Here is a 144179-nt window from a genome sequence, read left to right as displayed (position 1 = left end):
GGTGAACGCCTTTATCTCTATGCTCAGGAAGCAGAAGCAGGCAGATCTTTGAGTTCAAGGCCAGCCTGATCCACATAGTGAAACCCTGGGATGGGAGGCTCTATATGAGGCTGCCTTTGTTGGCGTCTAGATTCCTTCTCTATAAAAAAGCTGTTTATGTCTCTGAGCCCCTCACCCAAGAGAGGATTTCCGACGGGTCTGCCTTTCTTCTCACTCAACTAGCATTTTCCTAAGTTACTTTTGTTTGCCTTAACACCTTGTATCTTGACTCAACTGGCCTGCTGCAGGGTAGCATCCATACGGCCAGTGTAACATTCATTTGATTTTCCTATAGTCTCCTTTTGCAGAATCAAAAGACACGTTTCTGCACAATGGCTAGCAAATAGTAATCAGAAAACCAAGCACGGTGCCTCAGGCCGGCAACCCCAGACCTGGGGAACTGAGTCAAAAAGAATGCCATGAGTTTGAGGCCAGCCTGGTCTACACAGTGAGTTCCAGGCCAGCCTGGACTACAGGGTAAGGCATCATCTCAAAAACACAAGTATTGTGTTGATACTATATGAACCAGTATGGCATGGTGAAGTTTGCTAATGCAAAATGAGGCCTTTGGTAGACAGCTTTTTCTGCTTGAGTCTCCATTTCTTCAGCAACCAAATGGGTGGGATTGATTCAAGCAACAAATATTTAATAAGTGCTGAGAATGTGACAATTTTACCACCCCGGTAACCTTCAAAATTTCATGGAACAATTATATGAAAAGACACATAGAAATCCTTTACAAACTGTAAATCATAAACGTGTACCATAAATTATTAAAACAAATTTCTAATTAACTGGGATTAAAGCTGAGGCCAAAATAAGGAATTTTTGCCAGATTCCAGAACAATGGGGGGGGGGTCATTATCACAATTCAAAAAGTACCCAAAGCTGGCACTTAGGAACCACACCCAGTAACACAAATTGCTGACCATCAGAGAAAACAATACTGCAGGAAGCCGAGGAAGAACATTCCTGACCCCTCAAGGCCTTTGAGGAAGTGGGACTATAGAAATCTAGAAATGAGGGGGACAAAGGATGCATCCATCACCAGAAGACCCAATGGCTCTTCACCCCATCATCCCCTGCCTGGGTCTTCTAGCATCTCAAAGGACAAGCAACTAATCTCCCACAGGTCAACAAGGCAAGCAAATCTAGCATGAGCAGATGAAGTCAGACAGTCAGCCTCCCTTGCTCCTTCTGAGTTCTCCCAACAAGATTCTTGGTGCTTATCCTACCCAAGCAATGAATAAAAAGACAGCAGTGAGAACAATAATGATGATGATGATGATGATGATGATGATGATGATGATGATGATGATGATGATGATAATGAGATGGTGATTCTGCACAAAAGCCCAATCCCAAAAGTTTAGGAACAAAATATCAGAAGGGACTGAGACAAAAACCAAAGCTGAACAGACAAAACAACAGACATTGACAGGGAAGATCTCAAATGCCAAGAAAACTGTAATAAATAATCCTGAAGCCCATGGGGCTTTAAGAAAGAAAAGTTACATTATTGCCAATTAAAACAGAAGTCTAGTTTTACAGGGGGGGGAAAAAACAAAAATTAAAAAAATTCTTTCTACAGACAAGACTGATGGAGATTGAGAATAGACATATGATAAAATAAAAAATAAGTTGCCATAACCCCCATGCTAGGTATTTACAATGTAATCTTTTTTACTACTGTCACTGTAATAAAATTGATGTCTTGCCAAATAGAAGCCACAACACCAATATTTAGAGTATATTACTGTATCACCCATATTGCCATCCTACCCGAAAGTAACAAAAGGTTAAAAATATTTTCCTTTTAGAACCCATGTCTTAAGTATTATCCCTGGAAATATTTCTAAAGCACTGACATTTTTATATTTACAGCCCATGACAAAAGTCTCACCTACTTAACTCTAGTGTCACTCACTACACTTTAAACATCTTGATTATATCTTTACTGTGCCATTTGCTCTGCAATAATCCACTGTAGAAAAGCCGGCTTCCTCGCAGACAGAAGATAAGTACATAGTAAATCAGCTTGCAATGATTATTTTCCTATTCCTAATTCCAGCACACTGTGAGCTCAGACTCCAGTTTACCTTATCTTCCAATTCGGCCTCTCCACCCACTCCCACCCTCACCCCCACCCCCGCCCCATTTTGCTGCTTCCTCCTATTCATCCTTGCCTACCCCCTTGCCATGGCTGCCTGGCCAGATTTTACCATGCCAATGGACCCCCGCTGCCACCATCCTTGGAGGGAAGAGAAATGCCAAGGGCCTTGCAGAAGAGCATCTTTGCTTGGCTCACTGGAGCAGAGGAAGGAACTCACAGGCCAATTTGCATATGCTTTTATTCCATTCCACACCCTGCGAGCTAACACCCTCTGGAAAGTCCCTTCTCAATTCCCTCCTCGTGGCAGCTAGGGAGGAAGCGGCTGGGCCGGAATAGAAGGTTCCAGCCCAACCAGGCTGTGTCAGCATCTTAGAGCTGAAGCCAGCGGCTCCCACCTGAAACCAGCAGGGTCTAGACCCATACAGATGCCCACAAGTACCCTCGCCCAGCCAGGTTGGGGGTAGGGGGTGCTACTGACTACAGCTATGATAGCATGCAAGTTCTGGAGAGTTCTTTGCAGGGCCAAGTATGCTCCAGCCTCCCCTGAGGAAGTGCTGGTCAGGAGCTGGGTCCCTGGCTTCCTGTCTGTACTCTCCCCTGCATGTGGGGAAATCCCCGAGAGCTTTATCGGCTGCCCAACGAGCCTGTTGGCTTTTCAAGTAGGCGTAGACCGAGTTTCGACCAAAATCCTCAATTTAACATTAGCCAAAATAAGTAAATAAATAAGTAAATAAATACCATGTGTGCATGAGGTGTTTCAAAAGAGAAAGAATTGGCCTCTGGGTTGGGGGTCAGGAGAAAAGATCTCTGCCTAGCTTCTAGCACACGGGCCTGGAACGGCTCAACGGGGGAACAAAAACAAGCTTTCAGCTATGAACCAGCAGTTTAGAGTGAGCAAGGACCTGGCAGGCAAGGACACTCAGAAATCCATTCGAAAGCATCCTCCTGCAGCAATGCCGGAACTTGAGACAGTCTGTATCTCTGCTAATGGCCAGTCTGTATCTCTGCTAATGGCATCAGCAACCTCTAAATTTTAATGAGGTCCCATCAGACAGCAGGCACATTGACAAGTGTTTCACAAACACCATTTTTCCTGATCTCACAATTGTAATCTTTCATGAGGCTAGGGGACTTACCTAAGGTCACATAGTCCCTCCAAGGGTGCCCTTCACTGTTCAGATCCCCAAGATTAGAAAACCCTTACAAGGTCTTTGGAAGGTGCAATATAAATAAATAAATAAATAAATGAATAAGTAAATAAAATAAAAAGTTCAAATTCCCAGTCAAGATGAATAAATAGAGCCAGCATGGGAAATTACTCACGGACAGAAAAGAGACAGTTCAATGACTCTACTCCTGGCACAGGTGGTCACTTCCCTGAACTCTCCAGATGATGTCCATCGCTCATCCTGCTGGGATCACAAAGGTTTGTTTAAACTTCCCTTGCAGTGAGCTTTTTGGAAAGCAAACATTTACTGAGCATCATTGTAGGTCAGACACTGAACATATATAACACCCTACTTAATCCTCCTAATAACACACACATTTAAAAAAATAGTTACTATTCTTAATTCTTGGATTATAAATAATAAATTGGGTCTCTCACAGATTTTTAACACTTGCTCAATGTCACATAGCTAGAAATGAGCAGAGCTGGGGTTTGAAATGATGTTTATTGTCTCCAAATCTCTCATGCCACACATGTTAACCTCATACTGCCTCTCCGCCATCCACCCTGAGAAGGGGCCTCCCTGGGGTAGAGGAATGGCTCCAGGTGTCTAAGAAGGTTCTCAGAAGTCCTACAGGTGCTGACTTCAGCGTTTCACTGAAATCTGGGGTGTGTGAGAAGTGTATCAGTAACCAGAACGTCAAAAGCCATATCTTAAGGTACACACGGCCTACTTGTGAAGCTTTAATAAAAGGTCAACCACTGTATCATGTCAGCAAGTGACAAGCCTGTTTAAAGACATCCAAACCATTGGATCCATTGACCGGGGTGAGACATGAATGGAATTAGCAGGGGGAGCTAGGGCCTTTCTCTGCTGACAGTTTCACTCCCCATTTCCAGACTGTTAACTCCCAAATTCCCAGGGCCTCCTTCTCAACACCTGGAGCTCATTCAGCTTGGTTTTCTAGAAGCAGTCAGGTGTACGCTCAGAGCCAGATGTGTAACTCTTTGCTGCCAGCTGTATGTACTTCCCATTGTCTGCCTTTTGCCTTGGGAAGCAGAGACTAAAACCAAGAGGCACATTTTTGCAGATGAAATATGAATTGAACCTCTTCCCTTCATAATTATTTTTTTAGGGTTTTGGGGGGGCAGGAAGGGGAAGAAGTGCAAGGTAGAGAAAGACAAGCCTAAATATCATATGTGGAACTTATGATACCTGCCAGGCAGAGCCCACTGTGTCATTTAGTGCTTACCATGTGGTGATATATTGTTTATGATCTAATAAAGCTACTGGGGATCAAAATACAAAGAGAGCCACAGCCATAGAGCCAGGTAGTGATGATACACACCTTTAATCCCAGGACTCAGGAGACAGGCAGGTGAAGCTCTGTGAGTTCAAGGCCACTCAGGGCTACATAAGAGTGAATCAGTCTAAAAGAATAACAGAGCTCTCTCACCTTTAATTCCAGCATTAAAAAGGTATACAAGGAAGAAGCAAAGGGTCTCATGGGGCAATTAGTCTCCATCCACTTTGTGAAGAGCATAGCAGTCTAGGTTTCCAAGGCTTGGTAGAGAGCAGTGCAGTCTGGAGATTCGATCTGAGGCTTGGTGAATCACCCCTTAGGTCTGAGCATTGTTAGAGGTGAGAACTCTCTAGTAGCTTGCTGCTTTGCTTTTCTGATCTTCAACTTGAACCTTACTATCTGTCTCTGGATTTTTGTTATTCGTGTTACATTACCAGATAGCTATTTCTAACTCCTAGAAATATACAGAAGACAGATGCTCAGACAAGTTAACTTAGAGGGTGAGTCGGGAACTGCTGAATGAGTAGAAAGTGATCCATGCAAGAACACTCACTATCTTCTCTGGTTCAGAGCCCCAGTCTAACTAAATGGCACGCTGGGAGCTACAGAGATAGCTTGGTGTTAAGAAAGAGTTCAGTAAGCACACACCTGAAATCCCAGTACTCAAAAGGCAGAGGCACGTGATCTCTGAGTTTGAGGCCAGCCTGGTCTACAGAGAGTTTGGAACAGCCAGAGCTACACTAAGAAACCTTGTCTCAAAAAATAAAACAAAAAAAGAATTCATACTTCTGAACTAAAGTCCAGCCATCTTCAACATCAGTCTGTTGAACATAGCCAGGCCTGAGTGCATCCCATTAATTCCACTCAACATCTTTTGAGCCCTGCGTGTCTTTTTGTTTCGATTCCAAGTAGCACACTTCCTTCTGGCTATCTCATCCCCTGCTCTACCCCCAGTTCTCTCTTGTATTAAACATCTGGAAACACACATATCCCACCGTCCATACTGTACTGGCCATCCTTGTTTCACACAGCACTGTATTAGCTGATACTTGCAAATATCAGGACCAGGAATAAAGCTGATACACAGTTTTCAGAGTTCTGATGCTACAGTGAAAAAGCATTTGATTACACATCTGTCAGTTTTCATCTTGTAGCTTTCCTTTTGAATCTCAGAAGCAACTTTTTTCTCCTCTGTGATCCCAGAAAAACACATACACACAGTACCCAGAGTCCCTGACTCTGAGTACTGGATCCATGTTTAAGTCTGGATTTTATTCTGTGTTCTGAGGAAGGGGGATTAAGGGCACATGAAGTGTCACCATTTAGGTTCAAAGGTATGCAAATTTAAAACAGAAAAGACAGTCCTCAGGCATGCCCCAGCCACCATGGGGATGTCTCCACCATTCTGGAGTCCTCAGACTGATCTGGTACATGGAAACTGTGACATAGACAGCTAGGAAAAACATCTAGCTTGATGTTCATGATGAAGCTTGTGTCTCCAGCCCACTCAGTAGCTGATACACTTCAGCTCTTGAGCCCAGGAAATACAAAGTTAAATATATAGCAGCTGTTGGGGTTAGAGCTGGTAAGTGATCAACTGGGGGCTCCCTACAACCTACTTAACTTTTTCTCTGTGCCCAGTTGCTCACACTAAGATGCAACATCAAGAGGTCTAAACAGCCAGGCCTTATACTCCAGCTGAGACCCCTAACTGACTCTTCCCATAACATCAAGAACATCAACCTGGCAGATTGCACTGAAGATGACATTTATCTTAAAAGTCAGCAAAGTGCCCAATGGAATGAATGAGCACAGCACACTCTGAAAGGGACAAAGCCAAAAGGCCACCTACTATGTATCTTGTTTTATTTTGTTCTATTTGATATTTTTTTGCTTTGTGTTTGATTTTGTTTTTGTTTTTGTTTGTTTGTTTTGTTTTGTTTTTTTTGAGATAAGCTCTCATGTAGCCCAGGCTGTCCTTGTATTCAAGACTACCACACTGGACTGGAAAAGAAATTGTTCCCCACAACACATAATACTCAAAACATTATATGTACAAAACAAAGAAAGACTATTAAAAGCTGCAAGGGAAAAAGACCAAATAATATATAAAGACAGACTCAATAGAGACTTGAAAAGCCACAAAAGCCAGGACAGATGTTCTACTAACTGTAAAATACCATAGATGCTAGACCAGACTGCCAAGTCCAGCAAAACTTTCACAGAATCATAATGACATACTTTAAAAACCTGTACTCCACCAACTTGGAAAATCTAAAAGTAATGGATAATTTTCTCAATACCAAAGTTAAGATCAGATAAGCAATATAAATAGACATAGTGAAATAGAAGCAGTAATTAAATTCTACCAACCCATAAAAAGAAAAAAGAAAGAAAGAAAGAAAGAAAGAAAAGAAAGACAAAAAGCCCAGGGTCAGATGGTCTTAAATAAGAATTCTACCAAACTTTCAAAGATTTACCCTGATACTTGTCATATTATTCCACAAAACAGAAACAGAAGGAACATTTTCCATTTCTTTTTATGAGGTCACAGTTACTTTGATACCTAAACTGCACAAAGAGCTAACAAAGAAAGAAAATTACAGATCAATTTCCCCTATGAACACAGAAACAAATTTTTTCAATAAAATACTTGCAAACACAATCCAAGAACACATCAAAAAATCATGCACCATGGTTAAATAGGCTTCATCCCAGAGATTAGGGATACAAGAGACATAACAATGTGATAAGGCAATTTCCAGCAAGCACATAGCCAGCATTAACTTAAGTGGAGAGAAACTCAAAGCATTTCCAGTAAATTCAGGAACAAGACAAGAATGTTCACTCTTTCCATACCAATTTAATATGTTCTTAAAGTATTGGCTAGAACTAAGACAACCGAAAGAGAAAAAAGAAATACAAAAGGGAAGTCAAAGTGTCATTATTTGCAGGTGATAAGATAGTATACATAAGTGACCCTAAAAACTCCACCCAGAAACTCCTGCAGCTAAACACTTTCAGCAAAGCAGCAGCATATAAAATCAACACATAAAAAACAATAGCCTTCCTATAAATAAATGACAAACTGAGAAAGAAATCAGGGAAACAACACCTTTCACAATAGCCTAAAATAATATAAAAATATTTTGGGGTAACTCTAATCAAGCAAATGAAAGATTTGCATAAAAAATAAAACGTTAAGACATTGCAGAAAGAAATTGAAGACGATATCTGAAGATAGAGAGATTTCCCGAAATAATGGATAGGTGGTGGAGGACCTAGGCAGAAAAACAAATATTATTGTTCTGCTAAAGAATGTAGCAATAAAATGACTAAGGACATCCTGCTACAGTCACACATCTATGTTCATTCATCAACAGAGAAGCCTTCTCCCTATAGCAGATGAGAAAAAATAAGGAGATCCACAGATAGACAATATGTATAATGAGAAAGCCTGGAACACTTGGCCTAAGAAGGAGGTCTCCTCAAATCCCTGTCCTTGGGACCCAGGGAACCATATGGAAGGGGAGGCTGAAAGAATGTAAGAGCCAGAGGGGATGGAGGATCAGGGCTGTCTTACATACAAACTCACAGAGGGTATAGCAGCATGCACAAGACCTGCACAGGTCTACATCAGATGGGATCCTAGAGCTAAAAAGAGAAGTGGACACTGCCCCCAACCCTAACCCAGACGCTATCTTTTTGTGGGAAATGTTTTTTTATTCTTTTGGCATTTTGAGAGGCTCACCACCCAGCTCCCAAATAAGTCACACACAGAGTCTTATTACTTATGAATGTCCTTCGTTAGCTCGGCTTGTTGCTAGCCAGCTTTCCTTAAATTAACCAGTCTATCTTTTGCCTCTGGGTTGTCCTGTTCTTACTTCTGTACATCTTTCTCTTACTCTGTGGATTGTTGTGTAGCTGGATGACTGGGTGGCTGGCCCCTGACATCCTCCTCACCTTGCTCCTCTTTGTTTCTCTTTCTAGTTATTCTCTCTGCCTGCCAGCCCCACCTATCCTCGCTCCTGCCTCCACATTGGCCATTCAGCTCTTTATTAGACCATCAGGTGTTTTAGACAGGCACAGAATCACAGCTTCACAGAGTTCAACAAATGCAGCATAAACAAAAGTCACACAACTTAAAATAATCTTCCCCAACACTATCTCTAAATGATAGCCACTCCCAAATGAAAAATTACTTTTCTCCTAGGGACTCTCACGAGGTAAACAAACCACTCTTAAGGATAGACCCCATGTCAAGGTGGCCAAAAGGAACTCAGTAGAATCTTAAGTCAAGGCGTCTTCTCCTCCTCTTCCTCCTCCTCCTTTCTTCTTCTTGTCTTTTTTGTTTTTCACCTTACAGTTCCTTTGTGTGTGTGTGTGTGTGTGTGTGTGTGTGTGTGTGTGTGTGTGTGTGTGTGTGTGTGTATGGCTTCTGGTTATATGTTTTTCTGAGATTCCTGTGTGTGCAAATGTATATGTTTATATTTATATGAGTTCTTGTGCGAAAGCACAAGAGAAATCAGAAATCTTTGGCTCTTTTTCTAGTTTGATTGTTTTGTCCTATTCCTATTCATTTGTTTTTGTTTTACCTTATTGTGTTTATTTGATTATTATTTCTTAGATGCCTGTTTGCTTTCTGAGGACAGTCAAGGTTGGAGTTGGATGGAAGGAGAAGTAGGAACTGGTAAGAGTAGGGGGAGGGAAAGCCATAATCAGATTATATTGCACTTAAAAAAACTATTTTCAGTAAGAGAAAAAGAATGATTTTTTATCAGACATATAAAGTATGTGATGATTTACAGAAAGAGTAAACCTTTTTACTTTAAGCGATAAAGGAAGAAAGAAGGCAGAGGAGAAAGAAAAAGGGAAAGAAAGTCAGAAGGCAGAGGTCACAGCCCCCTCCCACCAGCCTGTTTTCTTTGCACCACTCTGTTCTGCCTTTTCAAAGCTCCAGGGCAAAGCTGTTGGTGAAAGATTGCAGATGACAGACTCAAAACTCACTAGCAGCAAAAATCTATAGATAAAAGGTAAGTGCAATTTAAGGGTAATTTTAAACACAAATTGCTTTGTCTTTTCCACAGACTTCTGAAAACATGAGAACATTCTGAAACTACTCAAAGGCTTTCAGCTAAATGGAATGATACATGGTGACATCATCTTGCTCCAAAACCATCTGTGGGGAGTTATCACTTCTAGCTCAGAATATTAGGGAAATGCTTCTATGAACCAAACCTCTTACAGGTGCCGCCTGTGTGGGATAAACACCATGACTTGGTGTTGTCATGGGGAATTGCCCTGTCTAGGGCCAAGGGAGCCAAACTGGACACCTGCTTGATCCGACAATGCCTCTGCTGCTTCATGCTAAGGATTTTTAAAATAGTGATGACTCTGCCAGGCAGTGGTGGTGCACACATTTAGTCCTAGCACTTGGGAGGCAGAGGTAGTTGGATCTACTTTGAGGCCAGCCTAGTCTACAGAGTGAGTTCTAGGACAACCAGGGTTACACAGAGAAACCATGTCAAAAAAACCTACCAACAACAAAGTTGTGTCTTATGAAAGGCTCCTCAGGTTTAAATAGATACAGTACAATGTGCTGTCTGACTCCTAGTCCCTATTCTCCTTCCCAGCACTATCCCAGATTGCCTTAATGGAATGGCAACCTTGTTATTTTGGGTGGAAATGATTTTATTCTTACCTCCAAATCTCAGCATCAATTGGCTCAAATCAAACTTCTAAAAAATGAGGATCATTTCAAGAAAGGGCCCACAATCCTGACAAGCCGAGAAGAAATGAACAATCAATCCAGAGGGCTAAAGAAACATCTTCAGAAGAGACACTGCTGTCACTAGACATGGGGCCATTTGGCTGCCATGAGGGGAGGGGATCGCTTGAGGGACTCCGGTTAGAGTTGAAATAATGACATCAGTGCTGAAAGGAAGCACTTGGTGATTGCTGAACTCTCTAGATTCAGCTTCACACAGCTCAGATCTCCTGCAGAACATCTCATTTAATATGAAACGTAAATTGGCTGTTACTTAAGCAGCTTGACCTAGTCTTCCATCACCTGTGTCTAAGAAGCTTTACTTGATTTGTTTTTCTGGGGTGAGTAATTCTTTGCATTTCCTTCTCTGCACAATGACCACATTCAAGGCATTCTCCACATTAACAGGATTAGCTATGAAGAATTGAAAGAAAATGAAAGCAAACCAGCCTTCTGCTGCTTCCTGTCCTTAACTGTTTCAACCCCCCCAGTTTCCAAGGTGCCTTCCAAAACTAACAATAAGATATGTGGATGGTTGAGGCCTTTGGGATAAGAGAACCATGGGGACTAAGTTAAATGTATGAAACTCGGAGTTCAAAACATGTATTTTGTGTGTGTGTGTGTGTGTGTGCATGTGTGTTTGTGTGTATACAATACATGTGTGGGACTACGGGTGTCTGTGTATGTGTAAAATGTGTGTGTGTCTGTGTGTGTGTGTGTGTGTATGCATGTATAACGTGTGTGTGTATGTATATAGTGCATGTGTCCAGTAACTAGTCGGGAAAAGCCAAGAAATACATCTTACAACAATAAAGTTACTCATTTTGAGAAGGTCCCACTATGGATGTCTCTGGGAGTCACAATGAGCTACTAAAAGACCAGGCACGTTGATTACACAGCAACTTGACTCACCCCTACATGCAGACTGGAGTCACATGGAGCAGATGCCACCACACTTGCAGACCTGAAATGACCACCTGCTACACCTACTCAAACCACAACCACAACCATCTATGAAGCACCCACTATCCACCAAGCACTGGGCAGTTACTCAGAGCACTCATGCATGCTAAGTACTGACCCTTCAGTCCTATTTATATAGGAGGAAACAGGGTCTGGAAACTTGCCCGAGGCTGGGCAGGTAACAAACAGCAGAACTAAGATTAGAGCCCTCACCTAATATATAAAAGATCCATTGGCAGTGAGACTCACATCACATGAGTATCAGTGGATGTGTTAAAGGTCATGTGATTACAAGACTCAAAGGGCAAGGGCAATGATATTTCCAGAGTGGGAGGTGGTGTGATATAGAAGAGGGAGGAAGCAGAAGTTTGTACAGCTCTGCCATGATCAAGCCAAATGACCTTACGGAAGCGTCCATTCATGCTTGTATTCAGTGAGTGCTTGTTTAACGTCTTGTCTGTGCTGTGCGTAGCACTCAGTCAGCACAGTGAGTGAACAGGCATGGGTCTCCTTATGGCACTTCCAAACCCTTGAGGGTCTTAGAAACCAGAGACCATCTCATCTAATTCTCCCTTTGACACAGGAAGGACCAAGGCCCTTTCCTTGCAGGGAGGGACTTGCCCAAAGTTACACAATGAGTAGCTCAGAGGCAGAAGACTGAAAGTCATTTCTCGCCTGTATTTCTCCATTTAGTTTTTGTCTGGATGACCTGTCTAATGGTGAGAGCAGGGTGGTGATGGAAACAGGAGGGATCAGGGTGTGGGGGGGGGGGGGTGGAAGGAGAGTGTATTGGGAAAGATGACTGGAACTGGAGGGCACTTAAGGGACAATGTGGAGACCAAATGTACTGGAGACTTCCTGGAATCTATGATGACAACCTCATGAAGACTGCTAGCAATGGGGATACAGAGCCTGAACGGGCCATCTTCTGCAACCAGGCAAGGCTTTCAGTGGTGAGACATGAGCCCAGCCACAAAAACTTTGATCTACAATTTGTCCTGCCTACAAAATGTGCTGGAGTCAAGGTGACACAGAACTTGTGGGAGTGGCCAACCAATGACTGATCCAATTTGAGGGCCACAACTAGAGAGGGAGCCTATGCCTGACACTGCCTGGATGGCCAGAAGCCAGAGGCTAGATAGCCCAGAGACCTAGAATAAAACCTAACATGACTGGACAAAACAAGTCAATGGAATGATACCTAATGAGCAAGCTGCAGTCTAGTGAATTAATCCCAGCTCATGCTTCTTGCTTCTAGAAGAAAATTTTCATGTGCTTAGCTGTTTTGGACACCCATGTTTGACTGCAGAGAGAGCTGTTAAAGAAGCATACTTTTCTTTTTTTAGACAGTGAGTGCAGAAGGTAGAAACAAGGAGTAATTAACTTCTTTTAAAAAACAGGGTGTATCACACTGCAACCCTGCCTTGTGTGGCAACTCAGAGATCTGCCTGCCTCTGATTCCTTTGTGCTGGGATTAAAAGTGTGGATCACCATGCCTAGTGTTAAAATTGTTTATTAGACCAGGCTGGCCTTGAACTCCCAGAGATCTGCCTGCCTCTGCCTCCTGAGTGCTGGGATTAAAGGCATGCACCAGCACTCCCTGGTTAACTTTTTCTTAATATACAGCTTGCATCTGACTAGAGACAAGTACATATTTTTGTTCTTTCTTTGGAGGTTTTGTTTTATAGTGCTGAAGATTAAACACAGAACTTCTCACACACTAAAAAGCATTGTACTACTGAGCCCTAGGTTTTTGTTGTTTTGCTTTGTTGTTTTTTAAGCTATGCAAGAATTCTACAATGGAGCCACATCCCTCATTTTTGTTTGGTTTCGTTCTGTTTTCAAGACTGAGACAAAGTCTTGGTAAATCAGGCTAGCCTCAAACTTTTAACCCTCCAGTTTCAACCTCCCAAGTAGCTGGAATTACAGGCATGCATCACCACACCTGACTTACTATTTTTGAGTAGGGAATATATTCACATGTTTCAGAGTTCAGGACAAATGTACCAGGGTTTAGGGTAAAGTTCAGTGGTAGAGTATGTACCTAGAATGTGTAAAACCCTGAGCTCAGTCTCTAGCACCATGACAATATTAAAACTAAATAATTTTTAAATGGAAACAAGTTTCTAAAATAAATGACGGTGTCCTACTCTCTCTATACTGCAGGCTAAACACCAAGTCTCCAAGCAGCCATAAGTTTCCTATGTACTTTGACAACTTGAAGTCTTGGATGTCATGTTAGCAGCTCAGGCTACTATAACAAAATACTGCAGGGTGGTGTTCTGCATGGTATAAACACAATTAACCATTTATTTCTTGTGTTCTGAGGATAAAGTCCGAGGTCATAGTGAAGGTCAGGATTAGTATGGATGCTTTCTTGCTGAATAGGGGTAGTGGGGAGGGAGTGAGATTGGGGGGGCAGGTGTCTCATGACTTAATTACCACCCACATTCTAATACCATCATACTGTGAATTAGGATGTAAACTATGAATGTGGGGGGAAAGCAAACTGTCAGTCCTTAGCTCCCAGCACATCACACAGGCCATGCTTTCTCTCTTAAGCTGTCTTTGTTCAGCCAATTGCTTACTGGTGATAATCTAAGAGGCTTCAGGCCTTTGATCAAGTAAACAATGCTAAAATTACTTTTTTTTTTTTTTTTTGAGACAGGGTACCATGTAGCCCAGGCTGGCCTGGAACTCACTGCATAGCCAAGGTTGACCTTGACTTTGATCCTCTTGCCTCAGGCTCCCAAGTGCAGGGTTTATACACATATACCACCACATCCCAATTCTGCAATGCTGGGCGTTAAACCCAGGCTTTATGAATGCTAGATAGCTGCTGTGCTAACTCAGCTATGTCTCTAGCTCCAAATAACATTTGGGCTTGTTCCTTCAAAGGTATTCTTCTACTTAAGAACCTCGAGTGGGATCAGGTTTTATTCAAACCAAGGCTAAAACTCCTTCCTCTACCCATTCCAGTGAACTCTGCCCCCTCACTTTACCCTTCATCTCTGGGGCCCCATCTTTATTCCCAGCCCCTGCTATCTCCACTGGGTAACAAGATTCCCATGCTGGTCCCCAGAGCCCAGCTCCCAGCTGTGTCTGCAGTTTACTACCTCATCACTCCAGCTCTTCTACCCAGTGGCTAACCCACACTTTAAACAGCACACACTCCAGGGCCGCTATCCCACTCCACACCATGTCTTTACAGTGTTGATCACCTTCTAGCAGACTATCTGAACTTCATACTCCTTATATTTGTTTTTATCCTCTTGCCTCCACTAAAATGGAACCTCCATGCAGGTCAGGATTTGTATTTGATTTGTGCTGGAGATGGGTCTCCAGCTCCTAGAATATAGTAATTAGCACATAGTAGACACTATTTAAGTACTTATTTAAGTACTGGCTGAGCATGATTGACTCTCATGTGTATGTAAGTGGATTGTATAATGTACATTGTTTTGACAAAGTAAAGAAGGGAAGACCCCTTGCATCTGGAGAGGGAGCAGCAGCAGCACAGTTTCAGCTATAGCCAATGCCTTTCAAAGCAAGATCTTTGCAGGTAACCACCGTGCAGACTTGTAACACACATACATACAAGGCTCTTTTGATAGCAAGTGGCACCACCTCAGATAGCTCCTTGCTCAGTCAGTGGCTAGGATCTCTTTCAGACATGTCAATGCCATTACAGAGAACAGGCGTGACCAGCATCTAAGCAGTCCTTACTGGCCATCCTCAACTCTACTAGTATGGTCATTGAGCTGCCTGGATAATTGTCAATGTCAGCACACATCAGGCCCCAAAGGCCCATTTACTGAGTTCCTCTGCAACTCCTGTCAGAAGCTCATAAATCAGAGTTCCCTCTTAAATGATGTATCCTCCCTGGACAGCTGGGGGCTAACCTGCCACTGATCTGGAGCAGGCCATTTATGTCTCCCCCGTGAGTTTGGACTTGGGAAATAAAAATAAAGAGTTGGTCTGTGTTCCTCTGCAGGTAGTTGAGTAGATTTTTACCAACTTTTAAAAGATAGCAGTCTGAGGAATGTTGCCACCTCTGGGTCTAATCACTCTAGCATCCAGCTGCAACAAGGGCTGTAAATTGAGGCTTAGTCTCTCTCTGAGCATGGGCCCTGGCCACTACTCCATAAGTTCACCATTTCCTCATGGTTCAAGGAGCAGATACTTGTGCCAGGTTCTCCCAAAAGCAGGGGGGCACCAAAAAAAAACATGTATGTTTATCGTGGTTTAATATCAGGATAAACAATTAGGCCGAACAGATATATATTTAGGGAGAAATAACTCAACATAGACAGGTGAACACCAACAGGTTCCTGCTTCCAAGGATTCCTCTGGATGTCCTCCTGTTCCTGTGCAGCTGGCAAGAGAGCACTCTCCCTGGCAAGAGAGCACTCTCCCACGCCTCCTCAGACCTAGTTCCCCAGGTCACTTCCGCCCCTGGCTCCACCCCCCAATGGGTGTGGTCAGTGCCACAGAAGGAGACAAAGTGAATATCCCACTACATATGTTTGAAAAGAAATAGCTGTCTCAACAAATATACTGAATTGGTCTAAATGAGGAGACAACTGAGCTTTTGGGTTTCCCTCCAATTAAATATATGGTTTTTTATTTCTAAGTGGAGCATCACAATCCTTCCATATTTAAACATTCTAATCTAATCCCACAAATATGGAGGCTTCTGACCTCCTCCCTCCAATTATTTGCTCAAAAAATTTCCTAAAAACCTTGGCTTCCTTATTTAAAAGGGAATAATTGCTCAGATCTGCCCTCCAGAGCTCATATTTACACATAAGGGAACAAGGGAACACAGAATTAAAGTAAGTGTGTACATGATGAGCTTTACAAACTGTTTTTAATACTATCCATCAACACTTCACACACTTAGTCACAAGCCTAGAAACTTTAAGGTTGCCCTTAAAGTAATTGTAGTAGGTTGACTATGTGTTAAATGAAGCCATCTCCAGCATCCATTACTATGAGAAAAAAAAGCAACAGGAAAAGTCATGTGCACAAGGCTCCCATGCAAGTTTATTCAAAGAAATCTGTATTCACATATACTGATTTATACATGGAATTTTTCCAGAAGGATAAACTAGAAACCATTCCTAGTGGTTGTCTCCAGGGATTAGAGTGGGCAACCTGAGCACAAGGAAACTTAATTTCTCTCTATGCGCACTGTGCTGTATCTTATCATCCATGAACAGAACTTGTATTTGACCACATTTACTTACCATGATGTTATCAAAATATTAGTGACAGAAGATAATGGAAGACCAATTAGAATCCATTAACTCCCTGAAGGATGATGAGCATCTGCTAGATATGTATCCTGGCCATGCAGAGATGCCTGAGACTGGCTCCTTTAACCAGGGTTAGGGTACCACAGTTAGCCATCTCACAACCCAGAAGGAAGAAAAAATAGATTCAAAGTGTTCCAAGGACCCACCACTTCCTTGATGGTGATTAAAGGAAAATTGGATCACAAAAATATTTTAAGAATCTCAGCCCCAATTGAGATACCATAAAACATAGCTGTGAACTAAAAGAAGTTATCAAGGATACAGACATAAAATATGTATATAAGCATATATGTAAATATTTAAGAATAAACTAGTTCCATATATGCAAAGCAATCTCAAATTGTTCATAAAAAGTGTGTGTGTGTGTGAGTGTGAGTGTGAGTGTGTATGAAGAAAGGATGAGGAGGAGTAGGAAAGGGGAGGGGGGGAGGTGGAGAGGTAGGGAAGGGGAAGAGAAAGAACACAAATGTTGAAAAACTTCCAGTTGGTGAATCTGGCTAAAAGGTATAAAGAAGCAGTCATTCCTGGTGACTCAGTGGTAAAGTGTAGTGAGTGCAAGGTGCTGCATCTGAACCTTTGTAAAAGAATAAACAGAAGAGGACAAGGAAGAAAGGGAGTGAGGAGGAAGAAGAAACAAAATTACAGAAAGCAACATGGTTTGGAAGAGGTCACAAATGTGGTCCCAAGGTTGAGTAGAACACTTAGAACACCCTCTCTATGCTCATCCAATGTTACATGAGAAGGGAAAGAAACAATGTAACAGCCATAAGATAAGGAAAAGGGCAGCAAAATGCTACATACTCTGGAGTGATATATGGTCATAGCAATCTTGATCTCCCAGCAGCCATGGTTGCCTGCACTGGACCTGCGTAAGACTGGAGACCTGTCACCAGCTAGTGGCAGTGAGAGGAGTTCATCACCCACACCCTTCCTTGATGAACATCTAATGGATTCTAGGAGGGGGGGTGTCATTCTTTTCAGATGTGTACCCCTGGTGTGCCCAAAAGGCTCTACTGAATAGCTCCATTCCCATGGTCATTAAAATGGCTTTGGTTAGACTCAGCATGTCACAAAACAGAACTAAGCTGAGTAGTGGCGGTGGCACATACCTTTCATCCCAGCACTCAGGAGGCAGAGAAAGGTAAATCTCTGTGAGTTCGAGGCCAGCTTGGTCTACAAAGTGAGTTCCAGAACAGCCAGGACTGTTACACAAAGAAACCTTGTCTCAAAAAAAAAAAAAAAAAAAAAAAACCAAAAGAAAGGCAAGGGGACATTGATGGGTGAAATGGAGATGGGAGGGTGAAGGTGAGGGTGTGAGGGTGAGCTGGATGCATTATGTACATATGTGAAATTGTCAAAGAACAAATGTAATTCATTTTTTAAAAGGGGAATCCACATTGGACAAGATTTGTGAGAATCACCTGGGGATTTGGGTACAGTACTGTTCCAGTGCCATTACTCCACCCTAGAGAAATAGGCTCTTCAGGCTGAAGTCTGCATATGAATGAGTGTTAAATTAGCATCTTTAAAGACCCATCAGGGCCCAAAAAAGCCAAATGTCCCTCTCTTGCAACAGGGCCTCACAAGTTCAGTGCCTGTGGTAATTTGAATCTAAATTGGCCTCCATAAACTCAGGGAGTGGCCTGTGTGTCACTGTGAGGCTTTGAGGTCTCCTATGCTCAAGCTACACCCAGTATCACAATTCACGTTCTGTTGCCTGTAGATGGAGATATAGAACTCTCAGCTCCTTCTCTAGCACCATGTCTGCCTGCACGAGGACATAGCTCACCATGATGATAATGGTCTAAATCTCTGAAACTGTAAGTCAGCCTCAGTTAAATGTTTTCTTTTGTAAGAGCTGCTGTGGTCATGGTTTCTCTTCACAGCAATAGAAACCCTAACTAAGACAGTATGCTTGGCACTTCTTAGTTGAACATTCTCTGCAATGAGACCCCCAAACCTGAATGCCAGATACCATCTCTGTTCCTACAAATTCACTGTTTTGTACCCAAGTGCCTAATCACAAGCTTTAACCCCTGATACTCTTAAGGAAGCCACTACATCCAGGAAAGAATTCACCTTTAAAGGGAGGATTAAAAAGGAAGTCTTGTTATTAATTCATCTAATATACATCCTTAATAAAGGTCCCAATAGCAAAGACATTTTAAAAGACATATGCATTTTTTTTTCAAAATAAAAATGAATATTCACCCCTGGAAATGGCAGATAACTAGAAGGTTTTACCTATTCGCATCAGTCCTGGCAAAGCAGAGGCTTTGAAACTCTATGTAAAATAAAGGATGGTGTTTTCTTTCAAGGATGCTAGGAATATAACAGGGTCCTCTGTAGGAGCAGAAGGAACTCTTAACCACTGAGGCATCTATCTTCTTAATATTTACTTTGTATTTGTGTATAGGTCAGAGGTATTGTCAATGAAGGGTTGAAGGTGTAAGATCCCCTGAAGCTGGAGATACAGGCAGTTGTGGACTGTCCCATACACCTAGCTCAAAACTTCTGGTAGAGCCATGGGCACTCTTAACTGCTCTGCCAACTCTCCAGTCCTTTCTTGCTCTTCTATACAGGAAAGTCTCTTTCTCTCCCCCCCCCAACCCCACTTCTCTCTCTGATGCATCTCTCAGATATATCCTAATTGGGACAAATTCGATCTTCATACCTTTACAAAAGAAAAGGCTTCTGGTTGGAGAGATGGCTCAGCAGCTAAGAGCTCTGGCTGCTCTTCCAGAGAACCCAAGTTCTGTTCTCAGTGCCCACATTACAGCTCCCCGTAATTCTAGTTCCAAGGGATTTGTCACCCTCCTCTGGTCACCTCAAGCACTGCACATGTGTGATATACATACACACAAACAGCTATACACATAAAATAACAATAACTTTTGAAATGAAAGAATTAACTTGATCTTGGAAGAGAGAGAGAGATAACTGGGCAAATGGCCTAAAGACCAGGATTATGTAACATAGCAACTTAAGTCAGATGCTAGAGTAAAATAACCAATAATTGCTAAGCCACCTTCCAGCTACATGAATTTTGTTAAGATACAAAAAGAAAAAAGAAAAAGAAAAAAGGTCTGGTATGTCCTATTGCAGGTTTTATGGCTTTAAAAGAAAAACTCAACTTTGTAAAAGAAAGTAAAACAGAAACCAGCAAGTGTGAAAAGGTTACGGGCATAGAAATGTATTTCTGGTAAAATGAAAATGATTTTGAATAAAGGGGATTATATGGTAAAATACAGTTTTTTACTCTACAATTAAGGAAGGGACTGCTTCAAAATGGAAACGGGGGGAAAGTAGGACAGAGCCAGGAGGTTACAACTTAGAGATTGTATGGCCATGACTAAATTGGCTATAATTCAAAATTATTAAAATTTCCTAAGGTCAGAATCCATGCAGCGAGGCAGAACTGGGACCCAATTCCCTGTCTAAAAACACAGTTTCCTTAAAATGTTGACCTATTCTTTGTAAGAGTTAGCAAAAACTGGCTTAGAAAAAGGGAGATATTACAGTTAAACACTGAGCTGAACTCCTGGAATCCAGTTGCAGAGAGGGAAGAGTGATAAGCAAAGGGGTCAAGATCAGGCTGAAGAAAACCACAGAAACTGCTTACCTGAACAAGGGGGAGCTCATGGACTCCAGTCTAATAGCTGGGAAACTAGCACAGGAGCAGTCCAGATTCCCTGAATATGGGTGTTAGTTAGGAGGACTGGGCAGTCTATGGGACCTCTGGTAGTGGATCAGTATTTATCTCTAGTACATGAATGGACTTTGGGAGCCCATTCCACATGGAGGGATACTCCCTCAGCCTAGACACATGGGGGAGGAACCTAGGCCCTGCTCCAAATGATTTGACAGACTTTAAAGATCCCCCATAGAAGTCTGCTCCTTGGGGAGCAGAGGGGGATGGGATGGGGTTTGTGGGGGGAACAGGGGAGGACAGGAGGGTGCAGGAACTGGGATTGACATGTAAAATAAGCTTGTTTCAAATTTTAAATTTAAAAGTTATCAAAAAAAGAAAGAAAAGGGGGTATAATACATTTTATCAAGATAATTGCAAATATTATCTACTGGGTTTGTAGGGCTCTAACTACTTAGGAAACAGTCCTAATGGGCCACCGGTTCTCAACCACCAGAATGCTGCTCCCCTTTAATACAGTTCCTCATGTTGTGGAGACCCCCAACCATAAAATTATTTTGTTGCTATTGCATAACTGTAATTTTGCTATAATATACATGTCATGCAAACATATATATACATAATATCATAAAGTAAATATTTTTGGAGATAGAGGTTTGCCAAGGAGCTCATGACCCACTGGTTGAGAACCACTGTAATAGTCAGGTTTATTTAAAAACCTGTTTGTTTTGTTGAACTTAGTATCTGAGTATTACACAACAATTACTGTTAAGCCACTGTTTGTGCTCCAAAACTAGTTTTTCGCAGCATAGCGGCCCCTGTAACCTTAGTACTTAGAAAGTAAAGACAAGATCAGTAGTTCAAGGCCATCCTCCCCTACATAGCTGAGGCCACCCTGGAGGACATGAGACAATGCCTCAGAAGACAAGATCAAACAAACATAAAAACTAGTCTAATTGACCTAAGTCTTTACCAGCCACACTTGGAGGCCAAAGGGGTTAAAAGAGGACAGCCATTATTTTGTACCCCTACCCCCCTTGTGAGCCATGCCCCTTGGAAGACTGGACCCCATTAAATGGATCTTGAAACTTGGGTAAGTCTCAATTCTTCTCAATCAGAAGATCTATAGACTTCTGATTAGTTTGGGCTCTTAACATATGTATTTTCTTTGAAGAAGAGAGTCAATGCAGAGGCAAGTACCCTCAGTTTACCCAAGCGTACTCAGGGTCAGTGAGACCCTGACCCACCTCAGCAGATAACAACGCTGGAAGAGCAAAACCTAAAATCAATAAAGGACCTTTCCCACATCACTAAAAGTAACCCTTGGGGAGCCTCAATTGACCTTAACCAAAAAAAAAAAAGGGGGGGGGTTACCTTGGTTACCTTGTTAAGCAGCAGAAAAACAAGTTAGTCTGTTTTTAAGAGGAAAAAAATTACTATTCAGTACTCACAATTGTCCTCATAAACCCCAAAGCATTGGTTACTAACATGCCAGGTAGGGCAATCACAACCTCCCCAGCTACAATAAGACTGAAGGATTCTCATGCTTTTCCTCACTGTTAACAATTTGTCTTTCAGCCTTACCACTAATCAGTGATCTCTTTATGATGGGATGTTTAACACCCAATGTTAGCCAAGAAGTTCAGCAGAGACTAGTGAGCAGTGAAACCTGTATAGTTCTGGCTCTACACACATTTTCTTTCCAATGCCCAGCCATCACTGCCCTATATATTAAAGATGCTTTGTTTCTGTTTATCCCCAGGAGCACCTGGGCCTCCATTCATCTTTGTCTTTGGGTGGACCATGTGCAAGGTCAGAATAGGAAATTGAACTAGATTCTCCTTCACTAGATTTGGGAGTCAGTTTCCACAATTTTTGGACAGGCTCTAGGTAGAGACCTAAATGACTTGACTTTAGATAATGGAATGGTCTAATAATATGTGGATGATCTTTATATATCTGGCCTCCTTCCTTAAACAAATCCTCAAACCACCTAATGCTGTCTTTAGATTCCCCAGCTGACAGAGAGTATGGCAAAATCCAAAGGTCCAATTAGTATCCATCCCTAAAGGTATTAGAATTCATCTTAATGCCAGGGCATAAGGCTCTTTAGCTGACTGTATCCAAACCATCCAGGCCCTTGCAAGTCTTAATATTTAGAAAATAACCCAGGGCCTTTGGAGGACTAATGGGTTACTGTCAGCTTCCGAGTTCAGGCTAAACTTCTGTATGGATTCTTAAAGGGGAATAATGACAACAAAAATAAAATCTTGTGATAAAGCAAAAGCTTCTCTTTTCAAAATCTCATTTGCAGTATTATTATAACTTGATAAGCTTTTATATTAAATGTCAGTGAAAAGCCCTGAGGATTCTCACCAACACTTTGAATCATAACCGTCTGCTTGTGGGACATTTATCAAAAGTGTTTGACCAGCAATGACCAGAATACATTAGGCCCTATTGTACCTCACCTCTCACCTCAGGAGCATAAAACTATATGGCTTCAGATATCGTCATGGTCACTCAGGAGTTGTTGCTGTTGTGCTATTGTTATCAAGGCTGTGTATATATAATCCCACTACCAGTGCCTTGTCTGCCTAAGTGATTTTCAAAATCAAAGTTAAAACATGCCAGATGCCAGCCAGCTCTTCTAGATAACAGCTTTTGGATTGGATCTCTGGGCTTTCATAGCAGAAATGGGTTATGGCTGTTATAATCTTGAGAGGTGGTTCTATTAGTCCCTGGCCCTCTGCGCCTAACTCTTTAACTTTATCTCCTTTTATTTACAGTCATTCCACCTTCAAAATGGTGCTACATCAGTCCAATTCCATATATCTAGGTCCCTTGATCATTTGCTTAGGTCTGAAAGTTAGCAAGACCACTCTTATGATTTAAACCCTATTCTGTACCCTATTTCAACCACAAGTGGTGAGATCAACTCAAAGGATTTTAGGGTCTCAACTCTTCAAGAGGATTGTTACATAGCTAGTTGGAAGTAAGCAGACTTGGATTGTCTTTAGGGGTGAATTTATTTCTCATAATAATCAGCAAAGTTTAAAGCAGCGGTTCTCAACTTTCCTAATGCTGCAACCCTTTAATACAGTTCCTCATGTTGTGGTGACCCACCCAACCATAAGACTATTTTCGTTGCTGCTTCATAACTGTAATTTTGCTACTATTATGAATCAGAATGTAAATATCTGTGTTTTCTGTTGGTCTTAGGAGATCTCTGTGAAAAGGTCATTGACCCCTCTCCCCAAGAGATCTGCACCCACAGGTTGAGAAACACTACTTTAAATCCAAGAACTAAAACTATAAGGCTGGTTATTAGTTATTAGAGTGGGGTCTGAGTCATATCTCTGACCCTGGAAATGATATTCCGACTGCCTAGGAGGTCAATAATAAATAATATCTACACCTGTAATACCTCCACTTGTTAAGATCTAACAAAGGCCTTCCTCTAAAGAACAAGGTATATGATATCATCCCCTTCCTGTAAAATCAACCAAATAGGTCTATCAATTACATGAACAGAAAACATATACACCCTGAAAAGTTGTGTGTCCCAGAAATTTTCAAAGGAGTGTAAGCCAGAAATTTTCAAAGGAGTGTAAGGCCTGCATGGAAATGCTTATCAATGTTATAGTCTCTCTGGCCTTGATCCATTCTTACCTCTTGATCTAGCCATATTATCTGTGATAAATCTACCTACCTTCTACACACACACACACAGAGAGAGAGAGAGAGAGAGAGAGAAAGAGACAGAGACAGAGACAGAGAGAGATGGAGAGATCACTGAAAAATTGTTGACAATATAATACAGACCTTTATATAATATTAAAAAGCAAAATAATGGCGAGGCGGTGGTGGTGCACACCTTTAATCCCAGCACTCGGGAGGCAGAGGCAGGTGGATTGCATTGAGTTTGAGGTCAGCCTGTGTACACAGCAAGTACCAGGACAGGTTCCAAAGCTACACAAAGAAACTTTGTCTCAAAAAAAAAGCAAAATGAAGATGATGATAATAATGACCCCAGGATGGAAGAATGAAAGTAGACTGTAAGTTTCTTATGCTACACATAAAATGATATCATTTCATTCAAAAGTACACTTAGTTAAAGAAATATACTATAAATGCAAAATAACCATTAAAATTTACAGCTAAGGAGTCAGCAAATAGCATTTTAATAACACTCAGCTCAGGTAGGTGAGATGGCTCAGCAGGTAAAATACTTGTCTCCAAAGCCTGATGGCCTGAGTTTGATTCCTGACACTGGCATGAAGGTGGAAGGAGAGAACTAACTCTATAAAGGTGTCCCTCTGACCTCCTTACATATGCTGTGGAACATGGATACACACACACATCACACATACACACACCACACACACCACACACCACACACACACACACACCACACACACACAAATAAGTATAAATTACTTGTCTTAGGGTTTCTATTGCTCTGAAGAGACACCATGACCACAGCAACTCTTACAAAAGAAAACATTTAATTGGGGCTGGCTTACAGTTCCGTATGTTTAGTCCATTATCATCATGGTATACAGGGAGATATGTAGCTGGAGGAGCTGAGGTTACTGCATTGGATCTGAAAGCAGCAGAAAGAGACTGCCACACTGGGTGTGGCTTAAGCATCTTAGACTCAAAGCCCGTCCCCCAGTGACACACTTCCTCCAACAAGACCACATCTCCTAATAGTGCCACTTCCTATGGGCCTATGGGTCCATTTTTATTCAAGCCACCACACTACTCAGCTCAAAATAAGACAAAGAAAAGAGTAACCTGAATACATGGAGAAACAGAAGAGCAGCAAGATGGATATACTCTAACCACATCAGTGCTCAAGCTGTGGAAAGGTTACAAGTATGTTTTTCCGAAGACACACTAGCATTTAGTTTATTCTGTCTGTATTGACTTGATCCCTGACAATATATATGCATCTTTTTTCCTGAATTCCTGAGAACACAATACAGGCACTACAGAATTTCACACTTCCTTAAGCAAGAATACCCTCTTATATAACCAGCCACGTTCCCATGTTCAGGGAGTTTTCCAGTGACTCGGACCTCTTTTCCAAAAAGCAGTCTTCTTAAGTTCCACACCTGCCCCAAGAGTATTCTCTAAACCATTCCAGTGGCCATGTCAGAGAAACAGCTGGTGGTAATCAACTTCAGGGGCACTGATGGATGATTCTCAGATAGGAAAGGCCCCAAGGGCTTTGGCTCTAGAATGTCTCTTGCTGCTGCTATGTCTCTACATATTTTCCGCTATCATTTTTCTCTGGTGTCTGGCATGGTGTGAATGGGTATGGGGAGATCCCCATACAACTTGGCTTTTACCTGTAATATGTAAAATGCTTATCCATGTAAGGGATACAGAAAACACGCTGTGTGTTTTTTTTTTTTTTTTTTTTTTAGTTGTATTCATTGTAGTCATTCACTTGAAAAATAAAATGAAACCACATTGTAATTTTTATACTGCTTGAAAGATTTTGCCAAGGTATGTAAGTTGTAAGGGAAAAAAATAAAGTTATTTAGAAGGAAGACATCAAGACAGACAGAAAGAAAACACCAGGGTAGAAAAAAACAGAACAGAAAAGAATACAGTAGAATATTAGTAGCAGAAAGAATAAAAAATGAAGACCTAAGCTTTGGCCCTCAGAAAAGTTCTCGTGTCTGTCTGTCTGTCCAGTAGTTTGCCTGCTCTGCATCTCCTCTTCTCTGACCTGCTGAAGGCTTGCCATTCTTCAGCACTCTAGAGATCCCGATGTGTTAGAGGTATAGGTGTGCCTCCCTTTTTCACCAGCCCCAGAGAGTTAAGTTTTACTCCCTCAGACAGAAAATCAATTAAGTGATTAGTCTGCCAACTCCATTGGGTCCCCCCCAATCCCTGAGCTTCTGGAAGTTAGTCCAAGGAAGCAATAAAAACCACTTCCTTCCCATCCCAGGGACCAGTCTGCAACTGCACCCTGTGTTTAATGTCGTCCCTTTAATGTGAGATTCATTCTCAGCCTGTCTTTTCTCTTTTAGGAGTGTGACACTTTTTTAAAGAGCAAGCAAAAAGAGGAGGAGGAGGAAAGAAGGCAGGGAGAGAGAAGTGATGGGGGCAGGAGAAAGACAGGTATAGTAGTGCACACCTCTTACCTAGCCTGCTCACTGTTTAGAATGCTGTTGGGCACATAGAAGGCCTTTAGTGTACACTGTTTGAAAAAAGAGGAAAGGAACTGTTGTGGTCTGAACATGAAATGTCTCCCTAGGCATGTGTTCCAACACTTGTCCTCTAGCTGGGAAGGATGTGAAACCTTTAGAAGGTGGAGTCTCCCTGGAGAAGTAGGTGAGCCTTGAGGTTGTATAGCCTAGTACCACTTCCTGTTTACTCTCTGCCTCCTGACTGTGTGTGCAATGTTATCAGCTGGCCACCTCTTCTGCTGCCAGAACTTCCCCAAAATGAGGGACTGTTCTCCCTCAAACTGTGAGCAAAAATAGCCCTTCCTCCCTTAAGGTTTCTTGGTGCTGCAATGAGAAAAGCCAACTAATGCAGGAGCCAAGGAAGAGAGAGAAGAAATACACTCTGGATAGAAAAAATTCCTGGTAATTTCACTAATGTCGCTTGAGAACTTTCTAGAAGCTGAGTGCCTTCTAAGTACTATATAGGTACCAAGGCATTTAGGGGACAGACAGACTCTTCAGGAAGTCATTCTCACTGGCTTTCTCCAACCCCAGACTCTCCATCCATGAAATGAGGAAGGTCTAACATTGTATGAATATAGCAACAGCATCCCAGTCCCAGGAACCTGGGAGGAAGAGAAGGAGGGAAGGAGGGAGGGAGGGAGGGGGCAGGAAGGAGGGAGGACAGGAAGAGAGAAAGGTATACTAGTGCACACCTCTAATCCAAGCCCTTGGGAAGCAGAGGCAGGTGGATCACCAGTTCCAGGCCAGCCTAGGCTTTATAGAGACATAGGAGAAACCTTGGTTTTTCCACCTGAGCACACCACCTGGATTGAGAAAACAGCAGACTTAACCCTGGAGAAGAGTTCTACTGACTGCCAAGTACTTGTACAGAGGTCTAGCTCCCCGACTCTTGGTTTCATGAGATACCCCACAGCCTAAAAGAATCTTCTTGGTCTTGGAGAGGTGCCACACTTGTTCAAGGAATCCCCCAATGCAAGACCCTTCCTGAGAAGCAGAAGTTAAAAACATCATTCACCGTCCTACCAAGCTTGCAAATGGAATAGTTCAGCACTTGACTCTGTGAGTGAGTGCCTGCATGCATGCCATGTGTGCATTCATGCAAAGAGGCCCCTAGAGGATTCCTTTTAAGCTGGTAACAACAGCTACAGCCAATACTTCCTGCCTATGTCTCAGGCTGTAGCCGTGGCATCTGTGCCAGACTAGCACTGTGCTAAGCCATCCCCCAACCCTGCCCCAGACTGCTGACCAGTCTAAACCAAACATTCCTGTTCCTGTGCTCTTCTCTCCTCCTTTGGCAATACTCTGCACACCTGCCATGCTCTTGGGAAATTCCTCTCTGCCTTAGCCAGCCAGAGTCACTTTCTGTTGCCTAAAATAAAGAACTTTCTATCCCGGTAGTGATGGTACATAACTTTAATCCCAGCACTCGGGAGGCAGAGGCAGGCGAATCTCTAGTTCAAGGCCATCCTGGTCTACAGAGTGAGTTCCAGGATAGCCAGGACTATTATGTCTTGACCCTGTCTTGAAAAAAAGAAAGAAAGGAAGGAAGGAAAGAAGGAAGGAAGGAAGGAAGGAAGGAAGGAAGGAAGGAAGGAAGGAAAAACTAAAAGAACTGGGGGCTGGGGATGCCAGCCACTCAGTTGATAGAGTGTTTGCCTAGCATGCACAATACTGTAGCTTCTTACCCTAGCACTACATAATCCAGGCATGGTGATATGTCCTGGTAATCCCACCCCTTTGGAGGTAGATGTAGAAAGATCATAAATTCAAGGTCACCCTTGGGCAGATAGCAAATTCAAAGTCAGCCTAGGCTACATGAGAACCTACAGGAAGGAAGGAAGGAAGGGAGGGAGGGAGAGAGGGAGGGAGGGAATTTAATCCCAGTACTAAAGAAATGGAGACAAGAGAATTAGGAGTTCAAAGCCAGCCTCAGCTATATAGCAAGTTCAAGGCCAGCCTTGGCTCCAATAAGACCCTGTCTTTAACCAAAAAAAAAAAAAAAAAAAAAAAAAAAAAACAGACAAAAATAATTTACATCACTTGGGACCTTCACTTTTCTAGAGAAGTGATCTATAGCTCATCACTTGTCAAAAAAATCTGCAACAAACACAGAGATAATTTTTTTTATTTAAAAGCCACCAGAAAGGTTGACTCTTTCACTTACAATGAAGAAAGACTAGAAACATTCACCATCCAGCCCCAGGCCACAGCTCTGACCAGTGGCAGAGATGAGATGTAAGTCCAAAGCCTCAGCCTAAATACTGGAGTCCTCTGTGCTTCAGGGAGCACCTAGATTGTCCACCCAAAGTATATTTTCACTGGGAGACTCCTACCTGGTTGGGAGCATGCCTGCACTGCAGCCCACTCACAAGAAGTTTTGGAGCAGGAGCAGCACCACTGCCTTCCAGGGACCACCTAGCTCAGCCCACCTGGGTTAGGAGAAGCCACACCTGGGTGTGGAGATGGACCCAAGGACCACCAGGGCAAACACACATCATCTTCTGTTTCCCCACTCTTGCCTACCCAGCTGCACCACCCCCAAACACACAGAGACACACACTTGCAGTCACCTGCATTTAGGAAGCAGACACTCGGGACACCTGTGAGCTAGAAAACCACAGCTGCTCAGCCAGCGCTTAAAAACAAGTTTTTCAGTGTTTTTGGGGGGTTGTAGTTCGGTTGGTGGAGTGTGTGGCTAGCACACACAACTGTCAGCTTCAGATAAACCGATCATGGAGGCATGCCTGTAAACCCAGTCCTCTGGATATAAAGACAGGGACACAAGTCCAAGATCACCCTCCAAAATAAATCAAGTTTACAGGCCAGCCTGTGATATACAAGACCCTTCCTAAAATTTAAATAAATATCGGGATTGGTAAGACAGCTCAGCTGGTCAAGACACTAGCTGTCAGGACCAGCAACCTGAGCTTGATTGCTGGGGCCCCCATAGTGGGAGAGAAACAACTCCTTCAAGTTGTCCTTTGGCTTCTACACATAAACACACAAATAAAAATAAGTAGATAAAGGTTTAAAATATATAAATCAACCCATCCTAAAACCCACACACATTTGTCCCTCACACTACCACCAAGACCATAGGAGTATGGTCATCTCTTACATTCTTGCCTTGGTGTCAACCAACTCACACACCTGTCTTGGGCCAGGCCTCCCTTTTGGGGGTGCTTATGAAACTCACTCCATCTAGCCCAATTAAAACCATGAAGAACTAGGCTACCAAATAATTTCCCTGGGAACTGCCAGGATGTTCCAGTTTTGGTCTTCAAAATAAAATCTTGGGAATTACCATAATAGCAGGAATAGTGCTGTCAAACCAGCCACACTATGTCATCAGCTGCCCTGCATACTGATGATTTAGTCTCCACGGTGAGCACAACAGAATCCTGGACCTTTCCACATAGGAAAGTGGAGGCCAGTACACTCAGTCGCTTGCTCAAGCCACAATACTAGTAGCAGGCAGAGCAAGGCTCTACCTTCTTAGCTCCAACCTCCAGCTCTCTTAAACATTAAATTTCCCCAGGAGATGGGGAACCAGCTAGAGTGTTCGAGGTGCTACACCTTTTGCCAGACCATCAAAGCTCCTAAGTCACTAAGAGGATGTCATCTCTTTCCATGAGACCCAGGGCCTCAAAGCATCCTAAACTATTAGATCCAAGAGTTCAGAGAATGATCTCCAAACTCTTCATTTTAGGGGTGAGGTAATCCAGAGAGAGCAGGTGCACAGAAAAGACCTAAAACTCCAAGTCTGGGGAGCCCATTATCTCCATGATTGATGGATTTTATGCACAGCATATGGAAAACTGAGGTCGTACAAGCTTTAAATAGTGTCAGTTGACACAGTGGGAAAAACTATCCCTGTTCATCCTGCTGGCTACTTTAAGAACAACCAGGGCTCCGTGCAGACATGTGGCTAATGCAGATGAATCTTTCCTCAGACAGAGCTTTACCGAGAAAGAAACCAGGGTCAGCCCTGAACAAGGGGGAGCTAATGGACCCCCAGACTGATAGCTGGGAAACCAGCATTGGACCAACTCAGACACCCTGAACATGGGTCTCAGTTAGAAGGCCTGGGCAATCTAAAGGACCTCTGACAGTGGAACCAGGATATATTCCTGGTGCATGAAAGAACTTGGGGAGCACATTCCCCATGGAGGGATACTCCCTTAACCTAGAGGCAGGAAGGAGGGCCTAGTGCCTACTCCAAATGACTTGACAGATTTTGTTGATCCCTCCTGGAAGGCATCACCCTCCCTGTGGAGTGGGAGGGGGGGTGGGATGGTGGGGGGGAGGTATGAGAGGGAGGGAGGGAAGGAGAGTGAACTGGAATAGATATGTAAAATAAGAAAAAAAATTAAAAATTTAAAAAAGAAAACATCTGTACACACAAAAAAAAGAAAAGAAAAAAACAAGGATCAGCAGAGTCCAATGAGTTCCATTTTCTCCTCTCCTCCCTCCCTTTCTTCATCCCACCCTCCCTCCCTCCATGAGTGTGTGTGTGTGTGTGTTACCCTCTAATTATGTCAAGTGTTTCAAATCTTATGTCTATGCATCATTTAGACATTAAAAGTTTCCATTCAAACATGCTGTCTTAGGTTAAATGAAAGATGAGTCTATTTAATGAAAATTATTAAGTGAACACTGATCACTGCCTATCACGCCCTTTAAAATAAAGCTATATCAGTGAGAGTGAAATGCATTAGTTCATAATCACCTTGCAAACAAATGACTTAGAAACAAAGTTAAAACTGTCAAGCACATGACTGAACTCATGGTGGGTACCATGTGACTAGAAATCTATCACACTAACTTGGGGGTCATCCCTTTGCTCTGTGACTTCCTCTCATCACTCCCCTCCTCACCCCTTTACCACTCAGGGGACCTCAAAGTCCTCTAACAGAGGCCCCTTGTCACTTACAGGAAAAGAATCAGGAATGGAGCACTTTGCAGAGGTGGAAGGGAGGTATACTGCCCCCTTGTGGAATATTTGGGAGCTGTCACCCTACTGTACCTTTGGTAGTTTTTAGGAGTTCCTCCTTCCACTGACCACATCCCCAGCAGTGGGTTTACAAGAATGTGCCAACCACACCCAGCAAGGGTGGGAGGGGGACTCAAAGTCACATCCTCACATTCTACTGGCTAAGCTATCTCCCCATCCCAGGATTCTCACATTGAGAAGCTCCCAACACAGAGTGGATTCTGAAAACCCCCAACCAACAACATGAAACTCAACATTTATAAGAGAAAGGAAGTGAGATGTAAGAAAGAATTGCCTACACCTTAGTCATCTGCCCGGAGCACAGTTGCAACTTAGTTAATTGGCTGCAGGGCCTCAGTGATTGAATTCCAAAATTGGTTTGGTCTGGTCTGGCCTGTTTGACTCAGAGCAAATGACCAGCCTAAATTTTATGTAGCACAAAATATTTGTTACAGAAAGCAATGGTCTGATGAGCCTGGAAACCACTCTTGTAGAACAAAACACAAGACCTATCTTGGGCTTCTTTTACAGCCATGGGCCCTGGGGAGACCCGCTCAGAATATCAAATATCCTCCCAAGATGGCTATTACAGGGTATAATCTAAGATTCTAGCTGACAAGAGTATGTACAGCATACCTACACAGTGTGTCCCCATGATTCCATGAGAGGTCCGTGCAATGCCCTTGGCATGGATCTGATGACAAACAAAAGTTCTGGTAAAGGCTGGACAGTGGCAGCTATGACCATCCCCCCATGCCAGTTTTACTTAAAGACATTTCAGTAACTATGGCTGATTTTAAAAATAAGAGCTACGCTGGGTGTGGAGATACTTGCCTCTCATTACAGTGCTTGGCAGCAGAAAGCAAGAAAATCAGAGTTTAAGGCCAGTCTAAGTTTAAGGCCAGCAAGTTTAAGGTCAGCCTGGGCGATATGAGCCCGGGTCAAAAAAGAGGATTTTTCAAGCAAAATTGGCGGCAGCCATCAAACTAAGAGTGTCCTCACAGACATAAGATCTCCATTCACCAGCTCAGACTATTTGCAGAAAGGAAAGCAAGTGAGCAACAAAGAGAGGGCGCCCTCTGGTGGCATGATTACAGAATCCCCAGAAGAAAGATGCACAGAATCCCCAGAAGATTCCAGAGGAAGACTTGCAGTTGTTCTCAAATAAACAGGCAAAAGTCAACTGATTTAATTGACAGTATGCCTGAAATGGACAAGCAGAAATTTGTTGTCTCTTCAGAGAACCATAGGTGTCTTTATTATGTAACTTTTCCCAAAGGAAGTAACTATTTCAAAGTCGGATCAAAAATCCCAGGCAGGTTTGGAACCCAACCCCAAAGTACAGACTGCAGATCAGGACATCTCTGCTCTGCAGTGTGACAGGACCCTTCAGAGCAGGAGCTGTGACTTATGCCACTGTACAACCTTCACAGCTCTTAGCACAGGGTCACCCACAGAGCAGAACCTCATCTTACTTTTTACTTGATATATTAATTCGCATTTTTAAAATGACCAGTATCCAGTACTATCACTTGTTGCTCTGGGTAACTGAATAAGTAGCAGTCTACAGATGAAGAAATTAAGTCTCAGAGAAGGCAAGCAACTCACCTAAGATGACAATGTTGGGGGTTGAACCCAAGCACATTAACCACAAAGTCTAATAACTCATATCCCCTGCACTAGCAATTATCAAATGAGTTGGTCTCAACTCTGTTACACTCCTTAAAATCATTAAACATCAGGGCTGTGTGATGGCTCAGTCACTAAAGTACATGCCCTGCAAGCACAATTTAAATAGGAGGGTGACAAGGGCTAGCAAGGGCTTAGGAGGTAAAAGTATTCACCACCACACCTGGTGATCTGAGTGTGATCCTTGGTATCTAAGAGGTGGAAGGTACTGTACAATTTTTATTCTTTTGGCTTTTTGAGGGGCCCACCTCCCAGCTCCCAAATAAATCACACACGGAGTCTCATTACTACTTACGAATGCCCGGCCTTAGCTTGGCTTATTGCTAGCCAGCATCCCTTATCCTAAATTAATCCATCTACCTTTTTCCTCTGGGCTTTTATCTTTCTTGCTTCTGTGTATCCTACGTTCCTTCTTACTCCGTGGCTGGGTGGCTGCATGGCTGGGTGGCTGGGTGGCTGGGTGGCTGGGTGGCTGGGTGGCTGGGTAGCTGACCCCTAACATCCTCCTCTCCTTGCTCTCTTGCTGTTCCTCTGTCCTCGTTTCCCCTTTTGTTTTTTGTTGTTCTTTTCTTTTTCGAGGCAGGGTCTCTCTGTATTGTTTTGAAGCCCATCCTGGAACTCACTCTGTAGACCAGACTGGCCTCAAACTCAAAGAGATCTGCCTGCTCCTGTCTCCAGGATTCCGGCATTAAAGACATGTGCCACCAACGCTAAGTGCTTTCTCCTTTTATTTATACTCTCTGCCTACCAGCCCCGCCTATCCTTGCTCCTGTCTTGCTATTGGCCATTCAGCTCTTTATTAGACCAACGGGTGTTTTAGACAGGCAAAGATTCACAGCTTAACGGAGTTAAACAAATGCAACACAAACAAAAGTCACACACCTGATGGGAGATGTCCTTCTGTATATATATTTCTCTTATTGGTTAATAGGAAAAAAAAAAAAAAAAAAAAAAACACTGTTTGGCGAATAGCCAGTAGAGGCAAGGTGTTAGGTGGGGCCAGGAGACAAGGAGAATTCTGGAAAGGTAGTCAGGGAGAGACCTCAAGAAACCTCTTAGAGGGACCAGAAGAAAAGGATGCACCTGGCGTTCTCCGATAAGACCATGTGGAAATACATAGGGTAATAGAAATGGGTTAATAATTGAGACAGAGCTAGCCAATAAGAAGCCCTTGCCATCAGCCAACAGTTTAATAACTAATATAGCATCTCTGTGTGTTCATTTGGGGCTAAAGCAGTAGGACCTGGTGGAACAAGAGAAAACTCTGCAACACACACTTTAAAATAATATTCTACCACAGGAAGGAGACAGCCAACTTCCTGTAGGTTTGTCCTCTGATCTCTCCCATGTGAAATATATACCACACTTCCACCCCCCATTATACGTACATGCGCGCACGCGCGCGTGCGCGCGCGCACACACACACACACACACACACACACACACACACACTAAAGAAATAAATGTAATTCTTTTTAAAGCCAAGCATGATAGCTAGATAGTGTGTGCTTGTCATCCCAGCATTGTAGAAGCAGGCAGCAAGTGCTCAGGACTCAGCCACTCTAATGACTTGATCAGGTCCAGGCTAGAAAAATAGCCTGTTTCTGCCAGACCATGGTGGCACATCTCTGAGGTGGGTGCAACTCTGAGTTTGAGGCCAGCCTGGTCTACAGAGTGAATTCCAGGATGGCCAGGGCCACACAGAGAAAAAAGAAAAAGAAAAAAGTTCATGGCTCCTAATGCCAGAGATTGTCCTCTGCTCCCCCATACATACACACTCGAGCATGCATGTACGCACACACATGCACACACATGTGCACATGCAACTGCACAAAGATGAACATATCTACACAAAAATTATTACATACAAAATGTTACTAAAGATCACAAAAAGATCTGATCTATAAGGATTCTGTCAATATTTATATATTTGAGGAAATTCTCAATATTTACTGTTTTAAACATGATTATAATGAGATGTTAACATCAACACAACATATTCTATTAAAAAAATAAACCTTTTTTTTTTTCAAAACAAGAAGCAAGTGAGCAAGCTGGCATTGCTTCACATTTGCAAATCTCTTCACTATCTGGCTCCTAAATGACCAGCTGGATCCTTGTAGCTGCTTTTGCAGTCAGCCTGCTGTCAACTCACACTTAATGCCCCTTCTGGAAAATACCACTGTGCTCCTGTGGTCATATGAGAGAGAGATGAACATGGTATATAACCTCTTGTGCTGTTATCAGAGTAGACTCGAGAAGTCTTGAGTACCCCTGGGGCTCTCTAGACAACCACTGGGAATGGCTACTCTAAAGGGCATATGGACAGAGGCCTCTGCTCTTCTGGTAGCTGCCTGTCCTGGGGGTTCCTGTGCCCATCGTGTTCTTGTTACTTCATAAACTCTGCTCCATGCTCTCCCCATTCCCATTATTTTGCTTTCCCTGACAATTTTATGTATTCTGAGGCAGGTTTCTTCCCCTATGCTCTACACATAGCCACCAGCAAGATAATAAACCTCAGGAGAGACTCCTTCAAGCAATGAAGATGGCCTCTAGCATAATCCCAGACAACTCTTGCCCCTTATTAACAAACTGTTGGCTCCTATTATTCCATTTCTAGGAAGAGAACTTGTAACAAATCTTCACACGATCCCACGTAGACCAAGAAGTTTGGTATCAAAAGTGACACCCTGTGCATGTTAAATGAGTAGCTGGGTATTGTGATCAATGCCTATTATCCTAGCACCAGGAGACTGGGGCAGGGGGTTCTTGAGTTCAAGACCAGCCCCAGATGCATAGGGAGACTTTGCCTCAAAGAATGAGTGTGTGTGTGTGTGTGTGTGTGTGTGTGTGTGTGTGTGTGTCCTTAACAGCAACGTACTGGTTAGTAGTTTATTAACTTGACACAAAACAAAGTCATTTTGGAAGAGGAAATTTCTGGGAAAATGCCTCCCTCCATCAGATTTGCCCCTATGCAAGCAAGTCTGTGAAACATTTTCTTGATTAATGGTTGATGTGGGAAAGCCCACACTGTGGGGGTGCAACCCCTAGGTGGGTGGTCCTCTGCTGTATAAGATGTCAGGCTGGGGCTAGGGAGATGGCTCAGCTGTTAAAGCTAGGTTAATAGCAAAAATGAGGCTAAGCAAGTCAGTAAGCAGAATTTTACAGCTCCTGCTTCAGTTCCTGCCTCCAGGGTCCAGCCCTGGCTGAGTTCCTGCCCTGGCTTCCCTCAGTGACAGAATATGTAAATAAAACCTTTGCTACCCAAGATGCTTTCAGTCATAGTCTTTGTCACAACATCAGGAAGCAGAGTAAGATAAGTAGTTTCCTACAGGATATGTCTCATGCCCAGAATGCCACGTTATCCTCTGAGTGCCATGTCTTCTTTACTCACCAAACTTCATCTCTCCATGAGCATTGACCTGGAGAATCTCTGCTCCACTGACAACAGAGGCAAATGGTGTCTTCCTGGGCCCTCACTACAGTTTCCAACCATACTACCTGCATGTACCCTAAAATCTCAGATCAGTAGGCAGTACCATTATTCTTCCCCATCCCGGCCCCCAGTGTACATGTTGGTCCATTCTGGTACAGCCCCTTTATCTGCAAGAAGAGAGGCCTCTCCAAAGGAACCAACCCTGTCTACATCTAGATATTGAAGTCCTAACTTCCAGACCTTTAAGAATAAATCACCAAGGTTTGAGCTACTCAGTCTGGTATATTTCATTCCAAGAGCCAGGGTGCACTACACAGCAGCCATCAGGGTCATTATTAAACTTCAGGAATCCATCCCATAATATTCAACAGCCCCAGTTTTCATACCCATGTTAAATGATTTTATATCTGCTTTGTTTTATTTTTATTTTAATTACATGACCTGGGGAGGAGGGTTTGTGCACAAGTTCAGGTCCACAGAGGTCAGAAGAGGATACCAGATCTAGATGCCCTGGCACTGGAGTTATAGGCAGCTGTAAGCTGTACAGTGTTGGTTCTGGGAACCAAACTCTACTTACTCGCCTAGAAAAACAACACATCTTCACCAACCCCACATCTGACAGAGAACTCAAGAAGCTAGACATCAAACTACCAGATAATCCAATTAAAAATGGGGTATAAATCTAAACAGAATTCTCAACAGAACAATCTCAAATGGTGAAAAGACACTTAAGGAAATGCTCAACATCAGGGAAATGCAAATCAAAACCACTCTGAGATTCCATCTTACACCAATCAGAATGACTAAGATCAAAACACCAATGACAGCTTATACTGGAGAGGGTGTGGAGAAAGGGGAAGATTCATCCATTGCTGGTGGGAGTGCAAACTTGAACAGCTGCTGTGGAAATCAGTATGACAATTTCTCAGAAAATTAGGAATCAACTGAAAGACCTGCAGAGCGTGGACCTTCACGCTCCCACTCAGGAAAGGTGACACCCCAAATCACTCACGAGAAGTGGTCTTAATGTAAAAACATGAGGTCTTTTATATTCCAAGTGCACTGGGGTTCACAGTCATGCGCCATGCAGGGGTAGAGGAGTGAGGACCCTGAGTACAGAACTGAGATAGCTTTTATAGGGTTACAACAAAGCCCGCGCATCGTAAACCAATCATCTCGTAGCATCCAGAGCCCGTGCGGTTCGTACCAATCAATTTAAACCATGCAAGCCCGTGCTTTATAGACTAATCAGTTTTCTATATCCCCAGAGGTCTGCATTTGTGCAGGCTCCTAGGTGGGGTGACAAACGGCAGTTAGGTTAGGTCACTGGGGCGGGGGTTTCACAAGCAGTTTACAAAGTCAGGTAAGGGGCAAGAGTGTGACCTTTCGCCTATTTACTGGCTGAGGGCAGGGTCTGGAATTTAAGGTATTTAGTACTTTTAAACTTCTAGCTTCCTGTGGTCATAGACTGTATTTTTCCATCCTTACACAACCTATCTCAAGACCCTGAAATAACACTTTTGGGCATATACTCAAAAGAGGTACATTCACACCACAAGAACATTTGCCCAACTATGTTCATAACAGCATTATTCATAATAACCAAAACTTGGAAACAACCTAGATGCCTCTCAACCAAAGAATGGATAAAGAAAATGTGGTACATTTATACAATAGAGTACTATTCAGTAGTAAGAAACAATGGCATCCTAAAATTTGCAGGCAAATAAACAGAATTGAAGAAAAAACATCCTGAGTGAGGTAACCCAGACCCAGAAAGACAAACATGGGATACCAAATATAAAACAAAAGATATCCAGCCTACAATTCACAACCCCAGAGAAGCTAGGACCCTCTTCCAGAAACAGATGGAAGCAGATGCAGAAATCCACAACAAACCAATGGACCAAGGACCTGGAGTACAATCAAAGTGAGGGAGGAGAGATAATGTGAACAAAGGAGTCAGAACCATGATGGGGAAATCCAGAGTCAGCTGACCCAAGCTAATGAGAAATCACTGACTCTGGTCTGACAAATGGGGGATCTGCATAAGACAGAGCTAGTCTCCCTTAATGTAGGTGACAATGGTGTGACTGGGACAATATATGAGGCCACTAGCAGTGGGTCCAAAACCTAACACTAATGCACAAACTGACTTAGTGGAGCCCATTCTATATGGAGAGATAATTTGCTCAGCCTAGACACAGGGATGTGGGAGTGGAGGGGTGCCTTGGTCCTCCCTCAATGAGATGATGAGACAGACTTAGTAGACTTCCTAGGAGAGGCCTTACCTTCTCTGAGGAGCAGATGGAGGGGAATGGGGGCAGTAGGAGGAGTGGGAGAGGGGGGGGGACTGGGATTAGAATGTAAAAAGTAAATTAATAAGAAATGTAAAAAAAAAAATAGTAAAAAGGAAAAGAACACACTTTCCTAACTAATGAGCCAATCTTTCCTTCTACCTTCTTAGTTTTCAGTTTCTTGGCTCTTTTCAAGGTAAGTTTTCTGCTGTCATTTCTCTTTTTATCCACTCCTGTCAGCATCGGGCACCCCATCCCTCTTTATGTATTTCTCTAGCTACATGCCAAGTTTTCAGCCTAAGAACACAGAACAGTGTTCAATTTAATCTTTCCAGGGAAATGAAGATGCTTCAAGTAGAGTGCCCTTGCCTTCTACCTCTGGTTAGTGTTCTAGCCCCACTATGCTGCCTGTCCCAGGGTCCAGGTGCAAATGTGCAGGAAGCCACGAGCCAGATGCAACCTGATTTCTGAATAGCATGCCAAGGGCAGGCAGCTCCCAGCTCTGCATCAGGAAGCAACCTTGAGGTGAGGGATAGTTCATGCCATCATCATGGAAACCCCCTCCCAGTCTTGCACACTAGAGGGCCTGCAGTCTGTTCCACTGTATTACGAGAAGTGGACTATCCCAAGTTCCTCTTACAAGAAAAAGAGGCCACTTCATAAGGCGTGAGTCTTCCAAGGAGCTGTGAGCACACAGGGCAAAAGACACTGTACTCTTCTTCCTATTGTAACCCAATGCCACAAACTGATGGTTTATCTAGTTCGGGTAAAGACTTGGAGACTAACAAACATAGGACCCTCTGCCACCTGCTGTTCCTATCACTTGAGCACATGTGGCTGAGGTCTCCAAGGCCACTAAGTACAGCCTATTCAAAAGTCAGTGTTAGGGCTGGGGAGATGGCCCAGCAGGCTCTTGCTGCCAAACCTGAGCTTTACCCAAGGGACCTAGAAGATGAAGACAGAGAAGAGACTCCAACTGTCCTCAGACCTACACACACACACCAAAAAAATTAAGTTTTTCTGGGCTCTCTGAGATGCCAGACCTATGAGCAACAGCCATGAGGAAGAACTGAATTAAGTTAGCCAGATGCTGGGGATGTGGGCAGGAAAAAAAAAAAAAAAAAAAAAAAAAAGCTGCATCCATGGTTGGAGGGGAGTTCCTCCTTTCCTGCAGTCATATGAGGCAGTGGACAAAGACTGGACTCTCTTAATAGTCTTTAAGATTTATTTGAATAATGCTCTGTCTGCATGTATGTTTGCATGCCAGAATGGGGCACCAGATCTCATTACAGATGGTTGTGAGCCTTCATGTGGGTGCTGGGAATTGAACTCAGAACCTTTGGAAGAGCAGCCAGTACTTTTAACCTCTAAGCCATTCCTCCAGCCACGGCATACTTCTCAGACTTTTGTTTTCATTTTTTCCACACAGGATTTCTCTGAGTAGCTTTGGAGCCTGTCCTGGAGCTTACTCTGTAGAAAAGGCAGGCCTTGAACTCACTGAGATCCCCCTGCCTCTGTCCTCCCCCCCCCCATATGCTGAGACTAAAGGTGTGTGTCACCACTGCCCAGAAAAAATCTCAACGATAGAGATTTAAAGCTACCTTTATCAACAGCAAGAGCCAGTGCCTGCTGGAAGAGATTCCCACCAGGCTGCTGCCTGAGCAACTGGGGCACTGTCAGAGAAGCAGGAGGGTAACTGTGGAGTCTCAAATGCTGACTCAAATAACACTAGATTAAGACAGCCACCGTGCCAAAGATAAAATAACTCTTTGTTTTTCTAGACAGGGTTTCTCTGTATTGCTTTGGAGACTGTCCTGGTACTAACTCTATAGACCAGGCCTGCCTCTGGCTCCCAAGTGCTGGGATGAAAGGCGTGCACCACCAATGCCCAGCTTAAAAAATTTCTTGAAGTCCGGAGGCGGTGGTAGCTCACACCTTTAATCCCATCACTTGTGAGGCAGAGACCTCTGAGTTCGAGGCCAGCCTGCTCTACAGAATTAGATCCAGGACAGCCAGGGCTACACAGAGAAATCCTATCTAGAAGAACCAAAAAAAAAAAAAAAAAAAAAAAAAAAGGGCATGATGACCCTACTCATCCAGTGTTCCATGGAACGGACAAAAATTCATTGTAAGGGAAAATGCCTGAAAGCCTTCTGGATACCCTGCTGGACAACAGTTGCCTAAGGAATGTCTTCCCAGCTGCAGACACCCCCAAGGACTTCATTTCCCCTGCCCTAAAGCACTTCCTCCAGCCTTGGGATCACTCTTCATTCCCACAGGTATCAAACGGCATTTAGAGATTAGGCTCTTCTGCAAAACTCATCACACTTCATAGACTGACATACTGTGCCAGTGAACAAAACATGGCCCCTTCAAAAACAAAAGTGCTCATGCTGGGTTCAATTCCCAGCACCTACTTGGCAGCTCACAACTCTCTTAATTCTAGTTCCAGAGGACTGGACACCCATGGCAAAACACCAATGCACATAAAATAAAAAATTAGAAGATAAGGAAACAGAAAATCCCAATAAATCAATAAAACTGAGAAATTTTCAATAAAGTTTTAAAAATGAAACTTTTTTCTTAAAGTTACCACTTCCATATTATAGTCTTAGGTGTCAAATGTATTATTAATGCTTATCAAATAGCTATGTCCACAGTTGGATTCCCATAGGAGAGGAGTGCGCCCTACTGTAAGTAAATTATCTGCAATGATCTTCAAAAGTACCCTATGAAGATGCTGAGGAGGCTAGGGAGGCTGAGTTCTCAGAAGTTTAGAGCCTTCCAAACTCTCATTGCTGAATACTAAAGTCACTAGAACTAAGTAGTACTGGTGATAAAGAATGTGTAACGATTAATGAGCTAGAAGCAGCTCCTCTAAGAGATCTAATAGTTGTCACTAGTTAAAGGCCACAAAAAGGCAATAAAGTACATGTTGAGGGGTATGCTCTCAAAGGAAAACAGTGGTATTGCCTAATAACAAGAATTACCAATCACGAGTTATTTAGAATTCATTACCACAGACACATATACACACACACACACAAATGCTTTATTAATTAATACAACATACGTAAGATATAAAGAGTAAGTAGTTTAAATATCGTCATCATAGCAAACAGGTGGCAATTCAACATCCAGGGTTGAGAGAATGCTGGAAGGAGATTGCAAGGGATCTGGAAAAGAGAGGAATTTCTTGTTAGGTTTCTGAAAATCCTCTAGCCATTATCCATAACAAACATTAGCTGCTACTTCCATCCTAAATCCGTTTATCTAATGAATTTCACACAAACATTGGGATTTCTTAAATGTGGCAGGAGTCTCAGAACTTGCCATCATCAGGAAGTAGGTCTTAAAAGTATGCGAACCTACTTGTTCTTTAGAACAAAAGGAATATCCAAATCCTCAAATAGGACAGGTCACCTGCGTTATCAGAACAAGTGGTCTGATGGTGTACTCTGACCACCAGTTCCAACTAAGACCTAAAGCTTCTGGCAGTGAGAAGGTACTGTCCGTCTACACTGTGGCATGGGCATCCTGGTCTTCTGCTAGCCATGCATGGAACCTGAACTACCATCCAGTCCCGGGTTATATAGACTTCACCTCATAGTCTAAGAAACTATGATGTTATATTTCATCTTCTCCTATGACCAAAGGCTTACCAGATTCCAGAATTACTTCATTTGGGATTAAGACAACGACTGAGGAAGCATTCTTACTATTCTGAAATTTGGCCTCAGTAGTCCACAGGACAGAAGCCGGCACCCAGATTCACCTGCACAACTCTGTCCCCACAGCAGTACAAGTGTTATGTAACAGGTTGCTTATAGCTTTTCCACAGGGCACCGGCTCACTTACTGGATTCCCATGGTAGAAAGGGCGTCTTCAGAGGAGAAGGGGGGTCCAGGTGCAGCAGCTTCTCAAGCCCACTCTCCTCATTCAGGATCATAAGAGGCACTCCACTCAAGGGGAGATGTGCAATCTGGTGCTCCTCTGGCAGGTCAAAACTCTCAAAATCTGCCACAAAGGGAAGCGAGCATCAGGAGGATGCTCCATCACACCAGACAAGGCAATGGCAGTGAAGGTCAAAATATTCTTCACTATTCAACAAATAGAGGGCTGGAGAGATGGCTCAGAGGTTAAGAGGATCTAAGTTTAATTCACAGCAACCACATGGTGACTCACAACCCACTGTAGTGAAATCTGATGCCCTCTTCTGGCATAAAGGTACCCATATATATTAAATTATTAAATAACAAAAAACCAAAATAATAATAATAATAACGATAATAAAACAAAAACCAGGCAGTGGGGGTGGGTCCATGCTTTTAATCCCAGCACTCGTAGGTGAGGCAGAGGACAAGGCAGGCAAATCACTGACTTTGAGACCAACCTGGCCTACAAAGTGAGTTCCAGGACTGGCTCCAAAGCTACAGAGAAAGCCTGTCTGGAAAAATCAAAAAAAAAAAAAAAAAAAAAAAGGAAGAAAGCCAATTCAATAGCCAGTTAAATTATTAAGTTACTTTAACAAACTCTGTGATAAGAGTACCAAAAGCATGAGACTATAATCGGAGCACTTGGAAGGCTGATGGAGGAGCATCACAATACATTTGAAACCATCCTGAGCTACAACGCAAGTCCCCACTCCCTGTCAAAGATTCTGTTATAAAATGAGAACTTCTGCATACCAGGAAAAAATGTGACCATACTGAGGTCACAGAAAAGGGATTTGCAATGATCTGAATTGTATGCCAAGCCAAGATTTTTTTCCTGGAAAACAATTTTCAGCTGAAAAGAGTATTTGTGTGTATCATAACCTCTCAAGGAATGAAGAAAGGCTATCACACTGCAAGGAAAATTTTGTCGACAATGACAGAACTCAGAAATATAAAAAAAAAGGTTAGAACTGTAGAACACTCACCTGCAACACTTAGCATGATGTTAATTTGGAATGTCTCTTACATTACTAACTTGGCCTTTTCCTTTTGTTTGAGAAAGGGTCTCTCTACACAGCCCTGATTGGTCTCAGAGATCTGCTTGCCTCTGCTTGGGATTAGAGGCAAGCACTGCCAAGCCCAGCTATACTGGGCCCTTTCTAATGACATCAGAGGTGATATCAAACAATACACCTTTTTGAGACAGGGTCTCTTTATATAGCCCTGGCTGTCCTAGAACTTGCTATGTAGACCAGGCTGGCCTTGAACTCACACAATGATGACCTTGAGTTTCTAAGTTTCTTAGACATTTTTGCTTCCATTCTCCCCCTGACCTTAGGAAGTAATTCCACCTGAACAAGTCTGTTTATTAAAAGTAAACCAGACAGCCCTGGAGTCTGGAGCTACACATTACAATCACTTGATGTTACATCTAAGAGAATCTCTAGCCAAGGGCATTCCTGCCATACCAAAGACCTTACCTAGAGGATTGAAGGGGAAGAACTTTTCTATTTCTGGGTAGGCATCATCAGAAGCAGGAGCAGAGCTTTGTTGTGTCTTAGCAGCCTTCTCAGTGGTCTAGAAAAACCCAAGAGAATAAGCATCTGTGAGAATAGAAGTCTTGCCACCTGCTTGGTAACATGAGGTTGGAGGGGCCTCTTCAAATGAGGTCACACTTTAAAATTTGTCAATTTTGTGTTACAATTCTTGGTTTTCAGGATTCAGTCAAAAGATAAGGAGAACTGACTCCTGGAAGTTGTCCACCAACCTTGACATGCATCCCAGCATGCCATCACATGAGCAGGCCCTGCCAAACACACACACACACACAAGCTACGGGGTTGGGGAGATGACTCAGTGGTTAAGAGCATTTAATCCTACAGAGGACCTGGGTTCAGTTCCCAGCATCCACAGGGTGGCTCACAGCTATCTAACTCCAGTTCAAAGGATGCAGTGTCCCTTTATCTCCTCCTCGGGCACATGATACACTTATGTACCATACAGGCAAACATCCATACACAATAACAAGTATTTTTTTAAGTTAAGCCAGAAATTTTAGCACCTATGTACATATATTTCCAAGAACAGTGAGCAGGGTTAATTCAAGGCTAATCAACTCAACTATTTAAACCTAACAGTAGAGAAGACCGGCTCAAGGCACCCCAGAATAGTAGCCAATCCTGGGAGTCATTTTTACCTTATAAAAGTGTGATTTTTCTGCCACTGTTACTTCAATCATTTGCTTGGCTAATATTAACAAGTTTATATTCCTTAAACATATGGGCTTAAAAAGCAGCAAAACATAAAACACCTGGAGAATATCAGGCAGACAATAGCAGTAAGCCAAGACAAAAACCTGCGTGCTCTGGATCTTACCTCATCTATGTGTGGGCCAGAATTGGAGGTGTGGGCTGTAGCTCAGGCTGACCCCCAATTTCAGCTTCCCAAGTGTTAGGACTGCAGGTGGCTACCCCAGCTGAGAACATCACACACCTGCTAGTGGCTTCTACCCAGCTGCTTCCTGATACTCTGAACGATAGGCTGAGGAGGCATTAGTTACAATCTCAAGGGTGCTAAGCAACTGGGAGCAATACACTACGTGATTCTCCTCTGTTCATTTGTTTGTGGGCCTCTATTTGCCTCCTCCTTGGGAGAAAGCCAGATAGAAGCTCATTTTTAAGCTTCAAAAGTGCTTTGCGATGGCTCGGTGGTTAAGAGCACCCGCTGCTCTTTCATCAAAGGAGCTGGATTCAGTTCCTAGCACCTGTGTAAGGCAGCTCACAACTGCCTGTACCTCCAGCTCCAAAGGACCCAATGCCCTCTTCTGGCCTCCTCGACTGCCCACACATATGCCCACGGATGCACACATGAATTAAAAAAAAAAAAAAAAAAAAAACCAACAAGGTTTATTCTTATTAAGTGCTAAAGCATGAACACATCCATCATCTTCCTAGCCCGCACTCACCTTTTTCACAGTCAAAGTTGGCTGTTTCTGTTTGAGGGGTCTATTGATCTTTGCTGGATTTTCTGTAACCCTGTTGACAGTTCCCAAAGCCTTTCTGCTGGCTTTAGGCAAGGCTGGAGCATTGAACACTTTGCCAACTTGTGGCGCTGAGACCTGCAATTTCCCATCTGAGGCTTTAACTGTTGAAAAAAAAGTATAATCCTAAGAATATTAGGGGCTCAGTGGGTAAAGCTGCCCAACCTGACAGCCTGAGTTCAATCCCCAGACCTCCACACAGTGTAAGAACTGACTCCCCCACACCATGGAACGTGTGTACCCCCACACACACAAAAATAAAGGTAATAAATATGGTGGTCTTAAAGATTAAGCCATATGAACACCTCAAATTGACCCAGTTCTCACCACAAATCCTTGCTTTGTTTTTGGCAGTTATTTAACACACCGTTAAATAACCTCGTTAAAACAATAATCTGAAGCCAGGTGGTGGTGGCGCACACCTTTAATCCCAACACTTGGGAGGCAGGCAGAGATTTCTGTGAGTTCCAGGCCAGCCTGGTCTACAAAGGAGGTCCAGGACAGGCTCCAAAGGTACACAGAGAAACTCTGTCTCAAACCACCCCACCCCCCCAAAATTCAAACTGGCAGCCGGGCATGGTAATGCACATCTTTAATCCCAGCACTCAGGAGACAGGCAAGAGGATCTCTGTGAGTTCAAGGCCAACCTGGTCTACAAATCAAGTTCCAGGACAGTCAGGACTGTCACAGAGAAATCCTGTCTTGATTTAAAAAAAAAAAAAAAAAAAAAAAAAAAAGACAATAAGCATGAAGCCAGGCTCTGTGGCACGTGCCTTTAATCCTAGCACTTGAGAAGGCAGCGGTCAAGTGGATCTCTGAGTTCAAGGCCAACCTCTTGTGTATGTAGCAAGTTCCAGACCTTTAAAGCTACATCTGCCTCAAAAAATAGATTAAGCACAGAGCCTTGGGACTGATTAGTAGTAGGTAGAGTGCTTGCCTACCATTTGAGAAGCCCCGAATTCAATCCACAGCATTGCATAAGTCAGGCACAGTGGCCATGCCTGTAATCACTGCACTGGGCAGGTGGGAGCTGAAGGATTAGAAGTTCAAGATGGCTCTAGATTATATAGGGAACTATAGGCCAGTCTGAACTACATGACACCTTTTCTAAAGTTAAAAAGAAAGAAAATAAGCATGAAAATATATGAAACCTGACTCTAATCAACCACAAAGTACACTAAATGCTAGGGTCTCCAGACCACAACCATCATCCACTCACAACACCTGTATATTTGAAGCCAGCCAATACTTACCACCAGACACCAGCTTCAACCCATCCTTGGATGCCAAGCGACTGCCTGGTTCTTCATTATCCTTATCAACAAAGATCAGAGTAGCCATCCTGGAATACTCTAAGGAAGAGACCTATATAAGATACTGGTATTGGGGAAATCATGAAGAGTTAAAGCAGCAAAAGATACCAAATTTGCCCAGGACACATGTGCACAAAAATTTAGAATTAAACTGAAGAAGCTAACAGGTCTCAGCCAGATCTTAAACCTTTAAGCCTGAGTCAGAAATACTAAACTCCTAAAGGCAAGTGAAGTTGGTACCCATTAAAACTGTCTCCAGGCTGTAATCTCAGCGCTAGAGAGGAGGAGGCAGGAGGTTGGGATGTTCAGGGTTGGTCTCAAGGACATAACAAGTTCGAGACCAGCCTGGGCTGTTTGAGACTTTGAAGAGGGAGGCAGCCAAGGGAAATGAAAACAGCGTCGCCGCGGGTCGAGCACGCCAAGCGGGCCCAGGGACGCGGGGCCGAGTGAGGCTCAGATCCCGACCCTACTTCGGTCTCCAGTCTGCCGCCAGCCACCCGGAGTTCACCCACAAGACACCACAACTAGACTCACCCAAGACTGCTCCACCAACGACACCGCACACCGCGGTTTAAAACACAACTCGCGCCTCGATTGGACCGTGCGAGAGGAGGCGGGGCGTAGAGTCTGAGAACCAATGAGAGCATCTGAAATTTTCAGTTACCGCTCCCCTCCTGCGTCTCTCTCCCTGGAATTAAAAAACTAGGAGCATACATTGTCCAAAACTCCTGATGGGGTCTTTGTTATCCATGTGTGGACCTGCGAGAAGGCAAATACGTCGTTTCGCTACTTTAAACTTGAAAGACTTTTTTTTTTTTTGGATGATTTTGGATGATGGGTTTCTCTGTGTAAAACCCCATGGTTGTCCTGGAACTAGTTTAGCTCTGTAGACCTAGCCAGTGTTGGCACACACCTTTAATCCCAGCACTCGGGAGGCAGAGGTGGGTGGATCTCTGAGTTTGAAGTCAGCCTGGTCTACAAAGCGAGTTCCAAGACAGCCAGGGCTATACAGGGAAACCCTGTCTCGAACAACAAAAAACAAAATTTCAAATCATTAACCAAATCCTGCATCTCACTCTCTGAGATTCTTCCCCTCAGTCCAGACACATTCTTCAGAACAGATTCTCTTTAGCCAGGGCATCTCTGTATAAGTAATTCTGTCTACTGAGACAGCTATCTGTCTGCTAAAGAGGTTTTTCAAAATGAAGGAGCCAGGCATAGAGACACAATACCTTTAACCCCAGCACCTGGAAGACTGAGGAAAGAGGATCTCTGTGAGTTAGAAGTCAGCCTGGTTCACATAGTTCCTGTAGCCTGCCAAGACTACATCGTGAGACCTTGTGAACTGTTTGAGCAAAAATGTTGATGCTGATAAAATTTGAGGAATGCACATTTATTTTGAAAAGTTTCCCCAAAGTTTCAGAGAGAGAGAGAGAGAGAGAGAGAGAGAGAGAGAGAGAGAGAGAGAGAGAGAGAGAGATGCAAAATATGAAATACAGGATTGCCTTTTGTTAGCTAAGGACTTACACCTTTACTGTCCCTTCTCTCCCCTATTCCTTTTACCCCCTCAATCTGTTTTCTCCTTGCATCTCCTTCTAAATTTTGCTTCTTCATATAAAATCACCAGCACACAAAAGTTTTGTTTTCGAAAAGAAATCTGTATAAATTCCCACGGCTTCCACGTGGATATTCACTAATTCCTTGAGAGATGTTCTTCCTTTCTCACCAACAGGAAAAATGGCTGTGCCTAGGTCCCACTGCAAGTGTAAATCATATAACCACTGTGTCTTTCAAAGGCCATTGTTTTCTTAGTAATGTCCCTAGCTGAGCTCTGTGATTTCTACCTGTTACTGGAAAATAATGTACCCTGTTGGTTGGTAAACTACCCTCATGTAGAATACTGAGTCCTTAGCTAATACAAGTTTCTCCTAATCTAGCTTTACAAAAAGGACTCATCCAGAGATGACCTCTGCCCTCTTGGTACCTCTAGAATCTTCTTGAGAACCCAAGCCTGAGGAAAATTTCCACCTTCCTGCCCAGAAAGTTCTGTAATTCCTCTAAGAAATCATTCTGGTTTGGGCCTGGCTAATTAAATCTCCACAATCTATAACTTCAGGCTCTTTGACTGAGGTGGAGATGTTAGCTATATTCATCTATATTTGAAGAGGAATTCATGTGGGGGTTAAATAACCACAAAACAACACAAATAAAATTTTCCAGGGAATAGCTCAGTAGTCAAGAAAGTTTGCTGTTCTTTGCTGAGGACATCTGATACCAATGATATGCAAACTCATACACCTAAAATAAAACAATGATTAAAAAAAAAGAAATTCCACTAAAATCTCCTATTTTCCAGTAGTTTGTTTAATATTTAAGTTTGTTTGAGACAGGATCTTACTATGTCACTGGCCAGGAACTCAAAGATCCGCCTACCTCTGCTGGGATTAAAGGCGTGGGACATTACACTTACCCTTTTGTTTTTTGTTTTGTTTTTTGGGGTTTTTTTCAGTAAACATTTTCTGCTAAAATTCTACTGTTCTAGAAGGAACAAGGGTTCTTCCCTGCGCGGGGCACAAAGTTGCACTGCCACCATTGTACCTGCAGGGTGCACAACGAACTACCTACGTGGATCGCCGTCTTGTTAAAAAAAGAAAAATCTCCAAGTCCTTGAGAGTGCGCATGTGTCGTCCTTCCGGAAGTTATCCCTGGGCTGCCGGAAGAAGACAGGGAACTCGGAAGTAAACACTACAGGATCACTTCGTTCGAGGCGGATGATTTTGTTGTGCTCTGTGGCGGGACTGGGTAAGTTAGGCTTCCGAGACGGAGCGGACGAACCGGGGACCTCGGGGAGCGGGCATTCCCTGTAGTGAGTCCTCGCGGTGACGAGCCGCTGTGAGCCGGCCGAGCCGGGGTGGGGGGTGGGGAGACTACCGCCCGGGGGCGCAGGCGCCATCCTCGTGTCCAGCCGGAGAGAGGCTGAGTCCTGGTCACAGTGAGGCGGACGTCCCGAGCGGTCCTTACCCAAGCCGACGCCTCTGTCCCCAGAAGAATGGGGATGATCTTATTTTAGGGAGGTGATGTGAGAATGTCTATGTTGCATTTAGTGAGTAGGAGTTGTCACTGTTCTAATCTGTAGGCCCCTCCGCAGAACAGTGTAATCTAATGACAACAATACTTCAGTCTGTCGAAACCTTGAATGTGGCAGGCCTACACTCCAGTGTCCTATGGTGTGTAACATGATTTAAAGGACAAACAGTAAAGTCACCCTTGGGTTTGAGATCCGTGGAGCTGGAGTTACAGTTGTGAGCCACCTGATGTGGGTGTTGAGAACTGAACTAAGGTCCTCTACAGGCGCAGTAGAGGTTCTTAGCTCCTAGGCCATCTCCTGCCCCTTAATACAAACTTCTACAGAGGAACCAGGCATGGTGGTGGCACACGCCTACAAATCCGGTACTTGGTAGATAGAGGCAGGAGGATCAGAAGTTTATCCTCTGCTATGTAAGAAGTTCAGAGACAGCCTAAGCTGTCTACAAAAATTTATGTATATTTTCAGTGAGTCAAACCCAGAAGAGGGCACTTTGAGTGGCATCATTGACTTCTAGTCATCAAGCAGCTAGCATTGATAGAGTTGTGTAAATATTTATTGACTGCAGGAGGAAGGCTAAGAAAGCCTGGGGGGGGGGGGGATGAGTCAGTCAGTTAATCGTGAGGCTAGAAACCAAGGTACTATACCTTGGCTGACGATGTTACCAGTGTTGGCCTTCAGAATAGGAGTGGCAGCATCTGTTGGCTCTTCACTGTAACTGTGATGACTGCTAGTTGCTAGTGGCTGTTGAGACTGGAAATGTGACTGGTCCAAGTTTAAAACCCATAACAGCTTTTAAAACTAAGTTGATTTTTATTTATTTATTTATTTTGGTAGTTTATTGGAAGTTGAAATTATACTTCGTTGGGAATATTTAGTTAAAAAATTTGTTAGGTGGTGGTGGCTCACACTTTTAATCCCAGCACTCGGGAGGTAGTAACAGGCAGATCTCTGTGAGTTTGAGACTAACCTGGAGACTATCCTGGTCTACAGAGTGAGTTCCAGGACAGCCAAGGCTACACTGAGACATCCTGTCTCAAAAAACAAAAAAAGGAAAACACAAAGAAATGTCTATGAGTGTTAATTTATTTCCTTTTGCATACGTTTGTGTTAGTCTTACTGTGTAGACCAGGCTGGCCTTGCAGATATGATCCTCCTGGGTTATAGGCATTTACCACCATTGGCCTTTTTTTTTTTTTTTTTTTTTTTTTTTTTTTTTTTCCTTAAATACGATGTTCTGGTGTGTATGTGTACATGCCAGAAGAGGGCACCAGATCTCATTATACATGGTTGTGAGCCACCATTTGGTTGCTGGGAATTGAACTCAGGACCTCTAGCTAGCACCCCATTGGCCCTTTTTTATTTCTTTAATATTGTTACTCAAAAACAAAGAATTACCTGTCTTATTGGCATTACTCTTCTCTGGATCATACTTTGGAAAGATTTTGAGCTTGAGCAATAGGCTTGTATTTTGAAAATTTAAACTTTGCAGTATGATTTGAAAATTAAATTGGGCAGAATTAGAAAAGACCAGTAAGTCTCAAAATCACAACATGTACTAAAGTGGTAGCATACAACATGAAATGAGTAGATATTCAGGAGTGGTATTCAGAAAGTAAAAAGAAAAAAGTAAGCTGAAATACATAATATTTAGTAAGCTGAAATAGAGCTGTCAATGAAAGGAGCCTGGGTTTCTCAGGGAAGGCCAAGGAGCATGAGGCATGTTGTGGGTGGTACCTCTGAGACTTCTAGGCAGAGATGTCATAATACAATTAGATGTGGATTTGAAGAGTGATGAGTGAGGCTCTGGCTGCACCATAAGGAATCAGTTTCTAAATAAAAATAAGATGAGCCTACAGAGAGTCAAGAACAGAAGGGATACAGGAGAAACCGGTGACATGTTATAGAAGCCAAGGAATTAGAAACTGTAACAAAAGGAAGGAACAGAACTGAAAAATGCCCAGTGGGTATTCAGCACATTGATCAGTATTAATTTAGTTAATGTCGTGGTAGGTTTCATTGGCATGACTGGAAACAGAAGCTAACTCAGAACGACTGGAAGTGAGGAGTACAGAAGGTGTAGAAAGAGACCCCATGATTATAGGTGCTTCTGTGGTGTGTGTGTGTGTGTGTGTGTGTGTGTGTGTGTGTGTGTGTGTGTGTGTGTGTTGTTAGGCATCCCTGAATATAGATAGACTAACACATTTATATGTCTTTCTGACAAGGACTTATGTAATATAGGTTGGTCTTGAACTCCTTATAAAGCTAAGGATGACCTTGAACTTCTGATCTTGTATTCGCCTTCAAATTGCTGGATCACAGGTATACACCACTACACCTGGCTTTTGCAGAACTGGGGAGCCAACTTCCCTACATGCTAGGCAAACACTCTATCAACTGAAGCTTCATTCCCCAGCCCCTAAACACTGGTAATTGTTAATGCATTGGGCATTCGTAGGAAACAGTGATGGGCTGTGTATTTATTTGACTGTAGTAGAAATGTGTAAGACATGCAGAAGGACTAATTTAGGAATATTTGTATTAAAGTCTTTTAAATTTTATATGCATGGCTTTCTCCATTTGTAAATTGGTGTTTTGAGAGAATTGGTATTGAGAATATGTTTAAAAAAATAAACAAACAAACTTTGAATGGTACAGGGTCTCACTATATAGCTTTGACTAACCATGGGTTCTGTACATAGAACATGCTGGCTTCCTATTCCCAGAGATGCATATACCTCTGCTCTCCAAGAATTGGAATTAAAGTTATATATTAAAACACCCAGTTTGTAGAGCCTTTTGAGGAAGAAAAAGAAACCCTTAGAACCAGTGAGATGGTTCAGCAGGTAAAGGCATCTGCTGCCAACCCTGATGACCTGAGTTTCATCCCTGGGACTCACATGGTAATTGGAGAGAACCAACTCGTACAAATTGACCCCTTACCTCTCCATATATGCCATGGTGTACTAAATCCCTGCCCCACTCCCACACACATACACAGAAAACAAACAAACAAAAAATGTAGTTTAAGAATGTAAAGAAACCCTCCTTCACAGACATTATGAAAAAATAAGAATATATGAGACTAGACACTGCTGCTTTCTTTGTGCAAGGACCGGGTTCTGATCACAACACCTCAAGAAGTTTGAAAACTAAGAGGGAGGGGAAAAGTGAAGGAGAAAGAAACCCTGCTACACACAGTGTGTATCATTAGGACATGGTTTAGTAGTCAATGTGGATGTTCTCCTGAAGACCTCCTTTACTGTAAGAAATCCCCTCTCTTTTTAGAGGAAACCAGATCATCATGTCGGCGGCAGCTGTAGATACAGTTAATGCCACACCCCTGCCGGGGTCAAAAGAGATGAGTTTGGAGGAGCCAAAGAAGATGACCAGAGAAGACTGGAGGAAAAAGAAGGAGCTAGAAGAACAGAGAAAACTGGGCAATGCTCCTGCAGAAGTTGATGAAGAGGGAAAGTAAGTTGTTTCATGCATGATCTGTTCTCATTCATGCCCGCTTCATCAGGCTCTCATCCTTTGCTTGGGTAGGAAACTATCCTTTACTAGTTACAGAATTTTCACTCTTCTTTCCTGTTTTATCAAACTCATCAAATAATACTTAAGACCTTATACTGAATAGTAATTATCCTTTTCTACCTGTTTCACTCCCCAGACTAGAGTAGCTACTTTTACATCTTTTTATTCTGAGTTTTTCACATCTCTGAGTAATAATACCTATGTGTTTGAGTTTAACTTCTAGCTCTGATGATTGGAGCTCTCTGACCCCATCCTGTCCTCCCTCTGCCTCCTTTCTGATGCAGCATTAGTCTCAGCATCTTTTTTTATTTTAATTAAGTGTTGATTTAGTCATGATTCTGTAACATTTACAATAACTAAGATTGCTTGTATCTTTTCCTTATCCCAGTTGATGAACTGTCAGGCACTCCTTGTAGAAAGCAAAGCCAAGGATTGACCTCACACAGTTCACTTCTTGGTGGACAGCCTAATCATATCTGTAGTCTCAGCATCTTGATTATAGTGTTCCTCACTGTAATGTAAGTTTACATCTTTACTTTTAGTTCTTCTGTTTGTGAGATAGCAACCATCTTCCCTACCCCACCCCACTGCAGGATTTCTGTTCTTGGCTTCTGTGCTCACGACCTTCGAGACTAAAATGTTATTTTCAAACTTGCTGCTTTACAATTTTACTTAAATTTTATTACAGAGATATCAACCCTCATATTCCTCAGTACATTTCTTCGGTTCCATGGTACATTGATCCATCAAAAAGACCCACTTTAAAGCATCAGAGACCACAGCCAGAGAAACAGAAGCAATTCAGTTCCTCTGGGGAATGGTACAAGAGAGGTGTAAAGGAGGTATGTGGCAACCTGTGTGTCCTTTTGTGGGTGGAGATTTTGTGTGAAGAACTTAAGAACCTTTAATATGATGCTGTTTAAAGTGGGGAGGAGTTACATGACTCTGGTGTTAAAATTCACAGTGTATACAATGTTAGTTAGTTACAGTCTTTTCTTACATGAATTTTGTATTATTGAAATCCTTAAATTTGGTCATCCCAGAACATACAGAGTAGCTGGTTTTCTTTTTAACAAATAAAGTCATTCTGTAAACAAGACAGTGAGAGCCAAAGTTATTTCTAAATGACTCTGGTAAATAAGATATCCATTTTGTTTTTTTTCTCTGTCGTTTAATAGAATTCTATAACTACCAAGTACCGCAAAGGGGCATGTGAAAATTGTGGGGCCATGACACACACAAAGAAAGATTGCTTCGAGGTAAGCTCAGCCCTAATCCTGTTGGGAAACTGTCAGCAAGCTTTCTATTTCCCCTTGTCGGAGAACTTCTGTCTTCCTAAAATTATTTTAGAAAAATAAAAAATAATTTGCATGAAATAGTCCAGCATCATCAAAGTTTCCTGCCCAAAGTCTGTCTGAAAATTACAGAACCTAAAACCCCCACAGCATGTCCACACCAACTGTAAAAGTTGTGTGAAATCTTTCTCTGCGCTGCAAGTTTTTAGAAAAAGATCTGCTGTCTTTCAGAGGCCAAGGCGGGTTGGAGCTAAATTCACAGGCACTAACATTGCTCCAGATGAGCACATCCAACCTCAGCTGATGTTTGACTATGATGGGAAGAGAGACCGGTGGAATGGCTACAATCCAGAAGAGCACATGAAGATCGTTGAGGAATATGCCAAAGTTGACCTGGTGAGCCATTTTGGGAACTTCCCTAGAGGAGATCCATTCTGCTGTACCTCTAACCTGACAGTGCTTTCCTAAGTCTTGGGGCACTGTGAAGATGGGCCATTTTTTTATAGTAGCATGTCTAATTCACTGGTGAATACAGTGTGCTGAGCTGCTTGGAAGCAGTTTTTCTCTCTCTTTCCCTTGAGACAGAGTCTCTCTATATGCTTCTAGCTGTTCTGAAACTTGCTGTGTAAACCAGGTTGGCCTTCAATTCCTGCCGTTGTCTCCCAAATGCTGAGATTAAAGGCCAAGTGCTACCATGCTTGGCTGGCATCAGTTTCTTGAGTCTTTTATTCTTTAGTCCCAGTGTGACCAAAGGTACTAGACCTGTAAGAACACCCAGATTCATTTATTGGGGCAAAGTCTTACTATTTAGCTCTGGCTTGCCTAGATCTCACTATACAGATCAGGTTAGCCTAAAACTTACAGCGGTCCTCCTATCTCTGTCTCCTGATTTAAAAACTCCTATGCTAGGATCAAAGGTGTGCAGCATCACACACAGCTGCTTTTGATGTTTTGAAATTCTGAAGTCTTTGCCGTAGGCTGTGTATACAGTTTGTGTCTAAGACTGCTTTACAGTGCTCACACATACCGTGGAAGAATAGGTAACCTGTTTCAGAAAACTGGATTTTAACATAACTTGAGGTTTTTGATTTTTGTTTTTAAACTCAAATTCCTTCAAAACAGTAATCTGTTCTGTTGAGGTTTTTGTTGTTGTTGTTGGGTTTTTCCCCCCATAAGTAATTACAGATTATACTTAAAATCATGAGTTTTGTTTTTGGGGTCAGCTTCTATCTCATTCTATTTTCATTTTGAAGGGTTACATGTAACCTTGGCTGACTTTGAACTCCCTATGACTATAAATATGTAGCCAAGTGTGGTTCTGAGCCTCCAGTATGCTAGGATTATAGATATGTGCCACCATTTCTGGCAATATCATGCATTTGCACATAAAAATCTAGATTCCATGTTTTCTTGGACGCTGAAATATATAGTAACCCCAGCCTGCTCACAAACAATCAGCCAGTCACCTGGAGGCAGCAGCATCTGCCACTGTTATTGGGGCTCACTCTGTGTAGTTTACCATTGCTGCCACCTGGCTCTGCTTACATCAAGACTAGTTCATGCAAGGGTCTAGCATGCCATAAGTAAGCCCTTTCTTTCTTGTCTTTTTTATTTTAGACAGGATCTTCTACTTGGTCCATTTCTAATGTCCATTCTGAAAGCTCTAAAGTCACTCACTTTAAATGTTGTAAGTAAAATTGAAATGTCTCTATTTTTTAGGCAAAACGAACATTGAAAGCTCAGAAGCTACAAGAAGAGTTAGCCTCTGGAAAATTAATGGAACAAGCTGTAAGTAAAGATATAAAATATTCAGAGTCTTTTAAACAAACAGTGGTTCTCAACCTGTGGGTTATGACCCCTATGGGGTTGCTTAAGACCATCAGAAAACACATATATTTACATTATGATTCATAACAGTAGCCAAATTACAGTTATGAAATAGTAACAAAGGTAATTTTATGGTTGGGGGTTACCACAACATGTGGAACTGTATTAAAGGGTCACAACATCAGGAAGGTTGAGAACTACTGCTTTAAAACAATGAAATGAAACATAGAACAAGAATTAATTTTGTATGTTTCTGGTTAGGGAGGAACTGAACATCTGTCTCCCATCTCCTAAGCACTGGACTTGTATCAATGAACCATATACACCGGGTCTTTACTCTTAAAATAGCATTTATTAAGACTTTCATTAACAATATTAGCTACCATATATTTTTGTGATTTATGAAAAAAAATAGAAGATCATTACAGAAAAGACCCATAATACCAGGTTTCTTTCTTTCTGACTTTTTGCATATGTGCTGTGGTGGGGTTTGAACCCACAATACAAATGTCCTGTTTTCGGATTTCTATTGCTGTGAAGAGACACCATGACCATGGAGACTTTTATAGAGAGAACATTTAATTGGGATGGCTCCTTAGAGTTTCAGAGGTCAGTCCCTTATCATTATGATAGGGAACATATCGGCATGCTGGCAGACATGGTGCTGGAGAGGTATCTGAGACACTGGGCAATACCCTGAGCATAGGAAGCCTCAAAGCCCACCCCCTATAGTCACACACTTCTTCTAACAAGGCCGTACCACTGCAACAAAGCCACACCTCTTAACAGCACCACTCCCTATGAGATTATGGGGACCAATTACATTCAAACTACAACATCCTGACAGCATTTTCTATTTGGATTTCATTTTTAAAAACTAGTAAGTTTTAGGGCCAGTGAGATGGCTCAGTGGGAAAAGGTACTTGCCATGCAAGTGTGACAACTTGGATTTGAGCCTCAGAGCCCGTATATAAAGGTGGAAGGAGAATACTAACTTTACAGAACTGTCCTCTGACCTTCACATGTACACAATGGCATATGCTGACCTAATAATAAATAAAAGGAAAACTAGCCAGGCTTAATGAACATGATGCATCTAATGACTAAAACAAATAGAAATGAGTATTTATTGGGTTCTTTGCCATCTTCAGCTTCCCATTACTTTGTATGATTATAATCGTATAGCAAGAGGCTGAAGAGTGGTTAATAACACTTGCAGAGCACTTGAATACAGTTCCCAGCATCCACATCAGGCAGTTTACGACTGCCTATGACCCCAGATCCAAGCAATCCCAAGGGAACACGCATACATATGGATGCATGCACGCACACACACAGAGACATCCTGTATCAATAAAACGTAGTTGTTTTCTGGTTTTGCAGACATTAATATAATTAAGTGTTCACAATAGCACACTTGTGTGAGAATTTATTGAGTTGAAATGAACTAGCCAACCTTCCTTCCTGCCCTCTCTATTCAGTGCTAAGGATCAAACCCAAGGCCTGGTGTATAATAGGCACAAACTCCTCATCAATACCCATTTATATGTTTTTTAAATGCTAAGTAATCAATAAATTAAGTGAAAGGGACTCACAAATGGTTTTCCTTCTTTCCTGATGCAGAATTCTCCAAAACACCAGTGGGGAGAAGAGGAGCCTAATTCTCAGATGGTAACACATGCTTATCTTTTCTGGTTGCATGTTCTTTTTTATTTATTTGTTTGTTTGTTTGTTTGTTTGTTTATTACCCCCAGTGGCTTGTAGTAATTGTCATAATAATAGCTCTAAATCACACAGATAAGCTTTTGTTGTTTAAAGGGAAAGGAAAACAAGAGCTTTGACTTTTTGCTTGGTTTTTTCACCAGTCACTCTTCCTTTCAGGAAAAGGATCATAACAGTGAAGACGAGGATGAAGACAAATATGCAGATGATATCGACATGCCCGGGCAGAATTTCGACTCTAAGAGGCGCATTACTGTTCGGAATCTCAGGATTCGAGAAGATATTGCAAAAGTAAGTCTTGTCAGCCCAACCTAAAGCTCTGACAATGTTTCCACAGCTTCCTCTGCTTGCACTGTTGTCTGTGTGCGGTTTGATTAGTTTGATTAGAGTCACTCCAAATGACAGCACCATGTGCTTGTTACCATACTAGAAACATAGATGGATGTTGGTTTGATCAGAACCCAGTCCTCTGCCCTGATGAACTCTTTATTGCTATAAATAAATGTTAATTCAGTCTTGAAATATTTTTTCTTCTAGTATTTGAGAAATTTAGATCCAAATTCTGCCTATTATGATCCAAAAACTAGAGCGATGAGAGAGAATCCTTATGCCAATGCAGGAAAGAATCCAGATGAGTAAGTATCCAGTTAAATTTACGGACTTCGGAGGTGGGGGCATGTCATGCTTTCTAAGTTGATTTTGTGAATGAGTTTTTCTTAATGGGAAACAATTTCTGAAACAGCTTTTTAAAATCTGTGCTTACAGAGTGAGTTATGCTGGAGATAATTTTGTTAGATACACAGGAGACACCATTTCAATGGCTCAAACACAATGTAAGTATTAATTCTACACCACCTTTTCTTTTCTTTAATTGGTTTTCTGTGTAGTTTTGGAGGATGTCCTGGAACTCACTCTGTAGACCAGGCTGACCTCACAGAGATCAACCTGCCTCTGCCTCCCAAGTGCTGGGATTAAAGGTGTGCAATACTGACTAGTAATACCAAGACCTTTTATATGAGCTATGGGGATGAGAGCCAGCGAGGTGACTAAGGGTGCCTGCCATCAGGAAGTTCTGTCCCCAGTGTCTCCATGGTGGTTTTCCTCTTAGCTGACATGTGTTCTATGGCATGAATGATCACACACATTTGCACACCCAGATAAATAAGTGTAAAAAATGAAATTGGAGGTTATAGAACAAGCATAATAGCTTATGTGTATGACCCTACTACTTAGGAGACTGGGACAGGAGGATTGCCACATGTTTGAGGCAACTCTCTAAGAAAAATCCAGCAGGCAAGAAAGAAAAGATGGAGGAGGTAGTAGGGGAGGCACTGTGAACAATTACTTAAAGCTTGCTTTTAAAAAAAATGCAGTGAACTAGCAACTCATTAAGAAATTTTGAATTATTCTAGTGTTTGCTTGGGAAGCCTATGACAAGGGATCTGAAGTACATCTCCAGGCAGATCCTACAAAACTAGAGCTGCTGTATAAGTCCTTCAAAGTCAAAAAAGAAGACTTCAAGGAGCAGCAGAAGGAAAGCATCCTGGAAAAGGTACCACTAAAAAAGGATTTTACTTTCTGCCTAAGAAGCATTAACCTTGGTATACAGTACGAAGAGTCCCTTTTAACCCATGAGGCAGAGTCCTTTCCTAAACCTGCCTTAGTTGGTATAGACTTTTGAAGCAATCATACCCCTGCTCCCCAAGATGTAGTACTTAGGATAGATGTGTATTATTTCTCACACTTCTTTCTGTCAGCTGGGTCCCCTGATACAATACTGCTCAACACTGCATCACATAGTCTTATCTTCTCATTGCCTAGCCCAGCTTTGTAAAACGGTTTTTAGGATCCTAGGGGCCATAGCTAGAAAATGTGTGCCCCGGTGCACAAAGCACACTTTGTTAGCTTCCCATTGGTGGGAAAATGTCACATAGACACATCCAGATTCCAGGGACAGAGAAATTGACTCCATCTCCTGATGGGAGAACCAGTAGAGTCATGAGGCAAAGGATATCAGACATGCACCTAAAGAAAGGAATTTATGGCTACCTTGTAACCAATCTTGATGACCAGATCAGTAGCAGTAGAAATATTTTACTTAAATAGGAAGAATTCATGATGCTTTTTTTTCTGTTTCATCAGGAAAGTGAGTTTTAAGAAAAAGTTCATTTATTCCCTTTGAAAATAAGCTCTTTCATAAAGACTTGATGTAAAAGCTTGGTTATAAAGTGGATTTAATAGTGTCCATTGTCCTTTTAGTATGGTGGCCAAGAACACTTGGATGCTCCTCCAGCTGAGCTGCTGTTGGCCCAGACAGAAGACTATGTGGAGTACTCCAGGCATGGGACAGTCATTAAAGGCCAGGAGCGGGCTGTGGCCTGCTCCAAGTATGAGGAAGACGTGAAGATCCACAACCACACGGTCAGTGCTCAGCTCCATGCCGTTTCTCACATAATGCCCTTAGCCACCATTGCTTTCTCTTCTTTGTTGTTGTTGGCATTTTAGCTGTGTTCTATGAATTTTTTTAAAAGTCAGAAAAATTAAAGCTATTGCTGTATTCACCTGCATGTTTACCTAAAATCAAAATATTTTAGTCTGTTGTACTGTTTATATTTGTCTAGCTTTGAATGTACACTAGTATATAGATAAATGCACATATTGTACTTACTAATTTTTGGCATAACTATTTGGAAATTGCAGGTAGAATATTTCACTTAAAAAGACTCTGTCATACATCTCCTAAAAAATGAGAATTCTAGATAATCCTGCTACCCTCTTGTGCCTCAGAAACTGACATTAACTCCTTAATTCATTCGTCTTTTCTCAAGGTGTGTGTGTGTGTACATACAGATTAAGTACATTTAATAGCTGTATTTTTGGTCAAGTCCAGTTAAGTCTGTATTGATTATTTGTTGGTGTCCCACACACACACCCAACCCCCAAGAGACAAGTGTCTGTGTGTAGCCCTGGCTGGCCTCAACTCAGATCTGCCTGCCTCTGAGTGTGGGAATTAAAGGTGTACATCACCAAACCCAGCCCCTACATTTCTTAAAACAAGAATATAGGTCCAAAACCTAAATTAAATAGAACTTAAATATTTTGACAGGAATGTGTAGTAGTTTCATTGTTCATTACATCATAAAGCATATTGATGTATGTATGTCTGTATGTATGTTATTTTCTGGTGCTAGAAATTGAATCCAGGTCTCATACACTCTGAGCCATGTTCTGCCACTAAGCTACAGTCTTAACCCTGTTTGTTATACATCTAAGCTAACAAGTTGATTTTTTTACATCAAGGCTCAAAAATCTGACAGTAGCTATACTGTGTAGACTGGAATGAGCCAGACAGACCTTATAAGCTATAAACATAGTAAGTCTAACAAGATGTGTGCAGTTTAGCAAGAGCCACTTATTAACAGTAAAATGGAGGCTTGATGCCCCACCCCTTCACTTAAGAGAAATCAAGTACATTCAATTTTTTCATAGAGTTTTTCTTTGTGTGTGTATGTGTGTTTTTTTTTTTTTTTGTTGTTTTTTTTTTTTTTTTTTGTTTGTTTGTTTGTTTTTCAAGACGGAGTTTCCAGGGTTTCTCTGTGTAGCTCTGAGTCCAGGAACTCACTCTGTAGATCAGGCTGGCCTCAAACTCAGCGATCTGCCTGCTTCTGCCTCCCCAGTGCTGGAATTAAAGGTGTGCACCACCACCCATGTAAAATCCCTAATTTCAGGCTCCTTTTCAAACACTCTTTTGTGTCTCTCTACAGCACATCTGGGGATCTTACTGGAAAGAAGGCCGCTGGGGATACAAATGTTGCCACTCATTCTTCAAGTATTCCTATTGCACTGGAGAAGCTGGGAAGGAGAGTGTTGTAAGTAATTATGCTCTAGTTTGTTCTTCTTTTTCTGGAGGAGATTTGTAAGGGATGTGAGACCAGGTTTCATGTAGGCTTAGCTAACTGAATTCACTGGCCAACACTTGGCCAACACTGAGCTTGAACTTGTGATTGTACTGCCACCGTCTCCCAGATGCTGAGGCTACAGGCATGTGCTCAAGCCTGGCTTTAGGAGGCACTGGAGAAGGGCCTGGGGCTTTGCAGGCTGAGCAAGGACTCTGGCAACCAAGCTGCATCCCAGCCCTTGTCCTCCAGTTCTTAAAGGTGTAAGGCAGCCAGATCCTGCAGAAAACACATCTCTTCCTGTTTCAGATTCAGACCTGTTCTTCAAATGATTTGTAATTGTAGTCTTCACCTGGAATTATATTCTCTCCCCACAGAACTCAGAGGAGTGTATTATAAATGATGCAACTGGAGAAGAATCTGTGAAGAAACCTCAAACCCTCATGGAGGTCAGTCTGTAATCCTTTGTTCTGAATTGTTGGGTCCTGGGTGGGGGTGGGGGAGGTGTTAAAACACCTGCCAGAGCTCTGAGTTGACATGGTGTTTCAATTCTCCCTGTCAGCTGCATCAGGAAAAACTAAAAGAGGAGAAGAAGAAGAAAAAGAAGAAGAAGAAACACCGGAAGAGCAGTTCCGACAGCGATGACGAGGACAGGAAGCACGAGAAACTGAAAAAGGTACTTTGTGACGTCTAAGAAGTAAAGTGACAAACAGCAGGAGTCATCATCTGTGGGGACCTTGAGGCATTTTCTTCCTGCCTGAAAATAGGAAATGTAGTGGCGATTTTGTGAGTCTGAGTGCGTGCGTGCATGCATACCTATGCAGAGGTTGGAAAATAACTGGCAGGCATTGGTTCTCCTTCAGTCATGTGGATTCTGGACATAGAGCAGCAATTGCCATCTTGACAGCCCCTCCACCAAATTTCTTTAACTGATTTAAAAAAAAAAAAAATGTCATTAAACATTTTGTGCTCTATGGAAATTACCCATTGAGCCAAATAGTAACTAGTTATAGTTTCACAGTACAGGAGCTGAGTCCTGTGCTCCTTTCAACAGTGTGGGTTCGACGTAACACTTCATATTCCGTGAGGTCTTTCATGTTTTTGAACAAAAGCCACGTGATAGAGATTTGAGGAGCTCATTTTTCCTTCTCACCACAGGCACTGAATGCAGAGGAGGCCCGCCTTCTCCATGTCAAAGAGATCATGCAGATGGATGAGCGGAAGCGGCCTTACAACAGCGTATATGAAACCCGGGAGCCCACAGAAGAGGAAATGGAGGCCTACAGAATGAAACGGCAGAGGCCAGATGACCCCATGGCCTCTTTCCTGGGACAGTAGTAACAAGTTAGCCTGGGATACATTCACAGCATGTTCATTCTGGCTCCTTGCTGACTATAGATACAAGATCCTCATCCTTCCTCTTTGTTGCCTGACATTAATAAAGCTTTCAGAAGTCTCAAAATCATTCTCCACAGTAAGGAAACAAAGTGAGCAAGAAAGAGTATATAGTTGTTGGTTAAGGTTAAAAATCATCCATTCCAATTAGATTTGGAAAGAGACTTTGGCTGTCTTCCTCTTAAGATTGTCCTTGCAAAGCCTGGCTCAAGCCTGTGATGTCAGCACCTGAGTGGTAGAGAGAGGCAGGAGGATCTAGAGTTCAAGGTTAACCAAGTTTGGTGATGCACACCTGTAATCCTAGGGCTTAGGAGATTGTGCAAGAGCCACCCTCAGCTACATAGTAAGCTTTGAGACCAGCCTGCACTATGTGAAGCCTTGTCTCAATAAAAGTTTGAAGCCATCCTAGGCTACAAAGCATAATGGTCTCAAATGTAAGAAGAAGAAAAAAAAAAAAAGAAATCATCTGTACCATAGTTGGGTCTCAAACTGTGTGTAGTCTCTTGTGTTGTAGGAAGGGCTTCACTCTTAGAGCCAAAGCTATAGTTTAGTTACTAGTACTTCCAGTAGTGACGTCACTAATAATTTAACTCAATCGCAGTTCTTTTAGCATTCAGTTTTGCCGTCTAAGATTTTCTTGGTCTAAAAAAAAAAAAAAGATTTTCTTGGTTTTAACAACAAATACTTTACCTTCATCTGCAGTCTGCATCACTAGAAGGAAATCTACAAGGCATGTAAAAATATCTGAGTTCTCCATAATCTGAATAATAAATCTATTTTTCACTTGATTATTAAATTTTGGGTTTTTGTGCATTTCCTTGTACCTTACATCTAAAATGCTAAGCTTTTGAATGGTCAGCATTGACTTCTTCACACTTACCTTGCTGAACATGAATTTTTAGACATAGAACTCCCTTTTATGATAGATGTAGTTTTTACTACTGTATGTCATTTAATTCTGGTCTTCATAAGTTACAAAACATCTTAGATATCTAGCTACCTAGTCTGCATACCCAGAGAAGGTGTCCCTTCATAAAATTTGAAGACCAGAAAAACTTGAAGCTACAGGTTCTTAAAAACATCTTAAGGTTGACTTTCTGCCATCTTCGTAGCTGTGGTCCTCAGCCTTCCTTGCCTAAAAACATGACAAAGACAACGCTGACACAGTAAGACTGTGAGACCTTGATCTGAGTACACTGACTCAACAAATGCGTTCCAGACTGACTTCTAGGATACTGTGTGGAGTCAGCATCTCAGACATGGCAGAGGGAAAGCAACTGAATCAAATTACAGGATGTCAGTATTCAGACTGAGTAAAACTACAATGCAGGCTCGGGGAATTCACTCAGTCACACAGGGCTTGCCTTGCAAGCCTAAAGATGTGAGTTGGAGCTCCAGGGCCCACATAAAAGAGAAAGAAAGCAGGCTAGCCAGGTCCATTGGTGGTACTTGTAATCCCAGCCCTAGGGAGGCAGACAGACAGATGGCCATCCAGCCCAGCCAAATCTCCAAGTACCAGGTCAGTGAGCAGCACCCAAGTTACAGGTTGTTCTCTGACCTCTATACACATGGCACGCTCATGTACCCACACAAGCACACAAAACTATAATACAAATAGATCCCTGATGATAAAGGCCAAAACTGTTGTATCCCTACCTCAACATAGGTCTATTTTGTGTTTTATCTTTTGTCAATAAAGATTTCATTGAGAATATTTAACTGAGTGTTTGTAGTGCCAGGTAACTATTAGGTAGAGAATTGGATTAGAGAAGTGTTAAAAAAAAAAAACCTGGGTTGACTTCTTTTGAGTTTGTCAAGAAAATTTCAGCATCACTTATCAAACTTAAACATTTCCTTCCTGAGGCCTAATTTTTCTGATTTTATAATTCTAATATCCAAAATCATACTATTAAATTGGGGAGTACACAGGACAGTACTTAGAGTTATGTGGACATTATCTTTGATTTTTTTTTTCTTCTATACAGGGTCTCACGTAGTTCAGGCTAACTTCACAATATATAGCTGAAGATGAACATCCTACCTCCACCTCCCTAGTGCTGAGGTTATGGGTGTGCAGCCACTGTGTCCTGCTTATTTTAGTATCTCAGAAATAGTCACCTCTTCCAGTGTTGAGCTTTGGTGTTGTCTCTAATGTATCTCTGTCTTGGAGTGCAAGTTATTTGTATCTTATAGTTAGCACATATGTTTAACTCCAAATAGCTTGCTTGATTTTCAGAAGTTAAAGCATGGCAACAGATGTGTCAGATTCAAACATCAGTTCCTTTAGTTAAGCCTTCAGTTTCTGGCTTAGATGGCTGCTGTTTTTTGCAATTTTTGGGGGACAGGTTTCCTAGTCTCTACATTGACCTTTTAATTAAATCTGTAATATCAGCTCATGGCAACCCATAGGCTGGGCACAGTGGAAGAGCACTTGCTGGGCTCCAGCCTCAGGATTTGAATTTGGATCCCAGGACCATGTAAAAAGCTAGGCATGACCTGTAATTATCCCACTGACATCTTCCTCCTCTGGCCTCTGTACACAATTAGGCATACATATATACCACTCATAAGCATATGAGTGTGCATGCACACACATACACATAAGCACAATCTTGTCTTATAAATTTAAATGTCTTTTCAGCCTGGTATGTTGGTCATTTGAGAGGCTGAGACAGGAGGGTTATGGCATGTCTCAGGTCAGTCTGGGATACTTGGAGTGTTCCAGGGCAACAAGCTTGTCCCCACCCTTGCCTGCCCCCCACAAAAAAAATAAGAAAGTGGTAATAAAAGTGCTGGCCAGCAAACCTGACCACCTGAATTCAATTTCTGTGTTCCACAAGTCAAACACACACACACACACACACACACACACACACACACACACACACACCCCATACACTGAAAAAAAAAATTTTTTTTCCAAGATGGTTTGATTCTAGAACATTCGCCCATGTATTGTGTAAGTTGTGGAAAGGGCAGGTGCAAGCTGTTGAAGAAAGTATTATTACTTATTTCAATGGATTTAATTAAGTTTATTTATTTCATAATTTTTCATATATATGCAGGATTTTTGCGTGTGTGTGTGTGTGTGTGTGTGTGTGTGTGTGTGTGTGTGTGTGTGTATGCACTGAGTTCTTGCCCAGAGGTTAGAAGAAGGAATAGATCCCCTGCAACTAGAGTTGGTGGTGGGCCACCATGTGGGTTCTGGGGATGGAACCCTGGTCCTCTTCAAGAGCAACCAGTGCTTCTAATTGTTGAGATACCTCTATGGCCCAGTGGAACATATCTCGATGGAATTTAAAGAGTGCCTGGCATTGGCCAGAGTTCAATTTAGGAGTAGACAAGCTTTCTTTTCCTCATTTTTCTAATAGAAAAGCTCAGTTACTGGAGCTTTATCATCTCCACTCTCAAAGCCTAAGCCCTCCCGAAGTTGAAAGGTGAAACTATGCAAACCTCACAACACCTTCCTTCAGTCCTCCAGTTCACAGCTTTAAAACCCAGGCAGGTCACAGCACAAACATCTAGCGGCTCTGGGGACCACCTCAGCAGGTCACTACTGTGCCTGTGCAGGAGTAGCCTCGCCCTTTCCCTGAAACACTGGATTGGCTGTAGCCTGCAAGCTAGCTCTTTTGGAGGCAATCGTGCCTTGAGATTCCCTCTGGGAAGCAGACCCCACAGGTCCTAGGCTCCAGGATGAACTCAGAACAGAACTGGACCCTGGAACTGGCTCCTGAGCATCCTGGACCACACTTGAGGCTAGAGAGAGGCTGCAGGACCCCAGTTCGCTAACACTTGAGAGCCTAAACAATGATATTTACTTTGTTCTCCTAATTATGCTGCCCAGCAGACCTGGAAAGTTGATATTGCCCTTTGCACGAGGATCTAAAAAGTCCCAGTCAGCAAGTGACAAAACCAAGTTCCCAAATAGACGTCTCAGTCACTATCGCCTGTGCAGACACTCCCACTCCTGCCCTGGCTGTTGATTCTAGCTACAGCCATGCTTACATCTCCTGCCTCTCCATCACCCACAGATGGTAGATAGGTTCTGCTTTCTATAGCCAGTTCCAGGCCAGCCAAGACTGGACAGTGAAACCCTATCTTTTTTTTTTTTAATATTCCAATCCCAGTTCCCCCATCCCCTCCTCTTCCCTCCCCTGCCTCTCCTCACACCCCCATTTGCTCCCCAGAGAAGGTAAGGCCTCCTAAGGGGAGTCAATGAAGTCTGTCCCATCATCTCACTGAGGCAGGACTAAGGCCCTCCCCACTATGTCTAGGCTGAGCAAGCTATCTCTCCATAGGGAATGGACTCCAAAAAGCCAATTCATGCACTAGTAATAGATCCTGGTCCCACAGCCAGTGGCCCCACAAACTGCCCAAGTCACCCACTGTCATGTGCAATCAAGGGGCCTACCTAGTTCAGTCCTATGCAGATTCCCCAGCTGGTGAGACCCTATCTTAAAAAATAAAAACAAGTTTAGTTTGATGAATCTACTCCTGGGCTATGTGTATGCACATATGTTTCTATAAGGTGAACATTCATATCCAACTGATTGGGGTTTTTGCATCAATATATGCTTCGTAAAAGTGCAAAACATTTTACTTTGTGATGTTTTTTTTTTTTATTTAGCTGAATAGGTTGACCTCAAACACACTGTGTAGCTAAGAATGACCTTGAACTCCTGATCCTCCTGCCTCCACCTGCTGAGTGTCAGGTGAAAAGTTTCTGCACCTCGATAAGCCTCTCCACAGATGCAGCAAACCAAATCAGACCAAGTCAAACCAAATTAGAAAAAGCCTTCATTTAATGGATATATTGCTCCCAGGTGGCCCTTTCAGCTCCCAAGAGAGGAGATGGGAGAGAACAGAAAACCACACATCTATTTTCTGAGTGGCAGTTTAAACACCCCGTGGGAGTGGTCTTGATCATCTCTGGGGGAGGGGTCATCATTTGGTGGGCTTTCTGAGATGCAGAAGGGTTTGGAGGGAGATAGGGTGGGGGGCTTGGATGGAACTTGCACCGTAACACTGGGGTTACAGTTATGCCCCATCAAGCTCAGTTTGGAGTAATGAGAAAGGAACTCCCGGCTTTTTCTTGTCTTTCATTCATCGTTTTTCAGGTCTTTTAAGATGGGCAGGAGAAGTCTTTGGAAGTGAATTGTAGCTGCCTTCAGACGATGCTTTGGGGTTACTTCCTATTACAAAAAATAATCTGCATAAAATCCATGAGAATCACTGATGTATGCCCATCATCTGACTTAATGAAAGCCAACTGGAATTCCCTTATCTCCATCCCACTTTGTGAGTGTGCTGCAGTACGGTATAGCAGAGGGCAACCCAGACATCGTTGTACTTGTAAACGATTATCTCTAACAACAACAAAAAAGCCTTGAACAGAACTACAATCCCAGTATCAAACCCATTCAGATCAGTGGACCCCTGGTGACGCTTTTCCTGTTTCAGTGTGTTTAGAGCATTGTTGTCCCAATTGCTACAAAGGAGCAGGCAGAAAGCTTAAGTTCTAAAACATAAGAAAGCTTCTTGGATGGCAAGTTCATCTTTGAGAATTTGAAAATTCTTGCCACCTAGTCTTTTCCAAGGGGGACAGAGATGAACATTATAAATGCACTCCCTCCAATCGTATTTATCACTGACAGAGAGGTGTTGCTCACCTTGCATGAGGATGAGTGAGGCAAGATGAAGATCCCAATCATGCCTCAACACCCCTCCCAACACTAATGATCTTTCTTCCATCCAAGCTTGGACATACACTCACTCCATTGCCTCCCCATGTAATAATGGGGTCACAGGGTACGTGAGTTATTTAACCAAGATAGAGCTACAAATTTTCAAGAAGCTGTTAATGAATGAGCAGATCCGGCTGGACTCTCTCAGCATCACCTGGGAGCAGCTAGGCAGAGTCAGCTTGGCAGAGATAGTTCATCTCTCAACAGAATTCCTTCCTGGGGTATAAGTTTGGGATGTGAGTCATGAAATCTTGAACAGAATGAACCAGAAAAAAAATTTCCCTGGTATAGAAAAAGCTAAGGAACATTCTTCCTACCTGGTGTTCCATCTAAAGCAAACACTACCGAGTTTGATGAAAGAAGAATGTGATAAAATACAGGAGTACAAACAATGTGTGGTGGAAGAGACCCACGCTCTGTGGAACAACACCATGTGCCCCTGAAACCAAACAGACTTCTCATATAGCAGTGTGGGAAATCACTAGGCCATCTTGCCATGTCTCTTTCTACCCAGGAGTGACCAGGGGAGACAGCCTAAAACTGTAGTAATCCATGGATTTCCTGGTATTGGAAAAACAACCCTGGCCAGAAAGATGATGGTGATGTGGGCACGCAACGAGTTCTACTCAACACAAATTGAAGTATGCTTTCTATTTCCATTGCCAAGAACTGAGCTGGGAGGGAGAGCACAACTTCTCTGAGTTGATTAGGGGCCAAAGGCATAGGCTTCAGGCTCTCATGTCTAGGATTTTTATCCAGACCAGATCAACTTCTGGTCCTGTTTGATGGCTTTGAGGAATGCCCATCTTCCCTCATCACAGGACCAGCTGGACTGATGGAAGACTGGAACCAGAAGGTGCCTGGGTCTGTTCTCCTAAGCAGTTTGCTAAACAAAAGGATGTTTCCAGAAGCCACATTCCTAATCATGGTGAGACTAACCTCCAAGTCACTCAAGTGAAAGAGAATGAGATTCTTTTCACCTGGTGGCAAGATGTCTGCTCTGTGCTCAAAACAACTGAAGATTTGGAAGTGCTGGCTGTGCCTGACAGCTTCCTGGAGACTCCATTCATGCAGAAATTCACCATGGCCCTGAAGCAGCCCCATCGTAAACTGCCAAGACTAAGGCTGGAGAACTGTAAGCTCACTGAGGTCTCTTGTAAAGGAAGGATCTGCTGAGCTGGGCCAAAGATCCTTGTGGAAGTCTCTTGAGAGAGTCAATTCTACTTTCTTCAAATCTCGACTGCTTAAGGCAAAAGGCAAGTGTCTGGAGGACTTCCTGGCTCTTGATTTTCAAAGAAACTTTCTGATAACCCAGCAGTGCACTATTTTCAAAGCTCTCCTCCCTGGTTTCAGTCAGAGAGTAAAGTAGCTGTGAGTGTTCATAGCATTTATAGTCATTCAAATCGATTATCACTTTTATGGCCTTTAATTTGTTAGCCAAAGATAACTTGCACTTGAAGGATCTCATCAAGATGCTGGCACAGTCTTCATTTGAAAGACCAGGTAAGAAAAGCCCCATTTGAGCCTCATAGCTTTCTCTTTCTCTTGACATTGTGATCAGATCCCGGATGTTCATGAGACTCAACTGGTGATAACACATCATTCTTTGCAGGGGGGGGGGGGAAAGGGAAGAGAACATAAAACAAGGCACCAAAAACATTCCTGGAAGGTAAACAAGACAAACACATAACGATCTCCTTGGCCTTCTAGCTTTTGAAAAATGTTCACATGAAGAAAGGTGTCTATGGTGGTCTCATCCACCATGACATGCTAAAGTTCCTCTTGTCAAACACACTCTTCAGTTCCCATATGCCCTGGGCAGCCAGGTGGCACACACCTTCCAGTTGCTTTTGGTAATTACCACTGGAAAGTTTCTTAAATATTGTTGGGAACAAGTTAGCCAGATACAAGACAAACACAGACATTGCATTTGGACAAGCCTTTGTGATATCTACCATTTTTTATATTTGTTTTCTTAGATAACAGTACACCACCTATCACACCCCAGGGACCCGACAAATGGACAAGAGAGTGGCATTTTTCATGGCAAAATCCACAGTTTGATTGCTTGTCATTTTACTTGTGAAATACAACCTGAGATAGTTGAATGTTTTAATCTCATTGAATCCTGTCAAGGTGACATGGAAGGGATATTTGCCTTCTGTCTCAGGCACAGTAAGGTGCTGACCCACCTGAGCCTGGCAGAGAACAACTTGAAGGACTCAAGGTCAAGGCATATCTGGAAAGATTTAGAACATCTAATGTGTCCTTTGCAGATACTGGTGCTGAGGCAGTGTTCTTTGACTTCAGCTTGCTGTGAATATATGATGTCAGCTCTCAAGAACAACAAAAGCCTGAGAAGTCTGGATCTGAGTCACAATAGGTTGAGGGACCATGGGGTCATTCTAACCTGTGATGCTCTGGCAGATGCTGATTGCAATGTGTTAATTCTGGAGCTGGAACAGCATGGGTGTTATGAGTAGGTTTTCCCTGCCAGCCTTGTCCCACAGCTGCACCAGCCCCAAATAACACAAAGAGATGCTGTATTTGATATAAAGCTGTAGGCAGTTACTAGTTTCTTATCAGCTGGCTCTGTCTTAAATATTAACCCATTCCTATTAATTTAAATATTTCCATGTGGTTTCATCTTACCAGAGAGAGCGCCTGGGATACTACCCTGTAGGTCCTCCATCTTGAATCTCCTCTCTACTCCTTCCTCTCTCCTCCTAGTCTCCTAGTCCCTCCTATCTTGCTTTCCTATTTGCCAACAGTGCTTTATTCATTAACCAATAAGAGAAACATATTTACAGAATGACATCTCCCATCATCTCCTCTTTTCTGTCTAAAATAAAAAGAAGGATTTTAACCTTAGCATAGCAAAATAAATCACACAACAGTTATAAAATAAGAATCACAGTTAACAATAGTTCATTAACTTTAGTAAGATTTAAAGAAAATATTCTATCATCTATCCTTTCTTTGTGAGACTAAAGTCTTATATGTAACTTATCTTTAATCTTAGCTAAGGAAACCTATAACCATAACTATCTGTCTTCAACTCCCTCAAAGACCACAGAAGGATAATATATAAACTCTAGAATTAACAGAGACAACTCGCCTGGTCATTCATCCAAAGTTCTTCTGTCACATTCCATCTTCAGCCCATAGACCACAGTGTGTCTGGCAGACTCCTCAGCAAAGCAGGAAACTTTAAACTGTCCATCTGTATTGGCAGTTTGTCAGTCACTTTACTCTGTGTCCTGCAGAATGTCTGGCAAACTCTGCCATGAAGTAGGAACCCTGGAGCAATATCCATCTTGTATCAGCAGTTACTTTCCTGTGGGCCCGGCATGCCCAGTTTATACAGCATAAAGTTAAACAGTCTAGACAAGAGTAGTATCTTGCCCAAATGGCTAGTCTTGCTATATTGAAAGCAAACTCCATAACGAGTTTCTTCGATGTCCATCTTCCTTTCTGATGCAGGTGGTGTTGTGATGGGAGATGTCATTCTGTAAATATGTTTCTCTTATTGGTTAATGAATAAAGCACTGTTGGCCAATAGGAAAGCAAGATAGGCGGGACTAGGAGACAAGGAGGATTCGAGGAAGTAGTAGGGAGGAGTCAGCATGTAGAGATTGGAGAGAGCAGATGCCGGCCCTACTCTCTGGTAAGATGAGACCACATGGAAACACTTAGATGAATAGAAATGGATTAATAAGACAGAGCTAGCCAGATAAGAAACAAGTAACTGGCCAACAGAATTATGTCAAATACAGTGTCTCTGTGTGTTATTTGTGGCTGGCGCCTCCCTGGCTCCAGGCCGGCAGGAAAACCTACTTGTAACATATGGCGCTGCAACATGGCTAATAAAAACTTCCACTTAAAATTAAGAAAAGCTAAGAAAAGGATTTTAGAAACAAAAGAACAGAAACAAGCAAGGCGTCTTGCTAACAGCATTTTCCTGGGTTGGACTCTGTTTTGCTAGAGACAAGCAGAGATTTGTGCGGCTCCTTTAAGGGAGATTTCCTGACTCAGCATAAGCAGCAAAAAACCACAAGGCTTTTAAAGAGCTCTGTTAGCAACTGAATGGTGTGTACAAGAGCTGGCAATGGCAGTGGCCACATCTCCAAGCAGGCAACATGCTGCTGGATGGCAGTTTAGACCAAGGCCATGAGCACAGCTCTCAGTTCTGGCTGTAAAAGTACCCACCACCATCTTGGATAGACTGCGGCTAACACAGCTATGATTTTCATTTGAGCAATGTTGTTGTTTACCAGATAAAGACTCGTGGCTGGAAAAAGATAAAGATTTACAGTAAAGACAGATTCACATTAAGAAAAAGCACTAAAGGTTTACAATGTGTTTTTAAATATATGTAGGTTTGGGAGAGAAAAAGAATAAAATGGTTTTAAAAAGACAGAGAGAAGCTGAGTGTGGTGGCACACGCCTTTAATCCCAGTACTCAGGAGACAGAGGTATACGGAGTTAATTTCAGGACAGATAAAAGTTACACAGAGAAACACTGTTACAAAAAATGAAAAAATAAAAAGTAAAAGAAACAGTAATAAAAAAAACACATAAAGATGGAGAGAATCTGGATATTGTAAGGTATTATATTGTCTCTATCGTTTGACTGCTGAGGAAATAACAACTGTTAAAACAAATGTTGTTAGCAGAGCTCTTTAAAAGCCTTGCAGTTTTTTTGTTTGTTTGTTTGTTTTTTGGTTTTTTTGTTTTGTTTTTAGGCCGGATAGATATTTATTCAGGTAGAAATAACTTACAACATAGACAGATGAAAACCAGCAGGTTCCTGGTCCCAGGGATGCCTCCAGATCCTCTCCTCTGACCATGTCTGCCAGCAAGAGAACACTCCTGGGCTCCTCCTCAGACCTAGTTCCCCAGGTCACTTAGACCATTCTCCACCCCCAATGGGCGTGGTCAGTGCCACACATGCAAAGTGAATATCTCACTACAAGTGGGTCCACCTCCATCTCTTGCCTAGCTCTGGTGGCATCCGTGCTCCATAGCCACAGAAAGCTGATACATCTAGACCTGAGCAAGAATGTCACTGGAATCAATGGCATACTGACCTTGAGCCTGGCATTCTTGTACCATAGGCAGGCAGAAGCTGTCATTCTGAAGAAGAAAACAAATGATAAAGTGGACTTGAAATCCCACCAATCTCCACCCTGGAAAGTTTCACCCTGAAAATTTCCATTCCCCCCCCCCCAAAACACTCAATATAAACCCTGCCTTCTGCTCACTTCTCTGCTGTTTCTCGCCTAAGCAGAAGTAGCTACCATCATGGTTCCCCCCCCCAATAAATCTCTTCTGTGAGGTATATGGTAAAATCGTCAATCAAAGAAACACCCTGGCCCTGAACCCAGAGACAGTGAAAGAAACCTGTCCTGGACTTAAACCCAGAGCCAAATCTGCCCCTGACCAACTGAGCATGAAACCAACTAATTCCTGAGCATAAAATCTAGCTAATCTCTGTGTTTGTCCAAAATCAGGGATTGAAATCCAATTCCCACCCCAAAAATCTCCACCCTGGAAAAACTCCATTTCTAAGAAGCCCTATATAAGTAGTGTGCCTGTTTGCTGCTGCTTTTTTCCCCCCACCCTGTCAGAGGCAGCCACCCTCCTGGATTCTTCTCTCCTAATAGATCTCCTGAATGAGGTTTGGGTGAGACCTTCTTTTGCCAGAGCAGAGACAGAGCCTGAGCAGTGTAGAGCAGGGTGTAACACTTTGACTGGGGAAACCTTCCCCTATGGAAGCAGAGTTGTTACACTCCAGGGGACCTGAGCAGAACTGTAACTTCAGGGCTATAACACTGGGAGACCTGAGCAGAACTGTAACAACTTCAGGGCTGTAACACTGGGAGACCTGAGCAGAACTGTAACAACTTCAGGGCTGTAACACTGGGAGACCTGAGCAGAACTGTAACTACTTCACTGGGGAAGGAAGCCCTTTTCTGCCTTGGCAGAGATGTTATGTCAGGGAAACCTTTCCCTACAGAAGGGCTGTAAGCTGCTGTGCTTACATTGACTTGTGGTACTCCTTGGCTGCTGACTGCCAGGATACCTGCAGTATCCTGCAATGCTCACACTCTTTACTGTGATGAGGGTGATAAATTTCCTTGAAGGGTACACTCCACATTGACACTTGTTTCAGGCTTTCCTGGAAGAAGTCAGTATGGAATATAGCTTCCTTTCCTCCCATAGTGAAATGAGGTGGCTCTCAAGAGGCCAAATACTCAGGTTTTTTGAAATGTATGAAGAGGTAAGACAGTGTCTTCACCAAAGCTGGTGGGACGGATGGCTTTGAAAGTAAAGAGTTTAAAGTTTACCTGGCCTACCTTGCAGACTTAGTCAAACCCTTGAACTTGGTGCATCTATGCACAGGACTGGCCCTAACATGCTGTCAGCTAGAGAAGGTTGTCTGCTTTTGTCGGGAAGTTTCTGTTCTGGCAAAAATGCATGGAGAGAAGAAACTTCACCATCTTCCCTTTTCTCAAAGAAGTCAAGGCATCAAGTAAGGAGGGTGGAGGCATAGCAATGGAAATCTTTATCTTCAACAGCCCAGAAGCTTCTTTCATGGATACTTTACAGTGGGAGACCTGGGCAAGGTAAGTGAAATGATACTAAACTGTGGTGGTTTGAATAAAAACGGCCCCCATAGGTCTGTAGGGAGTGGCACTATTAGGAGCTATAGCCTTGCTGGAGTAGGTGTGGTCTTGTTGGAGGAAGCATGTCTCTGGGAGTAGACTTTGAGGTCTCAGATATTCAGGCCAAGCCCAGTGTCACACTCTCTTGCTGTTGCCTGCTTGTTTGGATGTGGAACTCTCAGCTACCTCTTTAGCATCTCTTTAGCATCATGCCTGCCAGCTCAGCACCAAATTCCCACTGTGCTGATGATGGACTAAGCCTCTGAACTGTAAGCTAGTTCCAACTAAATGCTTTCCTATGGTCATAGTATAGTGTCTCTTCACAGCAATAGAAGCCTTAACTAAGATGTGGAGCCTTTTCTCCTTTATCTAGATTTTTGTCTAAAATGGCCATTTAATAAAAAATGACCCTGCTGGGTGGTGAGCCAGTGGCCACATCTTAATGGAGTTTGAGATGATGAAGCCTGGGATTTCTGGTATACTCAATTCCCAATGATTCCCAGGCTGGCCAAGACTTCTCTAGGAATTCTCATGCTGTTTGCAACTGCACAGCTGTGTGAGCTGGGATTTTTAACACTTCTATACCAATTCAAAACTAACCCAAAGGCTGTATTAGTATGAGTGAGGACATCTGGATGGCTATTTCCAAAAATGTCCCTTATTTCTCAGGCATCACTGAATTGAAGCTGCAACAGCAGCAGGAGGTGCTGTGAGCTGGTGTGTGTTGGGGGGGGGTTGCTTGTTTGTTTTCATTGTTGTTTTGTTTTTCTGGGGGTTTTTCTGTTTGTTGTTGTTGTTTGTTTGTTTTTTGAGACAGGGTTTTTCTGTATTGCTTTGGAACTCCCTATGGCTAGTCCTGGAACTCGCTCTATAGACCAGGCTGGCCTCGAACTCACAGAGATCTGCCTGCCTCTGCTTCTCGAATACTGGAATTAAAGGCATGCACCACCAACACCCAGCCTGTTTATTCTTTCTTGATTTGTGTTGTTTTGGTTTTTTGAGATAGGGTTTCTCTGTGTAGCCCTGGCTGCCCTAGAACTCTCTGTAGACCAGGCTGGCCTCAGAGATCCTCCTGCCTCTGCCTCCCAAGTGTTTAGATCAAAGGTGCGTAATATTAAGCGTTAACTTTCCCATTTTTCTTTTTATATTATTTATATTATATTATTATAAACTGAGTTTTAGAAGTTTTAGCTACTTTTAATAAGGTATATGAAAATCTGGTTTGAAAACAAGGAATACAAACAGCAGAAAAAGTTAAGTACCACAGCCTGGCTGATACAAAAGTTTTATGTGTGTATAACTTTTTGATGAAGTAACTTCAAGACCAGCTTCATGAGGATTTTTCTCAAAACCAGGCAAAGAAATAAATTACTTAAAAAGAAAAATAAGTCTCCCTGATGCTTAGCTGGCTTTTGGTAACCTGTTCCCCATGCTGAATTACCTGGCCCCACCTGGACATGAGGGGAGGAGCTCCATCCTGCCTCACCTTGATGCATCAGGCCTGTCCCTTTCTGAATGGAGATGGAGGAGGGAATGGGGAGGGAGGTAAGTGGGAAAGAAGAGGGGACACAAAGAGAGGAGAGAGGGGATACTGATTGGTATGTAAAATAAATGAAAAAAGTTATTTAAATAAAAAAAATTAAATTGCTGGAGAATTTTCTGTTCTTGCAGAGGGCCTGGTTCTGTCCCCAGCACCAACATTGGGTAGCTCAGAACGACCAAATAACTCCAGTTTCAGAAAATCTGATGCCTTCTTCTAGCCTTCATGAACACCTACACACACATACTGCCCATACAGACAAGCACACTCACACACACACACACACACACACACACACACACACACACCACACCTAAAATAAAAATAAATAAGGGGGATGAAGATATGGCCCAGCAGTTAACAGTGTGTACTGCTCTTACAGAGGACCTGAGTTCAGTTCCCAGCACCCACATCAGGTGGCTTACAACTGCCCGTAACTCTAGCTTCAGGGGAAGCAGATGCTCTGGCTCCAAAGGGTACCTATCTCACAGCACATGTACTCATACATATACATAACTAAAAATAAATATTAAATCAAGTTAAATAAATAAATAAATAAACAAACACTGGAACACTGAATATGGTATGATAGGCTAGGAACTGAGCCGAGAAGAAAGACGGGATCTACCATAATTAAGGACAAACTGACAGTGACCCCTCCCTTCTCCATGAGGATTGTTACTAGGAGGCTAATCAACATTATAGAATATGAAGCAATACAGTAGGAGGAGGAACGCCTTATGAAACACTTGCTTCTAACCGCACTCTTTGGAGTTAGTCTCGGTGTCTATTCCCTTGTCTCCTATGCTGTGGATACTATAATACTGATAAATATCCTGATACATTAGGTAATCTATGTTTTTAATTATTTCAGTGCTCCGAGTCAGCAAGCCTGCTGAGGGCTTCCTGCCCCTCACCAAGATTCTGGTTAACAGTCCTGTGGTAAGATGAGGGGACCACATTCCTATCCAAGTCCCAGGCAGAGGCTGTACTTGCTCACTCACCCTGACTTCCTCACACCACACTTTCCCTTGTATGTATTTTTCTAAGACAGCTTAACTGTCTTGAGCGACCAGAGTATAAATTATAAACAAGATGGCCTACGTACATGTGACATTCACACATACACAAAGCACATACAAATTAAAAGGGAAAGTTTAAAAAAAACTCTAACAAATATGTTTTCCATAATAATATGCGTATTGGCACAGATCAATCGTATGTGTTCTTTTTTGATTTTTTTTCTAACATAAGCAGTTCAGTCAGAGGATGAGAGTTTATAACCAGTAGGTGTCACTATATGCAGGTTTGGGTGGAAGCAAACGTGCTGAGATACCACAAATGTGACATTAAACATTTGTAGAAAGGGTATTAGGTGCTGAAGACATAGCTCAGCAGTTAAGGGTGTTTATTGCACTTACAAGGGACCCAAGTTTAATTCTCAGCACCCTCACCAGAAGACTCTCAACCACCTGTAACTCCAGCTCCAAAGGAGTCAAGTCTCTGGCCTCCATGCAGGTACCTGCTACTCATGCGTTCGCGCGCGCGCACACACACACACACAAACACACACACACACAATTTATATGTACATATACACATAAATACATAATTAAAAAATAATAATTTAAGGTATTAACTCAAAATTATAGTGCTCACCCTGAACTTCTGATGTCTCAAACTTGCCAGACAGAACTCTGGTGCAGCCTGTTAGCACCAGACCATACCTAAGGGATTGACCATGTCATAAACCGGTGGAAATCAAAACAGACATATGAGCATCATGATACTTGGGTTATAATTCAATTGAAAGCACAGCCTCTGGACACTTAGTCTGTAGACTTTTGATCACTAAATTATAGGGAAATGGTGTCAAGCTTGACTTCCGTACTTAGAAAGCAGTGAGAAAAGTGAATTGGAGGCTTCCAGCATCCTTCTGAATTTGAAGGCCAGTGTAGAGTTGCTGTGTAATTCATAGTCTTCGTACTTTAACTCCTGAGACTAAAGAGACTTGAGGTTGCTTTCACTCTGCAGATTTAACAGAAACCTTATTCTGATTCAGAAATGGATTCAGTTCTTGGCTTAGTGACTCACTTGCTGCATAAACATGTTAACAATAATAAAGGAGAGTTGGGCAGAGAAGAGTGGAGGGGGGAGGCTCAGCGGGTAAGGGCCCTTGCCTCCAGGCTGACGACCTGAGTTTGATCCCTAGGATCCACGTGGTGGAAGGAGAAAACCGACTGCAACCTCCACGTTTGCACTGCAATGCACACGATCATCCACGAAATAAACAAATTAAAAAAAGAGGACTGGCCAATTGCTGCTCAGTGTTCGTTGGTTCACTTGCTGCTTTTCAACATAGCCCCCTTATTTTCCTTGAGACACTTTCCTTCTGGTGTCCGTCGGTCCTTGTGGCCCCCCTCTCTTAAGTACATTTAGCCCCAGTGCTTTCTCTGGAATAAAAGATGCTGTGTAGACCAAGTTACCAGGATACATCTAAATCTTCCATTAATCAGTTCTGCTACCTTAGGCAGAGAAGGTGCCAGAAAATTCATGCAACAGCCAAAGGAAAGAGATCTCCGTGCCATTGCTCCTGCTGCTAAATGCTGCCATGCTCTTTTTTCCCCCCTTCCACTCCTTGAGGCCACACAGTCTCTTGTATTGGAGGCTACTTCCCATTGCAAACCATCCAGAGACTGGCCTCATCTGTCCAGCTTCCAGGATTATGAATGAGTAATGGGGAAGTTTTGATTCTAGTTTTGTTAATGTGGTTTTGGGCAATGCTTACTTATTCTTGCTCTCAATTTTCTCCTCTATAAAATCAAACGCTTGTAGAGATTTCCCTCATAGAACCTTTTCATTCCCCCCTCCAAATGAGTCATATTTTATTTGCTTAATTGTTATGTTTTGTGGCACTAGCAATATAAAGACATTTTCCTAGCTATAAGCAGAACTAGGCAGTTGGTTTATTGCATTTGAGGATTTGGGGGTGGGGAGCATCAGTTTGATTGGTTGGAACAATAACAACTCTTTATTTATTACATACATCTTTCTGGCAAAAGCCCTCTCTACATTTTCAGAACTTTATCTCTCATGTTTTATTTTTGTATATTTTAAGTGTCATTTGTTTGTTCTTGTTGTATGTATATGTGACATGTGCGTTTGTGGTGGTTGTACATGCACATGTGACACAGCATGTATGTGGAGGTCAGACCTTTGGGTTTGTTGTGCCTACCGGGTTTCCTCAACCTCCAAGGAAGTGACTCCCGACTGTAAAAGCAAAAGGTTTTTATTGCTAAGAACCAAATCGGCTGAGACCTCACTCTGTCAGAAAAGTAAGGTGCCCACTTACAATTGCAAAGCGTTTTTAAAGGGACAGGGAGGTTTGAGACTGCTAGTCTCAGCTCATAAGGTTTCCAAGGTTTCAGAGATTTCATAGAGTACAAAGTTTTTACAAGGCGGGATTGTTTAGCGCACCTGCAAGGTTAGGGGGTTTTCTTTCTCTAGGACAGGCAAGCTCAGTGGCCTTGTCCTTAAGATAATGGGGGGTCAGGGAGAATGTACTCTCCAGTCAGGGAGTTATCTATATCTATTGGCAGAAACACTTGTTCTTTCTAGTTTTCCCTTCTTGCCATGAGTCCCGTATCTTTTAGTTATTAATTTTCCCTCACAGCGGTCAGTTCCACCTTTCCTCAGGTTCCTAGGATCAGATCAAGCTCAGATGGTCAGGATTGCACAGCAAAGCAGTTTTACTAGCTAAGCCACCCCCCGGAGTGTTTTATTATTAATAATATTAGAACAGGAATATGGTAGACACTCACGTGGCCATTTCCAGACTAAAAATCATTAGCATTTACCATGACTCTCTGGTTAAATGCATAGATATTCATTATTCAGGAATCAAAAAACTCACCTACTTTAAAACAAGGAGAATCTAATGTAAAAGATTAGTAGCCAGCTAGTAGGGAACTGAGAGGGCCAAAGGGAAAGGGGATAGTGACATATCACAGAGACAGCAATGCAGGACACAGCCAGCAAACCAAGGGCTGGCTGGATGAATAGAAGAGGCTGGGGTCATTGAAGCATAGAGGAGGGGTCCCTTGGAGTGATACTCATTGGTCTAAGGAGGATGCTATGGTTGGCCAGTTGTTGATGCCTTAGGATCTCAGAAGTCTGAAGGACAGCTGCCAGCCTGCAGGTGCTGCTGGCTCTGAGCATACTGTGGTGGTCTAGGGAATGTGGGAAACTACAATCAGATTAGATATAACTTGGAAAAAACTTGTTTTCAACATGAAGAATCTGGAGAGATGATATGATACTGGTGGCAGCAGCAATCAAAAGAGAGGAACAGGTGCCCCTACCCTACCTTCCTTCTAGATGTTTCCTATGTCATGCACCTCTTATTTATAAAATAAGGGGTAATGTGGGACTGATAAAGAAATGCATGCTATGACACTAGCCCCCATGCCACAGAATATAAAGTGAAGGAAGGATAATATTGCAAGACATTGGATCAATCGCTTACTAGATTAATAGCACATTCTACCCCTTTGGCTCTTCTGGAACTCTCTGTAGACCAGGCTGGCCTGAGACTCATAGGGATTCACCAGCCTCTGCCTCTGTGTGCTGGTATTAAAGGCGTGCACCGCCATCACCCGGCTTAAAATTAGCCTTTCTATAAAGGTAGTTTCTTCCCCAAATAAGAATACAAAACAGCTCAATCCTGAAATTTACTAGCAATAAGCATTAGCTATTTCCCTCTAAATGTTACATTCATGTATTAACTCTAGTAATAATCATTACATAAAATAGTCAACCACTACCAAATAACTAATATGTCAAAGTGTTTAGGACACACAGCTCCTATAAAATCAGAATGCTTGGCAGAGCCAATAGTGGCTCCAGTCCAGGGCCTTAGGGGAGCTGTAGTTTCAGATCCTTAAAACCCAACTCTGTCTAGCCTAAGGGGCTGTGGTTATCAGTTCCAAGGCCTCTGTGTGCTCAGCCTGTGATGCCCTTGACAAATCCTATGATTCCCTTTGTGCAACATTGTTTGCTTAGCCTATTCCACTGACTTATCTCATTGCATGGTGACTCCCTACTGACACTGTCACATTTCTCACTAAAAACTGTATATGTGATGCCACACTTCTTAATAAGCTTGCTTAGCACCAGACATAACCTGTGTAAGACCTCCCAATCCCAAACTTTTCTATGTCATTGTCTTCAGATCTCTCAGGAACTGTCATGAAGAATGATCTTCTGGTCCAGATCATCAAAGAATGATCCCAAAGAAAAATTAGAAAATATTTTATGATAATGAGGACAAAATGCCACATGCCAAATTGTGAGATGCACCAGAGTCAGTGCTCAAAGGAAATGTACAGCTGTAAATGCTTGTGTTAAAAAGAAAAAAACAACCAGGTTTAGTGTTGTATACCTTTAACGCTAGCACTAGGAGGCAGAGGCAGTCAGATTTCTGTATGTTTGAGGCCAGCCTGGATCTGCATAGTGGGTTCCAGGACATTCAGAGCCACATAGTAAGATCAGAAGGAGGAGGAGAAGGAAGAGAAGGAGAAGGAGGAGGAGGAAGGAGAAAAGGCAGAAGGAGAGGGGAAAGAGGAAGAGGAGGAGCAGGTATAACCTGTACTTGTACCTTCAGAAATGAAACTAATCCAAAGCAAGAAGGAAGAAAAAACATAAGGGCAGAAGTACGTGAAATAGAGAAAGGTCAATAAAAAGCAAGAGCTGGTCCCTTGTAAAGATAAATAAGGTGCTAAGAAGATGACTCTGTGTGTGTATGAGCATATACTCTGCAAGTATAAGGACTGAGTTCAAATCCCCATGACCCATATGAAAAGTTAGGCATAGTTACACCTGCCTGTAAGTCCAGCACTGGGGTTTGGAGTCTGGTGTGTCCTGAGAGCTTACTAACCAGCTAACCACAACTGCAAACTTCTGGTTCAATGAAAGACCTAATAAGACAAAGAATGATAAGGGGAAACACCCTATGTCCTCCTCAGCCTGGACATGTACATTCATGGGTACATGTACCTGCCTACTCATGTGCATATACCACACACACACACACACACACACACACACACACACACACACACACACACACATGATCAATAAAAATAGCATACTTTTATCTAGGTTGTCATAGGCATAAAAACCTCAAAGTCATGAATTAAAGAGAAAAAATTGCTACCAACACTGCAAAAATTTTTAAATGCTTTCACAAATGCTATAAACAATAATTATAAACAACACATTAGAAAATCTAAAATAAATTGAAAAACTCTCCTTGGGAGACTTATATTCCCAAGACTGATTTAAGGAAAAAAATAAATACTTTGAGTACACTTTAACAAATAAAAAATGCCAGGCGGCATTAATCCCAGCACTTGGGTGGCAGAAGCAGGTGGAACTCTGTGAGTTACAAGAGCTAGTTCCAGGACAGGCTCCAAATCTACACAGAGAAACCCTATCTTGAAAAACAAAAACTGGTTTCTCTGTGTAGATTTGGAGCCTGTCCTGGAACTAACTCTGTAGACCAGCCTGGACTCAAACTCACAGAGATCCGCTTGCCTCTGCCTCTGCCTCCTGAGTGCTGGGACTAAAGGCGTGCGACACCACCCCAGCTATTTACCAGATTTTTTTTAATACTACACTGAAATGATTTCTAGATAATAGAATTCCAGAGGTCCAGGAGTGTGTGGCACAGCTTTGCCAGCTTTGGTGAAGGCCCTGCCACAGATGGTAGCACAGTGGTAGACCATGTGTTAGGGAGATGATCATATAGTGAGGTAGAATTCAAAGAAGTGGTAAGGAGGGGCCATTAGTGACTTCTTCCTTGGTCCCCACCTGTGGGTGGAGTTTCAATGTGTCCCAGAAAATGCTCCCAAAATAACCACATAAAAACGTAACATTAATTATAAATGATCAGCTGATACTTCAGACTCTTACATTTTAAGTTAACCCATATTTCTTATCTACCCTCTGCCACCTGACAGCACCTTCTTTCAATGTGGCACATTCATTTTACTTCTCTCAGTATCTGCTTGAGACTCCCAACACTCCATCCTCCTTCTTCCCAGCATCCTCTGTGTCTGGTCCTCCTACCTAATCTTATCCTGCCTAGCTTTAGGCCAGTCAGCTTCTTTATTAAGCCAATCACAATGATACATATTTACACAGTGTAAAGGAATAAATTCCCCCAGAACCACACTCAGAACCAAGCTTCCAATACATGAATGCTTGGGAATGTATTGGTAACTTTTCTATAGCTTCAATAAATAGAACACCAAGAGCAAGGCAGCTTATAGAAGGAAGGGCTTATTGGGCTTGTAGTTCCAGGGGGATAAGAATTTGTGGTGTCAGAGAAGTGTGGCCACAAGCAGACATAGCAGCTGGAGCAGAAGCCAAGGGTACATACACATCTTAAACCATAAGCAGGAAGCAGAGAGCAAGCTCAAGATAGATCAAGTTCTGTAGCTCTCAAAGCCCACCTCCAGTAACATATCTCCTGCAACAGATACCACCTCCCTAAACCTCCCCAAACAGCACCATCAACCAAGGATTAAATAGTCAAATGCCTGAGACTATGGGGAACAATCCATTCAAATCACCACTAGTGACAAACATATGTGAACCAAAGAAGTAAATCAAAGAATCCCAATAGAAAATAAGCTCAGGACCAGGGGCCTTTACTGTCATCTGATAAACTCCACCAGATACTAAAAAAAAGAATCCATCTTTTGCAAACAAACAAACAAAAAACTTGGAAGAAGGAAGAACACAGTTAGTAATATCCAACATATATTACAAGAAAAAAATCAAACCAATGTTCTCTATGAACATGGCCATAAGACTCCTCAAAATATACCAGCAAACTGAATCTTGCAACATAATATAGATTATACTCTGTGACCAAGTGGAATTTATTCTGAGAATGCAAGGATTGTTCAAGGTCAAAATCAGTGTAATTTACCACAGTGAGAAAGGAAATAAAACATATGATCATCTCAATAGACATGGGGAAACCCAACACTGTTTAATGAAAAAAAAACCCTCAAAACTAGAAATAATAAACTTCTTTAACTTCATGATTAGCATTTATGAATAACCTTAGCTAACATGATAATAATGGATGAGAGAAAACCTTTCCTGTAAGATCAGGAAATATCAAAGGTATCTACTCAACATCATGCTTGGAGAACTAGTCAGAACAGTTGGGTATAAAAGCAAAAAGACTTCCAGATTGGCAAGAACTTTGCTTTGGTTCTGTTTTTGTTTTACGTTGGGTGTCAAGCTCTTCTTGTGTAGGCTGTCTTCAAACTCTTAATCCCCCTGTCTGCCTGCTAAGTGCTGAGATTATAGGTTAGGTATGTTTCACCACAATCAGTCCAAGAATTACTATTTCTAATGAGTGTTTACTATTTGGCATAGAAACTCTGAGAAGTGTCATTATCCACTGATATCCTATGCATAGTCTTTCTTGCTTGTGCAGCAGCAGCCCGGTTCTTCCTTGGTGACTGTGGTGGTTTGTGTGAGAAATGTCTCCCATAGTCTCTGGCATTTTAATGTCTTGTCTCCAGTTGGTATTTATGGAGGCTTAGGAGGGATGGCCTTGCTGGAAGATGTGTGTCAACAGGACAGGTGTTAAGCATTTCAAGATTTGAGGATCAGCAGCATTTAGGAAACCGATTCAGGGCCACCTCCTACCAGGCACCGGAACACGGAACACCTTGGAACTGCAAATGAAGTCTCCCCCAGGGGTTTCTACACTCTGCTGATCACATGGGCATATTCTTGACTAAATTTCCTTTACACCGTATTCCAAAATGACTTCTCATGGCCACAGATGAGCTCTGGGGTGCAGCCACTTAGAGTACAGCTGTGTTTGTATCTCCCCAGATTCACATTCCGAGATCCTAAGCTAATTCTCTTATTCTGTAAGGTCTATTTCATGCCTACTTGCAAGTCTGTGACCACCCACCAAGCTTTAATATTTGCCTTAACCACTGCAGCATACATCGGTAATGCTGAGTATCACTTAGTTCAGATACAATAGACACCAAATGTCATGCTCAGAACTCTTCAGGACTGCTTCAGGAACGTTCTGTTCCATCAGGAGATTGAAGTTGTAATGCTGAGGGTTTTTTTACAGTGATCAGCTGGTGCTATAGTGTTAGTCAGAATGAACTGCAGATCAGGTTCAAGTTCTGGCTTCCAGTCAGCTGATTGCAAGGGACCCTTCCCTCCTTGTAGACAAAATTATAAATTGAAAGAAGAAGGGGAGAGGGAGGAAAAGGAAGAGGGGAGAGAGGAGGGGAAGGAGAGGAGGAATGAGGATGAGGAAGAGGCAGCTGCTGCACTGTGGGTATGGTTTGTCAGAGAACTGAACTGTTTATTATACTACCCAGGTAAATCTCCTGCCATCCACATCTTTATCCCTGACTCCTCTGTTTCTTGTCCACTAATCCAATTTATGACCCAATGGATCAAGTAGCCTTTAGTCCCATGGTAAAGGGCAGGTCTTCACAAGACTTAGCAGAAGACCATGAGTTATTTCTCAGAGTGTGGGTTTTCACGAAAGCCCTGGAGATTTTAATTCTGTTGGCATTTGCCATGGGCTCCATATAGAATTTCTATTTGTTCATTCAAGTATCATTGGATCTGCTGGGTCTGAAGCTCCAGGTGGCCATGCAGCTAGCACTAAGGCCAGGCTTGCTTCCAGCCTTTCATGCTCTGGTCTCTGGATTATGGATTACTTGGTAAATGGGTTGGTAAAATACCACTCCAGATCCAAATGGCTACCAAGCATTGTGCTTCACCACCATGGAAAGAAATGAGAAATAGTAGCTTGCCTTTGGTCATGACATGGCTGTTGCAATATGTTCCAGAAAATTAGAACATCAGAAACATTGTTTTTTACTAAATCTTTTACTAAATCTTGGAGGCTATTTGCTGCTACCCTAGAGCAAATCTGCATTGTCATTAATGAAATGGACTAGCATGATGTTCAATGGGAATGCATAATGCTCAGGTTCAAGGTCAGACAGGGCTACATAGGAAGACTCTGTCTTTTTTATTGGTTTTCCTTTTGACTTTTTTTTCCTAAAGAACATGTTTTACTTTTACACTGTAACTCACACATGTGGCACTTTGCAACCGTCTCAGGTCAGAAGCTCAGCTTCTCTGTCCCCATGGCATGGAAGGTGTAAGTCAAAGAAATGAGTATGCACACATATGTAGTTTACTGTGGGCGAAAACATCTGCCAGGTGTGAGTTGAGTAGACCTAACATGCAGAAGTCTTTTCTGAGTGTTCCTTACATGCATTGAACTCTCCCAGATACAAACAGTTGCAGACCAAGCTCAGTTCAAGAATACAGTTCATTCCCATTTCACTTCCTAATCTGAGGTTTCTGCTTTTTCCTCCCAGCCAAAGGGCAGAGATGAAGACTTTACTTTCCCTTTGCTCTCCCATGATTACACTGGCAGAAACGTGGCAAGTCCTGACCACATCTTCTCCTCAAAGCTTGATTCTACAAAACAGTTTGAGGCACTCCTTTAAAAAAATATGTCTGTTTTGCTTTGTGACCCTGGTCTCACTCTGCCACCCCTATGTAGCTCAGGCTTGCCCCAAACTCATAGTAGTCCCCCTTCCTCAGCCTCATAGGTGCTGGGATTACAGGCATGAGCTAGTGATGCCCAGGATTTTAGTTTCTGAACCATGCATTTGAAAAGTGGTCTTAAGGGCTTTTCCTTCCTTTCTTCCTTCCTTCCTTCCTTTTCTCCTTCCTTCCTCCCTCCCTCCCTCTCTCTTTCTTCCTTTCTCTCTTTCTTTCATTTGATTCTAAAAATGAAATCTCTCCAGCCACAGCCCTGCAAGTTACCTCTGGAATCTGGTTGGAGCATTTCTGGCCACTTCCTGTTGAAGACATGCATGCAGTGTCTATTTTGGTCTAACTTCATTTCTGCCAGAGCTCCAGTCCTTTCAGGGCTTCAGCTTTCCTGAAACCATCTGCTCTGGAGTCTCCCTCTGCTTCCTTCCCTTCCCATGGAAACTACTCTATCCAGGCACTATGAGAGGAACTTGTGCCCAGGGTCGAGGGGTGAGGTCACCTCAGCTCCCTCCCACTAATGTAACCTGGGAAAGACCCGTCACTGTGCTCCACTTCTCTCTGCTGCGCAATGGAAGAAGGAACATCCATTTTCACTATTTCCCTAAATAAAGTGTGTCATTGCAGGGAGTTCACCGCCAATTTTCTGAAGTCTCTGCCACACCCACAGATCTGGCCCAAACATAACAGCAAAGGAAGATTCTGTAAGAACTACCACACAAGTCCTTTATTTTCACTTTGTCAGAAAGCAGGATACTGACTTAGTTAAGCACTCCCGTGGCTTTCAAACGCACACCATTCCAAGACAGAGAGTAGAAAACAAATGTGCCTCTCTCCAGTTCTCCAGTTTCTCTCTCTAGGGAATAAGGTTCATTTCATTAGTAATTAAAACAAAACAAACAAAAAAAAAAAAACCAAACAAATGAAAACCCAGCATTTCACTTGGTAGCCCAGGCTGCACTCAAACTCACGACCTCCTGTTCAACCTCCTGGGTGCTGAAAGAAAGGTGTATGCTCCACCACACCGGGATAGAATCTTTTGGGTTCCCTTCTGGGGTTTGCTTTTGTGAACTTCTGTTAGTATACAAGTGTGTAATGATTTATTTAACTTGCTCCCTAAGTGTTTGAAGTTCTTCTTTGTTAGTTCAAATGAGTTGAAACACACGCAGCATACTTCCAGAAAAAATGTCTGGAAACAGAGCTGCTGGGTCTCAAATGACACCAAAACATACTTTCTTTTGGGCTGACTGACTTGTTTCATCCTAAGTGACATAAGTAGCTAGTGTCTGCTTCAACCATATGGCCTTTTAACTTGTTCTTTCCCATCACATGGCATTACAACCATGAGCACAGTTCCCCAGGGCCACCAACTCAGAAGTCCATACAATTACAGCATTGTCATTGTATGTCTCCCCAAGCTTGCTTCTTTACTGACACCCCATCTCGAATGACCTCATGCTGGGGAACTTCACCATCACTAAGCCCTGTATTGAAAATAAACATCTGAATTCTTGGGTCTTGGCCACCAGCTTTTGGAATGACTCAATAATGGCTTTGTAGACACTTTCCTGCCAAGAGTGGAGTAAGAGAAGAGTTGAAAAGAGCAAAGCGAGCAATCCATATTTTAGCTTTGGGTGTAAGTTACAAGATCTTGGATTTCATCTGGCTCCACAACTATCAAGTCACTAACAGTCTCAGGGCCTCTTGGCATTGTGCATGGAATGGGGACCCTGACCTAAATTCTTTTGCAGGACCTTTCTTCCTTACTGAGTCTAAAGACTCAGATGCACCCTAGACCAGGGACTGCTTATCTACCCAATGTAAGCAAGAGGGACACAAGTCAGCACATGATTCTAGCCAATGGGTGGGGCAACTGAGAAGGGCTTTTGGTAGCGATGTTTCAGGTGAGCAGGCTGGAGGCTGGTTCACATAGTTTGCTGTGTCTCTGTTCTATTGTTCCACCTACACCATGTCAAGCTATTAACACAGCATCCTTAGAGTTCAGAAGAGAAGCACAGAGAGATTGTGGGAACCCAATTGCTCATCAGTTAATAATTCATCAGTTAACAATTCAAAGAAAGTTTTTTGTTCATGCCCATTCTGTGTTGAAGTAACTTCCTACAAGAGGAAGGCTTGAACTAGGCATGGGGGAGTACTATGGTGGGTTCTCCTTCTATAGGAACGGACAGGAACTCGTTGAAGCTAGTTTAAAGAGAGAGGAAGAATAAAAGAATAGGACTTTTATCACAACTATTACAAGGATCAGAACAAAGGTTTTAATAAAGCAGCCCCAGCTCTCTGTACTTTCCAGTTCTTTTTATGTGGGAACGTCACTGTCACAGGTTCTTTCCAAATGACAGGAGACTAGGACCCTGTCTCTGAAGTTAATACTTCAGAAGAAAATCGGTACCCTTCATGGAGACCACATGGGAGGGTAGACTCGTGCCTACCATCTAGGCATGTCCAGTCTGAGACCCCGACCTCTACACACACAAGCACACATAAATAAATAAATGTAATTTAATTTTTAAAATTTGTTGAGTAAACATTGAACCCACGAACTCATCTCTTTATATCATTACTTGTTTTATGTTATACAACATACAATGCTTTAGATAAGATATAATATTGTTATTTGTGTGACATTTATTATCATTACAAATTATAAATTTATGTAATATCAATAGTGAGTCTCTGAATAGCTTGCTAGCTTCCTAAATGCCTCATGGGTGAGTGTCATGGCTACGGGAAGGAAGACAGGTACAGGTGAGATCATCATTATTCTTCCCACTTCTCAGAAAGTGAAATACAACCAATGCAGTTCACTGACTTGTCTAGGGTGTTGGAACCGGCCTTGGACTTTGAAGGCATATCTGCATTAAAATTCTGACTATTAACTTTGCATCTTGTGACAGCTGTTAGACAGATGTTCCTACTGCCCAGTGGAACACTAACAGCTAGAAAAAGGAAGCAGAGGAGGGAATGGAGAGAAGCTAATAACAGGCCTCTGGGTAATCTCCTGGTATATGCCTGCTGTCCAAATGGTATTACCTGTGTTTGGGGCTGAGACCATCCAGAGGGTCCCATTTCTCTCTGCATGATTTGAGGTGGGCCTGGGAGTCAGTGGAGTGAGGAAAGAGTCACTGTCTGCAGAGGAGAGAGATGAGGGCTGGAGCACAGAGTCCCCTGTCCTCATGTGTGGGGGCATTAACATCCAAAGAAAAATCCACACAAATTCTCTCTCTCTCTCTCTCTCTCTCTCTCTCTCTCTCTCTCTCTCTCTCTCTCTCTCTGTGTGTGTGTGTGTGTGTGTGTGTGTGTGTGTAGAAAAGAAGCCCCTGAACCTTCACCAATTCACCTGGCACATATACCTAGCCACTATCAGACACGCCCAGTACATAAATTGACATTCCAGTTACATACTAAGTTCAGCCTTCACCCTGTACCCACGCATGTGCCTACTGGGGTCTGATGCAAGTTTAGATGCATGACCTATGCACACACATACTTTTAGACATGTATGCATTATTTGTAATCACTCTCCAGTACATGCACATCCAGTGTACATGGAAATGTCCCCTACTGACACACAGCCTCGGATCCATCGAGAGATAAATGCCCACGTGTACGCACAGAAGGTTCTGCAGACACTGGCAAACACAGCAATAACCATGACTCGAGCATCAAACCTGCAAATGCTCTCACAACTTCTACACACATAAATGCATCGACACACCCAAGTTGTCGCTGCCGCTGAAGTCTTCCTGAAATCCGAAGGGGAAAAGAGCGCCAGCTGCTGGCCAGCGCACGTGACCGGGAAGGAAGGCGCTCCCGCCCATGATGGGATGGGAAAACTATGCCTGAGGCCCGCATCTCCCGCTGCTGCAGGCAGGACCAAGCACCACCAGACCTGGACGTGGCGCGGGGTAGAGAGGGTGAGTGTCGTGCGCCGCAGGGCAGAGAGTGGGGCGGACCTGGAGGAACCCTGGATGCTGTAGGCGCTAAATGAGGTAGCAGAGAGCTCGTCCCGGGATGGGGATGGGCAGCTTCTTCCTCTCCCCCTGTCTTGGGCATTATAGCCAGAACTCAAACATTTCTAAAGAGCACACTATGTGCTAGGCTCCGGCCGGTGGCTCACGGGTTAAGAAGGAAAAGAGCCTTGCGTTTTACTGTGCACCTATTTGATGCCAAGCCCTCGGGGCCCCGAACGTGTGCGGTTTCGTTTCCATGACAACGAGTTATCGCTATCTTCAAAGGAGAAACTGACTCAGTTACTTTTAAGGACAGGCTTAGGTCTGCACAGATGGCAAAGGCACTTAACCCTTTATGTCGGAGTCGGATATCTAGAATCACAGAGTTAATATTAATTGGGCTCATTATCTCATTTACTCTGGACATCGCTTTAAATACATTAAAATGGGGGAGTAGACTGAACTCGGAAAGATACAGGAAACGACAGTGAGAAAATTACATCCAGTTCTTCACAGTCCTCTTCACTCCCCCTCCTTCAAACTACTTGTCTCGAGGCCTTGTCTTTGTTTGGTTTGAGACAACCCAGTCTAGCCTTGAACTCACTATGTAGCTGAGGATAACCTTTGATCCCTTGTGGGCCTCCTGCTTCTGCCTGCTGAGGGCTGGGATTGCAGGTGTGTGCAGCCACATCAGATTTATTCAGCGCTGGGCATGCCATACAAGCACCCTACCTGCAGAGCCATAGCCCCAGCATCCAAGCCTCGTTTATATCTATGTAGTGGTCATATTCTCTGTTCCTGCTGCTCTCTGACCCACCACACGACCTTAACCCTTAACCAAACTGTCACAGTAGCTGGCCTCCCAGCCCAGTCCCTCCTGAAACAGAAGAAGGCCTTTATACATCTCAGTGTGGTGCTCCACTGCTCTGCAGCCATAAAACTGTTTGGTTTGCAACCTTTCAGAAGCCTTTCCCTTAAAAAACCATCTGCCAGATACTGTCTACACAAGGCCAGCAGCCTAATGATGACAATGGCATTTAGCATTATTGAAAAACAAAACAAAACAGACTTCCGTGGTTTTATTTCTGCTCTCCCTTCTGCATGGATTTTCTGTTGTCTGGTTGCTACATGCATTACTCAACTTCCTCAATTAACTCACCCCTCCACACAACTCTCTAGACATCACCTCTGTCCTTTCTAATTCAGCTAGTGTACCACAATCAAATGTCTTCTCAGATCCTGGCAGGCACATCACATGTGTTCTAGTAGTGTATCACTGTACTTCTCAATTGGAATTCTTTACACAAGTTCAAAGTCAGCAAGTTACCCCCAAGAAAACGTACGTACGTGTGTGTGTGTGTGTGTGTGTGTGTGTGTGTGTTTGTGTGTGTGTGTGTGTGTGTGTGTGCTGGTGATTACACATGCACTTAGTAATGTAGAGGTCAGAGGACATAACAGGCATTGTTCCTTGGGATCTGTCCCTCCTCACCCACCCCCAGTCAGGGTCTCTCATTGGCCTGGAGTTCACCAAGTAGGCTAGCCTGTCTGGCCAGGGAGTCCTAGAGATCTCCCTGTCTCTGCTTCTCCAGGAATGAAATTACAAGCACATTCCACCATGCTGGGCACCTTCTTCATCTTGTTTTGTTTTTAAGTGGCTTCCGGGGATCAAATCAGGTCTTCATATTTTTAAGTATTGTTCCCCAGCCCAGGGAGCCACTTTTTGTCTCTGCGTTCTTTTCTGTCTAGTCCTGACCCTGATGACTGGGCACCTTTTCTATACTTTAGTACTGATGCTGCCTGCTCCCAGGGGTTCCCTACAGAGTAGCAGACTAATGCTCATACTTCCCCCAACTTTTTCCTGCCTGTCAGAGCCCTGGAAACTGCATTTACCTCCATGTCAGGAACCCTGCACAAATGGAATTGCTCAGTTAATCCCCTTCTATTCTAGATCCAATTTTGAAAGCAATTCTATGCCAAGCCCTATCTAAAGCCGATGGTCCTCTCTTAGATGTGTCCTCTTCTGTAACTGGCTGATCTCTCTACACATGTGCCCAGTCATGCAGACATCACTAACCTCTTAGGGTCTCTCCTGCTAGCAGAGGGGCTAAGATGGAGGTCCATGACCTATGGGACTGGAATTGGCAGGCCTGATTCCCCAGACATGCTTGACATGGGAAGATGGTTCTCCATTTTTCTGGGCTCAGTTCTGTCTTCTGCGAAGTGTAGATGCCAAAACCAGGCTCTTAGAACTTTAGGGAGTAGTACAGGGCCTGCAGAATGTCAGGTCCCCCAGTAAATTGAGGGATTTCCTCTCTCTGCCTCTCTCTGCATGCCCAAGTGCCTGAGTGTGGGCATGTGACAGTGTGCATGCACAGAGCACAGGACAAGCTCAGGTATGGAGTCTCACTTTCCACCTTGTTGGAGTTTCAGTCTCATGTTTACTTCTAGCTGTCCTGTGAATCTCCAAGGATTGCTATAAGAGCACTGTGATTACAGACTCACACTGCTGTCTCTGGCTTTGTACAGGTTCTAGGGATTTGAACTCAAGCCTTCATAGAAGCATAGAACATGAGTCAGCTCCACGGAGTCATCTCCCCCGCCCTGGAAATTATATTAGAACAAAACAATTACCTTAACATTAGAAAGAAAATTAAAAGCACATTATAATGCCGACTCTAGTGGCATATACCTGTACTCCCTACACTTGAGAGACAGAGGCAGAAAGGACAGAAGTTTAAGAATTTTCCCAGGACATAGTGAATTCTAGGCCAGCCTAAGATACATGAGACACTGTCAAAAATAAAAGTAGAGGGCTGAAGAGATAGCTCAGAGGTTAAGAGCACTGACTGCTCTTCCAGAGGTCCTGAGTTCAATTCCCAGCAACCACATGGCGGCTTAAAACCATTCATAAAGAAATATGGTGCCCTCTTCTGGCTTGCAGCCATATGTGCAGACAGAACACTGTATACATTATAAATAAATCTTTAAAAAAAATAAATAAATAAAGTAGAGAAGTGGAGACTGGGCATACTGGCACAAACCCACAATTCCAAAACTTGGGAAGCCAATGCAGGAGGATTGCTGGCAAGCTGCAGGCCAGCCTCTTCTATCTACATAGTTACTCTAGGCCAGCCTGGGCTTCACAAGGAGACCCCCCCCCAAAAAAAAAAGTCCAGTGCAATCTGTGGTCTACATAAGGCAACTGATAGCAAGCAGCAATCTAATCGCTTTCACTTTTTATATGTAATTTGTGTGGTGTATGTGTATGTGTGTTCACATGTATGTTAGTGTACATATGTGCCCCTCCTCTTTTTTTTTTTTTTTTTTTTTTTTTTTTTTTTTTGAGTCACAGACTCTTACTGACCCTGGAACTGACATTTCAGCTAGGCTTCAGGGACCCTCCTGTCCCTTCATGGCCAGCACTGAGGTAACAAGTGCAAACCACCACACCTGGCTTTTATGCAGATGCTAGGGATCTAGCCTCTGGTCTTCATGCTTGGGCGGCAAAGCACTTTCTCCACTGAGCCATAACCCCAGCCTCCAGCTGACGACTCTCATGAAGATGGAATTTCCTTCATGATAGAGTTGTTTTCCATTGCTTTTCAGCCTCTGTGAGAGCCAGCTCTTACACTGGTAATCTTAAAAAAACTGACCACTAGGTTTGACACTTACAACCTTCTTTAGAGTCCAGCATGTCTGGAGACGAGGTGTCTTGATATTTTGCCAGAAGGTAGGTATGCACACCTTTTGCAAGCTGTGCCAATGGAGGCCAGAAGAGGGAGGTGAGTCCCTGAAATGCTACAGAGGGCTGTCATGTGGGTGGGGCAGACCTGAGTTCAATTCCCCAAACCCTCAGGGTGGAAAAAAAGAACACAGTCCTGTGAATTGTCCACTAACCTCCACATGTACTCTGTGATACACTTTAGTTTGTGCAAACACAGACACACAGACACACACAATCAACCAATCAATATGTACTTTAATAAATAATATTAAAAATTGAGTCCCAAGAGTGAAAAACTTCACAGGGTTTCAAAAGTTAGTGTTAACTAAGTATTGTAAGATATGGGGCTGGAGAGATGGCTCAGCAGTTGAGAGCACCGACTGCTCTTCCAGAGGACTCAGGTTCAATTCCCAGCATGCACACAGTGGATCACACTATCTATACTCCAGTTCTGATGTATCAATATCCCTCTTCTGGCTTCCACAGGCACCAGACACACAAGTGGTTCAAATACATACATGCAAGCAAAACACTCATACACATAAAATAAAAATACATTTAAGGGATATGTTTCAAAGATTGCAAGATGTCTCACTAATTTTTTTTTGAAGATTATATGTTCAAATGACATGATACGTTGACCTAAATAACATTGAAGTTGATCTCACCTGGTTCTTTTACCTTTGTAATGTGATCGGGAGATCACTTTAAATGGCATACATGGCTTGTGTCCTTAATGCCGTCCAATTATTCTCCCCCACCATGTAGGTCTACCATGCCGAGGGTGACCCTCAGGAGACATGGAGACAGAAGAACAAACACCTTCAGCTGTCTTCCACTGCTCCTCACATTCCACTCAGCAATTGCATCCTTCTCCTTCACTGTCCTCCTTGTTCCTCCATGTGGTAAAATAGCCACAGGCAAGGTGGAGCTTGCTGGTCTCCATTTCAGTTTCCAGGAGCCGGGCTCCGCCCCCTGACTTCTGTAGCCAATTCTTCAGTGGAGGGTCAGACATGAAGCCTGGGCCAGAGGGCTGACCTGCATTGCTCACCGTGTTGAATGACCTATATAAATAGATACAAAATAGGATGCTTCAATATTAATTCCAAGACTGACTTCCTGCACGCCTTCAGAAATGCTTGCTGAGACGAGCACAGCTAGATCCAGCTCCTGGAACCTCTCATTAGGTCATAATTTATCTCTAGACCTCTGTTCCCAGGCAGAGCCAAGAATGGAGAGGGAGAAAAAGAGGTGATTAAAATGTCTCAGCAAGAAGACCCCATGATTTTCAACTCTCTGTGTTCACTTCGAAACCCCCCCCCCTCCTGTCTTCTGGTCAATGCAGAGTTCCCAAGTAGGCCCCAAACTTGAGATCCCAGAAAAGGGGGTGTCCTGAGAGTTCTGCAGGAGCCGCAGTCAGCCCTCTCTTCCGGGCCACCTCAGCATTTAGAGAAACTGGGAGAGGACTGCTTCTAATTTGCTTCCTGGAATTGGGGAAGGCAGGGTGTTTTCCATTAGAGTTCCCACTGGCATCAAAGCAGATTTTTAACAGTCTTCATCCATCTGCAAGCAAGCTCTCTTTAACTCCAGCCACCAGCGTGTTCCTTCTAAAGCTGTATACAGGAAGAACTGCCCCGTTGGATCCCATCTGGAGGTCCTCTTCTGCTGAGGATGAGGCAAGGCAGGGCATTGCTCCAGGGTCTCCAGGTGGAGGAGGGGACTGTAAGTCTCAATTGAACTACTCAGGTCTCTACATTCTTAGTAGCTAAGTGTGGCTTTGTCAACCACAAATGTGTCAAAGTCCTGTTGCTATTTCATGGGTTATGAGTGACCATTGCATCCAAAGTCACTTAATTCATATTGAACATAGACTATATGTGGCACTGTACTAGGCTCCCGTGTTACAGACAGGTACAGGCAGGGGCCCCACTTCCCCAGATCTCCCACTAGGTGGAGACAGAGGTTAATCACGACTACAATTGGGTCACATGCCTCTAGGCAGGCCAGGCAGCCCAAGAACATTTCCAGTCAGATACCTTAGACTGTGGGCAGTGTTCCCAAGGAGATGAAGACTAGACCTGAGGTTTCAAGGATGAGGTGGGCAGCTGAGAGGACTTCTGGGGAGCAGGTTAGAATAGGGGGATACAGGTGGCCAACTGCAGTGTTTAGTGTGTCCACTCCTGGGATGCATATTTAGAGGTGTAATCTCATCTTTGACACAGACTCTGTGGCATTGTATCCATGAAATAGTTAAGCAAACAAGTGACTGGTTTTTCTAGGGCTCTTTTCTACTGAGAAAAAAAAATGTTTGAGATCTTCAGATCTTCGAGCAAAGCTTGGTCAGAACCTGGGCCTCACTCAAAGCCAAAGACAAGCATTCCTGACATTTGTACTTGCAGACCACATTCCAGAAAAATACAGGCAAGGCCAGTGTCCTCACCTCTGCCCCTTCGCATGTCAATGTCTTGGCAGAAGTCCCTGAAGAATGAGCTAGAGGCTATGTCCTGTGAAGTGTGGAGGGAGACGGCTCTTGCCCTACAGTGGACTCCAGACTGGAGCCATGGGCTCCCAGGGCTTTCCTGGAACATTCCTATTCATGAATCACTAGCTACTTTCCTGAGAGACTAGAAGCCCAGGACTGGACAGATTAAAACCAGACTTCAGAATTCATCCAAGTTTAACACCTCCTAATTCCATTTCTGGGATTTAACTATGGTTATTTTCCCCTTTAGCAAGAAGAGTTGATGAAGCCTTTCTTCCCTACACACAGCCAGGAAGAACAACTTAGATGACAGGATTTACAAAGGTAAGGGAGCAGTGATGGCTAATTGTTTTTTCCTGACCAATTTAACCTCTCTTTGTAGAACATTTGCTGTATGTGTGGTATTCTGCAAGCTCAGCTCCGGTGACAGGGACAGAAAGACAGATCTTGATCTGAGAAATCCAAAAAAAGAGTTTCTTGTCTGGGCCAGGTAAGAGAAAGCAAATAGAAGAGAAAACTGCTTGAATAAGTGGTTTCTGTGCCCTCTGGCATTAGGACCCCCTTTTCTTTTTCTACGGACTCTCTGACTCTCAAACACATGTCAAGCAGCTATTTCTCTTTTTTTAAGGTGTGTGTGTTTGAGCAACTCATATATGGGGTACCCTCAGATGCCAGATGAGGATGTCAGATCCCCTGGAGTTACAGATGGCTTTGAACTGGGGGAATTAGGCATAAGAGGGATGAAAAAGTAAATACCAGCAAATGGCTGCAAGAGCAAGAGGGAAAGCAAAGAGCTAGGACTGAAAGGGCAGCTTCCTCAAAGCTGGGGTCAGGAGATACCTGGAAGAAAGGCTGAAATTTGAGCTCAAGGGCAAGGTGCTACCCTAAGAGCAGAGGGGCTGCACCTCAGTTTGGTAGAGGTCCTTCAGCAGGCCAACAAGCAAAGGGAGGAGCAGAGGCTGGGGTGAGGCCGAGGCCAGGTCATTTAGGGCCTTGTGGGGTCTGATGGTGGTTCCTGTGTTTGTGGCCAATAGCCAGAAGCTACTGGACCAGCTTGAAGAATGAGGTGTCTGATGGATGTTTTTCAGCTCTGGCTGGGGCATGTGGAAGAGTCTGGGAGTCATGGAGTATGCACAGGAAGGGAGGGTGTTGAAAGACTCAAGTGAGGAATGAATAATGGGATAGGGTAGGGTGGGCTTTGCAAACCCCAACCCAGATCTCTTGGCTAGGACCTAGCTGGACCCCACATCATGAACACTCCAGGGGGGTTTATGGTGGGAGTCAGGGCCCTGGATGGCCACATCCATTGAAACAGAGACTTTTCAAAGAGCAGGAAACATTTCATTGTTTTGTTTCTCTCTCTCTCTCTCTCTCTCTCTCTCTCTCTCTCTCTCTCTCTGTGTGTGTGTGTGTGTGTGTGTGTGTGTGCTTAATTTTATTTTATGTGCATTGGTGTGCTGCCTGTATGATATGTCTGTGTGAGGGTGTAGGATCCCCTGGAACTGTAATTACAGACAGTTGTGAGCTGCCATGTGGGTGCTGGGAATTGAACCCAGGTCCTCTGGAAGAACAGCCAGTGCTCTTAACTTCTGAACCATGCCACTGGCTCTCTCTTTGTGTGTTTTTGAGATAGGGTCCCATGTAGCCAAGGCTGGCCTTGAACTTGCTGTATAGCTGAGCATGACTTGGAGCTCCTGATCCTTCTACTTCCACCCGCGGGCTGTGATTACAGGTATACACTACCACACCCCAGAGGACAGGAGGTTTTCCTCAAGTATCTGATTACCAAAGTATCCTGAGAAAGCAGAAATATCCCTTTGGCATTTTCAAAGCCCTGTGGTATGCATGCGTGCAAAGCTGTAAAATAGAATACAACATACCAAAGGGTGCTGAGTGTGGGCTTGGCATGCACTTCAAGGAGTCTTCTATCATTTGGGATGCTCCAAAGGAAAAACATCTAAGCAATGCTGGCAGTACACAAAGCACTTATCTATCAGGAGCAGCCAGCGCCAGGTTCAAATATAACTTCTGCCACTAACTGGTTGTGTAGACATGAGCAAATTGCTTCCCTGGGTGTGTGGGAGGAAGCTACAGAAGGGAGGAGGGTAATATGGGGTAAGCATGGTCACTAAGGATAGTTGGCCATGGGAAAAGTCTCTGCCCTGCTGGTGTGACAGTGAGTAAACCACTTTACTCTCAGAGCCTTGGCTTCTCCCTTTGAAAACTACCCTTTGTAGGGCTTTTTGTTCCTTTCCAATAACACAATGCAGGTAATGAGCTCCATGCAGACCCTGGATATTGTGGGTGCCTGTTAATGTCAGCTTGTCTCTGCCTCAGTATCATCCGTAACTGAAGGAGCTGGATCTGACACCCTCCCCGAGTTGGCTCTATGCTTATGTAAAAGGCTGTGGGAGAGTTACTCCATCTCAATGGCTTGGGGACTTGCTACCTTCTAAGCATGACATCCCATTCCCAGTTTTCTCACCAGGGCCATCCCGTGGGTGGTGGTGTGAGCATAGAGCTCAAGGGGGAACAGAATTACTTGGACTCTTGTTTTTCTTGGAGATGCCTGGGAAGCAAGGAAACTCTCCTCTCCCTTCAGTTCTAGAAGCAAATCCAGTTCCCTGCCTTTCTTTCCAAAGCTATTCCTGGCTCCAGCTCCAGAAAAATAAAATAAAAATAAAACATCTCCCTGTGTGTCCCAGAGTAGCCCGCCCCTTAGGCTCGGGGACCTGCTCCAGCCCAGCTGTCCCTGAGAGGCCTCTGTCAGAGAAGATTAGACTGACTCCCAGGGCCCTCATGCTGTACTTTGGGGCAGAATAGAGAGCACTGTGATAGCTATGCCCCTGTGCCCGCTCTGGTCTAGCTGTTTCTTGGCTGTGACTTTAGCTGTTCTCGGAGTTCGTGATCTACTTGTAAAAGTCATTCCACCTCCCTCCCTCTCCCCTCCTTCCCCCTCTCTCTTGCTAATCTGAAATGTTTATGGGTCACAAATTGCTAGATCATTTCAAAACTGCTTGCAAAATTAACTTCCATTCTTTAAGACTCCCAGGTGTGCTTCAGCTCCTAAATAACAGGGCTGTGAAACGTGGCTCAATGGCCGAACACTTGTCTAGCATGCAAGATTCCAGACTCAGGGGAAAAAAATCCAAATTATACCAGGCCATTTTCCACAGCTCTCATCTCATTTAGCAAGAAGAAGAAAGAGAGAAATGGGCCTGAGTAGTGGCCAGTTTCCCAGAAGTGCCTGTCACTGGTGTAATACTAACGTGCATGCCTTAGTATGCTGAGCGAGCCTGACACAGAAATACAACCAAGTATAGTCACCTATGCTTGCGTCCCTCTGTCCCTTTGTGAATAAACATCGGGCAGTGAGGGGAGCTCAAGCCTGAGAAACTTAGTGAGACCTTGTCTAAAAAGGAAAAGTAAGAAGGGATGTGGGGGTACAACCTAGTGGTAGAATGGGATGGGTAGAAGCCCTGGGTTCACTCTGAAAAAAGATGTCCTGACCTGGAGTGGACAGGAGCTGAGCAGGAGTCAGCTTGTTCCAAGGGGAGCAGCCAGAGAGAGCCCCAAATCCTGGGCAGTTGTCAGCATCAAGATCGAAGCAGACTGGGAAGCAAAGCAGGGTGTGTGTGTGTGTGTGTGTGTGTGTGTGTGTGTGTGTGTGTGTGTGTGTGTGTGTGTGTGAAGGACCCAGGAAGAACCCTGAGCTCCAACACTTGAGCTATGTCCCCACTCTGACTCCAGAACCCCAGCCACCCATGAACCCTGACTGGGCTCATGGGTCAAAGGCTGTGTAGGAGCTGTGGAGCATATCCACAATGAGAAAGAAGGCCGGAGAGAGAAAGGCTCGGTATTACAACTGGATGTGTCTCAAATCGGGACTAGGATGACCAGCAGCCCCAGCTACCCCTAGAGACTTACTATGAAAACTAATTATGCAGCCCTGCCCCGAGCCACTCCAAGAGGACATAAATTTAGAGGGTGGGACCGCACCATCTGCATTTTAACAAGCCCTCACTCTGAAATCTGACTCTCAGATTGAAAAGCACTGATTTCTTCTAGCCCTTGGCTGTTCCGGTGGGAAAACTAGGAGTCAGAAAGAGAAAGGGGCTAGCCTGAGGTCACAAAGTAAGTTACCACTGAGAGCCATTCAGGTAGCCAGAAGTCATGCCCTTCCTAGCTTCCTCCTGGGTAAGAGACGCCTTTAGTGGCCGTGCATCAGAGGTAGCTTGTTGAGGCCTTAAGCAAAGCCCCTGATTTCTGCTCCAAGCCCGAGTGTATGTGTCTGCACGGTGTACATGGGGAGGAGAGGAGCTCCCACTGTGTCCTGCACTGATACTTAGTGGGCTTATGCTGTTACCACAAGCCTTATGGACAGTACCGATTGGAGTAGGAGGGGGCAATCTTAAGAGCTGTGTGGCCTGGATCAAACCCCAGCCTACCACCTCCTGGCTACATGACTTAGCCAGTCCCATCACCTAGCTTTTCTGAGCCTCTTTTCCCGACTTGTGCCTGTTCTGAAAGGCTGTTGTACTGAGATGGAGGGTGCACTGACATGTCTGAAGCTTTTGTGTGGGCCTGGGCACCAGAAGCACTTAGAGAAGAGTTGTTACCCCTGGCCAGGGCTGCCACCCTCACGAGGAATCACCATCCCTCAGTCACAGAATCCTTATCTTCTCATATTTGCAACCCCAAGTCCCTGTGAGAAGTGGCCTAGCTGCGAATCACCAGCTACAATCAATGTACCTGTCCTTATACTTTTAGTCTGCATATTTGACTGAAGCCCTGAGTTGTCAATATCTGGGGCTGTGGTGTGTGTGTGTGTGTGTGTGTGTGTGTGTGTGTGTGTTGGGGGTGGGGGAGTTCTTTCTGCATTGCAGCTACTTGGATGAATGACATCCTAATGGTGAATGGCTTGCTCTCAAGACCCCTGCAAAGTGTATCTGAGCACAGGATTCAGCTATCCAAGTATGCCGTTAAGATATGATCACACTGCCAGGTGGTAGTAGCACACACCTTTAGTCCCAGCACTCAGGAGGAAGAGGCAGACTGGTCTCTGGGTTCCAGGACAGCCAGGGCTACACAGAGAAAAAATGATAATACTGTCTAGAACAGTGGTTCTGAACCTTCCTAAATGCTGTGCCCCTTTAATACAGTTCCTCATGTTGTGATGACCCCCAACCATAAAATTATTCCATTGCTCCTTCATAACTGTAATTTTGCTACTGTTACAAATTGTAATGCAAACATAAATATCTGTGTTTTTCTATGTTCTCAGGCAACACCTGTGAAAGGGTTCTTTAACCTGACCCACAGGTTGAGAACCACTGGTAGAGCTGGATGTCTATGGTGCAGGCAAGAAAGACAGACAAATATGATTGCATCCTTGCCTCCTCCTCTTCCTGATGCCTTTGGACTGACCACTAGTGTGTCAGAACCATGTCTACTCTCAGCTGCCACAGCTCTTCTGTCATCCATAGGTGACCACCATGATATCCTGGGTACTCTTGGCCTGTGCCCTTCCGTGTGCTGCTGACCCACTACTTGGTGCCTTTGCCCGAAGGGACTTCCAGAAAGGTGGCCCTCAACTCGTCTGCAGCCTGCCTGGCCCCCAAGGCCCACCTGGCCCTCCAGGAGCACCAGGACCCTCAGGAATGGTGGGAAGAATGGGTTTTCCTGGTAAAGATGGCCAAGATGGCCAGGACGGAGACAGGGGGGACATCGGAGAAGAAGGTAAGAGACCTGTACCTGCCCTCTTGTCCCACCAGAGCTGACAGCCTCTGTCATGGGTGGGGTGCTTCAGTACCCATCAGTACCTCTTCCTACCCAAATGGAAGAGAACAGGTGAGAACTGTCAATCATGTGGTGTTCCCGCCTCTGCGGAGCATTTGAATTGCTAAGTTGGGGGCTGGGGGAGGGGTGTGAGCCAACCTATGAGCTATTATCCAAAGTGCATTGTTTTTGGGTGACAGCAACCCAATTCATGGGTCCAACTGAGATTACCTGACTCACAAAACTGCTCAGACGGAGAGCTGACCTTGAGGAACCACTTGGCCCAGAGCTTTAACTTGTCTGGGCTCTGCTTCTTGGTTTCATCCCCCTAAAGCTGGATGCTCTGAAATGGCAGCTGATGATTCAGGTCTCCCTTCCTATGGCTTTGCCCATACCCATCCTTTAAGGGAGATGTTACCACCATTTAGTAAGGTTGGGTCATATGCCACCCCTAGATGATTCTGAGTGGGTAGTGAAAGCACTTGGTCATTGTAGTTGACAGCCCCACAGGGACCCACATAGAGCAGTGAAGGGTGGCTTGGAACACATTGGATACTGTCTTTAGGTTCATTCTACCTGGACATTACTTCTGACCTTTCACCCCTGCTCTTTATCAGCATCCTCAAATGTACATCTCAAACATAGGGAAATTAGAGCAGCTTTCTGTTCTTGGTGCTAGAGAGTAAACCTAGTGCAGAGAGACCTTGTGCAGTAAACCCGGGACCTAAGTACATGCTCCACCCTGCCAGCCTTGTGATAGCTTTTACTTACATGACATTTTAACACTGACCAGGCATTTTGAGTAAGTAATTTATCAGATCCCCAACACGGTCCTGTAAAGCAAATGCCCTTATTATTCCAAATGAGGAGACTAAGACTCAGGATAGCAAAGTTAAGATGATCAAGTCATTGTTGCAAGCGCTTAAACTCTGAGGACAACCTTGAACACTAATTTTGACAAGTGTCTTAACCTCCCCATATCTACAACAGTGATACCAGCAACACTTCCTAACAGAGAGTCAAGAACTATGTAAAGCACTAGTCTTGAAATCATTGTTCCAGTGCTCGCCCCTATCCTGATTTCCTGAACTTAGACTCCAAACCCAAGGTGTTTTCCTATCACACAAAACCAACTCCTCCAAGACTTCTGACAAAAAGGGAAATGCTTGAACCCTGGGAGGTCCTGCAGGGTGCCAGGCACCCTCCCTCATTCTTTGACCCCATGGTATATTCAGGTCAAGCAGGGCCTGCCAAAGCCTTTCTAGAGATTGGCCTGCGGATCCTGTGGGAGACAGTCTCTCTCAACCTCTCTTCTTGATCAGGAGCAAGGAGGGAGCTGGCCTGGGATTCTTTGAGTCATCTGGTGACAGAAAAAAAGGCCGAGAGGGAGCAGCCTGGTGTGTGTAACCCAGTCAAATCCTGGTCACCTCAGGACAGGAGGTCCAGCCATGCCCACTACTAACAAACATAAACCCATCTCCAGAGGGGTCTCAGGGAGGCTTTCAGAAGGTAATGAAGAAGGAAGCAGATCACACCATCAGAGTTGGAAGTTCCTGTCATGCTTCCCTAACTGTTTCACTGGGAAAGAATGCCGAGCCAAAGTGGTCATCTCCATGTTTCCTATTCCCTCAACCCCTTCTCCTAGCTTTTGTTATTGTTTACCTAGTTTTAGAATTCTCATTATTTACTTATGAGCCTGTATGTGTGCATGTGTGTTTGTGTGTGTGTGTGTGTTTCATATGCACGTGAGTGCCCAAGGAGGCCAGAAGAGGACATTGAAGCACTTGGAGCTGGAGTTACAGGAGTAGATGCTCTTTGGGTACCAGCTCACAGAGAACTACACAGACATTTATTATTCACCATGAAAGCTCGGCCATAGTTTAGGCTTGCTCTTAATTAGTACTTATAACTTGAATTGACCTGTACCTTTTTTTTTGATAATTTTTTTATTTGAATTTGAAACAAGCTTGTTTTACATGTCAATCCCAGTTCCCATACCCTCCCATACTCCCCTGCTCCCCCCAGCAACCCCCATCCCATCCTCTTTCTGCTCCCCAGGGAGGGTGAGGCCTTCCATGGGGAGTCTTCAAAGTCTGTTATATCATTTGGAGCAGGGCCCAGGCCCTCCCCCATGTGTCTAGGCTGAGGAAGAATCCCTCTATGTGGGATTAACCCGTATCTTTTCATCTACATTCTTTTACATGATTCAGTTACCTTTACTCTGTGCTGCCCATCCTGCTTTCCCTCCATCTGCTGGCAACCCTGCCTTCTTCCCAGATTCTGCTGTCTTCCCAGAGTCCTCTCTGCCCTGAAAATCCTGCCTAGCTATTGGATGTTCAGCTTTTTAATCAAACCAATCCCAGTGACACATCTTCACAACGTACAAAAAGATTATTCCACATCATACAGTTGGTCGTGAGCTACCCAGTGTGGGTACTGGGAACCCAACTCTGGTCCTCTTCAAGTGATCTTGATGGCTGAACCATCTCCCAGGCCCTAAATTTCCATTTTTTATCAAGGGCTTGACTAGTTTTATTTACATTTTCTTCTCCATTTGTCATTTATCCTGTTTAGTGCTAAGTGTGTACTCTACCTAAATGTCCCACCCTCATTTTATTTATTAATCGTGTATGTAAGTGGCTTTGAATATTAATTGTATAAGTGAATGCACCTTGTGTTTTAGATCCCTAGAGAAAAGTCAGGAAGGATGCACACCTGGGTTGACACACGGTGGTTGGTGTCTAGAAAATGAGAGGAAGATGAGAAGTGTTTAAGGAAGACTCCTCATACATTTGTGCCATTATCGCCACGACACTGTATCTGTGTCCCACTTACTCTGTTTAAAAATGGCTCCTGGCAAGAGTGATGTTCCCATGGTTAAGAACGCTGGTTGCTCTTGCAGAGGATCCACGTTTGGTTCCCAGAACCCATGTGGCAGCTAACATCCATCTGAAGCTCCAGTTCCCGGAGATCCAATGCCTTTTTTCTAACCTTTGGCATCGCACAGGCACCAAGCACATAGGTGGTAGGTACACAGACCTACATGCAAGAAAAACACCCACAAACAGAAAATACAACTTTTGAAAAATTGTTCCTGAAAATTAGATATTCAATAAGAAAATGTTATTTGGAAATCTATTTCCCAACTATCTAAAGTAATAAATGTTTAAAAATGTGATAGTAAACTCAGGACTAAAACATAGAGTGTATTAGGGACCTGTAAGGGAACTAATCCAATAGGATGAGCATTTGTTACCATCTTAGTCACTGTTCTATTGCTGTGAAGAGGCCCCATGACCAAAGGTGCTGGATAGTTTTATGTCAACTTGACACAAGCCATAGTCATCTGAGAGGAGGAAGCCTCAATTAAGAAAATTCCTCCATAGGATAGGGTTGTGGGCAAGTCTGTAGGGCATTTTCTTAATCAGTGATTGATGGGGGAGGACCCAGCCCAGTGTGGGTGGAGCCATCCCTGGGCTGGTGGTCCAGAGTTCTATAAGAAAGCAGGCTGGGCAAGCCATGGGAAGCAAGCCAATAGGCAGCAGGCCTCCATGGCCTCTGCATCAGCTCTTGCCTCCAAGTTCCTGCCCTGTTTGAGTTTCTGTCCTGACTTTCTTCAATGATGAACATTGCTGTGGAATTGTAAGCCAAATAACCCTTTTCTCCCCAAGTTACTTTGTCATGTTTTTTCATTGAAGCAATAGAAACCTTAACTAAGACACCAAGGTAACTCCTTTGTTTGTTTTCCAAGACAGGGTTTCTCTGTGTAACTTTGTAGACCAGGTTGGCCTCCTCGAACTCACAGAGATCCTCTCTGCCTCCCAAGTGCTGGGATTAAAGGCATACACCACCACCACCCAGCAGTGACTCTTATCAAAAAAAAAAAAAAAAAAAGGAAAAAGGAAAACATTTAATTGGGGGCTTGCTTTCAGTTTTTAATGCATTATTACTGTGGTGGGGAGCATGATGGCAAGCAGGAGGCAGGCTCTGGAGAAGCAGCTGACAATTCTATGTCATGGTCCGCAAGCAGAGAGAGAGATTGGGCCTGGAGTGGGGCTTTTGAAACCTCAAAGCCATCCCTAGTGATACTGCTTCTCCCACGAGGCCACACTTCTAATCTTTCCCTGAGGGCTCATCATCTGGAGATGAAGCATGAAAATGTGAGCTTATGCGGGCCATTCTCATTCAAATCACACACTCCTCTCTCTGGCCCCCATTGGCTTATAGCCATATCATAATGCAAAATGAATTCGGTCCAATTTTAAAAGTCACTGTAGTCTATCAGTCTTAGGGCTGTTTAAAATCTCTCGTGAGACTCAAGATCATCTCTCATCTGTAACCCCCTGTAAAATCAAGATCAAAAAGCAGGCCACATACTTCCAACATGCAGGGGCACAGAGAATATATATTACTATGCCAAAGAAAAAGAAAGGGAGCATAGTAAGGAAATACTAGACCAAAGCAAAAACAAAACCATCAGGGCAAACTTCCAATTCTGCATCTCCATGCCTAATGTCCAAGTGATCTTCAGAACTCCAACCTCCTTCCAGCTTTGTTGAGTGCAACCATTACAACCAGGACTTTTTTTTTTTTTTTAAGATAGGTTTACATGATATGGGTTGGATAGTCCAAAATGACCATATTCATGAAGGAAAAGGCTGATAACTCAGTAGCTGCTCAGTCCACAAGGCTGGGTACCTCAGCAATACCTATCTATCAATGAAGGCCTGGAGGGTTCCAGGCGGGTCACAAGTCTTCAGTCCACAGTGGAAGGCTGGAAAGACTGGTAATGTCAGCAAAAGATGGCCACAGCAATGGGTATAAGGTAGATGCACTCACCAGCAGAGGGCAGAGTAACAACAGGGTAGGTACACTCACCAGCAGAGGGCAGAGTAAAAACAGGGTAGATGCACTCACCAGCAGAGGGCAGAGTAACAACGGGGTAGATGCACTCACCAGCAGAGGGCAGAGTAACAACGGGGTAGATACATTCACCAGCTGAGAGTGAAAGCAGACAGGCAGAAGCAGCAACCTCTCCCTCAGATCTCTTTATATCCGGGACACAGTCAGAAAGCGCAGTCTACTCTAGGACCACCATCTTCCTGGTTCAGTTTAATTCTTCCCTCACAGACCTGCCCAGAGGCATGTCTCCTAGCTGATTCAGATCCATTCGAGTTGACAACCAAGATTAGCCACCACATAGTAAAATGCCTCCATGCTACACAGAGGAAACAAAGTACCTTGTCAAGGGGGTAAAAACACTAAAAGTTTCCCTCTTTCACTTCAGTGGATGTAAATCATCCTTGCCTGTGTCTGGTGATGCTCGGAGGTTCATTACCATTAGCACCTCTCAGGAGCAAGTCCTTTGATGGGCATTTGACCTGACTTCTGCCAATGCACACCTTAGTTAAGACAGAACCCAAGCCCCCTTCTATATATGTTTTGTTTAAAATGTGTTGGAGAGCCAGGCTGTGTGGCTCATACTGGAATCCCAGTGTTTGGGAGGTAGGAGATGAGTCTGCAGTATAAAGCCAGCCTCAGCTTCCCAGCATGTTCACACCAGCCCTAGGCCACGTGAGACAAGCTAAAATAAAATAAAATAAAATAAATAAAAATTTGGGTTAATCCTAAGTAAGTGCTGGAGCGATGGCTTAGAGGTTAAAAGCACTGGCTGGTCTTCCAGGGGTCCTAAGTTCAAGTCCCAGCAACCACATGGAGGCTCACAACCATCTGTAATGAGATTTAGTGCCCTCTTCTGGCCCGCAGGCATACATGCAAGCAGAACACTGTATACATGATAAATAAGAAAGGCTTTAAAAAAAAGAATCCTTAGTACAAATGTTTCCTATGGAATCATTGGCTCAAAAATGCTGTTTGTAAGAAAATGTATATTTTATGAAGTATCAGTATTCACAACCAAGACGTGTTCTCTGAGTAAACATCTAGAGGAGATGTTCTGTGGGATTTACCAACTGATGTTTAACATTTAGACAGTGTTTGCCAGGCACTGTACTGTACCCTGAGAGAATGCAGGGATGGGGAGGCACTATCGTTTTCCTGGCACCAGGAAGTTCTGGCACCAGATGCTGTTTCGGCTCAGTGAACTTCACAGCTGTCTTTACATAGCCTGTAAATCCATTTCCTTCTTTTTGTTTTCCTGGGACAGTGTCATGTAGCCCAGGCTGGCCTCAAACTCACTGTGTAGCCAAGATGATCTCCAATTCCTGATCCCCCCAACACACACTCATACACCATGCTGGACTACACCACCATGTCCAGTTTTATGCAGTGTTAGAGATAGAACCCATGAGTTCACACATGCAAAGCAAGCACTCTACCAACTGAGTTACATCCCAAGACCAGTGAGTTGTTTTCTCTTGCCCTGATTCCCGGAGCTTCTGACAGGCCTGTCCACCCTGGTTTTCCTGAAAAGATCAAGGGCAGCACCCCTGATCACGCCTTCATCATTTGCCCCCTTCTGTGTGCCCCAAAACCTCTCATTCTCCCCGGCCGTAGGCTGTGCCCAGGTTCCACAGGTCCCCAATAAAACCAGCTGTTCCGTCTTCCAGGGCCACCAGGCCGGACAGGCAACCGTGGCAAACAAGGACCAAAGGGCAAAGCTGGAGCCGTTGGGCGGGCCGGTCCTCGGGGACCCAAAGGGGTCAGCGGTACCCCAGGGAAGCATGGCATACCAGGCAAGAAGGGACCTAAAGGCAAGAAAGGGGAACCTGGGCTCCCAGGGCCCTGCAGCTGCAGCAGTGCCCGTGCCAAGTCGGCATTTTCGGTGGCGGTGACCAAGAGCTATCCACGGGAGCGACTGCCCATCAAGTTTGACAAGATTCTGATGAATGAGGGCGGTCACTACAATGCATCCAGTGGCAAGTTCATCTGCAGCGTCCCGGGGATCTACTACTTTACCTATGACATAACATTGGCCAACAAACACCTGGCCATTGGCCTAGTGCACAATGGCCAATACCGCATTCGGACTTTCGATGCCAACACGGGCAACCATGATGTGGCTTCAGGCTCTACCATCCTAGCTCTCAAGGAGGGTGACGAAGTCTGGCTGCAGATCTTCTACTCGGAGCAGAATGGACTCTTCTACGACCCTTACTGGACCGACAGCCTCTTCACGGGCTTCCTCATCTACGCTGACCAAGGAGACCCCAATGAGGTATAGACAAGCTGGAGTTGAGCCTCCGGAAAGGGACTGAGTTTCTGGGGAACGGGTGCTGATGGAGGAAGACCCCTGGACTGGGGCTGGGGCCTGGCAGTCTTGGGAGCTTCTGTTGCTGCTTTAAAAAAAAAAAATCATTAAACCCAAGCTTTTGATTCATTATTTATCTGTTCGCTCACTAATTATCATAGTATCTGTTGAGTAACCCGCATTGGACTAAACTGTGAGTTCCATACACCAGTGCTAAGACAGAGCTTCTATCCCCACGAGAAATACAATTCATAAATAAACAGAAAAAATATAAATATTCTGCCACATGGAAACAGGCATGGGGGAGTGGCTGAAATATCTTGAGTTCAACCCTTAGGTCTACTTGCATACAGGCATACATTTTTTTTTAAGTGAGAAACTTATATGTGCATCCTGTACTATGCATAGATCAGGAACAAACCACTCCCACCTCTGTCTCCAACAGCTCTCAGGGATTCCTTCAAGCCACAACAGGTGCTCCTCGACTTACATTAGAATCATGTGTGAAACACAGTAAGTTTAGAATATTGTTCAGCTAAATATACACTCAACAGTGCACATCAGGGTCTAGCCACCCAGCACACGGAAGAACAGTTGTTCACCATGACCGGTCGCCCACTGCCAATGCCCTGAATTGCAAAGGCAGCTGTTCTACACATAATCAGTGAGAGGAAAGATCAAAAGTCCAGGTGGTTTCTACTGAATGTGTGTTATTTGTGCACCATCATAAACTTAAAAATTCTTAGGCCAAAGCATTATAAATCAGAAACCTTTCGTTCATGGAAAAGCTGAATCCTGAAGCAGGACGCAGGTCAATGGGAGAAGGTGAAGGGATTGTTCCCCAAGCAAAATGATCTACCTGCAGGTACAATACCCACCCCACCCCCCACCCCCGCCCTGGGATGAGTGGGTGCACTTGAGGGATTGAGGAGGCCGGAAAAATTGAGATGTTGGGAGGAAGAGACTCTTGAAACCAGAAGATCACACAGACCCTCACAGGCATAGCCAAGTTCCTTCCATTTAACTGGGCCCTGCCCCAACCTAATGAGACAGACTATATTGACTCCTCATGGGAGCCCTTACCCATGAGGAGGAATGGGCTGGGGGTGTGCTAGAGGGGAAGCTGTGGGTAGTGTGAGGAGGGGTGGAAGGGAAAACTGTGGTTGAAATGTAAAATGAAGTAAAAAAGAAATTTATTTTAGTGGAGGAAAAAAAAGAAAATGGATTTACCCTGACTATGGTAGATTATACTTGTAATTCCAGCATTCAGCTGGCTGAGGCAGGAGAATTGCATTGAATTCACAGTCAGTCTAGGCTGAGGGTGAAACTGTCTCAAAAAAAGTTATTATCAGGATGTAGATTGTGTGACATTAATATAGGGATAATTTTCCCCACTGAAACAGGGCTTCTCTGTGTAGTGCTGGCTGTCCTGGAACTCACTCTGTAGACCAGACTGACCTCAAGCCACAGAGATCCACCAATGTCCCAAGTGCTGGAATTAAAGGCTTGTGCCACCACCGCCTAGAAGGGGTAACCTTGAACCTTCTCAGAGCATGCGTACAGTCTTTCAAGAACCTAGGCATTTAGACAGGCCGTGATGGTGCACATCTTTAATCCCAGTAGAGGCAGGCGGATCTCTGTGAGTTCGAGACCAGCCTGATCTACAAGAGCTAGTTCTAGGACAGCCTCCAAAACCCTTCCTGTCTCGAAAAACCAAAAAGAAAGAAAGAATGAATGAATGAATCTGGGCATTTTACTGTTCTACTGATCCTTCTACTGATCCTACTGCTCAGTGAGTAGAGCAGGATATCCCTGCATGCTTGCTGACAGGAGTAAATAGCACTGAGATAAGTGTACCCTGGTCCCCTGTTTTCAGCGTGCAGAGCTAAAGAAGCCTCCTTAGAAGAGGCTGGTGTGAGCCCAAGAACAATTGCAGGAGTTTCCTGCTGTAGCCTCAACTATCAAGCAGTCGGCTCTCACTGCCCCCTGGTGGATACTTATGGAAAAGCAAGTAATGCTCTTGGTCCTGGGAGAGTGAACCCAATATTAATAAAACAGGTTTTACTTCATCGTTCTCACTGATTGAGAAATGGTACAGGAACTGGAAGGGTCTAGAAACCTGGCAGGACTCTGTGACCCAAACAGACCTGTCCAGGGTCCCCATAGATGGGTCAGTCTCTGAGATGAAGTGACACCTCCATTTGTAAACGTTTTTTTTTTCTTTCCTTTTTTTTTTTTTTTAAACAAATTGTTTTACCAGGCATGATGATGAGTGCCTTTACTCCTAGAACTCAGGGGGCAGAGGCAGGTGGATCTCTGTGAGTCTGAGAACAGCCTGATCTACATAACTAATTCCAAGCCAGCTAGGGCTACACGGTGAGAACCTAACCCTTCATCCTATCCCTGGCTGCTTCTTGAGGATCTCTGGAACCTGGGTCTGTCTTCGGGTCTTCCCATTATATAAGCACTGAAGAAGAAACAGAAAGGCACATATTTATGTCATAAGATGGCCCTTGGTCCAAAGGTCATCTCTCATCCGGTACACTCTTTGAAAGTCAGCTGCCCCTTCTGGAGAAATCAGAGAACCCCAACTCTCATCATAGCATTATGAGAGCTTCCAGCCCAGATGGGAAGACAGACCTCAGGCTTCTCTTGATGAATGCATGTTGTACTCCATGTACTACAGGAAAGAATGAGACATCCAACTCACACACAAAATTTAAGTGACCAAGAAGAAAAAAACTCAATGCCAGTAATATTTAATATAGGATGTTAACAAATCAAAAACAATGCAGAAGAAATCAAAGTTTCAGTAAAGATGGGATCTGACAGGGCTGGGATTTCCGTGAGTAAAGAATGGGGAGGGAGGAAAAGGGAAGGGAGGGAACGAGTGGGAAAGGGAAAGAAAGTTCTACAAGTACAGATTGCATCAAAGCTGAAGTGAAGCTTTGACAGCCCACCCACTCCCACCCCACCCATCCCAACCCCACACACCCCCACCACCATAGCAAGAAATCGCTTCCTTGCTGCATGTCATCCTCATTTATGCCACTAGGGGACGCACAGCTACCACACGAACCTCCAGCAAGCCACGGGAGACTGGAAGAAGCAGCAGACATCTGCAGCAGGCATGTCCTTAGACTCAGAGCCCCAAACAAAAGCAAAGCCAAGGTTTTAGAGTGATTATGATCTTGCGCTAAAAAGGGGGGAGGGGGAAATCAAGTCAGTCCCATCTATTCCTAACGTTTGCACTCAGAGCAGAGTTTGGGGCACCCTGTGTGTGGCAGAAACAGCCCGAGGCAGTGCAGGAACACCCACTGTAGCAGGAATTAGGTCTAGTCCTGAGTGTCTTTTGGTCCCTTGTGTGTTTTGTGCCATGTTATTAACATTTGTGGTTTCAGCAAAATGAAGGGTTGGGCCAGATGATCTCAGATCCAATTTGAGCATCAAATCTTAATTTCTATCTCCAAAGTAGAGTCAGGAAAGGAGCCTAAGGTCTCTAAAACAGAGGAACTGGGCTGGAGGAAGCTGCCGGCATGTTGACTCTTCACATTCCAGCCTCTGCTTCCCATGAAGAAGTACGAGTGTGTGTGTGTGTGTGTGTGTGTGTGTGTGTGTGTGTGTGTGTGTGTGTGTGTGAGTGTGAGTGTGTGTGTGTGTGGCCACAGAAGGATGTCAGGTGTTCTGCTCTATCATTTCCTTCTTGAGTCAGCCAGTGTCTCTCACTGGTCATGGATCTAGGCTGTTGGCTAGAGAGTCCCAGCAATCCTCCTGTCTCTGTCCCCAATAGTGCTGGAGTGACATACTTGTGCTCAAACATGCCAGGCTTGTGTGTGGGCTTTGGGGATTTTCATTTAGGTCCTTGTACTTTTTTGTTGTTGTTTGTTTGTTTGTTTTTGTTGTTTTGTTTTTATCCTTAGTGGCTTTCACACATTCCGTTCATCTCCCTATCCCTTTGTATCTGCCCTTGCAACCTTTCCCCCAAAATAAAATCAAATAAAATTTAAGAGAAAAGAAAAAGAAAACTCTCAGTGTGGAAGCTGTAGCGTGACAGTGAGTCACACAGCATACCCTTTAGTCCATATATCTTTGCTTGCAAGTATTCATTGCAATGACTCATTAGTCTGGTTCAAGGTCTCTGGCTTCTGCTATACTATCTATACTGGGCCCCCGCTGGAAGTCCTCTAGGATATCCTGTTGTTGTCCTGTGTCATGGAGATCCTGCAGCTTTGGGTCTGCAGGGATGGCCCCTTCATATGTCTCAGCAGATCACAGATGGGGCAGATGTTGGGGTGGGCCAACTCAACCATGGTTCTGGGCCTGGGTAGTTGTAAGGTTTGTCAGCCCACCAGCTCTCCCCCACTCTCATGACCTGTGAGGGGCTCCAGAAAGTAGCCCCTAAACAGCTGCTAGACTTGGTCACATTTGCATAGTCAACAAATAATTAATTGTGACTTTGTGACAAGCTTCACATTAGGCATTGGGGAGCCTGTGGTAAGTGTAGGGTCTAACACAAGTGACAGACATTGGCTAAATGCCCACACAGATAAAAGCAAATTGTCCACTGTGACATAAATCCACAAAAATGAGTGGCAAGCTGAGGATTAGTTTGACAACATAGACCTTCCCTGGGAGAGTCACAACAGAGCTGCTAAAGAGTGAGTGGGGGTTAGGCGGGGGAGCCAGTAGAAAAGGCACGTGTTGGGGGAATCGGGTGTTGACATACAAAAGCCCCAAGGGAGACAATGCTTGGCAGGTAGGAAGAATAAAATACATCCTCTCTCTCATGGGATGAAGCAAGATGAGAAAGAGGCAGATGAGCCCAGACCTCAAAGGCTGCTGGGATACCAAATGAAAGACATGCACCTTGACCCTGAGAATGGCGGAAAACCATAGAATGGTCTGAAGTCTGCAGGAGGCATATACCAATACTGGTTTTGAGATCACTTCTGCTGTAGCTGTAAAACTGTTCAACCTAGCCTGAGGAAGGGTTACCTATGTGAGTGCTAGGTCTTGAGAGAGCCATAACAAGTCAAAGCCTGTACTTACAGGTGTTCTCAATAGCTCAGCATTGTGCATGAGATCTCTCGGACATGGAAGGTAGCCGTATATGATACCCTTTTGACAGATGAGGACAAAGAGGCTCAGGAAGTTGGTAGGGGACACCCAGTAGAGAAGCTGCAGAACAGTGGGCCCAGTCCGAGGCAGTCTAACCTCTCAGCACAGAACATAATGAATGCAACACTCTGATGTTAGGAAGTTGTGTGAGCCTCAGCCCTGGTCCTCACTCAAACACAGATCAGAATCAGGTGGTGGAGTGTAAAAACCCATCACCTGAGACACTGATGCAGTCCTCACAAGGTAAATTTGACCTTGGGAGCTCCTGGCAACCCCAAGGAGAGGTAAGAAACACCCCTACCCCTCCACCTCTCACCCAACCCCAGCATACAGCACCACACAGGAGTGGTATGGTGGCAGAGCTCCCTCCAAGACTGGGTCTAGTGACTCCGAGTTTATGTCCAGCTCAGACATTCTGCGATTTTTGTGGTTTGTCAATTCTGCTCCCACAAACCTCTTCTGTAAAGTAACTGGACATCTAGAACTGAGAGGAGGATGAGGGGACCTCAGTGGCATCTGGTCAACTCAAACAGCAGAACAGGTGGAGACAAGGCCTCCAGGCTGCTTTGAGTCCAAGCTAGTGTCCTTCTTCAGTCCCAGAGGCGGGCACAGACTAGCTGAGTGAGAGAGAGGATAGAAAGGTAGGGAAAGCACAGATCCTGAGCAGCCAATGCCTCAGATGGATGCTGCTGGCTGTTCTTTGAGAAAGCTGGGAACTGCGGAAGGCAGAGGCCATCTTCGAGGAGAGCTCGTAAGGGCTGTGTCTAATGGTTGATGGTGAAAGGGTAGAGTATGATTGACACATCCCCTTATAGTTCCATGACTACTGTAATTGCTTCTTTTATTTAACATTATTTACCGTTGGGGAAGGGGGGCATGCACATGCCACCACTCACATGTGGCGATCACAGAACACTTTTAGGACTTGGTTCTCTCCTACTGTGTGAGTTCCCTGGAATCAAGCTAAGGTTGTCAGCCTCAACCACAGTCACCTTTATTTATCAACTGAGTCATCTCTTGCCCAAGGCTCTGTGGCTTCTTGAGGTTTCTGCTACTGGGGACATCGTTCCTCTTCCTGTCCCCCATCACTGGCCTGCCATGGTCTGCCACTTGACCCTGCATGCTCCTACCTCCTCGAGGCTACAGCACTGACCAGGTCCTAGCTTTGCAATACCCATTCGTGCCATTTGTTTGCGTCCCTTTACCTCTGTCAGGTCCTATTCCGAGGCCACTTCCTCAATCTTTTCTGGCACCCTCAAGTCCCCCACCCAGCTTCACTTACCTCACTCCTGAGCACATGGCTCGTGCAACTTTTGATTTTACACATAGGCTATTTTACTTGTTTGTTTTAATTTTTACTTATTTATTTGTATGTGTGTGTGCGCACGCGTGCGTGCATGCATGTGTGCCTGCACACTCACACAGAAGCCAGAGGAAAGCATCTGATGTCCCCCTTCTTCCTCTCCACTTTATTCCTTTGAGGCAGAGCCTCTCCCTAAACCTGGAGCTCTCATTGTGGGAGGTGTTGTGTTGGTTTGTTTGTTGTCTATTTGACAAGTCTGGCAATCAGAAAGCCACAGTACCACTCTGTCACTGTCCCATCCATGCTGGGGTTGCAGGCAGGGGCAGGATCATGCCGGGTTTGTGATGTGGTTGCTCTAGTCCTCATGATTGCAGAGTAGATACTCTTACCCAATGAACCATCTCTTTGGCTTCCTGTTTAATTATTTTATCTTAGTATTTTATTTATTACATGTGTGTGCCACATGTGAAAGCCAGAGGATAACTTTGTGGAGTAAGCTCTCTCCTACCATTCCTTAGGTTCAAGGAATCTCCAGGCTTGCTCAGCAAGCAGTTACCCACTGCTTACCTGTAAGAGCCTTTTGTGACCAGGCTTGGTTATTGCAAAGTCTATGTGGGAGCCACACCCTTAGATGCTGAGGGAATAATCTTTTTGAACACTGTAAAAATGCGTCTCTCCTTAAGGCACCTTCTGATTGGTTTAATAAAGAGCTGAATGGTCAATAGTTGGGCAAGACAGAATAGGCGAGACTTCTGGGGAGAGAGAGCTGCTGGGAAGAAGAAGAGAGGTAGGGTATTGTAATTTAAGAAAAGTGGCATGCTGGGTGTTGGTGGTTAATTCCAGCACTCGGGAAGCAGAGGCAGGTAGGTCTCTGTGAGTTACAGGCCAGCCTGGTCTACAGAGCTAGTTTCAGGACAGCCTCCAAAACAATACAGAGAAACCCTGTCTCAAAAAACAAAAACAAAAGAAAAGTGGCACACAAGAAAGACACCATGTGACAGGGTTCAAGCAGAGGGTTTTTGTTTTTGTTCTTGTTTTTTGTTTGTTTGTTTGTTTGTTTGTTTGTTTGTTTTTTAATTAGGGAAAGGGATCATAAGAACATAAAAAGGGGAAAGGGAAAGGGGGAGACTGATCTCCTGAGACAGGAGCAACAGGAGAGAGGAAAGAGGGGGAGAGAGGAAAGAGGGCAGAGAGGGGGGGGGGAACAGACAGAGAAGGAGAGAAAAAAACAAGAGAGGAAGGATGAGAGGTAGTCAGGGCCCTTTAAAAGGGAACACAGCAAATGTTCACAGGTGGTGCTCTTAGTGGCTGCAGCTGAGAGTGTGTCCTATCAGAACCCCAAGGGCAGGCTGGTACAGATGCCTGAATACTAACATGGGGATTTCACCTGAAGACTCAGAGCAAGTCAGGCATGACTTACTGAGGAAAGGTAAAAAGCCATGTGGCAGATGTAGATTTAAAAATATGGTTAATTAAGTTATAATAGCTAGTTGCGGCCAAGCCTAAGCTAAAGGCCAAGTCTCATAATTAATAAGTCTCCATGCCATTATTTATGAGCTGGCAGTCCCAGAACTCAAACTACACTTAGAGGTGCACCAAACACAGGCCTGCTTGCTGATTGGCTATCTGAGACAGAGAAGCCAGTAGGACCTGTGACTGAAGATGAGCTAGAGCTCTAGTAGCTCGCACCTAGAGTCCCAGCATCAGGAAGCTGAGGCAGGAAGATTGCTATGAGTTGACAACCAATCTGGGCTACAGAGTGAGACCCTATCTCAAAACTAACTAACTTAGGAGTCTTGGTTTTAAATGCAGGCTCCACATATATCCACTATAGGATATGAGCTAACTTAGCAAAATGCTCAGTTTTCCAGTTTTCCAACCAGTAAAATGGGAAAAGATGAATTAGCAATGACAGAGCAAACACACACTCCATTTAATGCCCTCCCCATATGTTTTCTTTACTCGGAGTTAGCAAAAGAAAGAGTTTAGTTTTACTTGTCATCGAAATTTGCAATAATAATAACCTTTCTAGAAAATGGATAATCAAAAGGCCAGCCCAAGTCATAAACATCCTCTCCCATTTCCTGGCTCCTAACTAGGTAGAGAAATGAGAAATCAGCAAGAGGCTGATCTCTCTCTCTCTCTCTCTCTCTCTCTCTCTCTCTCTCTCTCTCTCTCTCTCTCTGTGTGTGTGTGTGTGTGTGTGTGTGTGTGTGTGTGTTTGTTTCTGATTCTTCATGTCAACCAGTTTCTACCAGCTTCTAAAAGTCTATTGTTAAGTTTTCAGGAATTTCAAGAGCTGGCTGTTACATGCAACCATTATTAAACCACACCGTTGTTTTTATTCTGGGTTTGTTTGTTTGTTCAGGCCTAGGGATAAACTCAGGGCCTCTCACATACTATACCCCTATACCCCAGCTCTGGGCTGTCTTTTCAAGCTTGCTTCTGTAGTATTTATCTCCAAAAAGGGCAGATTTTCCTATTATCCAGAATAAAAATAGGGGTGGCAGATGGCTTAGTGGGGAGGACCAGCAGCCACATAAAAGCCAGGCAGGCATAGCAACTGTCTGTAATCCCAGCACTCTGAGAAGCAAAGATAGGGATCCCTAAGCAAGCTGTCTCTCTGTTACCCAGACTCAGTAAACTCTGGGGTCAGAGACCTAGCTTCAATAAAAATAAAGTGGAGAGTAATCAAGCAACACACACACACTCACACACACACATACATGCACACTCACATGACATGTATGTATGTATGTATGTATGTATGTATGTAGAACTATTAAGAAAGTTAACTAATAAGACTGCAGAGATTGCTGAATCTTCCAGTGTTCCAGAGGACCTAAGTTCAATTCCCAGCACTCACATCAGGCAGCTCACATCTGCCTGTAACATCAGCTCTAGTGGATCCAATGCTCTCTTTCAACTTTGGAAACACACACACACACACACACACACACACACACACACACACACACATAAAAGTAAGTCTTTAACAATATAGCTTCTTACAAAATATGCAGGTCCCTGAGCTCTGACCTCTCCTTACATCCTTTCACTGTGTGTGTGCAGATGTCAGCTTTGAATATGTGTACATCTTCCCCCAACGCTGGCAACTTAAAATCCACTACAGCAGTTGCGTCTACACATACAGTTATAATTATAGAAAGTGCCCCTTTCCCCAAAGAGTGGGTTACTATTTACCATTTCATCACTGTCTAACCATGAATCTTTGCCAGTGCTTCTCAGACCCTGATGTCCTGGAAGAGTTTGTCAAGATGCAAATTCCAAATTAGATGTCCATAAGCAGAAAAAACCTCAGTCTAACTTCACTCCTTGTTAAAAATGACCTCAAAGTGAACCACAGCTGTAAATACAAACCACTGAGCTAAAAACAGTGGGATAGCTTTTAAGATCTGGTAAAGCAAAGAACTCTTAGTCTTGACACCAAAGGCTAGCCAATTCAAGGTAAATTGGACTTTGTTTTAGTTAGGGTTTCTGTTGCTGTGGGGAGACATCCTGATCATGGCAACTCTTATAAAGGAAAACATTTAACTGGGGTGGCTTACATTTTCAGAGGTTTAGTCCATTGTCATCATGGTGCCATGCAGGCAGATGTGGTGCTGAAGTCACTGAGAGTCCTACATCTTGACCCACAGACAACAAGAAGTAGTCTGAGACCCTGGGCATGGCTTAAACATATATGAGACCTCAAAGCCCACCCACACAGTGACGCACTTCCTCCAACAAGGTTGTATGTATCTACTCCAACAAAACCACACCTTCTATTAGTGTCACTCCCTATGAGCTTATGGGGAGGCAATTACATTCAAACAATCACAGAAAATCATAAAGACATTTACTTTGTTAATGACCCATAAAAGAAGGAGAAGAAGAAGGAAGAGGAGGAGGAGAAGAGACATTGGGGTGTGATTCGGTGATTAACCACCTCCCTAGCATGTGCCAGATCCTGGGTTCAGTGCCCAATACCACACATACATACATACACATATCTGGGGAGGGGGAGAGGGAATCTCATCCTGTAAATGACTCCTTCAAAGTGAGAGAAACTATTTTCAAACCATATGTATGACAAACAACTAATGTCTGAAATGTCTAAACGTTCAAAATTCAGCAGTGAGAAAGCAAGCAATCCAATGAGAGTGTGAACAAAAGATATGAAGAGACATGTCACTGAATTTCTTAGTCACTGTTCTTTTCTGTGAAGAGACACTGTGACCAAGGCAACTCTTATAAAAGGGAGCTTTTAATTGGGGGTTTACTTGGCAGTTTTTGAGGGTTACCCAATGATCATCACAGTGGGAAGCAGAAAGGCGTGGGATGGAAGCAGTAGCTAGGAGCTTGACATGATACACATGCACAGAGAGAGGAGAGACAGACAGACAGAGAGAGAGAGAGAGAGAGAGAGAGAGAGAGAAATATTCCTTTTGGCCCAAAGACCAACTAAAAGAAGAAAAAGGTTAAATACATAAGTAATAGCTATTGAAGTAAATGCTTAGGGTCTATATGTACCCGGGCCCATTCTGGGCACAGGGGACAAAACTGAATAACACAGGGAAAGATTCTTATTCTTGGAGCTTATATTCTACTAAAGAGATGACCAAGTAAATTGTAAAATGGCTTGGCAGATGCTACAGGAGGAACCAAGAGGTGGGGCAGGGAGCTGAGGGGGTGGGTCAGAGATGGTATTTTAAGGACAAGATGAGAACCCGTGAGGAGGTATTTAAATAAGGAGGTTGCTGGTGACTGCACTTCAGGCAGAGGGAATGTCAAATGCCAATGCCTGTCGCAGTAGCATGCCTGAGCTGAAGGCAAATCAACCGCGGCAAAAGATCAAAGAGATCTCTGTGAGAAGATCACCGAGGGAGCATGAGCTGTCCATCCAACACATCCCTTGGGAATGATTTTACCAATGGTTTTAAATAAATAACTCGGTACAAACAGGAAATAAATGATAGCTCCAGATCCCCCTGCCCGGATGCCAATCAGAGGGACCAGGGTATGACTTTTCACTGAAATGGGTTCCATATGGATTAAGAAGGAAGCAAGTGTGTAGGAAGCAGCTCAATGGACAGGCATGCCCCTGAACTCGGTTTCCACAAATTATAGATAAAAGGTAATGCCACGGGACAGGCTGGTGATGTCTCTCTCCGTCCTTTATCAGCTGTACTCTGATAAGGTGACAGGAAAATCTTAACAGCTTGAGGCCTGGGAAGTGGAACACCCTGATCCTGTAGCCCTGCCCTCCTCTTTACCTCACCCCAGGGTAGACATTCTCCCAAATGCTTTTCAAACAACATCTCATTTTGCAGTTGCTTTGGATTTGTGGCAGGTGTCTTGCAGCCCAGGTTGGCCTCACACTCAATGTGTAGTAAGATGACAATGAACTTCTGATCCCCTACCTCTAAGTGTTAGGATGACAGACAGGCCTTCATTTCCATGCCTGGTTTTACGTGGCACTGAGAATCAAGCCCAGAGCTCTGTGCATGTTAGGTGAGCACTCTGCCCACCGAGTTACATCACCAGCCTTCAGATGACATCTCATTTAAGTAAATCCAATCAGTACAGCAGCCATATGATCTAAGCCCTGGCTATTTGGTTGCATTAAATCAATTCCATGTGTAAGAGATACTCTGTTTTAGAATTTTTCCACTAAAAGACAACCTCTGTCTCTTCAAATAGATTAATTTTCACACACATTCTCATGAGCAGAGATTAATTTTCACATACATTCTCACGAGCAGAGATGTTACAAAAACAAATGAGAGAACTGAGGAGATTCAGAGTGATCACATCTACTTCACAAATAGTGAAATCTGGGCTGCTATGATTAGAGGCAAACGGAAATGAGAGAGCTGGCTCGCTCGGCAGTGCATACCGCTTTTGCAGAGGACCTGGGTTTGCTTCCAAGCACCCACATCGGGCAGCTCACAAATGCCTATAAACTCCAGCTCCAGGGGACCCCACACTCTCTTCTGCCCTTCAGGGGCATGTGCACTTTCATGCACACATCACCCCCTCATAGACATGCATATACACTTAATTTAATATAAAAATAAATATTTAATAAAGAAGAAGCAATGAGAAAAGACTTGAACCCATAACCATTTCTCTCAGCACTTTCTTTAGTGATTTCCAGCTCCATCCAAACAGAGCTCAGTGCAGAAATTGTACCACTCAGCCTCTCCACCTACATCAGTGGGACCTGGGACCAGCTGGGGAAGCTCTATTGACCCCTTGCTTCATAGTCTTGCTCCTGAATTTTGATGCTATGTGTTACTTTTTAGAACCAATGTGATTTTGACACTTACATCTCTGGTAGCACAAAAACATAAAGATAGAATGCTTTCCTCAAGCAAGTCTTTGAATAATACTGAAGCATGAGGAAAATGGGCCATGGCCTTGGGTGTCTGGAACACTATGATAAAGCCCCTCTATTTGGTCGTGTGTTTCTGATTAGTCAGCCACAGCTTGGGACTTGGCAGCTACAGGTCATGGATGAGAAAACACCTTGAGTATCTGCATGAACGTGCAACTGAATCCAGGGAAGATTTGCAAAATGGGGTACATATTTCAGAGAAAATCACAGTATTACCAGGCTGCAGTGTTACCAAGGGTATCTTTATGTACTGTAACCCAAGAACACATTATTGGCAAATTATTGTGTGGAAAAACAATAATGAATTCCCATGGTGATGGTGATGGTGGTATGTTGGTGGTGGTGGTGGTAGTGGTGGTGATGAAGTCCAAATTATATTTTAGTTATTTTTACCTAAAGCACTTAAAGGGGATTTTATTGCTTCATCTTAATGCCATCTCTCCACTAGAGACAGGAGTGCAGTCACAGGTGCTGGGCCAGAGTGTAGTACTGAAGGTATTTTGGTCAGCAAGGTTGGGTTTTAAGAATATTCTGCCTAGACTTAGGATGGGTGCTTGTGATTACAATAGTTCATGTTTCTTGAGCCTTTATAATGTGCCAGGCCCTGCAGTAAATGTCTGATATGTGTAACCTACCTTAAAGTCCTCATTCTCTGCTGCAGTTTTCTGGTCCAACATCAGTAAGCATTCCTTTTACACCAACACTGTCTTTGTTCCTTTCACCTCGTCATTCTTTCTCAGAAAAAATATTAGTCTCGCTAGACCTAACCTCCTTTTTCTCCAAATCACACATTCCCAACAGTATGGGAAGAAAACACACAACTGTTTGATGATTCTCACTTTAATACAAAACAGCCTCATACTGTGGTCACATTCAGGAGCCTGAAGTAGAAGGACCTGAATTCCAGGCCCCCTAACAAAGGAAGTTCAAGAATTGCTGCAGAGCTGGAGAGACGGCTCAGTGGTTCAGTGGTGAAGAGCACTGGCTACTCCTCCTGAGGACCTGGGTTCAGTCACATGACACCTCACAATCATCTACACCACCAAGCTCTGGGGATCTAAGTGAGAGTCCAGACCATTCAATCCCAGCTTTTCACCTCTGTGTCTGTCTGTATTTGCCTTTTCTCCATTCCCTCTCAGCACCCCTAGCCAGACCCAAGTCCCTGGAACTGTGCATGGATGTGCAACCTGTTTAAAAAAAAAAAAAAAGAGCGATTGAGAATAACAACTGATGTCAACCTCTGGCGCCTTACACACACACAAACACACACTCACCTACAAATCTCAAATGGCACCCTGGCAATCCTACTAGCTCCCCCGAGGCCCCCAATATTCTCAATGAGAATTCATTTTGCTTAGTTCAGAATCTGAGTGGTAGAGGTGACCAAAAACATCAGAGAGAGTTCCAAGCACCAGGTCATGAAGGCCTTTCTAGGATGTTGGGTGACACAGAACCATTGGAGAATTCTGGGTAGAACAGAAATGCAGTCTGACTTAGATTATAGAAGGACAAGGACAAAATAAATGATATAGGAGGTCATGGTCACATCCAAACAAGAAGGTTTTGGCTGGAATGGTGGTCACAAGGAGGGAGGGGAGAAGTGACGTGATTTGGACTGTGACTTTTTTAAATTTATATTTTAGCTCCAGTTGCTATGTGTGGATGCTTTGGTTTTTCTATATATAGGAAAGGATTTAAAAACAGTGCTGACAGTTTCACAGCAATTTGTAATTAATTACCCTGAACTACACATTTAAGCATTTAAAAGGCTGTGTGTATGTGCGTGTGTGTGTGTGTGTGTGTGTGTGTGTGTGTGTGCATGTATTGAGATAGAATAATATTGTATATCCAAAGCTGGCCTAGAACTTGTCATGTAGCTAGGGACGACCTTGAACCCCTGATCCTCCCTCCCCTACCCCCTCCCCTACCTCTCAGGTGCTGGCATTACAGAGCATGGCACCTTTCCAGCTTAGTCTTCTTATCTTGAAAATGGTGATGATCTTAGCATTATGGTAGTTGTGAGCACTGAATAACCGGCCACATGTAGCACAACACACATGGACATTGTTGGAGAAGACGACAGTGGGACTTGGCTTGGAATCCTGGATAGTCACTGCATATTTTGGCATATTTTGTATTGGAGAGGTCTTTAAAGTGCCTAAAATGAACACATTAACAGGTACTATGTAATTCCTGCTATATATATATATATATATATATATATATATATATATATATATATATGTATTCTCACAATGTTAAATTATCTATATCCTCAAACATTATCATTCCTTTATTGAGAAGCTTCAGAACCTGTCAGTTTGGTGGTTCATGCCTGCAATTGTAACACTGTAGAAGGCTGAGTCAGAAGGATCACTGGGGCTTTAAGGCTAGCCTGGGCTACATAGTGAGTCCTGAGTGGGTCGGTAAAGGCTACTTAGCAAGACCCTGTCTCAAAGAAACAAAGGAAAGAAAAGAGGAGGGGGGAAGGGAAGCTAGACCAACCCAAGCCAGGCACACATCTGTAATAGGATCAGGAATTCAAGGCTATCCTTGAATTCCTTGAGGTCAGCCTTGACTACTTGAGACCCTATCTCAGAAAACAAACAACCTCTAAAATATTTTTATGGAATGTGTAGCATATTCTTGTCAGCTACAGTACCCTGCTGTGCAATGGTACCCCACAGCTTCCTGCTCCTGTTTTCCTGTAATTCAGTGGCCATTGTTCATCCTCTTCCATCCCCCCAACTCACCTCTGGCAGCTGACATTCTTCTCAACTGCTGCAAAATGACAGTTACCTTCTCTGTGTGAGTGAGAGCTTGCAGTATTCATCTCTCTGTGAGTGGCAGTTCTAAAGCCTTGTCCTCAGACACTGGCCTGGCAAGAGCTAAGCAGCCTGGGGTTAAGGGATGGGTGGTGGAGATGCTTCCTTGGTCACCAATGCTGCTGGTAAGCAGGCTAGCACCTGACTCTCACAGTGTAGTGACCTGCACAGTCTCAGGAACAGAAGAATGAGTGTCCCCAAACCCACAGCAAGGCTTGAAAATTCCTTGGCAGAGATGGGAGTTTGTCTCCCCAGCACACAGATTTCCATCTGATGCTGAGCTGGTCCAGGGGTTACATCATGAACTATGAGATGTGCAAGGGGCCTCGGTTTCTATAAAGCATTGGGTCTCACTGTGGTAGGCCTGTCTATTCCCACTTTCATGCTTTGTTCCCCATAGGCAATGCCCTAATCCACACTTTACAGCCTCATGGTGGGGAGAGAGGAGTAGTAACTGTCAGTTACCTGGCCTAAAGTGGTTCCAGTGGCTCAATGTAGTTATTAACCTAGCTGAAGTCCCATGGCTTTGCCCAGAAGTTAGTGTCCCCATGGTGGGCCTGGTACTGGCTTCCAAGACAGACATTCTGAATATAACTCCCTCTCTGCCCTCCAAGCTGGAGGAATTGGGAATTGGGGGAGGGTTACCATAGGAAACCCCTTGCCTCTTGCCTTCCCCAGTACAAATGCCTTTTCCTTTTGTTTGGCTAACAACAGGCAGTATGCTCTCTCACCTGATTCCCTTCACTTTTGTGGAGTTAGTTTTGTGTATGGAAAGCAGGTCTGACTTGGTATGTCTATGGAGCAGGCTCCCTGGGGAATCTTACTCTGACTCTAGCACATCCTTAACAAAAGGACAGGTGAGGGCATAGTCACAGGCGGTCCACAGGCTGCTTAGCTCTTGCCAGGCCAGTGTCTGAGGACAAGGCTTTAGAACTGCCACTCACAGAGAGACGGATACTGCAAGTTCTCATTCACCCAGGGAAGGTTACAGTTCATTTTATAGAAGTTGAGTAGAATGGCTGCTGCTTGTAGACACTAATCTTGCTCTTCTGTGTTCTCACGCACAGAAAAAAGGAAGCATTAAATGTTTGAATTGTTACCTAAGAGAAAGGAAGAGGGAATGAGCTAGAACAATGGCTTCATGTCAAATTCACATCAGACTCACCCAGAGGGCCTATCAAAAGCAGAGTGGCAGACTCAGGAGGGCCAAGCTGAGGCATGAGAACGTTGATCACTTACAAATTCTGGGGTGACACCCATGTTACTGGCTCAGGGACCACATTTAAGAGCTGTTGAACAAGAATACGGGAGGCTTACCCAACCGAGTGGAAGGTTCACAGTGGGAAAATTCACCTCAGGGCGGTGAGTTCACTGAAAGGCTGGCAGTGTGACTGGCGCTCCAGCCAGGCTTGGCTGCTTATTGGCTGGTATGTCACAAGTAGACTGTTCAACCTGAGTTAAAGGAACTCAAGCTGAGTGCATGCCGCCTCCAGCCACCAAAGAGGCAAGACCACCTCTAAAGGTGGCCACATATGGGAGAGGGGGCTGGACTGAGTCACCTTGGAGTTGCATCTGGGGGAGGTGAAAAAAAGGACAAAAGACTGAGAGATAGAGGAAGGGTTCAGGGCTTTGCGGCTGCTGGGTGTCTAGGACTTGGAAGTGAGCTGGGGAGTGTGGTAGAAAATGATGCCCAGACAGTGATTCAAAGTTGAGATTTGGGGCATGAGGTGACACCAGAGCAAGAAGTGGTGGGAGGCCGGGCGACTACAGGAAAGGGCAGAGCTCTTTAAGACACACCCGTAGGACTGGATGCTGAAAATACCAAGAATTAAAATAGGTGCTGTGCCGGCTGGTGACAGCAAGCTGGACATCAAGTAATCTGGGGTGACTGGTGACTGTAATGAAGAAAAAGGGCGGGAGGTGTAGTCTGATAGCATGACGTTCATGGCCAAAAGATTTTATAGCAACAACGACAGAGAAAGAAGCAGCTGTAGCGAGGGACGGAGGAGGAACCCACCCCACATCCAGGCCCACTGTGTGGAGGTAACACGGGATAGATGGCACACCCCACTGAGGCAGCCAGGGAAGTAAAGCTGGCAGGAGCAGTCAGGGTCCATCTGTGGTTCTCCGCTGGTCCCTAAATTAAACACCTGGGAAACTTAAAGCACATAATTGGTTTGGCAAGGAGCCCAGGCCTTGGGCTGTTTTTAACTCCCCTTAGGAAATTTGCATGTTCAGCCTTGAGAAAGAGCTAAGAAGTTGGAAGTAGGCTGTGCTGAGAGGGCTGCCCAGCAGTGTTGGAGGATGAGACAGTGTCAGAATAAGGCAAAGTAAACCTTGAGGGTTTGAGTCTGAATGAATGGGGGCAGGGCTGGGGGTGCTGAGCTTCTCATGGTCACGAGGAGGGTCTTAAGGTGGGTACCAGGGACAGGCAGGGTCGGGCTCACCAGGATTACCAAGAGGGTGGAGGTCCTACCCTGATTTTACAGAGGTGTATAAAGGCTGGAGACAGGGTTATATAGACAGCAATGTCTATATAAAGAAAAAGCTGTCACCGGGCAGTGGTGGCACACCTTTAATCCCAGCACCCAGGAGGCAGAGGCAGGCAGATCTCTGTGAGTTAGAGGCCAGCCTGGTCTATAAGGCAAGTTCCAAAACAGGCTCCAAAGCAACACAGTTTGAAAAACTAAAACCAAAAAAAAAAAAAAAAAAAAAAAAAAAAAAAAAACCAGAAAAAAAGAAAACTCTATCAATCAAGTGACCCTCCTAATATCTGGTTGGCTGTTATTAGTGGCTCATCAATTGGATGACATCATATCTACAACACAGAGGGATGCTGTATGAGCTAAGCCAACAGGAAAGTTTTATAGGCAGAATGGCTGAAGAAATCTGAAACAGAAAACAAAAACTGTGGTGGTTTGAATGGGATGTCCCACCTCCATAAGTCTCTGGCACTTGAGTAGTTGGTCCCTAGTTGGTGGCTGTTTGGGGATGTTTAGGCCTTGTGGCTTTGCTGGGATAAGTGTGTCCCAAGAAAGATGGGGCATTGAAACTGTCACTCAACAAGCCCGTCTCCCTGACTCCAGGGTCATGCTTGCTAAAGGTTCACTGCACTGGAGAAGGTTCTGGCAACCATTCTGGAACTGGAACATTCCTACCACCATCGCTGAACTGAGATGTGGACTAAAAGTGTTTTTATATTGAGACCAGTGCCTACTTGGTGATCCATTTCTTCTATTTATAAGTTCACATGTAAGGACACTGTTGGTAATGTTCACTGATGTGTCTGTCCCAAGACTGCAATGCACACAATAGGTATCAATGGACTTAATCATGTCATCAGTTTAGGACTGCTGTCTTCCTTGTCTTCAGATGAGGCTTTCCTACAGTATTTCAGTTCACACAGGTGACACGGAGGGACGATGGGAATTCTGATTTCCAACCTCACAATCTTACCCATAGGGATCTAGCCTGATAATAGCTGTAGTTACTGAGAGACAGTGTTAAACTTTCCCAAGCAACACTAAAAAGCTTGGCCATCAAGGTTTGTACTAGAAAGATAATGCTTCTGGGTGGTGCCTAGAGATTGCCTTGCTCACAAGGTCCAAGGGCTTTCCTATCATGTTTTAAAGTATTAGCAACAACCAAAAATGCCTAGAGGGAAACATACATATTTGCAATTGACTATGACTAGGTCTGATGTAGTAAGGGGGGGAAATGTCCTAAGTTATGGTCCATTTGTTTAGTTAGTTATTCATTTATTCTTGTTTGCTTCCTTTTGTTTTTGTTTTTTTGTTGTTGTTGTAGTTGTTGTTTTGTTTGATTTTTGTTTTTCAAGACAAAATTTAGCTTCTTTGTGTATATTCCTGACTGTCCTAACTCTGTAGACTGAATTTGAACTCACAGAGATGCACCTGCCTCTGCCTCCCAAGTGCTGAGATTAAAGGCTTGCAAGAGCACTGCTTCCTTAGTGAGACAAGGTCTTGAGTAGCTCACGCTGGCCTTGAACTTTCTATGTAGCTGAGGATGAACTTTAAAAAAATCTTGCCTCAGTGTCCGAAGTGCTAAGATCATGGCTTATACCACCACACTCTTCTACATGGCCTCATTTAAAGGGCCCTTCAGCGTGCTCCACAGTTGTGCAAAGGTCAGGAAACCTCTCTTGTAAGGTGCTACATAGTTAGCAGGCTTTCCACACCATCTAGTTCCTCTCTCAGCTTCTCTCTACCACCATAGTAGGGAAGCAGCAGCAAGTGAGAATATACAAAGAGATGACCATGGGTCCGTTCCAGTAAAACTATTTGTAAACAGAGAGGCCAGATCAAATAAGGCAGTGGGCTATAGTTTTCTCACTTTCAATAACAGATGATGCAGTAGGTTTGATGATACAGGTCTCAGATCCCAGCTACTGGAGATGCTAAGGCAGGAGAAGCATCAATTCAAGGCCTGCCCGGGCAACTTAGTAAGACCCTGTGTCAACATTTTTTTAAAAAGCAAAAAACAGAGTTGGGGCTGTAAGTCAGTATTAGAGTATTTATCAGGCACATTCAGCAGGGCAGTGGTGGCACATGCCTTTAATCCCAGCACTACAGAGGCAGAGGCAAAGGCAAAGGCAAGCAGATCTCAGAGTTTGAGGCCAGCCTGGTATACAGAGTGAGTTCCAACACAGCCAGGACTACACAGAGAAACACACACACACACACACACACACACACACACACACACACACAAGAACCTCAGTTCAATGCCTAGGACCATCAAAAGAACATATGATAATCTTCTGATCTTTCAAGAGAAAATGGAAATAAATGCATTTAAGTAATTTCCCCCAAAAAGACATAATATCAACAACTATAATGTAATGTTCATGGCATGTGGGAAACAATGGAATTGAAAAGAGGAAAAAAAAAAAAAAACAAAAAACAAACAAACAAAAAAAAAAAAACACCTCTGAACCAGGAAGAATTTCTAAAGACTTTTAAGAAAAGATAATACTGTTGAGGTTTAGAAGGAAAGCAAGATTTCTCCTGTGACAGTGGTGTGTGGAACACTCCCAGTGAAGGCAATGGGCTGAGCCTCGGCATGAGGCACAATGGGTGAGATGGTAGGGCAGCAGGAGGAAGATCAAGATGGTACCAAAGGGATTAGACATTGCTATAGAGACCCGGAGCAGTGGGTTCAGAACTACTCTTTAGGAAGACTGAAGCTAGCAGAGTCAGTTAAAGACTGTGGCACCAAGCAGTCAAAATGAAGAAGCCACAGTTTTCTGTTGACAAGCTGCAGCTCCTCGGGGTTCTAGCTCTAAACTTGAATCTCAGAATGCCAGAGCAGAGAGGAAGCACAGAGGCCAAGCCAACTCTAATCCCCGATGAGAGGTGGGAGAGATGCATCTAAGGAGATGCTGGGTTAGGCCACACAGCAAGCAAGGGCAGAGGCATGCCTGGCTCCAGTGTTCCTATGAGCATGCAAGTTAGTGTGCTTTGGAAAAATGCACTCTCACAAAAGAAAATCAGAGGTTCAGCTGCATGTGTCTGGAGGCCAGAGCAACCCAATATACAATTGGAAGATGGCAGGAAAAACACGTACAACAAATTCAATAAAACAAAGCTTACTGATTTTAATATATAACTATGTTTTTTTCCTTAGCAAGACTCTAGTATGCCAACACAAAAATGGCTAAAGGACAGTTATCAGGGGCTGGAGAGCAGGCTCAGTGTTTAAAAGCATTTGTTACTGTTACAGAGGACCAGGGTTCAATTCCCAGCACCCACATGGTGGTTTACAACCATCCAAGTCGTTTCATGTTCACATACATGCAGGCAAAACACTCAGACATAAAATGAATAAATATAATCTTAAAAATGTAAAGGGCAACACCTAAAAGTAGAAATAGAAATGATAGATAGGTACGCATCCATTTTTAAAAAATGTAATTTCATTTGTTTTCAAGTATGTATGTGCATGGACTTGTATCTCTGTGTGTGATTGTGGGTGTAAGTTTCCACAGAGAGGAGAAGAGGGTGTTGGGTCCCCTGGAGTTGGAGTTACAGGCAATTATGAGCAGTCCAATATGGGTGCTGGGAACAAAACTCCAGTCCTCTGCCAGACGAATATGCATTTTTTTCATTCTTGCCAGCTGAGGCATTTCCCCAGATACTCATATTTTTTTAAACTTTGTTTTGCTGGAAAACAAAGAAGTATGAACAAAAATAGTGTATTAAATTTCACAATCACTTTGAAGGAGGTAAAGTTGAAATATACACATTTTGTCTTTATATATTTATGTATTTCATATAATTTATATTTAGTATAGTCATATATTTTACATATAGTTTTATGCTTCATATATTTATATATTTCATATATTCATATATGTATTTCAGTGGCAACTTGGACTTAGAGAAGGTCCTCTTCTCTAATAGAATGTGTTTGGAGGTCAATTTATTATCTGTCTCAGAAGTCACAAAACTGTTAATAACTTTATATAAAGCCAGGATTTTCCAAAGACTTAGACTCAATACAGCACTGAATGAATGAATGATTAATTATAATGAAAGAATGAATGAATGATTACATAGAGTTAGCTCCCCTATTTATGGACGCTGACAGATTCCAGGAGCTTCAGTAAGCAAGCTAGAAACCAAGGCAGATGGTATAGTTCCACAAATACTTGTGGAGTTCTGCTCTGAGTGCTAGAGGCTAATGAAGAGACAGTGTTTTCCGTAGACTCAGAGAATGGGAAAAAGTGATATCTCAACTCAAAGGCACCTAGGCAGAAAGGATTCTCTCTAATCCAGCCCTTCTGTTCTATTTTAGATACTAAGTTGGCTGCAAAAAAGGAGACTGTGTCCTTCAGTCTACTGAGCCCAAGGTTACTTTCTGCCAGAAACACTCCTAGCCACACGCAGAATAGTGTTGGATTAACTATGTAGGCACCCTAATGCATGATAAACTGACACACAAAATCAACCGTTGTACTTTGATCACAGCCATTTCACTCCAGAGTTCCCAACAAGACTGGGCTATAGAATGAGACTGTCACAGGGAGAGAGGGAGAGAGGGAGAGAGAGAGAGAGAGAGAGAGAGAGAGAGAGAGAGAGAGATGAAGGGCCAGGCAGTGGTGGTGCATGCCTTTAATCCCAGCACTCTGTGAGAAACCCTGTCTCAAAAGAAAGAGAGAGAAAGGAAGGAAGGAAGGAATAGAAGAAGAAAAACGGGTAGTTGACTTTGTATTTGACAAAGTATGAAACATGTAGCTTTAAATATTTTTTCATTTTATGTGTATGTGGTTTTTGCCTGCATATTTGCCTGCACTCATGCATGAAGTGCCCTTGAAGGTCAAAAGAGAACATTGGATCCCTTAAAAGGAGTCACAGATGGCTGTGAGCCAAACCTGGGTCCTCTGGAAGAGGACCTGTGGTCTTAAATGCCATATCACCAGCCCTAAAGCCATTATGTTTCTTGGATTTTTATTTCAGTGTTTATAATACAGCTAGAAAAGCCAGGATCTGCAGAAGAGTTGCTGACAGATCTGAGTTAAATTCTAAATCATTTAACATTTAAAACCCAATTTATCGTGGTTTAATATGGGTCAGGAAAAACAGATAGGCTGAATAGATGTTTATTTAGGGAGAAATAACTTACAACAGAGACAGATGAACACCAGCAGGTTCCTGGTCCCAAGGATGCCTCCAGATGCTCTCTGTCCCCGTCCGGCCAGCAAGAGAGCTCTCCGGGGCCCCTTCCCCAGACCTAGTTCTCCCAGATCACATCCACCCCTGTCCCCACCCCCAGTGGGCATGGTCAGCGCCACAGGTTCAGACAAAGTGAATATCTCACTATACTAATTAACTGTGTAGCTAGGCAGTGGTGGTTCACTCGGGAGGCAGAAGCAGGAGAACCTCTGAATTCAAGGGCAGTCTGGTCTATAGATCAAATCCCAGGACAGCCCAGGTTACACAGAGAAACTCCCTCTCAAAAAAAAAGAAAAAAAAGAAAAGAATTTTTGAAAGTTTTTTTAAGGTGTCATAAAAATTCTCACGAGGTAAGTTGGGGCTTATAAGAACAAGGATATTAAACTAAGTATACATCTCTAACAAGTTACTGATTCCATAACAATTTTGGCTCATACTTATTTGGTAACTGTGATGGCTGTTCCTGGTTGTCAGCTTGACTATATCTGGAATAAACTACAATCCAGAAACAGAGGCCACACCTGGGATCTGGATCTTGAGGCAGGGAGACAACATGCCTTTGATCCACATCTTGAGGCTGGAAGACTCAGGCTTTTGACGCAGATCTTGAGGTAGGATGACACACGCCTTTAAAACAGATCTTGAAACTGGATGGCACACCTTTAAACTGGGCCACACCTTCTGCTATGTAAGGACTGCTTGCCCTCGCTTTGTCAGTGGGCCGGTCCCTTCACTGCAGTCTACTTCTTCAGGATATACAGAAGATCAGCTGAGACACCCAGCAACCGCTAGATTTTTGGACTTTGCATTCATAGATAGCCATTGTTGGACTGCAGTCTGTAAGTCATTCCAATAAATTCCGTCGGGGGGGGGGCGAGGGAGGTAGAGAGAAGTAAAGAGAGGCAGAGAGAGGTAGAGAGAGGTGGAGAGAGGGGGAGAGAGGGGGAGAGAGGGGGAGAGAGGGGAAAGGGGGGAGAGGGAGGAAGAGGGAGGGGGAGAGAGGGGAAGAGATTCGTTCCATAAGTTCAGTAACCTACTACGTGATATGGATTATCATCATCTATACTTCATATCGCCCTATAAGGAGGGTACTGCTATTATTGCCATTTGCAAATGTGGAATCTGGATTTAACAGACTTCTCAGGAATCACTAATGGGACAGAATGGAAGCCATAAGTGACATCTGAGGCAGTTTTACTCAGAGCTTTAGCTCTCCTGTCTGAGCTGGTAGAAAGCCAGCATGGTGGTGCAGGCTCAAAGAAGGATGCAGAAGCAAAGGCCATACATTTAAATGTCCTGACAGAGGAGGTTAACATCACTGTAAGTGCTTAGCACTAAAACATGGAGCCACTCTGACTCCTTTCTTTCCGTCATGCCCCACATCTGGTCCACCTGATGATCCTACAAGCCTATGTTTTCCATTTGACTCAAAGCCCATTCCCTCCTTACATTGTCCCATACTTTTCCTTTGGAGGTAAAGCCTGGTGTTTGGAGTAAGGTCCCAGGCTGACCTGGGACCCTGCATCCTCCCCCTGCCTCCACCTCCTGTGTATTGGGATTACAGCCACAACACCCTACTATATTTTAAAGGAATAGATTGACTAGCACTCTGTTATGGCCTCATCCTCCTCTGCTGAGTGGACCACTCCCCCATCTTCAGCTCTTTTCTCTTCCTGGACCACTCCCCCATCTTCAGCTCCTTTCTCTTCTGCTCTCTGCACACCTGAAAGCTTTGGGTTCCTGGTGGCCCCAGGGAAATAATGTCCTGTGGCTGGCAGTCAGATTCTCCCCAGCTTGAGGGAGGTTTGTCTGGTCACTTTTTACTGTCCAGTCTCAGCCTTCTTCCTGTTCATTGTCTGTCTGTTAAGGGAGGAAGGCTTGGACGGCTCCCTTGGGGTCTTTGAAGTTAATGGCTCCTTTTATTTCCTCCTGCTGCAGCCATGAAGTTCTCAGCATCTTGCTTCGCTACACTCCACAGAAGCCTAGTTGGGTTGGCAGGCTCCTGGCATACACCTTGTCCAGGACTCTCAGGCTGGGGCTGGGACTGTGTGTGGCCCATGGAGTTAAAAAGAAAAACAGCATTTTAGAGTCAGGGGATGCAGATATCACCCAGGTGCCACAGGGATTTTTATACAGAACTTGCTTCGACTTCTGAGGAGCAATATCACAATGATTTTTTTTAATAATAAAATGTTACTATTTAATTGCCACCATTTAAATGTCTTTGTTAATAAGTGGGAGAGAATGTGTCATTTGTGGGGTGTCTTGTTATTTTGATCAAAGATGAAAATAACAGTAGGTTGCAGTAGATGCACTCATGTTTCCTTTCACAGCTGGAGAGATCCTTGAAGGAAGGGTCTAATACGATCAAGAAGTTTCACAGAGCAGAAGTGGCTTAGTTTCTGAGTCTCACTGGGAAAATCGGGACAGTCATTTTGTACAGGGTGGTTCCTTTAGCCTCTGCCCACATTGGTTTACTAGCTGGGGGACAATTGTTTATTAACTCAAGAAACTTGTATTAGCAGGTGCTCCCTTTCTGTAGGCATGTGTTGTGTGTCAGTGATGTGAACATGAGAGGGATATGTGCCTTCCTTGTCTTAAGGTAAACAGAGTAAACCTAAATGGATGGGGAGAAACAGAGGAAAGGGGATGGACCACTGTTTGACAACTAGAGACAGCTTCATAAGTGGCACAGTGCCTAGCATATGCTAAGCGCTCTCCAAATGGTCCACCTTCTCATATTTATTGACACACACAGGAAGAATTAGCATAGCAATTAAGAAATTTTTGAACAAGCAAAAGGGATCATTTTGCTCAAATGCTTTCCGACAGGGGTAATGGAAAGTTCAGGTGAAGAGCAGTGTGGCATGGGATATCTTTAGGAGGAAATGTAAATGAAGCTCCTCTAGGGATAAAATTCAGGGAGACAATATGGGAACCCAAGTACAAAATTTGTGGAAAGCCATGCAAAGTGAGAATATGAGGCCTTTGCTCATGAAGTAGGAAAAGATGTCATTAAAATTAGAAATATGGGCTTTCTTTTCCCTATTATTCTATCTCCCCCCGAGTTGACTACTTGGTTTTTTGTTTTTTGTTTTTTTTTTTTTTAAACAATCCTTTTTTAAAAATGTTATTTATCTATCTTATGTGTCTGAGTATTTGGTACCCTTGTATGTCTGTGAACTACATGCTTATCTGGTGACTTTGTAGGCCAGAAGGTGCTGGATCCCCTGGGAGTTAAAGACAGTGTGAGCCACCATATGGGTAGTGGGAATAGATCACAGGGGTAGCCAGTGCTCTTAACCAATGACAGTTTTAAAATATGTGCTGTTTGACCTTTCAGTTTGAGTTTTTTTATCATTCATTTTTATATTGTAAACTTCCCATTTTATATGCAGATATAGGTCTAGAGATCTCAGTGGATAAAGACGTTTGCCGTCAAGCCTTAGGGCTTAATTTGAATCTCCAGAACCCACATGGAAGGAAAGCATGAACTCATACATGCCACCCCATAAAATAACTAAATGCAATTTTTAAAAAATTTAATTGCAAACACACCTTACACTTAGAATCACTGAGCTGTATAACCTTCTGTCTTATATAGGTTTGCATGTGACTATTTTAATTTTTATGACAATGGTGGCAACACTACACAAATCAACCATGCTTTCGTTTGATTTTTTTGATACTTGAGATTCCAATCAACCATCCCTGCCTCTGGCTTACTGAGTTAGTGGAATTGAAAGAAAAGGAGGTCCCACCATTCTCTTTCCCATAAAAAAGCATATGACAGTGTTTTTATTTGTTTGTTTATTTGTGGTTTTTGTTTTGTTTTGTTTCATTTTTTGAAACGGGATTTTTCTCTGTGTAATAGCCCTGGGTGTCCTGGAACTCAGTTTGTAGACCAGGCAGGCCTCAAACTCACAGAGATACTCTCTCTCATCTGGAAAGAAGCTATGTCCCCCAAATGATGTGATGAAGTGATCATATCTTGAGAACAAGGTCATTGTAGACATCATTGGTTAAAATGAGGCCGTCCTGGTAGTTGGGGACATAACTGCAATCTGGCAAGCAAGAACAGCCATACAGGGGAGCTTTGAGTTTGACTGAGAGCCACTGCCTCAATGAATAAGATGGAAAAATAATCAATGATAATTCATGACATAAGCTTCAGTCCTCCATACGCATGTGCACCCATGGGCACATGTACCCCCACACATGTGTCCCCCCACATGCACATAGACATGCATGGAAGTAGAAATAGAAAACAAGTTCACACTGGGGTAGGGTGTCCCCACCTTGAGGAATGATTGATGTGAGACCTTGAGCAGTCCAGGTGAGGACAGGAAAATCATGAGGGTGGAACAGAGTTTGGTGTCATGTAAATATATTCCAAGGCCACCAACAGAAAAGCAGAAAAGGAAAACAAGGTTTTGCTTAAGTGTCCTCAGAGACAGCATGGCCCTGCTGACAACTGTCCAGACTTCTGTCATTCAGGACAGAAAGGACACGTTCCGTGATGTGAGGCCTACTGAGGTGCTCTGTCACAGAGGCTCTAGAATGCACAACACCTTCTTTCTATGTTCGAAGCAAGTTCTTCTTCAAATGGAATGCATGGCCTGTCCAGGTACCCATTGCTCCCCACAGATGCCCACTTGTAGATTTAGCCCACCTGACTCTAAATCCCCTGGAGTTTTATGTGTCATAGTTTCAGTGGAAGTCTGTGATCCCAAAGTGTAGCGGGTGTAACATCCCAGTGGGCTACAGGAACAGAAGACACTTCTTGCACACTTATTTGCTGGCTCTATCCACACATTCAACCTCTTGAGAAGAGGTCTTTACAGGACACAGAATCAAGGATAAAGTCTTAGTGTCGACAGACAAGGGGTGTAGTTCAGTGACAGAATACATGTCTAACATGTTAGCATGGGTCAGGTCTTGGATTTGATCCCAAGAATTGCCAAGTAAAAGCTCAAATTATATAGATGATGACTTAAGAGTAATGTGAGCTCGAGGCCAGCTTGGTCTACAGAGCTAGTTCTAGGACAGCTAGAGCTGTTATAAAGAGAAACCCTGTCTGAAAAAAAAAAAAACAAAAACAAAAACAAAACACAAAACAAACAAAAAGTAATGTGGAGCCTGGTAGTGGTGATGATGAATGCCTTTAATCTCAGCACTTGGGAGGCAGAGGCAGGTGGATCTCTGTGAGTTCAAGGTCTGCCTGGTCTGTCTATGAAGTGAATTCCAGGCCAGGGCTGTTATACAGAGAAATCCTGTCTCTAAAAACAATAAACAAAGTAAACCAAAAGGGGGAGGGAAGTAATGTGTACCCACTTTGCAAATGTCTTAGACCTTGTGACCCAAAATGCTCCCTTTTTTTGTGCTTCATGTTTGACTGTTGAGCTTAATTTGCAGAATTATTATCTAGGCCAGGATCATAGAGGATTTGTCAGATACTCTTGATTCTTTGGAACACATGACTAGAAACAGTTTGAAAGGGTTTCTTGGTTTGGTTAAAGACCAAAGTGGTAATAAATTAGGTATTTTCTTTCTGACCCTATTATCACAGTCAGCCTTCACTCTTTAGGTTCTAAATAATGCAGTGTGAACTACTCAGACCTGGAGGAAACACTACTCAATGTGTATGTTTCACCTTTCCCTGAGAAGCTATATTGAAAGAATTGTGTCATTGCACTATTGGCCCAGGATATTCTCTACAGTGTAGCCATGGCAGCAAAGAGCTACAAACAGTCTTAGAGCCCAGCAAAAGTAAATGCCCATCATGATGGATCCACACTGTGGACATTAGGGTAGCATGCAGCTCTGTACGCATGGCCATGAAAGAGCAGGGGCAGAAGGATGTGCATAGCGTACTCCATCCTTACAAAGGAAGGGATAATCTCTATGTTGGTAAATACAGGTCACAGGTCAGTGTGCATGTGGTGTGTGTGTGTGTGTGCATGTGGTGTTTGTGTGTGTGTGTGTGTGTGTGTGTGTGTGTGTGTGTGTGTGTGTGTGTGGTGTTTGGTTGGCCTTGGCTTGCTATCTAGTTCAAGTTGTTCTCAAACTCATAGCAATCCTCCCACCTTGGTCTGCCAAGTAATGAGATCACATGGGTGTCCCCTATGCCCGTATCACCAGTCACTTTTGAGGAAAAGGAAGCAGGCTCTAGTCCAGTCACTATGTAGCTGAACTGATTCTCCTGTCTCTTCCCTCTGAGTGCTAGGATCACAGGTATGCACCACCATACCTTGTTCATATGGTTCTAGGGGTTGAACTCAATTTTGTGCAAACTAGGCAAGCGCTCTAACTCAGTCCTGTCCTCAGCTCCTTATAAGTCACTTTAGAAGGTTTATTTTTATTTATGTGTCTTGTGTGTGTGTGTGTGTGTGAGAGAGAGAGAGAGAGAGAGAGAGAGAGAGAGAGAGAGAGAGAGAGAGAGAGAGCAGTTGTGTGCAAGTGCCCAAGGAGAAGAAGGCATCGGGTGGGTATTGGCTCTCTGGAGCTAGAGTTGCAGGGAGTTGTGAGCTGCCTCACATGTGCTCTGAGAATTGAACTCCAATCTTCTGCAAGCACAGCAAATACACCTAACCACCAAGTCATCTATCTAACACCCGATCCCCATTAAGTCACTTTTGAAGAAAACAAGTTAATGGCTATCCATAGCAATAGAATGAGGCCAGGGACCAGGGTGAGCCTGTATCACATGAAAGGGGGTAGATGGAGGAAGGAGAGGGAAAGTTTATTGCAGAGTTAACAGTCAATAATAACATGGTGGAAATACTAGACTAAGTTGCCTCTAAGTAACATTGTAATGGGCAGAGGTTTTCTTTTTCTCACTTTATACATAGGAAATTTGAAGTAGCTGGAATGCTGTTTCTTCAAACCTTTGATTCCTTAACTGACAGCTCTTGAGGTGGATGGTGGGGAAGTGGTCATTGCTCCGTAAGCACTTAATAAAAGTTTAGTTTTTGAATGATCAGAAACCTTTGGCCTGATTTGGAGAAGTAACTCCAGCTACATTGTTTCCCAGCAGCCAGCACAGGAAATCACCTCTGCTAAGGGCACCTGTGGCCAGTCACCAACCTCTAAAAGCATCAGTTTATTGGTGCAATGTGCTTTTACTCTTCAGAGATAGTGGGAAAATGAGGGATTCCTAAGGATAAACAATAGAGGGCTGGGTGAGTGTGTTTAGACTCCTCTTAAAACAGCCCCTAGAGAAAAGCCCAAAGTGAGTGTTTTTCCTTCCGTTATCAGCTTCCTTGATAAACTTAGCTGATGTTTAGGAAGGGGAGACAATAAACTAATGAAGAATCCAGGCCTTTCTTCTTTCCACAAACCCAGAATAGGGAGATTATTGAAAATGAAATAATGTGATTTTTAAAAAAAAAAAAAAAAGTGAGCAAAATACAAACAGCACCAAAAATATAGCATATAGGTACTGAAAACAACATTCACTTTTTTTCATACTTATGAAAGCAATGTATGTTTCTTATAGGAGATTTAGAAAATATGGATATACTGGCAGGAGGTAAGTTTCCAAGACTGAAGATGAAGCTTGGAGGTAGAGAGTGCTTGCCTAGGATGTGCAAGTCCCTAGGTTCAATAGCTGGCACCAGCTCCTTCCACTCCCCCCTCTTCTCCCCTCCTCCTCCAATTATCACTCTGATTATAGTCACTACTTTAATGGGGATTTTCCAATTTCTTCTGTGTGAATAAATATGTATGAAAGTAGTAAAACCATATTCTAGCCTCCCATTTACTAAATGTATTGTCTATGTTAACCTATCCCAATTCATTACATAGTTATTCTTTTAAAAAAATACCTTTATAAGCAGATCATTCTAGACAGTTCTTTGTTCAAACACTTCACCATAGTGTGTGGGGAGAGGTATTTTGTTTTCTGAGATAAGGACTCACATGTAGCCTTGGCTGGCCTAGAACTCACTATGTACACCAGCCTGGCCTGAAAACTCAGAGGTGGAATAGTTGGGTCAAATGATACTTTAAAACTTTTTGATCTATGTTATTTTTCAGAAAGATGGCATTTGCATTCCCAAGAACACTATATATTTACTAACCTTAGGAGTCATGTGCTAAAATTAAACCCTTGACACTAGGTGAGAGTAACAATTGAGAACAAAGTATAATGGCATATAGGTGAGAAATGCCATTACTTTATATGCTAACATAAAAAATTAACAAACACAAAAACATCCTTGAAAAAGATATGCTCCAGTTTTTAAAAATTGTGTTTGTTAGTGAATATGGGCATGCAATTGTCCTCATGAATTTTTTCTTTGATTTTGTGCCTATTCATCATCTCCATCTATATAAAGGTGTTTTCACACATTGATCCAAAGATATGCATACATGCATGAATATACGTCATATTTGCTTAATCCCAGGTATGTTATATTTTTATGAGGGCTCATAAATGCTAAAACCTTTTCAGAGCAATCTTATCATAGCTTTTCTTTTTTCTTTTCTTTCTTTCTTTTTTTAAAATCTCACATAGCCTAGACAAGACTCGAACTTCTGTGTAACCCAGGCAGGCCTTGAACTCCTGGTTCTTAAACTGCCTTCTAGAGTGCTAATATCACAAGCATGCACCACTATGGTAAACTTTCAAAACTGAACTATATTCTTAGCCGGTAAAATTTTACTTGTAGCTGGGCGGGTGGAAGCAAACTCCTTTAATCCCAGCACTCGGGAGGCTGAGTTAGGCAGATCTCTGAGTTCGAGGGCATCCTGATCTATAGAGTTCCAGGATGGGCAGAGCTATACAGAGAAACTCTGGAATGTTTCCTTACTTGTAGGAAACTCTGCAGAAACAAAAGTCTTTTTCATAGTAATTATTTACTGACTGCTTTCTAACGGGGCCTGGTGGTTACCCTCTTTCATGCATTTTCTCATTTTATTATAATGTATCCTGAATTAAATGATTGCAACTTGTATTCTCCCCTCCCCCTAATACCTGAAGCCAAGCTAAGTGGTCAAGGAACTGGGCAAAAAACACCCAGGTTTGTTGGTGGATTTGATTCCAAGTTAGTGGAGTAACAGAGAGCAGGGGGTCACAACATCAGTACAACGGGACGTGATG

At 43.6% G+C, this 144179-nt stretch overlaps 4 protein-coding genes across 4 annotated transcripts; 3 read left to right on the top strand and 1 right to left on the bottom strand.

Annotated features, from left to right (window-relative positions):
• Positions 1–41980: 41980 nt before the first annotated feature.
• Pttg1 (PTTG1 regulator of sister chromatid separation, securin) lies at positions 41981–47879 on the bottom strand. The gene is made up of 6 exons (XM_051181562.1): positions 47768–47879; positions 47174–47272; positions 45846–46024; positions 44362–44458; positions 42804–42962; positions 41981–42121 (listed from the first exon to the last, which is right to left on the bottom strand). Exons 2-6 carry the CDS (start codon positions 47259–47261, stop codon positions 42042–42044), a joined length of 603 nt encoding a protein of 200 aa, XP_051037519.1. The 5' UTR covers positions 47262–47272; positions 47768–47879; the 3' UTR covers positions 41981–42041.
• Positions 47880–52533: 4654 nt separating this feature from the next.
• Slu7 (SLU7 homolog, splicing factor) lies at positions 52534–64783 on the top strand. Its single transcript, XM_051180922.1, has 16 exons — positions 52534–52640; positions 53607–53792; positions 54541–54694; positions 55031–55111; positions 55379–55543; positions 56867–56935; positions 58598–58645; positions 58856–58987; positions 59234–59331; positions 59462–59529; positions 60109–60248; positions 60956–61117; positions 62461–62565; positions 62970–63041; positions 63155–63268; positions 63751–64783. The coding sequence occupies exons 2-16, from the start codon at positions 53623–53625 to the stop codon at positions 63928–63930; spliced, it is 1758 nt and encodes a 585-aa protein (XP_051036879.1). The 5' UTR covers positions 52534–52640; positions 53607–53622; the 3' UTR covers positions 63931–64783.
• A 4462-nt stretch (positions 64784–69245) lies between these two features.
• LOC127218740 (NACHT, LRR and PYD domains-containing protein 8-like) lies at positions 69246–77112 on the top strand. Its single transcript, XM_051179731.1, is given in 12 exon segments — positions 69246–69285; positions 69744–69952; positions 70217–70360; positions 70362–70481; positions 70483–70685; positions 70781–70866; positions 71169–71234; positions 71868–72195; positions 73215–73217; positions 74708–74839; positions 76903–76955; positions 77069–77112. Coding segments are annotated over 12 exon segments (1428 nt in total).
• Positions 77113–92265: 15153 nt separating this feature from the next.
• On the top strand, positions 92266–111868 carry C1qtnf2 (C1q and TNF related 2). The gene is made up of 4 exons (XM_051180921.1): positions 92266–92506; positions 98999–99072; positions 104235–104487; positions 111096–111868. Exons 2-4 carry the CDS (start codon positions 99055–99057, stop codon positions 111707–111709), a joined length of 885 nt encoding a protein of 294 aa, XP_051036878.1. The 5' UTR covers positions 92266–92506; positions 98999–99054; the 3' UTR covers positions 111710–111868.
• Positions 111869–144179: the final 32311 nt, after the last annotated feature.

This window comes from Phodopus roborovskii, unplaced genomic scaffold (genome assembly GCF_943737965.1).
Source record: "Phodopus roborovskii unplaced genomic scaffold, PHOROB, whole genome shotgun sequence".
NCBI classification, from domain to species: Eukaryota; Metazoa; Chordata; class Mammalia; order Rodentia; family Cricetidae; genus Phodopus; species Phodopus roborovskii.
The sequence above is the reverse complement of the archived record's forward strand: the minus strand, read 5'-3'. Positions and strand labels throughout refer to the sequence as shown.

Coding starts and splice junctions, on each gene's coding strand:
- Pttg1 (XM_051181562.1), bottom strand. CDS start 47,261: ATGGCTACTCTGATCTTTGTTGATAAGGATAATGAAGAACCAGGCAGT. Junction 46,025..47,173: donor GTTGAAGCTGGTGTCTGGTG/GTAAGTATTGGC, acceptor TTTTTTCAACAG/TTAAAGCCTCAGATGGGAAA. Junction 44,459..45,845: donor CAACTTTGACTGTGAAAAAG/GTGAGTGCGGGC, acceptor GGGTTTTTCTAG/ACCACTGAGAAGGCTGCTAA.
- Slu7 (XM_051180922.1), top strand. CDS start 53,623: ATGTCGGCGGCAGCTGTAGATACAGTTAATGCCACACCCCTGCCGGGG. Junction 55,544..56,866: donor AATATGCCAAAGTTGACCTG/GTGAGCCATTTT, acceptor TCTATTTTTTAG/GCAAAACGAACATTGAAAGC. Junction 59,530..60,108: donor TTCAATGGCTCAAACACAAT/GTAAGTATTAAT, acceptor GAATTATTCTAG/TGTTTGCTTGGGAAGCCTAT.
- C1qtnf2 (XM_051180921.1), top strand. Junction 104,488..111,095: donor GGGGGACATCGGAGAAGAAG/GTAAGAGACCTG, acceptor TCCGTCTTCCAG/GGCCACCAGGCCGGACAGGC.